Source organism: Megalobrama amblycephala, linkage group LG6 (assembly GCF_018812025.1).
Source record: "Megalobrama amblycephala isolate DHTTF-2021 linkage group LG6, ASM1881202v1, whole genome shotgun sequence".
Taxonomy (NCBI): domain Eukaryota; kingdom Metazoa; phylum Chordata; class Actinopteri; order Cypriniformes; family Xenocyprididae; genus Megalobrama; species Megalobrama amblycephala.
The window spans coordinates 45325223-45469401 of NC_063049.1; the positions used below are offsets into that span (position 1 = coordinate 45325223).

At 35.5% G+C, this 144179-nt stretch overlaps 5 protein-coding genes across 11 annotated transcripts; 2 read left to right on the forward strand and 3 right to left on the reverse strand.

Annotated features, from left to right (window-relative positions):
* The first annotated feature begins 10519 nt into the window (after positions 1-10519).
* Positions 10520-61055, forward strand: gpm6bb (glycoprotein M6Bb). Of its 3 annotated transcripts, none has more exons than XM_048194845.1 (7): positions 10520-10662; positions 45892-46078; positions 46764-46920; positions 49939-50107; positions 50384-50457; positions 50544-50609; positions 58736-61055. In XM_048194845.1, exons 1-7 carry the CDS (start codon positions 10659-10661, stop codon positions 58883-58885), a joined length of 807 nt encoding a protein of 268 aa, XP_048050802.1. In that variant the 5' UTR covers positions 10520-10658; the 3' UTR covers positions 58886-61055. The 3 variants fall into 3 exon arrangements, with proteins under 3 accessions (XP_048050802.1, XP_048050801.1, XP_048050804.1); XM_048194844.1 differs by lacking the exon at positions 10520-10662 and adding an exon at positions 35839-36018; XM_048194847.1 differs by lacking the exons at positions 10520-10662; positions 58736-61055 and adding exons at positions 35860-36018; positions 52291-52886.
* Positions 61056-62083: 1028 nt separating this feature from the next.
* Positions 62084-82364, reverse strand: ofd1 (OFD1 centriole and centriolar satellite protein). Of its 2 annotated transcripts, none has more exons than XM_048194840.1 (22): positions 82114-82364; positions 79325-79525; positions 77270-77338; positions 77163-77190; positions 76936-77043; positions 76722-76858; positions 76466-76639; positions 76288-76394; positions 72549-72668; positions 72102-72175; positions 71921-72012; positions 71530-71719; positions 69512-69642; positions 69318-69429; positions 67323-67781; positions 63928-64090; positions 63546-63643; positions 63300-63374; positions 63051-63226; positions 62636-62797; positions 62354-62424; positions 62084-62270 (listed from the first exon to the last, which is right to left on the reverse strand). In XM_048194840.1, exons 1-22 carry the CDS (start codon positions 82207-82209, stop codon positions 62225-62227), a joined length of 2889 nt encoding a protein of 962 aa, XP_048050797.1. In that variant the 5' UTR covers positions 82210-82364; the 3' UTR covers positions 62084-62224. The 2 variants fall into 2 exon arrangements, with proteins under 2 accessions (XP_048050797.1, XP_048050796.1); XM_048194839.1 differs by having other exon boundaries at positions 67323-67883.
* A 29-nt stretch (positions 82365-82393) lies between these two features.
* On the forward strand, positions 82394-85465 carry trappc2 (trafficking protein particle complex subunit 2). The gene is made up of 5 exons (XM_048194850.1): positions 82394-82551; positions 82622-82734; positions 84726-84870; positions 84975-85060; positions 85146-85465. The coding sequence occupies exons 2-5, from the start codon at positions 82642-82644 to the stop codon at positions 85242-85244; spliced, it is 423 nt and encodes a 140-aa protein (XP_048050807.1). The 5' UTR covers positions 82394-82551; positions 82622-82641; the 3' UTR covers positions 85245-85465.
* rab9a (RAB9A, member RAS oncogene family) lies at positions 85466-91776 on the reverse strand. 2 transcript variants are annotated; one of them, XM_048194848.1, is made up of 4 exons: positions 91621-91776; positions 90224-90272; positions 89841-89873; positions 85466-87083 (listed from the first exon to the last, which is right to left on the reverse strand). In XM_048194848.1, exon 4 carries the CDS (start codon positions 87058-87060, stop codon positions 86455-86457), a length of 606 nt encoding a protein of 201 aa, XP_048050805.1. In that variant the 5' UTR covers positions 87061-87083; positions 89841-89873; positions 90224-90272; positions 91621-91776; the 3' UTR covers positions 85466-86454. The 2 variants fall into 2 exon arrangements, with proteins under 2 accessions (XP_048050805.1, XP_048050806.1); XM_048194849.1 differs by lacking the exon at positions 90224-90272 and having other exon boundaries at positions 91621-91769.
* Positions 91777-92017: 241 nt separating this feature from the next.
* On the reverse strand, positions 92018-110763 carry egfl6 (EGF-like-domain, multiple 6). 3 transcript variants are annotated; one of them, XM_048194842.1, is made up of 13 exons: positions 110563-110763; positions 105544-105650; positions 105178-105270; positions 103125-103244; positions 102092-102211; positions 101705-101839; positions 100227-100349; positions 99971-100033; positions 98419-98652; positions 95155-95229; positions 94966-95061; positions 94522-94784; positions 92018-92350 (listed from the first exon to the last, which is right to left on the reverse strand). In XM_048194842.1, exons 1-13 carry the CDS (start codon positions 110631-110633, stop codon positions 92243-92245), a joined length of 1608 nt encoding a protein of 535 aa, XP_048050799.1. In that variant the 5' UTR covers positions 110634-110763; the 3' UTR covers positions 92018-92242. The 3 variants fall into 3 exon arrangements, with proteins under 3 accessions (XP_048050799.1, XP_048050798.1, XP_048050800.1); XM_048194841.1 differs by having other exon boundaries at positions 98386-98652; positions 110563-110762; XM_048194843.1 differs by lacking the exon at positions 99971-100033 and having other exon boundaries at positions 98386-98652.
* Positions 110764-144179: the final 33416 nt, after the last annotated feature.

Here is a 144179-nt window from a genome sequence, read left to right on the forward strand (position 1 = left end):
ACATTCAGTTACACTTACATTCATTTATGCATGACTGACAAATATGCATCACATTAAGTTTATTAGTCTGTTTATTTTAAAACTGTGTTATCCAAATATGAAATACACATATTTTAGATTTCGGTCTATTTCAGAGACTATATTTCATCAAATTTTAAAATGCCAAAGGAAGGACACACAGCTGTTGAATCACTTATACTGTATGTCACTGTCTGTCAACACTGAATTCACCGAACCGATGCATCTCTTCTGCACACTGAGCTTCAGCGCAAACATCTGCTATTTTAAATTCTAATAATATTTCACAATGTATTTTTGATCATATAAATGCAGCCTTGGTGAGCAGAAGAGACTCTTATATCACCGTTTGAACATTTCAAGTAGATAGATATGTTGTTCACATCAAACATCTTTTTTTTTAACCAAATAACCAGTTTTGAGATGTCATTTATACCTAAATAACGTCAGTACTCAAGTACAAGCCCTAATAGTCGCAATGGCTTAAACTGTAACTCTGGGCTTTAACAGGAACAGTTAGAGAAAGTGGTTGAATGTGTTCCTCATCCAAAGGTCAAACGTATATAAATCAGCTGTATGAAGGTCAAACATCTGACATGCCGAACACACAGATGTGCTGCTTTAAATCCTGCTCGCATTTTCTGTTCCTCTCGAGCCATGAAGAAGGAAAAGAAAACATCTTTATGATGATGTTATTTAGGTTGCATTTAACCAAACTTGTCAAGAAGTCCTAGTGTGCTTTGGGTAACCTCTGCTGGTCACTGGTCAGCAGCGGTATAAATCATCTTTCTCCATTGACAGTCACTCAAAAGTACATTCTGATGAAACAAGAAAACTTCATGTAGAAGTATTGTAAACCTTATTGTAAAGTTATGTTTGTCTTGGTTTACCATTTTTACCTACTTTTTATTTCTACTTATTTAATGAACATTTACATTTCACTGGGAGTTGCATCCTGTATATAACTATGTTTGTGACAAAGAAAATCTTGAATCTTGAACTGCAGTGTAATGGAGCCTATAAGAATTATGTTCATTCCATAAAGCATTATACATCAATCACTTATGGCCTTATTTTGATAGTTTTTTCTCTTTGCTATTGAATGATTTAGATGAAAAAGTTCATCAAGACAAACTTTGATGTTGGCTTGAGAAATCCTGACCTGACAGTTTGAAGTTGTTTTAAAGCAAACTTTTGCTTTTCTGAAAAACAGACTGATATTCTGGATGATTGGTATTCTGGGTGGTTGCTAGTGTGTTGCTATGCAGTTGCTTGGGTGTTCTTTTTGGTTGCTGGGGTATTCTGGGAGGCTGCTTGGATGTTGCTGTGCAGTTGCTAGGGTACTCTGGGTGGTTGCCAGGGTACTGCTGTGTGAAGGCCATATAGTCTATCAGAAAAACAGACTGATATTCTGGATGGTTGCTAGGTGGGTGTTGCTAGGGTGTTGCTAGGGTATTCTGAGTGGTTGCTAGGAGGTTACTAGGGTGTTGCTATGCGGTTGCTATGGTATTCTGGGTGGTTGCTATGCAGTTGCTAGGGTGTTCTTGGTGGTTGTTAGGGTGTTGCTAGGGTATTCTGGGAGTTTGCTAGGATGTTGCTGTTCAGTTGCCTAGGGTATTCTGGGTGGTTTCCAGGGTATTGCTATGTGAAAGCCATACAGTCTATCAAAAAAAAAAACAGATATTCTGAATGGTTGCTAGGGTATTCTGAGTGATTGCTTGGGTGTTGCTATGTGGTCGCAACGGTATTCTGGGTGGTTGCTATGGTGTTGCTATGCAGTTACTAGGCTGTTCTTGGTGGTTGCTAGGGTATTCTGGGTTGTTGCCAGGGTATTGGTATGTGAAGGCCATATAGTCTATCAAAAAAACAGATTGGAGGTTGCTATGGTGCCGCTATGCTGTTGCTCGGGTATTCAGTGTGGTTGTTATGCAGTTGCTAGGTTGTAATTGTTGGTTGCTATGGTGTTGCTAGGGTATTCTGAATGGTTGCTATGGTGCTGCTATGTGGTTGCTAGGGTATTCTGGGTGGTTGCTATGGTGTCGCTATGCAGTAACTAGGCTGTTGTTGGTCATTGCCAGGGTATTCTGGGAGGCTGCAAGGATGTTTCTGTTTAGTTGCTAGGGTATTCTGGGTTGTTGCTATGGTGTTGCTATGCAGTTACTAGGCTGTTCTTGGTGGAAGAAAAACAGATATTCAGAATGGTTGCTAGGGTGTTGCTAGGGTATTCTGAGTGGTTTCTAGGGTGTTGCTATGTGGTTGCTAGGGTACTCTGGGTGGTTGCCAAGGTGTTGCTATGTGGTTGTTCTGGATTGTTACTGTGCATTTCAGAAGACCTGTTTGTGCCAAACTTCTGGATGTTTATCTTGCTCTTCTTCATGGCAGAAAAAGATAAAGATGTCTCTTTGAATGCAAGGCTTATTTAAACTTCAGATTATAACATTTGAAGTTTTAAAAGCGTATCATATCAATTCAGCATTCAAAGTTTTACTAATTCTCTTTTTTTGCTGTAAAAACTCTACACACTCCATAAAGCCAGGCTGCTGTTTGTCAGATTCTACAGCAATAAATGAGAAAATCCTTGTCAAAGAGGGATGCAAAACAAACTTTCCAGGTCTCCATGGCGATGTTTTAAACTCATGATGTAATCATTCCAGTCACGTAGTTCAGACTCTCCCGGGGGTTTTCTCTCATCTGTTGCCTCACAATTCCTTTGGATTTGAAGTTTGTAGCCATCAATGGAGCGTCTTTACCTATTTCCACCAAACATGTATTTGTAAAGCTTCTGTTGTGGCACTAAAGGAAGGACTTCAGCTCAATGAGGTTCTTTGAAAACAGAGTATTTTCTTCAGCGGAGGTGCTTCAGATGAGGACGGAAGCTTTAGGCCTCTTGAGGGAAATAATTAAAGGGATACAATTGCAATTTTAGTATCATTAATACAGCTTTATGATATTTTGAAAAAAAAAAAAGAAAAAAAATTTTTTAGTTTTGTCTGCTCTTTGTCCATTTTATTAGTTATTAGTTTAACACTTTACTTAAAGGCTTTGTATATAATGCATTATAAAAGTATTTTAATGCATTAATTATGAACCTTATGATGCATTGTATGATCTCATTAGAAAGTATAATGCATTGAAACTAGTGTTGTCAAATCGATTCATCGCGATTAATCGCATCTAACATAAAAGTTTGTAAATATACACTGCCCTCCAAAAGTTTGGAAATACCCCTGGCAAAGTGTGGTTTTGGATGATATCAGCATAAATCCTTATCATTTTTTGATTCAAATACATTACAGTAACTTGACATTATCATTGAAGACCAGCAATAATAATTTCATTTTGATTACATAATTATGGCAATATATACATGTCAAAGTCAGACATGCCCCTTTGCCAGCTGTGATGCTGTTACTGGATTAAACTTGGCCCAGGTTTGTAAAAGATTTTTGGGTCAGCACACCTTCATAGCTTCAACAATTGATTGCCAATTAAGTTTAGAATACAATGAACCAATCAGAACCCAGTTTAGGTCAGATAGCTGCTAATGCTGGATATTTTGATGAATCGAAAATTTAAGTTTGTTCTATGTATAAACTGTTTATGTAATAAAATATGTTTTCGTAGTTTGTGTTGTCCCTTATCAGTGCAAAATTATCACAAATTAAAAAGGATTCATGCCAATATTGTCCAAAACCCCACTTTTCTAGGGCGTTTCCAAACTTTTGGAGGGCAGTGTAACAGTGCTGTCAAATCGATTAATCGCATCTAACATAAAAGTTTGTAAATATAACAGTGCTGTCAAATCGATTAATCATGATTAATCACATATAAACAAACGTTTGTAAATATGTGTGCATATAGATTCACTTTCACAAATTGATTAATCGTGATTAATCGTTTGTAAACAAAAGTTTGTAAATACATGTGTGTATATCTTCACTTACACAAATCGATTAATCGTGATTAATGCATTATAAACAAAAGTTTGTAAATACATGTGTGTATATCTTCACTTACATAAATCGATTAATCATGATTAATTGATTATAAACAAAAGTTTGCAAATACATATGTGTGTATATCTTCACTTACACAAATCGATTAATCGTGATTAATCAACTATAAACAAAAGTTTGTCAATACATGTGTGTATATCTTCACTTGCATAAATCGATTAATCGTGATTAATCGATTATAAACAAAAGTTTGTAAATACATGTGTGTATATATCTTCATTAATCTTACAAAAGTTTGTCAATACATGTGTGTAATCTTCACTTGATTAATCGTGATTAATCGATTATAAACAAAAGTTTGTACATACATGTGTGTATATCTTCACTTACACAAATCGATTAATCGTGATTAATCGATCATAAACAAAAGTTTGTAAATACATATGTGTGTATATCTTCACTTACACAAATCGATTAATCGTGATTAATCGACTATAAACAAAAGTTTGTCAATACATGTGTGTATATCTTCACTTGCATAAATCGATTAATCGTGATTAATCGATTATAAACAAAAGTTTGTAAATACATGTGTGTATATCTTCACTTACACAAATTGATTAATCGTGATTAATCGATTATAAACAAAAGTTTGTACATACATGTGTGTATATCTTCACTTACACAAATTGATTAATCGTGATTAATCGATTATAAACAAAAGTTTGTACATGCATGTGTGTATATCTTCACTTACACAAATTGATTAATCGTGATTAATTGATTATAAACAAAAGTTTGTAAATACATGTGTGTATATCTTCACTTACATAAATCGATTAATCATGATTAATTGATTATAAACAAAAGTTTGCAAATACATATGTGTGTATATCTTCACTTACACAAATCGATTAATCGTGATTAATCAACTATAAACAAAAGTTTGTCAATACATGTGTGTATATCTTCACTTGCATAAATCGATTAATCGTGATTAATCGATTATAAACAAAAGTTTGTAAATACATATGTGTGTATATCTTCACTTACACAAATCGATTAATCGTGATTAATCAACTATAAACAAAAGTTTGTCAATACATGTGTGTATATCTTCACTTGCATAAATCGATTAATCGTGATTAATCGATTATAAACAAAAGTTTGTAAATACATGTGTGTATATCTTCACTTACACAAATTGATTAATCGTGATTAATCGATTATAAACAAAAGTTTGTACATACATGTGTGTATATCTTCACTTACACAAATCGATTAATCGTGATTAATCGACTATAAACAAAAGTTTGTCAATACATGTGTGTATATCTTCACTTGATAAATCGATTAATCGTGATTAATCGATTATAAACAAAAGTTTGTAAATACATATGTGTGTATATCTTCACTTACACAAATTGATTAATCGTGATTAATCGTGATTAATCTTCACTTATAAACAAAAGTTTGTATACATGTGTGTATATCTTCACTTACACAAATCGATTAATCGTGATTAATCAACATAAATTGTTTGTCAATACATGTGTGTATATCTTCACTTGCATAAATCGATTAATCGTGATTAATCGATTAATCGATATATAAACGATTAATCGTGATTAATCAACTATAAACAAAAGTTTGTAAATACATGTGTGTATATCTTCACTTGTGTATATCTTCACTTACACAAATTGATTAATCGTGATTAATCGATTATAAACAAAAGTTTGTACATACATGTGTGTATATCTTCACTTACACAAATCGATTAATCGTGATTAATCGATCATAAACAAAAGTTTGTAAATACATATGTGTGTATATCTTCACTTACACAAATCGATTAATCGTGATTAATCGACTATAAACAAAAGTTTGTCAATACATGTGTGTATATCTTCACTTGCATAAATCGATTAATCGTGATTAATCGATTATAAACAAAAGTTTGTAAATACATGTGTGTATATCTTCACTTACACAAATTGATTAATCGTGATTAATCGATTATAAACAAAAGTTTGTACATACATGTGTGTATATCTTCACTTACACAAATTGATTAATCGTGATTAATCGATTATAAACAAAAGTTTGTACATGCATGTGTGTATATCTTCACTTACACAAATTGATTAATCGTGATTAATTGATTATAAACAAAAGTTTGTAAATACATGTGTGTATATCTTCACTTACATAAATCGATTAATCATGATTAATTGATTATAAACAAAAGTTTGTAAATACATATGTGTGTGTATACTTCATTACACAAATTGTTAATCGTGTATATCAAAACTTTGTAAATACATGTGTGTATATCTTACACAAATCGATTAATCATGATTAATCGATTATAAACAAAAGTTTGTAAATACATGTGTATATCTTCACTTACACAAATCGATTAATCGCAATTAATCGTATCTAACAAAAATTTGTAAGTGTGTGTATGTATATATATATATGTTCTTACAAAAATCGATTAATCGCATCTAACATAAAAGTTTGTAAATACGTGTGTGTGTGTGTGTGTGTGTGTGTGTGTGTGTATATTCACTTACACAAATCGATTTGCAATTAATCGCATCTGACAAATGTTTGTAAATATATGTGTGTTTATATTTTTTACTTACACCAATCGATTAATTGCGATTAATCACATCTTAAATAAAATTTAAGTTTATTTGTATTTATTTAAAATTTATGTGTGCATATATATGTCACGGTTCCCTTCTGTTCTGGACTCCATTTCCCATCATCCTCCCTGGCCCACACCTGCACTCACTTCCTCATCACCTCCTGAACTGCAAATCATACACACCTGTTCCCCATCAGCACTCATTTCACAGGACTTATAAGCTTACAATATACAATATATAACCGTTACAATATACTGTATATATATATATATATATATATATATATATATATATATATATATATATATATACAAACTTTTATGTTTAGATGCAATTAATCGATTTGACAGCACTAATTAAAACACATGACAAACAACCAATTTCAGATGTAACAAGGAATCTGCAAAAATGATAATGCATTTTAACTTATTCATGAAAATATTTAATGCATTATAATGTAAATTATGAATACCTTTATATTGCGTTATACATAAAGGATTAAGTGTCTTTAATGTGTCTATTTAGCTTGTATTATTTTTATTTGAGTTTTTATTTAATTATTTTTAGTTGAATAATTTTACTTCAGCTTAAGCTAAATTTTAAATGTTGCCCTGGCAACTTATTGAAATATTTAATTAAATTTTATTTCAGTTAAAGTAATATTTTATTAGTTTTAGTTTCTAATAATAACACTGATACATATCAGTAAATGTTTGATTTAGTACAAATGAATACTGCAGTTTTTTCCTGAGAAACACTCATTAACATTTTTCAAGGTATTTCAAAGATTGTAGAGTATTTTAACACACGTTTTTAACACACTGAGGGGGTGTAGAAGGGTTTAAAAGGTCTCGATCACATCAGCACAACCTAGTCAAGCCAACGATTACATCTTCATCATCATAATGACCTTTGGCACAATTAAAGCTACTCAGTCATGGCCAAAATAACAAAACAAGTTCACTTACGCTCAGTTATTTTAAGCCTCGATCCAAAACAAACGTCTGTTTTTGCATGCTTGAAGTCTCAGAGGACATCAGATGCTTTTGTATTAGCGAATAACCAATAAAAGACTGAAATACACAAGCAGCGTTAGGACCGAAGCTCTTGACAGCGATCTTGGAGTTTGTCACGTGCCTACAGCATTGGGAACAATCTGAAAAACTCTCATAGGTATAAAAATCGAGACCCTGAAAAAACTGTTCCTGAGAATCCTGCCCTTGATTCTTTCTTCGATTTTCCATTCACTAAAGCCATTTGGCCTCTTCTGAAAGGGCTTGTGATTCGGGTGCTTCAGGCTCCTTGGATACGAAATGCTGGATCATTCAGCTCTTGAAGGCCTTGAAGCTCAATCTGCCAGTGATGCTCCATGAATACCGATTAGATCAGAGCACAACTCAACTCGCTCTTAGTTTGAACTGCTGCGATTCTCATGATCTACAATAACCTTCAACGGTGTCAGTCAAAGCAATATATAAGGCAACTAATAGATGATGAATTATGTTATTTACAGTGAATGAACTGGTCATGATGTGACTAGTCAACTTATAAAATAGTCAGCTAATATTTGACATTTGAACTGATATTATTTGCATAATATATTAGTATTATTATCATTGGCAATAATTATTAGTATTATTATCGTTTGCATTAACATTAATAATAATAATGAAATAATTGATAATTATACTTATTATTATTAATTATTATTATTAATAATAATAGTTATTATTATTATTAATACAATTTCAGCTAATAAGAATATCAGCTAATATTTAGCATTTTAACTTATATTATTTGTATAATAATAATAATGATGATGATTAATAATAATAATAATATTAAAATATCAGCTAATATTTTACATTTGAATAATAATAATAATAATAATAATAATATATTATTATAATTATTATTAAAATTATTACTATTATTATATCATCATCATTGGTATTAACATTAATAATAATGCAATAATAATAGTTATTATTATTATTATTAAAAAATATCAGCTAATAATGAAATTATCAGGAAACATTTGACTTTTAAACTTATGTATTTATACTTTTTTATACAGTACAGTCCAAAAGTTTGGAACCACTACGATTTTTAATGTTTTTAAAAGAAGTTTCGTCTGCTCACCAAGGCTACATTTATTTAATTAAAAATACAGTAAAAAACAGTAATATTGTGAAATATTATTACAATTTAAAATAACTGTTTTCTATTTAAATATATTTGACAAAGTAATTTATTCCTGTGATCAAAGCTGAATTTTCAGCATCGTTACTCCAGTCTTCAGTGTCACATGATCCTTCAGAAATCATTCTAATATGCTGATTTGCTGCTCAAGAAACATTTATGATTATTTTCAATGTTGAAAACAGTTGTGTACTTTTTTTTTCAGGATTCCTTGATGAATAGAAAGTTCAAAAGAACAGCATTTATCTGAAATACAAAGCTTCTGTAGCATTATACACTACCGTTCAAAAGTTTGGGGTCAGTAAGAATTTTTATTTTTATTTTTTTGAAAAGAAATTAAATAAATGAATACTTTTATTCAGCAAGGATGCATTAAATCAATCAAAAGTGGCAGTAAAGACATTTATAATGTTACAAAAGATTAGATTTCAGATAAACACTGTTCTTTTGAACTTTCTATTCATCAAATAATCATGAAAAAAAATATTGTACACAAATATTTTGTACAATTGTACACATTAAATGTTTCTTGAGCAGCAAATCAGCATATTAGAATGATTTCTGAAGGATCATGTGACACTGAAGACTGGAGTAATGATGCTGAAAATTCAGCTTTGATCACAGGAATAAATTACTTTGTCAAATATATTCAAATAGAAAACAGTTATTTTAAATTGTAATAATATTTCACAATATTACTGTTTTTACTGTATTTTTAATTAAATAAATGTAGCCTTGGTGAGCAGACGAAACTTCTTTTAAAAACATTAAAAATCTTAGTGGTTCCAAACTTTTGGACTGTACTGTATGTATATTGTATAATAATAATAATAATAATAATAATAATAATAATTATTATTATTATTATTATTGATATTAACATTAATAAAGTAATAATAATAATAATAATTATTATTATTATTTTATTATTATTATTATTAATAATACAATATCAGCTAATAAGAATATCAGCCAATATTTGGCATTTGAACTTATATTATCTGCATAATAATAATGATAATGATGATGATGGTTAATAATAATAATAATAATAAATAATAAAATATAAAATATCAGCTAATATTTGACATTTGAACTTGTATCATTTGAATAATAATAATAATACAAATTATTATTATATCATCATCGGTATTAACATTAATAATAATGCAATAATAATATTAATAATTATTAAAATAAATATCAGCTAATAATGAAATTATCAGGAAACATTTGATATTTAAACTTATATTATTTGTATAATAATAAATTATTATTATTTTTAATAATATTAACATTAATAATGTAATAATAATAATAATAATAATTATTATTATTATTATTCATACAATTTCAGCTAATAAGAATATAAGCTAATATTTGGCATTTGAACTTATATTATTTGCATAATAATAATGATAATGATAATAATGATGATGGTTAATAATAATAATAATAATAATAATAAAATATCAGCTAATATTTGACATTTGAACTAATTTTCAAATTTTTCAATGTTCAATTTTCAATAAAATAATATTTGTTATTATTATCATTATTAGCTTTATTGTTATTATTATAAAATGATGTTCTTCTGATGTTCTTCCTCTTCAGCAGGAGGTCGAGACTGTCCGGCAGTGGGAGGGGGAGGGGAGGGTAATCCCTGCTGCTGACGTCACGCGCCCGTGCACCTACTGCCCTCAGAGTTGCGCGTGAGTGTGTCAGTCAGTCTGCGCTCGCTCGCTCGCGGAGTCGGTGTTCCCGTTACCCGTGAAACACTCAACAGTTGATGCGACTGCTGCAGAAGTGCTGGGACGCTTGAAAAATGGGTATGTGAACTTGACAAAAAGTTTATTAAATGCAGTTCCAAAGTTTGAGCGTTTTTCCCTCAGACGGTGAAAGTTTACGCGCGCGACTGCTTTGGAGAAACGCGTCTTTCGCTCTTTGTTTCTCTGCAAAGTCTTTGTATTTCTTTGACACAGTTCGAGCGGTCAGCATTAGTCTAGGTAACTGAGCAGCTCTGAGAAGTGAGATTATGGATTACACTAAAGAGATTTCCAACCGCAACCGCATCTCATGTCAGCTGTAAACGAGAGTAGACTGAGGCGAACGCAATCACAGCCTGCAGTTTGACAGCAGTTTGCCATTATTGTTTTTCTGTTGCAACAAAAATAAGTTATTAGAGCGTTTTGATAACGTTCCCATGAAGTAACGAAAACGTTCAGTTTGTTTAAAATGTTGTAAAACGTTTTTCATGGTTATTCGAACGTTAAGGAAACATTTGATTTTATAATTTTACAACATAATGAAAAGTTATTTTTGAATGTTCCCTGAACGTTTAGGAAACATTCGAAATTTATAATTTTGCAACATTATGGGAACGTTACTTTTGAATGTTCCCTGAACGTTCTAAACTTCCATTTTTAAAAACGTGTTTTCTTGGTTATTCGAACGTTAAGGAAACATTCGAATTTATAATTTTGCAACATTATGGGAACGTTACTTTTGAATGTTCTCTGAACGTTCTAAACTTCCATTTTAAAAACGTTTTTTCTTGGTTATTCGAAAGTTAAGGAAACATTCGTTTATAATTTTGTTTTGGAACGTTACTTTTGGTTAACGTTCTAAACTTCCATTTTTAAAAAACGTTTTTTCTTGGTTATTCGACGTTAAGGAAACATTCGAATTTATAATTTTGCAACATTATGGGAAAGTTACTTTTGAATGTTCTCTGAACGTTCTAAACTTCCATTTTTAAAAACGTTTTTTCTTGGTTATTCGAAAGTTAAGGAAACATTCGAATTTATAATTTTGCAACATTATGGGAACGTTACTTTTGAATGTTCCCTGAACGTTCTAAACTTCCATTTTTAAAAACGTTTTTTCATGGTTATTCGAACGTTAAGGAAACATTTGATTTTATAATTTTACAACATAATGAAAAGTTATTTTTAAATGTTCCCTGAACGTTTAGGAAACATTCGAAATTTATAATTTTGCAACATTATGGGAACGTTACTTTTGAATGTTCCCTGAACGTTCTAAACTTCCATTTTTAAAAACGTGTTTTCTTGGTTATTCGAACGTTAAGGAAACATTCGAATTTATAATTTTGCAACATTATGGGAAAGTTACTTTTGAATGTTCTCTGAACGTTCTAAACTTCCATTTTTAAAAACGTTTTTCATGGTTATTCGAACGTTAAGGAAACATTCGAATTTATAATTTTGCAACATTATGGGAAAGTTACTTTTGAATGTTCCCTGAACGTTCTAAACTTCCATTTTTAAAAACGTTTTTTCATGGTTATTCGAACGTTAAGGAAACATTTGATTTTATAATTTTACAACATAATGAAAAGTTATTTTTGAATGTTCCCTGAACGTTTAGGAAACATTCGAAATTTATAATTTTGCAACATTATGGGAACGTTACTTTTGAATGTTCCCTGAACTTCTAAACTCCATTTTTAAAACGTGTTTTCTTGGTTATTCGAACGTTAAGGAAACATTCGAATTTATAATTTTGCAACATTATGGGAAAGTTACTTTTGAATGTTCTCTGAACATTCTGAAACAAGTAGTAACATTTAAAACATCTAAAATGTCTCAGAAAAAACATTACAGTACATGAACGATGTATAAATAATGTTTTGTGCTAACGTTTTGAGAACATTAAAGAAAAGATAACTTTGAACAAACGTTCTATTAACGTTACTGGAAGAACTTTTGCTCATAAGTTTGAGAGAACGTTCTGAGAACGTTAGCTGGTGGTTCACTTGCGATTAAGAAAATTGAATTTTCCATTCATTTGAATGTAGTCCGCCTCGTTAGGATTGTTTGTTTTAAAGGGTTAGTTCACCCAAAAATGAAATTCTGTCATTAATTACTCGTTCATCTTCAGAACACAAATTAAGATATTTTTGATGAAATCCGATGGCTCCTGCATAGCCAGCAATGACATTTCCTCTCTCAAGATCCATTAATGTACTAAAAAAAATTTAAATCAGTTCATGTGAGTACAGTGGTTCAATATTAATATTATAAAGCCACGAGAATATTTTTGGTGCGCCAAAAAAACAAAATAACAACTTATATAGTGATGGCCGATTTCAAAACACTGTTTCAGGAAGTTTCGGAGCGTTACGAATCTTTTGTGTCGAATCATGATTCGGATCGCGTGTCAAACCGCCAAACTGCTGAAATCACGTGACTTTGGCGCTCCGAACCGCTGATTCGACACGCTGATTCATAACGCTCCGAAGCTTCCTGAAGCAGTGTTTTGAAATCGGCCATCACTAAATAAGTCGTTATTTTGTTTTTTTGGTGCACCAAAAATATTCTCGTGGCTTTATAATATTAATATTGAACCACTGTACTCACATGAACTGATTTAAATATGTTTTTAGTACATTAATGGATCTTGAGAGAGGAAATGTCATTGCTGGCTATGCAGGCCTCACTGAGCCATCGGATTTCATCAAAAATATCTTAATTTGTGTTCTGAAGATGAACGAAGGTCTTACGGGTGTGGATTTTGTGGATGGTTTTTGAGCTTGAGGGCATCACATAACCTGTCCATGTTAACACCTGTCTAATCTCATGACCGTTTTGTACGTATTTTATGAGGTGGCTAATTCGTACAAATTCGAAATTCATACGATTTGTCTAAACCCCAGTGACGCATAAAAATACATATAATACGTGCGATTTACCAAAAAACGTATGAAATCATACAAGTCAGGTCGTACGAATTAGCCACCTCGTAAAATACGTACAAATTGCCGTGAGATCGGGTTGGTCTAATCTGACAATCTTCTACCAATTTTGCAGAAAAATACCGAAGAGTTTAGTAGGATGCAAAAACTTTGGCATCAACAGCAAAAGAAATATGAGGCATTTTATGTTCCCTTTCAAGTCTGATTATATGAGTAGTTGCATTTAGTTTGCATTGTTTTCGCCAGCTGTATCTGACCCCTCAGTTGTGCTTTAGTCTCGATATAAAGTCTTGTATAATATGTCCTGCACATGTTTGAATAGATGTGGAGGATTTGAGCGAGCAGAATTGTCTGTATTGTGTCGGCTCTCTGGGTTTCCACTCTCAAACAGGCAGATGAGGAGAGAGAGGCGCCACTTCCACGGATGTTTACCACTATTTAAAAGCTCCCGACTGAATTATGAGCTTTGGGACACTAAGAAGGGCTGTAGGCCAGATGGGCTGTAGCACTGAGACTCTGTCTGTCTCGTTCAGACCTCAGGAATCTGTCTCATCACTTGGTTATCCGATTAACCTGTTTTTAGTTTCAACACAATCACTATAGCATATCTAGTAGTCATTATGATATATTTCGCAGTGTTTATTATATTAACTTCCCCTCCCTTTTGTAGCGACATCTCTTCTCTTCTCTGATGACTTCACAAACAAGAACAAACCTACATTTGTTCTTGTTTGCGAAGCAGTTTCACTTGGATATACGTCACAATAGGGAAGAAAAGAGGAGCACAACTTCCATTTCATGCTGAATTTAAATTGAAAATTTCCTGATAATTTACTCTTCTCCATGTCATCCAAGATGTTCATGTCTTTCTTTCTTCAGTTGAAGAGAAATTAAGGAAAACATTCCAGGATTTTTCTCCATATAGTGGACTTCACTGGGGTTCAACGGGTTGAAGGTCCAAATGTCAGTTTCAGTGCAGCTTCAAAGAGCTCTACATGATCCCAGACGAGGAATAAGAGTCTTATCTAGAGAAACCATCGGACATTTTCTTAAAAAAATAAACATTATATACTTTTAACCACAAATGCTCGTCTTGCACTGCTCTGTGATGCTCCACGCATGACGTAATCATGTTGGAAAGGAGCATATATGGAGAAAAATCCTGGAATGTTTTCCTCAGAATCCTTAATTTCTTTTCAAATGACGAAAGAAAGACATGAACATCTTGGATGACATGGAGGAGAGTAAATTATCAGGAAATTTTCATTCAGAAGTGAGCTAATCCTTTAAAGCAATAGTTCATTACTTCTGTCATTACTTACTCACCTCAGAGTTGTTTCCAAACCTGTGTGCTGTAATTTTCTTCCTTGGAAAAGAAAGGTAGATGTTTTGAAGATGTTCTATTGAGAAAATAACAACTTACAGGTTTGAAATGAGTTAATTTGCTGAATTATTGCTTTGAATGCTTGTTGGTGATAACATCTTGTTTTTATTTACTCTTTGAAGTACAAAAGCGTTTCCTCGTTAAGTCGACATCGTTTCATCCTTTGTATTTTATGGCATGAACTGAGGCGTGTGTTTCGAGTTCTCCAGAAATGTGGCAGGAACGGAAAAGCAGACAAAAACAGAACCGGCTTGATTCGGCCCGTCGCAGCTGACAGTGTGAGAATGCGTGAGAGAGAGAGCATTGGTTTGTTCTCGCTCACAGCACTGGCTTTGTGCATCTAGTTCATTGGCCGTGTCTTTGTGTGACTCCAGAGACTGTTAACGTGAAGTAGGTCCAGTGCGTTGGGACGTCCTGAAGAGAATAAAGCCAGTGAATGAGGGGCCTCCTTCAATGAAGTGAGTCCTGCGCTGCAGCTGCATGCAATCTATAGTTAGACAAACTCACAGGCCTTACTGTTACTCTAATGATAGACGTTTGATTCTGTGGATATTTTACAGATTTATGAATGGCTGTTTTTGTGTTATACAGAATGTGAGTGTTTCTCACAAAATAATGAGTCTTCTTAATCCGATTATGCTTAATAACGTGTGTGGCAACACTATTGAAACACCCATGCAATCTCATTCCTAAATGACAACAATTCTTCTACATCTGTTAAACCTTTACATAATCACACCGAAACAGTGAAATATGCATTGGCGCCGCCACTGAGCCAGAGAGAGTTGTTGTCTTGTTTAGGTATGAAACAGCTTCATAAACAGTGTATTCAACCACATAGTATCTGTGTTACAAATATTCAAATTATCACCGTTAAAGAACTGGATAAAAGTTTCAATATAAACACTGATGTCTATTGTAGGGATCAAAATAGAGCAAATCACCTTTGAAAGTAACTTGATGCTTCAAATAACGATTGTATCAATTATATTGTTACACCAGTAGGTGGCGACAAATAACTTAAAATGTATGTTATTGAATCATTCATTCAAGAAATTTGTTCAAAAACGCTGATTCATCCAGTAATGAAACAAGTGAAGTGTTTATGAGTGAGTCGTTGAATCATTCATTCAAGAGATTTGTTCAAAAACACTGATTCATCCAGTAATGAAACAAGTGAAGTCTTTATGAGTGAGTCGTTGAATCATTCATTCATGAGATTTGTTCAAAAACGCTGATTCATCCAGTAATGAAACAAGTGAAGTGTTTCTGAGTGAGTCATTGAATCATTCATTCAAGAGATTTGTTCAAAAACGCTGATTCATCCAGTAATGAAACAAGTGAAGTGTTTCTGAGTGAGTCATTGAATCATTCATTCAAGAGATTTGTTCAAAAACGCTGATTTATCCAGTAATGAAACAAGTGAAGTGTTTCTGAGTGAGTCATTGAATCATTCATTCAAGAGATTTGTTCAAAAACGCTGATTTATCCAGTATTGAAACAAGTGAAGTGTTTATGAGTGAGTCATTGAATCATTCATTCAAGAGATTTGTTCAAAAACGCTGATTTATCCAGTAATGAAACAGGTGAAGTGTTTATGAGTGAGTCATTGAATCATTCATTCAAGAGATTTGTTCAAAAACGCTGATTTATCCAGTAATGAAACAAGTGAAGTGTTTATGAGTGAGTCATTGAATCATTCATTCAAGAGATTTGTTCAAAAACGCTGATTTATCCAGTAATGAAACAAGTGAAGTGTTTATGAGTGAGTCATTGAATCATTCATTCAAGAGATTTGTTCAAAAACGCTGATTTATCCAGTATTGAAACAAGTGAAGTGTTTATGAGTGAGTCATTGAAACATTCATTCAAGAGATTTGTTCAAAAACGCTGATTTATCCAGTATTGAAACAAGTGAAGTGTTTATGAGTGAGTCATTGAATCATTCATTCAAGAGATTTGTTCAAAAACGCTGATTTATCCGGTATTGAAACAAGTGAAGTGTTTATGAGTGAGTCATTGAATCATTCATTCAAGAGATTTGTTCAAAAACGCTGATTCATCCAGTAATGAAACAAGTGAAGTCTTTATGAGTGAGTCATTGAATCATTCATTCAAGAGATTTGTTCAAAAACGCTGATTCATCCAGTAATGAAACAAGTGAAGTCTTTATGAGTGAGTCATTGAATCATTCATTCAAGAGATTTGTTCAAAAACGCTGATTCATCCAGTAATGAAACAAGTGAAGTCTTTATGAGTGAGTCATTGAATCATTCATTCAAGAGATTTGTTCAAAAACGCTGATTTATCCAGTAATGAAACAAGTGAAATCTTTATGAGTGAGTCATTGAATCATTCATTCAAGAGATTTGTTCAAAAACGCTGATTTATCCAGTATTGAAACAAGTGAAGTGTTTATGAGTGAGTCATTGAATCATTCATTCAAGAGATTTGTTCAAAAACGCTGATTTATCCAGTAATGAAACAGGTGAAGTGTTTATGAGTAAGTCATTGAATCATTCATTCAAGAGATTTGTTCAAAAACACTGATTTATCCAGTAATGAAACAAGTGAAGTGTTTATGAGTGAGTCATTGAATCATTCATTCAAGAGATTTGTTCAAAAACGCTGATTTATCCAGTAATGAAACAAGTGAAGTGTTTATGAGTGAGTCATTGAATCATTCATTCAAGAGATTTGTTCAAAAACGCTGATTTATCCAGTAATTGAAACAAGTGAAGTGTTTATGAGTGAGTCATTGAATCATTCATTCAAGAGATTTGTTCAAAAACGCTGATTTATCCAGTATTGAAACAAGTGAAGTGTTTATAAGTGAGTCATTGAATCATTCATTTAAGAGATTTGTTCAAAAACGCTGATTTATCCAGTATTGAAACAAGTGAAGTGTTTATGAGTGAGTCATTGAATCATTCATTCAAGAGATTTGTTCAAAAACGCTGATTTATCCAGTAATGAAACAAGTGAAGTCTTTATGAGTGAGTCATTGAATCATTCATTCAAGAGATTTGTTCAAAAACGCTGATTCATCCAGTAATGAAACAAGTGAAGTCTTTATGAGTGAGTCATTGAATCATTCATTCAAGAGATTTGTTCAAAAACGCTGATTCATCCAGTAATGAAACAAGTGAAGTCTTTATGAGTGAGTCATTGAATCATTCATTCAAGAGATTTGTTCAAAAACGCTGATTCATCCAGTAATGAAACAAGTGAAGTCTTTATGAGTGAGTCATTGAATCATTCATTCAAGAGATTTGTTCAAAAACGCTGATTTATCCAGTAATGAAACAAGTGAAATCTTTATGAGTGAGTCATTGAATCATTCATTCAAGAGATTTGTTCAAAAACGCTGATTTATCCAGTATTGAAACAAGTGAAATCTTTATGAGTGAGTCATTGAATCATTCATTCAAGAGATTTGTTCAAAAACGCTGATTTATCCAGTATTGAAACAAGTGAAATCTTTATGAGTGAGTCATTGAATCATTCATTCAAATTCATGAGATTTGTTCAAAAACGCTGATTCATGCAGTAACGAAACAAGTAAAGTAATAAACGCCGTGTGAATAAATCGATCAACTGACCTAGATTTTTGCCAATTACCATGATTTCTCCGAGCATTTAAACACCCTAACCTGCGTTCTGTCTTTCGCATGTAAACCGGTAAATCGGGTTATTTCAATAAACTGATTTTTGGTAGTTATCAGCATATTGGTGTGCATGTAAACATGCTCACAGTGGAATTTCAGGGTTAATTCACTAATTCACTTTGATTCAAATGGCAACTTGTACGTTCTTGAGTCTTTTTGACTAACTCATTAAAAGAACTGGTTCATACGAATCATTTGTAATTGAATCGGAACACAGATCTTGTCGTTGTATGTTAGTGGTTGTATGCAGCCTGCAAAGACATCGCATTAGATAAGTTTGTCTATTTATTTGTCTTTGTGGTACACCCCATTTTAATTATTTAACAATTTAATATATATATTTTTTGCACAGCATTGTGAACTTACACTTCTTTACATTGTATTTTTTTTTTTATTTCTTTGAACCTTTTTATGAATATTTTTTTTGTATAGCACATTACTTTGAAATGTGCTTTATAAATAAACCTAAAATTGCTTAACAGTGAGTTAGAACAGATCACAACAAGCCAGAATCTGAACTCTAGCCTCAGTTCTTTCTGTGGCTGTTTTCGATCTCTTGTGGAAAGTCATTTTTTAAGCACGAACATAATGGACTCCTGGAAAGATTTAGTCACTTTTAAGCATTTACATTTTGCCAGCGCTGCCTCAGTGTTTACAACATCCAGACCAGCATGAGCATCACATTGGCTTGTAATAGAAATGTTTTGATTTGATTCACAGGAGAGTTTATATAATTAAAATCTCTGGGTGTGGTTGTATTTATGTTGTTTGATTTGGTGGTTGTTTCATAGTGTGTCATGTTTTTGAAGAAATATGTCATCTATTTGTGTCGGCTAATGTCTCTCTCCTGCGATGTGTCAGTGTGGTTTTCCTAAAGTCAACATTAAATCCTAATTTACACTTTTCCATAACCCATGTTTCTTGTCTTATTGTGCATGACGGTTCATCAGTGCACTTTGTTCCAAAGAAAAATGCTGTAATCTTTTATCAAAATGCTCCACATCTGAAATTCTCCTGACCTTCCAGATACGTAACACCCATTTTTTTCCCAATAAATTTGATTTATTTGATTCAATTTTATGATCAGTTTCGATCAAAAATGCATCACATTATAGAAGTTAAATGGGTTGCAAATGGCATTTCATGTTGACTTTAAAGGGTTAGTTTATCCAGAATTTAAAATCTTGTCATCATTTTCTCATCCTCATGCTGTTCCAAACCTGGGAGACTTTTATTTTCGAAACACAAATGAAGATATTTTAATGAAATCTGAGAGCTTCAGCAAGAACCAGTGAGGTTCATTCTCGTGTTACGCAACACATTTGAGTTTCATTTTCTATGAATTTCAACCTGTTATGACATATGTTAGCTTGACCTTTGACCCTTAACACTTGAGGTGAACCTTGGGGAGGTTGCTTGCCATTGGTCTGCTGAGCCTGGGTATTATTAACTGGAGTTCATGAAAAAGCTAAAAATATAAAATTAAAACAAACAAAACATTTTAAATAATAATCAAAATAAAACATATAATATTTAAATGTTTTATTATGCTACCTCCATGTCATGTGACCATTAATCAGAGAACCGGGAACATAAAAATGTGTTAATGTTTTTATATTAAATATTTTATATATTAAAATCTCAGAGGGACTTCAAGTAAATAAAACAAGTGAAGTATTTATGAGTGAGTCATTGAATCATTCATTAATGAGATTTGTTCAAAAACTCTGATTCATCCAGTAACGAAACAAGTAAAGTATTTATGAGTGAGTCATTGAATCATTCATTCATGAGATTTGTTCAAAAACTCTGATTCATCCAGTAACGAAACAAGTAAAGTATTTATGAGTGAGTCATTGAATCATTCATTCATGAGATTTGTTCAAAAACTCTGATTCATCCAGTAATGAAACAATTGAAGTGTTTATGAGTGAGTCATTGAATCATTCATTCATGAGATTTGTTCAAAAACGCTGATTCATCCAGTAATGAAACAAGTTGAAGTGTTTATGAGTGAGTCATTGAATCATTCATTCATGAGATTTGTTCAAAAACGCTGATTCATCCAGTAATGAAACAATTGAAGTCTTTATGAGTGAGTCATTGAATCATTCATTCATGAGATTTGTTCAAAAACGCTGATTCATCCAGTAATGAAACAAGTGAAGTCTTTATGAGTGAGTCATTGAATCATTCATTAATGAGATTTGTTCAAAAATGCTGATTCATCCAGTAATAAAACAAGTGAAGTATTTATGAGTGAGTCATTGAATCATTCATTCAAGGGATTTGTTCAAAAACGCTGATTCATCCAGTAACAAAACAAGTGAAGTCTTTATGAGTGAATCATTGATTCATTCATTCATGAGATTTGTTCAAAAACGCTGATTCATCCAGTAACAAAACAAGTGAAGTCTTTATGAGTGAGTCATTGAATCATTCATTCATGAGATTTGTTCAAAAACGCTGATTCATCCAGTAACGAAACAAGTAAAGTATTTATAAGTGAGTCATTGAATCATTCATTCATGAGATTTGTTCAAAAACGCTGATTCATCCAGTAATGAAACAAGTAAAGTATTTATGAGTGAGTCATTGAATCATTCATTCATGAGATTTGTTCAAAAACGCTGATTCATCCAGTAATGAAACAATTGAAGTGTTTATGAGTGAGTCATTGAATCATTCATTCATGAGATTTGTTCAAAAATGCTGATTCATCCAGTAACAAAACAAGTGAAGTCTTTATGAGTGAATCATTGAATCATTCATTCAAGGGATTTGTTCAAAAACGCTGATTCATCCAGTAACAAAACAAGTGAAGTCTTTATGAGTGAATCATTGATTCATTCATTCATGAGATTTGTTCAAAAACGCTGATTCATCCAGTAATGAAACAAGTGAAGTGTTTATGAGTGAATCATTGATTCATTCATTCATGAGATTTGTTCAAAAACGCTGATTCATCCAGTAACAAAACAAGTAAAGTAATAAACGGCATAAGAATAAATCGATTGACCGACCTAGATTTTTGCCAGTTACCCTGATTTCGTGTAATGGCATGTAAACACCCTAACCTGCGTTCTGTCTTTCGCATAATAACCCGGTAAATCGGGTTATTTCAATAAACTGATTTTATTTTAAATATTTTTGGGAGTCCCTGTTGTTCGAGGTTTGGTGATGGAAAGTTCAAAGCAAAAGTATTTGACCTTCCGCCGTAACGCTAAAGTAACAAATATGGCATGATATGTCCTGCTTAGGTTGTTGCTCCTATAATCTTCATCTCCTCCCAAAAGTAGTTCACTGGTCCTGTCCATCATGTTTATTTGTTTCTGTTCATAATCACAGTGCACACAAAGAGGAGCACTTGTGAATTGTGATATGAAATAATATGGAAGCGGCGGTGCCGAGTGGGAGTGCTTGCTCAAGCATGGCCAATTTCCCTCACATTTAGGCATCAAAGGACCATTCAGAAGACAAGAGGGGCAAGAGCGAGTCGAATTTGCGGCGCTGCCCTGAATCATTTCAGAGCCACGTGATGGAGTTGGCAAGAGCTCAAAAGTGTTCGTCACAACTTTATTAATTAGTTGCCTATCTTAGACTTCAGTGGTTTGGCCTTTCCAATCCAAATGTCAGTGAAAAGGCTTAAAGGGCAAACATTCATTTTATATTTAAAGAACGTGCTGAAATTACTCATTTGATGAAAGCCTCGCTGAAATGATTCACAGTACATTACAGCACATATTCAGTGTACACTTTTTCCATGACATCATTTAGCATTAGTGTACTCTCTTGATACTGACTGTATCGATGGGAAACTGTGGAAATAAATCAATATGTTTTTCCCGGTTGACCTATTTACATTGCTGTACGCCAAGAACAGGAACCAGGACTGTTGTAAACAACAATCAGTCATTTTTAGGTTTCTGGGTCAGCGTTAGAGAGAATCAAGCCTTCGATTAGACATTTCAACAGGTGGTAGAAGACCTGTCAATCATATGAATGAAAGGATGTGATTGGGACTATAGAGTTCAGGCTCAAAATTCTGATTGGATGAATATCATTCAAAGTTGTAAAGTAACTGATACACAAATTAACACCATTCGGAGTTCATATGGGAACCAGCAGCAAGATATTAAAAGTAACACTGAAGCAGTGTTAGTTAATTAGATACTTAATTCTTTCAAGTAGATTCATACTGTCTTCTTTACATTGAAGTACCGTAATACAGTACTTAGATACTTAATTGATTGAGTGATGATTGTTCAATTATTGAAGACACCTGATGATAACGAGCACAATCACTGAAGGAAAGAGAAACTATAACTCACTTCCAGCCACAGCCTTATGGGGCGTTCACACCAGACGCGACTTGCGCGAATAAATCACACTATTTGCGCGTAGTTGACAAATTGAGTAAAGAGCGTTTTTTTCAACTTCCCAGATTGTCTGACCTCCTTACTTTCTTCCAAGCATAATCCTTTTTATTCCTGTTTCTATAAAAGTACGAAGATGTATCGTACAGCTCCAGGTATCCACATACAGCAACGATGATTTTGTCCTCCATTGTTGTTTCGGATTTCTGCCTCCGCTAGCTACGTCGTAATCACATCACTACTAGAGCAAGCTCCTGATTGGTTAACGCGGGGCGAATATTTGCTAAAGTTCAGATTGTGCCTCAAATGCCCGAAACACTCAATTTGCGTCGCGTCTTTGCATTGACTTAACATTTAAATTAACGCGCTTAACGCTTCATTCGCGTCTGGTGTGAACGCACCATTAGACGAAATCAACTGAAAAGACATTAAATCTCTTTTATTACAAACCAGACTAACTTTATTTCTATCATTTGTCTACAGTTCTTTTTATGAATTAACAGAGGTTTAAATGTTGATGTTTTATTGAAAATATTTGGTCATCATTATGGTGATCAGTGTTTCATTTAGTTGGACATGATGAAAGTGAAATCACCCGATTGTCTTTTTTTTGGGGGGGGGGGGGGGCATTTGCAGTAAATTATGTATTTTGGTAAACACTATTACAATCAAACTGTCCAACTAAAGGAAACAGTGATCACCATTATGGTGATCAATCAATCAAAAAAATCAATCAAAATGTTATTTATATAGCACAATAAGTACAACAGTAGTTGGCCATTGTGCTGTACAAGAGGATAAATGAATGAATTAATATAATAATGCAATAATAAAGGGAGTTTACATCGGAAACACTAATTTGAAATCTTTAAAAATCAATGTTAAAATTCAAATACAGTTGTAGGCCTTAGAGAAAAAGTACGTTTTCAACTTAGATTTAACTTCAGACTCTGTGGATACTAGTCTTAAAGATCTATTCCACAATTTTGGACCAATAATAGAAAAAGCACGGTCAAGTCTAGATCTCGGAACCATCAGCAATCTTTGATTAGAGGACCTTAATGATCTTGCAGAGTTATTTAATTTCAAAAGTTCAGAGAGATATTTTGGAGCTGATCCATTTAGGACTTTAAAAACAAAAAGCAGAATTTTAAAATCAATTCTATAACAAACCGGCAGCCAGTGCAACGCTTGTAATATTGGGGAAATATGATTAAATTTCCCTGTTCCAGTCAACAGCCTGGCTGCTGCATTTTGGACCATCTGAAGACGACTAATATTGGATTGGCTCATTCCAATATAAAGAGAATTACAATAGTCAAGTCTCGATGAGATAAACGAATGGATCACTCTCTCAAACTCTGCAAATGTTAGGAAACTCTTAGCTTTAGATAACAGTCTTAATTGGAAAAAAACTAGATTTAATAACAGCATTAATCTGTTTGTCAAATTTAAGGGCAGAATCAAAAATAACACCCAGGTGTTTTACATACACTGTTAGCCCGGATAAGTTGAATTTACTTAAAAAATTTGAGGAAACTGGTTGCCCTAAAAAAATTAAGTAATGATTAAGTAATGTGAACTTAATAATTCGAGTTCATTTAACTTAAAATGTTTTGTAATATTAATTACTTTGTAGTTATTACAACTAGTATATTTAAGTTCAATGTACTAAGCAAGTTAACTTGCCACCAATCAAAATTCATCCATGCCTCCCATCATGCATTGCTGCATGAATAAATTATGAGCTGAATTGTCTTAGTAATTTTCTTTATTCTCACTATTTAAATTTTGCTGTTTTTCTGTGACTTTTTAGTAGCTTGTTTTCTAATGTTCAGAGTTGATCTGTTTATCAGAACATGCTGCTTGTCACCGTCGTTGAGATTCACAGGCTGATTCTTGATGTCTGTGTGTGCCTAAAATATATATATATATATATTTTTTTGTGATAAGGACAACTTTGAAAAAAAAAATTGTATTGTAGAAGTTGATCCTCCGCTGTAGAATCACAGTGCTGCTGTAATCAATAATGTAAATCTAACTCAGAGATTGGGCTCTAAATGAGTTTAGTGATTCAGATGAAATAATGATTATGTGAAAACATAACCAACATCGCCTGATCATCTTTTAACTTTGCTTGTCTGGTTGGTTTTAATACAGTTAAACCTGCCCAAACAAAATCTAATATTAAAAAGTCAAGGGTCAAGAGCTCAACTAAAACAAACACTGACCCTCGATGATGGTAACTTAAAAATTTAGATTTTCTCCTTTGGTGAAAAACTATAAGGTAAATGTTAGGAAAAAATGTCTGTAGAACAGCCAACACAAATGTTCCAACTGCTCATCAACAGCTCCTTGAATTCATACACACCACGACAAAATGGCGTCATTACCTGCCGCAAACCAGTGTGAAGGAGGCGTGGCCAGGAGGAAAACTTCATAATTTAAGTGCATTTAACTTACATTTATTAACACATTCAAATACACCCACAAATTAGTAGAATATACTTATATTTTATAAGTAATGCAACCAAACTTAAATATTTTAAGTATATTGTAATTATATTTTTTAAGTAAATATAAAATCCGGGCTAAGAGTGTAAGGTATCAAATCTCCCAGGTCACCATCAGAACGTGCTAACACATCTGTAGGCCCGAAAACAATAATCTCAGTTTTTCTCTCGTTTAGATGCAAAAAATTAAAAGAAAACCATCAGATATATATCAGACAAGCATGCTGATGATGAGCTTAAAGCTTATCACATATTTTCAATAAAACATCAACATCTAAACCTCTGTTAATTCTCAAAAAGAACTGTAAACAAATGATAGAAATAGTCAAGTCACCTTTATTTCTATAACGGTTTTTACAATGCAGATTGTGTCAAAGCAGCTTTACATTGATAACTGGTACATTATTTTGGCTGCACAGCAGCTCTTAAAGAATAGTGTCAATGCAGGCAGATCAAAGCACTGTTGAATATCAAATGTCAAGTGTCCCCAACTAAGCAAGCCAAAGGCGTAATAAAGTCAGTTTGGTTTGTATGAGCGTTCATATAGGAGTACAGTAAATTTGACAAGAAAATACTTCAAAATTTCATGTTTAATGAATGCTTTACTTGCTGTTTCTTTTTCTTTCAAAATTTTTACTTGCAATTTCTGAGTGAAAATAGTTTCTGAACCAGTTATTTTCACTGTATAGAAACTGTTGACACCTTTATTACTCGGGTTTTAAACATCATTTGAGGGGAATGTAGTGTCGTTTTTTTGAGTATATGAACTATTTCCTGTTTTCTGCCATGCTATTTTTCTTCAGTGTGTTTATTGGTCGTTCTTACTGGCCAGATCTCAAATCCCTGCATGAAATGGTATCTGTCCTCCTTTGCTCGTATTTCTTGGCTTTGGCCTTTTCAAAACATTCTACGTCGCTTGAAGTAAAAGACGCTCGAGTAGTCGCGATCTTTACGCTTGTGCAAAACCTTTGAACCCCAGCTGTAATCATTTGCCACAGAAATGAAGAAGGTAGCTTTTTACCCCCCCCACACACACACATTTCCGTGGTCTTGGTTTGAACTGTCTGAGTGAAAGTTATTGAGGAATGTGGCTTTAAAGGGAGTCGAAAGGCCTGAAGTTTTTGGCAGCGGGCCTGTGGAGCTCATTCAAGACTTCACAGATAGCTCTTTGTGCTCCGCTCATTTACTGTCGCTGCTGCTAGACAAAAGCCTCTGAATCTCTTCATTTGACCACCGAGGAGACTTTAACATGTGAATGGCCTGATGGAATCGCCACCAACCGCAATAAGAAACCGAAGCTGAAAACTCGATTTTTTTTTCTGGAGAAAATGAGAATGCATGTCTGTGCAAAGTCAAAAAGAGTCAGCGCTGAAGTCTTTGTGATACTCTGGTTTCCAGATATGGCTCGGATCCATCAGTTTATTGATTTCTTTTGAAATATATCATCTGGAGTTGTTTGAACACACGTTTTTGGGAATGTCACTGACAGCAATAATAACATTTAAGCTCTCGGTTGTTTTCGTTGCGGGATTAGATGGGCTCATTACTTTCCTCACCCCAAATTCCCTTGTGATTCCCAGACACCCTTGATTCCCTCAAGCATGTTATGTAACACAACCATGATTCATCTCCTGGTAGATATTTGTGATTCAGTTGCATGTGATTCTGAGTTTATGCTTCACATCAGCCGATTTCAGCTGGTGTTGCATGTTAATTCCCCAGCCTGAATGTTCGGGATCTTCCTCATCCGTGGCATTGAATTAGGCACTGTAAAGAACATGTGGGCCAAACAGATGACCGTATCCCCAAATTCCCGAGCTTTCCTTCACACGACACGACAGCTGCATGAAATTCTATAGCGTGTGAGTTAACAGCGTATTGGAAGTTTTGGGAATTGGCAATGGTTTCATGGCTCACATGGAATACTTTGGGAAGTTGACACATCCTGTGGTGCATCATTTCATAATTATAATCATCTCTCATGAGACGACGCCACGGAATCATTACAAATGAACTGGTAAATTGAAGTAGAAAGTCTTCAATTCAAATTATAACTTATTACTTATGTAGAATTGGTCCTTTGACCCAAGATCTGTGTTATTTTAGTTTTTATTTGAGTTTATTAGTGTTTTATTAATATTTTAAATCAGCTTTTATTTTAATATTTTTCATGTTAATTTTAGTTTTTTTTAAAATATATATTGCTGTTTAGGTTGAATTTATTTTTTGTTTCAGTTTTAGTTTAATAACCTTGCTCGTATTATGCGTCATACGTGTTTGTAATGTAATATGAGTGTGTTAGAAGTTGAAGAGGGAAATGGTGGGAAAATTCTTCTGGTGCTTTTTATTTTTTGACATGCAGGATGATTCATGAATCGTGCCTAGTCCTGGTTAAATCCAGCTGTCATGTGCATTATCTGTAAGTTACAACAACCACAGCCATTTGCAGTTGATGGCAACCGTTCATTTAATTTAATTTATATCTCAGATTTGTGTGAGCAGTTCATGGACGCATTGCTGAGGCGAAATCAGTACGTTTTTGCCTTTGTAACCTTTTCCAACACCATTATGTTCTAGACTTTGCACAATGATGAAAGAAAAGATGCAAAAGTACTTTTGCATTTTGAGGTTAATTGACAGCATTAACATGTTTATAACTTTGACTTGATAACAATTTTGACTCATTCCGTATAGTATCCAGTATCCAGAATTTTTTCGATTAATTTAAAGTTTTTTCTTGATTTTATTATTTTTTAAATTGAGAAATCAAGATTTTTAATAAAAATGTTAGCAAGCGTTACAATTAGACATGTTGACAATACAGCAATGATAACTGTATTAGGAGAAGAAAATAATCGGACATTATGACGGCGCCGGCGCGCCTGATTAACCGCTCTCATGTGACGCTCTGAACGTAGAACACATCACTATTCTTAAGCGGCGGTTCATTCAGAAATGCGTTATTGCATTATAAAAATGAGACGCAGGCAGTGGAATGAGGAAAAAAAGGCAGTTATTCAACGCAAGTTGAGCTTTTTTTTATTTGACCGCCGTGTTTTTACAATGCCGTTTCATGGGCGAGACGCTGCAAAAGACACGAGACACCTAAACGTGTCCGGCAAACATAAAAACTAATAGCGCAATGGAATGCAAAAACCTGTAAACCTGTTTGATATTTCATGTTTGCATGATGGTGACAGGCTGAAAGCTGCTGTTTTCTGTTTTTACAAAGCATTTGCTGTTAATAATAGCCTATTACTGGTGTTATTTATTGCTATTACTTTTTGGCTAAGAAATATTTAGCATTTTCTTATTTTATATTATTTCTGAGTATATAGGATGTGTTTAAGATAAGTTTGTACAACATTTGGCTTCATATTTCAGGCATATTCCTGCAAAGATATTTAACAAATTGTTTTACATTTACACTATGTTGATCAGTTCATGTGTGGTGCACTTGGAATGGAACTTTTTTTAACCAGATTGTTAATGAAGAGAATGTTACTTAAAGCATATTGTAGTTAAGTTTTTAAGTTGACTAGTTAAACAGTAAAAAAAAATTGAAATCGTGAATCGGTCAATCGTTCTGAAAAAATCGAGATTTTATTTTTTTGCCGTATCGCCCAGTCCTACATTTGAGTACTTGAACCTTATTTATAAGATCATGAAGGTCTAATAAATAAGTCATCTTAAAATAGGCCTACTTTTTTAAGTGGATGAACCTCTGTTGTTACTGATGTCACTCATGAGTCTTTTTCTGCTGTTCATTCATGTGGTACACTGTAAAAAGGATGTTTTGAAGTTGTAAATAAAAAAAGTCAACTATTTTGCTTCAAAATTCAGTTTGTTGCTTGATGTTTCTTTGTAATTATTTTGTCAAATTTACTAGAAATTAGAGCTGCACAATTCTGGATACAATTGAGAATTGCAGTTATTTTGTTTAAAATAGAGATTGTGATTCTCCCATGATTCTGAATAGACAACTAAACAAAATAACATGTCATATACTAGAGCTTCTGACAAAATATTGATTTCTGCAATCGATTCAAAACAATTAATTTGAAGTAATTTTTATTCTTATTTTAAAAAAAGGTTGAAGGAATAATTCAATGACTCACTCATAAAGACTTCACTTGCTTCATTACCAAATGAATCAGTGTTTTTAATGAATCTCTTGAATGAATGATTCAATGACAAATACATGTTTTCAACAGTCAGTTGTCGCCACCTACTGGTGTAACGATGTAACTGATATAATATTTAGTTGAAGCGGCATTTGATCGCTACCGTAGACATCAGTGTTTATATCTGAACTATAAACGTTTATCCCAGTACTTCTGTGATAATCTGAATTATTGTAAGACTGTTTGTGAAGCGGTTTCATATCTATACATGACAACGGCTTTCTCTGGATCAGAACACAGATCTGAATGTTCACTGTGATCGTACTTATCAAAGCTTTAATAGACAGAGACGAATCATTGTAATTTAGGAATAAGATCGCGTAGGTGTTTGAATCAAGATCACAATCTTTTAATGATTATTCATGCAGCTTTGCTAGCAATTTCAGAGTGAAAACTCAATCCAACACCAATTTTTTTCCAATGCAATGGACGTTATATTCCAAATTATGTTGATAGAGCTGAACTTTAAGATTGGTGACTGGCTCCACCAATGATCTAGTAAACTTTGTTAGGCTGTGTTTAACAGCGAATCTCTAAAGAGTGAAGTTCAACAGTTTTTGAACAGTTCTCACGATGGAGTGAATTCGGCACCGCTCACTTGTCAAACCACTCTCACAAGATAAAGGAGTCAGCCATTCAGTCCCGCGCTCTTTAAAACACATTCAATAGGGCAGCTGTTTATGCTCATGAATATTCAATGAGCTTCGACACAGTCAGCTGCTCAGATTGATTCGGTGTTCAACAAGTCGCCTATTCTCGGATCGATTCAGATGTGAGAATTAATAGACAACATTTGAGATTTGTACAGATATAAAGCGTGCATTTTACATATCAGAAAAGAAGATTGTCTTTATTTTTTGCTAGATACAAAGAGCCTTCACACAAACCATCAACATTCATGTGCCTTTTAGAGTTTTTTGGCTTTAAGTCCTTTTTTTCCCCCAATGTCACATGAAAGAAGTAGTTCATCCAAAAAATGGTGATCATGTGATGAACATCACTCATTAAAGCAGTAAGTGACTGTTGGATGTGTGATTTTACCACAGTTATGGGGTATTTTTGTCATTCCAAAAACCATTACTGTTTATTGCTGTTATAAAACAGTTGTATAGCAACTATATTAGAGTATAGGTGTGTTTATCAAACAACTTTTATTAAATCAGAGTTTAGAGTCATAACTATCAGTTTTATTATAGATTTTCATTGTGATTTCTGCAAGGATGACTACAGATAGATCAGGTCTGTGCTTTCTGGTCGGTTTCTACAAGGAACATCTGGGTTCGTGTTTTTCTAAGCCTCATTTTTCTCTTTACTGAGGTGCCAAGCAGCGGGTGTAAAGTCACATGAGAGGGCAAATTTTGGTTTTAAACAACCTCAGAAGAGCTCATTTTCCTTCAGGCCCTAAAAACCAACAACACAAACATGCAATTAGAGATGTGCTGATTCAGAGATCCTGGGGAACATTTGGTTAAAGGCTACCAATAAGGTTTTGAGGAAATCCCCCCCCCAACAAAGTCAGCTAAAGCCAAAGTAAGATGTTAAAGAATAGTTCACCTAAAAATTTACATTTTTGTTGTCATTTTACTCACCCTTATGTTGTTCCAAACTTATATGACTTTTTGTCTTCTGTGACATTTTGTACTGTCAAGCTTTAAAAAAGCGCCATAAAAGTATCATGCACTCTTAAAAATAAAGGTTCCAAAAGTTTTTTTTTTTGTTGCAGTTTTTATATAGAAAACATTTTTTGTTCCCCAAAGAACCTTCCAGAACTTCCAGTTCTTCAAACAACCATTTTTTTTTCTCCTTTGAAAAACCTTTTGTGGTTTTTCAAATAACCTTTTAAGAGTTATTTGAGAATAACCTGAAATGACTCCTTTTACTCCTATCAAACTTGCAGTTGCGTATTCCCAAAAATTTGGTGTTTGTGATTTCAAACCTGCTGCAGTGTGTCTAAAGGTGACATTTTTTAAAAAAAATCTATCATTTGGATTAGTTTTATGAAATATCTGTAGTCCTCTTTTGGAGGTTGTTTGGCAGTACAGATAATACTCTACTTTTGTTGTATGGAAAAAAAGCTGCTGGGAAGTTCTCCGTTTGTGTTTCATGGGTGTAAAGAATTTAAATGTAGTCAAAACAAAGGTGGGCTGAGTGAGTATTTTGTAAAGTGTGTAATTAATAAATTTAGCTTCTTGCATTTATATATTTTTGTGTGAAATGAAAGCCATGCATGTACAGTAGAAAGCAGTGAAGTCGTATATTGTGTGATAAACACGCACTGATGTTTTGAGGTGCTGATACTGGACAGGGAGTTAATGGTGTGATTTATTCCTTTATATTCTCTCTTGATGGCTTTTCTGTCATTGACTGGTTCCATGAAACAGGTCAACACACTGATTGATTGACATAAATGTATCTGGGTTGTGGCTCTAAATCAGTGACCTGATGCTGAATGGTTGTTGTTAAACAGAAAATGGGTCAGTGTTGCAACATGCAAAAAAAAAAAAGTTTATAAAGACATTGAAACAATTAACAATGAGAAACTGTGCTTTAAGTAACGCAAGTTATGTTGACTTAGCCGAGCGCCATTTTTAAAAAGTAGTGTAAAATAAAAATGTTGGACATTATGCAAATGGTTCGTAACTGGCGTAACTGGTGCCCGCTATGTTCCCAAATGCATGCTAAACTCACAGCACAAAAACACCGGATCACAAGCTGATTGCATGAACAAAGTGCACACTTCACTTTGAAACATGCAGCGCAAACAGACTGTATACTTAGTTAATTAAATTGCAGTCTTTTGCGATTTGGTAAGGGCACAAAGTCATATTGTGTGCTCAATTTTAGTTCGTTTGTCAGATACTTTGCATAAGCAATGGTGCAAAGCAAAATTAGAGACCTTTTAGTTTAAAATATTTTCGGTTCTTTTTGAAACCATGGTGACACAGATTAGACAATGGCTGGCCACCACAGTCTAGGTAATTAATAGGAAACTATATATATATATATATATATATATATATATATATATATATAAATATATGAAGAGTTTGGTTCCAAAACGCGATAAACGGCATTTTCAAAAAATTGAGTTTCCGCCAAAATCAGTATTGTATCTGGTCGGTATTGAAAAGTCATTTATTAATTTTGCGCAAAATGCTATATCCGTCGTGTTATTCTGTCATGTTTTCTCCCTTTCTTCCCAAAACGCGGCAAACGGCAGTCTCCTTTTTCTGCAGAACGCTATATATCCTCTCCCAACCAATCACAGCGCACCATTCCATGCACTGTAAACATTGAAGGCTTTTTTAAAAAGCCATTTTTAATACCAAAGTACTCGGCAAATGTGTTTATTTAACCATGCAGTGGCGCCAGATACTCTTTAATCGGTAATGACAAATACTTTATAACATTAACAAGATGACCCACTGAATTCATTTTGGGAGCGACGGCTGAATGTATTTTTAGTCAAATGCCTGTATATAAGATAAACATTGGCAAAGTTTTGACTCTGTCATATATGTGAATCAACTTACTTTGTTGTGTATTTTCAATTTGAAAAATCACTTTTATATTGATGGATTAATTGCATTTTGAAAAAAAAAAATGTCATGGATTTATTGCATTTTGGGAAAAAAAATAATAAGTTTTTATAATAAACTTTTTAAAATCAAAATGTAGATTTGAATTTTTAATGTTTTTATATCCAAAAGATGCTATGTGAAAGTTTGAAACAGAAAATAGGGGTTTTCATCTTGCCACTTTCTTGGTAAAGAAAACACCTTTTTACTCAAAATAATCAAAATGGAGTTATAGCGTTTTGGAACCAAACTCTACATATATAGGAATCACTAAGAGGGTAATTGACTTGCAATACTTTTGGGTAGTTGATGTTCCTGCGCTCTAACTAAAACAATTTTTTAAAACATAAGTTTGCCATTTATTTTAGAATTATTATGCATGCAGATTTTTTTAAAGCTCATTATTCATGAGAATGCTTCGAATATTTATCATAAAAATTATTCATTAGTCACACCACAGGTCCATTTCAAATATTCTAGTGAGAAATAAACAGTTAGATAAACTGCCTTGTCTTGTGTGTCCTTTTGTGTTACTTACCCCCTTCCCTAACGAGCACTTTAAAAGTAGGGTTCGTAACATAAATGGGGGCTCGTCCGGGATTTGAACCCGGGACTTCTTGCAAGAAGTGTGTTTTGGTACATGTGGTCATGGTTGCCTGTAATATTAGTTTGTGTAAAGGTCATCGGATTAAAAGAGACTCTTGATTTTCTCTCAGTAAATTGATTGTCGCTTATTAAACCTAGTATGAGATGCTGAGACACACGATCTGTGATTGTGCATCCCCTGTCTTCCTTTTGGATCCACATTCCTCCAGTTATCCCAGACAACTTGTGGGAATCTGGGCTCTCCGTTGGCCCTTGGGAAGCTGAATGAGGTGCCTCTGTGTGTGTGTGTGTGTGTGTGTCTATTGTGAGAGACATACGGGGCTCCAGGCTCTGGTGGTCATGAGAACCTTCTGTTTTATGTGTCAGACAGAGCTGATGCTCACGGGTGAGTGAACACTGGACGACTATTCAACCTCAGTTTGCCCCATGTTGACTAACACAATGCCGTCCTCCTGCATTCACCAGCACTTTGACACCATCAGCTGTACCGAGCCTGTCACAACTCACAACCAAAGCCAAATATTGTTTACAGAGCTATTTAAGAGTTTATTATATTGCCTCTAATTTTGGCCTAATTTAATTCTGAACATGCTGCCTTCAAGGTGCATCAGAATCAGGGCTCCAGACTAACTTTTCCACTGGTTGCACAGGTGCTACCAACTTTCTCAGTTAGTTGCACCAGCACAGCACCTTTTATTACATGGGATTAATCAGTACATGTTGATGAACAGTTGTCTTAATTTGCATACCCTAGTTTTGCACTTATGTAAAAAGAAAGACAGTGACAGTGACACGAGAACTCATGTTCTCAGCACCCTCGCCCTCCACGCTTTGTTTTTTAGTTGGTGTTAGCGGTTTTCGCTCTGCTCCACACTGTTATGAATGCCCGTGCAGCTGTGCGCATTTTACTTTCGCTTTCGAATGAGCAATTTAAAAGCGAGGCGCAAAAGAGGGAAAAACTCCAACAGGACTAACTGAGGCAGAATAGCTGATTTGCTGTAGTCGATATTAGGTGACAAATCAGATAAGTCCCAAATGCAAGTAAGTGCAGGTAGGCAGACACCGATCTGAGTGCGTGACCATGCACTCCCTTTTGGTTTCAGTCTGGAGCCCTGAGAATGATTGCGTTTGCAATAAAAAAATTGGTGTAGATCATTGGTTTACTTGAAATATATACAGCTTTTGGCATTAAAAAATTACTGTCTGGATTTACTAAAGACACGCAGTGAGAAATTAGTGAAGAAAAGACTTGGACAAGACGCTGACCTTATTGCATATGCATTTGTAGGAGTTTCCCTTTTCAGATGCAAAATTTATAGAAAGAACGAATTACTGGTATTTGCGCCATTATTTAACCCCCCCAAAAACTCATATTTAACCCAATTTGCCCTGCTCTTGATAGACTGTATTGGTCATTATTGAAATGATCAAGCTGCTTCGGTCTTCTTTAATGTTCACATTGTCTTTAGATCACCTGCAGAACTTTCCACTCCTTGCTTGTTGTCTTTGTCAGCAAGTAAAAAAGACTATCCAACATGTCCAAAATAACTTGAACACTCATCATGTACGATTCCCAAACCTTTACAAACTTCCCATGAGAAACAGTTCAGCCACAAAATCTGCTTTAAAGTTGCATGTTGTAGTTCTTGTTAATTTGTTTGTTCTTTCTCTTATTTCTTCCTCTCACTCCTTCCATCTGCTCCTGCTTTCCGTTCCTCTCTGCATCCTCCATTCGTTCTGTCTTTCATTGTCCAGGGAGAATCTTCCCCTTTTCTTTGCATCTCTTTGGTTCTCATGGGTCAGGCAGCAGATGGAAGGCTAGTTTGTGGCCAGCATTTTTTTTTGAATATGTTAATGTATGCATGGGAGTGTGTGTTGGACTTCAGTGTTGAGAGGATCTCCTCCTCCTCCGCTGGCATTGTTGTTCTGGGAATTGGTGCAGACGTGACTGCGAAACTTCTTTAGTTGGATGCACAATGTCTATTTGGGTTCAGGGTAAGACAGCGATGTGAAGAAGAGATATTTGAGAACGACAGAGGAAGAGAGTGAGAGAAACACAGACAGAAAACCAAGCAAAGTTTGAGGAAGGATTGTTTTGTGGATTTCAGTCATGGAAACTCCATATGACGACACTGAAGATGAACGACAGGAGAAACGAGGTACCGGCGATAGTTTCTCACGAAACCCTGATTCACGTGAGAGTGAGCGACACGCTTCATTATTCTGACAGTCAATACTGCGTTTGTTTCATTGCATCACATGGGTTTCAGATATAGCTGGTTATTAACTGCGTTTTTAAACGGTGTTTTATGTGTTAAACTTTGAGGCCAAATAACTTTTGATGAAAGTCCAAAAACTTGTGTTGTTTAATGCATTGGCCTGTCATTGGTCCAAGTCTTCAGAGGCCTTTGTGATATTGAACTGTTTATTCTGCTTGACACTAGGGTATGTTTACATGCACTCATTTTCGTCAAACGGAATGAATCCAATCCAATTTCAGATTCTGAAAGTTCTGTTATCTGAACCCTGAACTTTACAATCAGGTTTACATGTGCATCACGTGTTTTTTCAAACAAAACTTCAGCACATGTGCAGTTGCCATGTTGTGAATAATTGTCATTTTTGTTGAATTTTGTCATTTTTTCCATGCTAGTCTGTTATTGAAGACTGGGCCTGCAACACTGTCATCTATTTGCAGCTCGTGTTGTCAAAAGTACCAACTTCAGTGCCAAGAAATGTTAAAAATGTGACACTTTGAGTGCTGTTAAACTCTTACCTCTTCTTTTTCTCCTGTTCTTCTGTTCTTCTTCTTCTCCTCTTCTTCCTCCTTTTCTCCTCCACTTCTCCTTCTTCCTCTTCCTCCTTAATTTCTCCTCCTCTTCTGTCCTCTTCTTCTCCTCTTCCTCCTTTTCTTCTCTTCTTTTTCTCCTTCTCTTGTTCCATTCTTCTTCTTCTCCTCCTCTCCTCTTTTTTTCCTTCTCTTCTTCTCTGCATCCTCCTTCTCTGTTTCTTCTCTCCTCCTTTTCTTTCTCCATTTCTTCTCCTCTTCCCCCTCCTTCTCTTCTCCTCCTCTTCCTCCTTTCTTGTTCTCTTCCTTTTCTCCTCTTCCTTCTTCACTGTTACTTCTCCTCCTTCCTCTCTTCATCCTTTTCTCCTTTTCTTTTTCTCTTCCTTTTCTTCCTCATTTTTCTTCCTCTATTTCTCCTTCTCTGCTTTTCTTCTACTCTTACCTCTTTTTTCTCCTGTTCTTCTGTTCCTCTTCTCCTCTTCCTCCTTCATTTCTCCTCCTCTTCTGTCCTCTTCTTCTCCTCCTTTTCTTCTCTTCTTTTTCTCCTTATCTTGTTCCGTTCCTCTTCTTCTCCTCCTCTTCCTCTTCCTCCTTCTCTCCTCTTTTTTTCCTTCTCTTCTTCTCCGCATCCTCCTTCTCTGTTTCTTCTCCCCTTCCTTTCTCCTCCTTTTCTTTCTCAATTTCTCCTCCTCTTCTCCCTCTTTTACTCCTCCTCTTCCTCCTCCACTTCTCCTTGTTCCCCTCTTCCTCCTTTTCTTTTTTTCCTCCTTTTCTTCCTCATTTTTCTCCTCTTCCCTTCCTCTTCTTCTCCTCTTCCTCCTTCTCTCCTCTTTTTTCCTTCTCTTCTTCTCCGCATCCTCCTTCTGTTTCTTCTCCCCTTCTTTTCTTTCTCAATTTCTCCTCCTCTTCTCCCTCTTTCTCTTCTCCTCTTCCTTCTCCACTTTTACTCCTCCTCTTCCTCCTCCACTTCTTCTTCTTCCCCTCTTCCTCCTTTTCTTTTTCTCCTCCTTTTCTTCTTCCTCATTTTCTCCTCTTCCCTTCCTCTTCTTTTCCTCTTCCTCCTATATTTCTCCTTCTCTGCTTTTCTTCTGCTCTAACCGTCCTCTTCTCCTCCTCCTTTTCTCCTCCTTTTCCTTCTCAATTTCTCTTCCTCTTTTCTGCTCCTTCTCTTCCTCTCATCTTCTCCTCTTCCTCCTCCTTTCTTGTCCTCTTCTTTTTCTCCTCTTCCTCCTCCTCTGCCTTTTCTTCTCCTTTTTTCCTTCCTCCTCCTCTCCCTCCTTTTCTCCTCTTCTTTTTCTCCTTCTCTTGTTCCATTCCTCTTCACCTTGACATGATCTTCCAGAACATGCAAGTTTCATGAGAGATAGTTGAGAGACTTGAGGAAGCCGTAGCTGTGATTTTCTCTGTTGATGTTCATTAACTTACTATGACTTTTTGTCCATGACATGAACACACTTCTGTAGAACTTGCACAACTGGATGACACAGTCTGTGAGAATGCATCTGTAGAAGCTCATGATATTCGGTCCACACCCCAGCAGGACATTGGCAGAGAGTGAACTGGCTCCTGATGGTCTCCAGAGCAGAAGGGCATTATGTGTCTGGAGGACGTGCTGTTAGTGGCTGCCGTCCCGCTATAGAACTGTCCGGAAGTGCCGAGTCCTGACCTTGTGCTCGAGCTCCATAAGGAGGTTCTGGTCCGGCACACTGGGCTCTTTGTGTGCTGGAGCTTCTCTGACTGTGGATTCCTGCTCTTGTTCTGGAGCCAGAAGTTTTGGACTTTGACATGCAGTGATGAGGCAACTGTAGTTTGGCCCCGATTCACTGCAGCTGCTCTCTAATACTGCTCCTCCATATTATTCCTCTTCTCCTCCTCCTCCCTGTTTCTTGCTGTTCTTCTTTTTAGTTTCTCCTTTCATTCTTCTTCCTCTCTGTTCTGTTCTGTTCTGTTCTTTCTTTTCTTTATCCTGTACTTCCTCATATTCTCATCATCTTTCTCCTCCTTATCTTCTTCCTCCTCATCATCTTCTTCTTCCTTTTCTCCTCTTCTTCTCCTCCTCTTCCTCTTTCTTTTCTCATCTTCTTTTTCTCCCCATTTTCCTGTTCTCTTCTTCTCCTCCTCTTCCTTCTCCACTTCTGCTCCTCTTTCCCTCATCTTCTTCTCTTCCCCTCATCTTCTCCTCCTCCTCCTTTTTTCCTCTTCTTTTTCTCCTCCTCTTCCCTTTCTCTTCTGTCCTCCTCCGTTTCTCCTCCTCTGTTTTTTCTCCTCTTCTTCTTTCACCTTTTCCTGTTCCTCCTCTTCTCCTCCTCTTCCTCCTTTTCTTTTTCCCTTCCTCTTCTTCTCCTCATCCTCCTCTATTTCTCCTCCTCTTCCTCCTCCCTTTCTCCTCCTCCTCCTCTTTTCCCCCCTCCTTCTCTTCTTCTCCTCTTCCTCCCCCTTTCTTGTCCTCTTTTTTCTCCTCCTCTTTCTCCTCTTCTTCTCCTCCTCATTTTCTCCTTTTTTTCTCCTTCTCTTCTCCTCCTCCTCTTCCCTTCTTCTTCTTCTTCTTCTTCTTCTTCTTCTTCTTCTCCTCCTCTTCCTCCATTTCTCCTCTTCCCTTCCTTTTCTTCTCTTCCTCTTCCTCATCCTTTTCTTCTCTTCTTCTCCTCCACATCCTCCTTCATTTATCCTCCTCTTCTTTTCTCCTCCTCCTCCTCTTCCCATCCTCTTCTTCTCCTCCTCTTCCTCCTGCATTTCTTCTCCTCTTTTTTCTCATCCTCTTCCTCCTCCATTTCTCCTCTTCTTCTCCTCCACATCCTCCTCAATTTCTCCTCCTCTTCCCTTCCTCTTCTCCTCCTCCTCTTCCTCTCCAACTCTTCCTCCTCCATTTCTCTTCTTCTTTTCTCCTCCTCTTCTTCTCCTCCACTTCTTCCTCCATTACTCCTTTCTCATGCTCTTCCCTTCCTCTTCTTCTCCTTTTCATATCCTCTTCTCCTCCTCTTCCTCTCCTCCTCCTTCTCCTCCTCTTCTTCTCTTCCCCTTCCTCATCCTTTTCTCCTCTTCTCTTTCTCCTCGTTTTATAGTTTGTGTGTCTATGGCCTGTACATGAACGCTGCGGTCACGCTCGGTGAAAGTCTGACTAACATGAGACTGTGAATCTGCTAACAGGCAGTGATCTTACAGTCCAATCAGAACTCTTTATTTTTCCACTGCCGTCAACACAAAATCTGTGCCATTTAAAGACAGGATCCAGTTCAAGAACAGACCACATTTCAGTGAATATATGGGAGAAATAAAGTCTGAAAGCTGCAGTGAAATATGACTGTGGTCAGGAATCAGGCGTAATCACAGCTGTAAGTTGGCATGGAAAGCTGGAAAGAGTGAAATGCGGCTCATGATTCGGGAATGTGGTGTGTTTGTGTGTGTTTTTGGGAGATGCATTTTACTAGTGATGTGTAATGACAACATTTAAGTGTTTGAGGAATGAAGCTCAGTATACTAAATACAGCATTAGCTCCTCTGAAAACAAACATTATTAGAGGCAAAACAAGGAGGTCAGTGAAGAAATAAGACTATGACTTTCTATAGTACTTTATTCTAAAGAAAATGAGAATAATCAAAAGAAAAACACCTGGAAATATTACTGCAATGAGAATATTAAGAATATAATGTCACAAAGGCAAAAGTAAATAATTATAATAATATAATTTAAGTAAATTTTTTATTATATATATATATATATATATATATATGAAATATTTTATATGAACATTACAAATATTTTATAATGAGATGTTATGCATTAAATTAATGACCCTGGAATGAGATTTGTGCTTAATTGTCAGAAAATCTCATTTCTGATATATTCAGAGCCCTGAACATGACATGCGGACACATCGTGGCCATGAATTAACAGTTCGCTCCCATGATTTACTAATACATCAGCATGTTTTACTAATTCATTCCCTTGTTTTATGTAAATTGTGCCCACAATATAATAATTCGTTCATGGCTACGATTAAACTAAAACAAGGAACGGAACGGATTTATAAGTCGTGGGAACGGATTCTTAATTCATGGCTACGATTAAACTAAATCAAGGAACGGAACGAATTTATACGTTGTGGGAACGGATTCTTAATTCATGGCTACGATTAAACTAAATCAAGGAACGGAACGAATTTATACGTTGTGGGAACGGATTCTTAATTCATGGCTACGATTAAACTAAATCAAGGAACGGATTTATAAATCGTGGGAACGGATTCTTAATTCATGGCTACGATTAAACTAAATCAAGGAACGGAACGGATTTATAAGTTGTGGGAACGGATTCTTAATTCATGGCTACGATTAAACTAAATCAAGGAATGGAACGGATTTATAAGTCGTCGGAACGGATTCTTAATTCATGGCTACAATTAAACTAAATCAAGGAACGGAACGGATTTATAAGTCGTCGGAACGGATTCTTAATTCATGGCTACGATTAAACTAAATCAAGGAACGGAACGGATTTATAAGTCGTGGGAACGGATTCTTAATTCATGGCTACGATTAAACTAAATCAAGGAACGGAACGGATTTATAAGTCGTGGGAACGGATTCTTAATTCATGGCTACGATTAAACTAAAACAAGGAACGGAACGAATTTATAAGTTGTGGGAACGGATTCTTAATTCATGGCTACGATTAAACTAAATCAAGGAACGGAACGGATTTATAAGTCGTGGGAACGGATTCTTAATTCATGGCTACGATTAAACTAAATCAAGGAACGGAATGAATTTATAAGTCGTGGGAACGGATTCTTAATTCATGGCTACGATTAAACTAAATCAAGGAACGGAACGGATTTATAAGTCGTGGGAACGGATTCTTAATTCATGGCTACGATTAAACTAAATCAAGGAACGGAACGGATTTATAAGTCGTGGGTACGGATTCTTAATTCATGGCTACGATTAAACTAAATCAAGGAATGGAATGAATTTATAAGTCGTGGGAACGGATTCTTAATTCATGGTTACGATTAAACTAAATCAAGGAACGGAACGAATTTATAAGTTGTGGGAACGGATTCTTAATTCATGGCTACGATTAAACTAAATCAAGGAATGGAACGAATTTATAAGTCGTGGGAACGGATTCTTAATTCATGGTTACGATTAATCTAAAACAAGGAACGGAATGAATTTATAAGTCGTGGGAACGGATTCTTAATTCATGGCTACGATTAAACTAAATCAAGGAACGGAACGGATTTATAAGTCGTGGGAACGGATTCTTAATTCATGGCTACGATTAAACTAAATCAAGGAACAGAACGGATTTATAAGTCGTGGGTACGGATTCTTAATTCATGGCTACGATTAAACTAAATCAAGGAATGGAATGAATTTATAAGTCGTGGGAACGGATTCTTAATTCATGGTTACGATTAAACTAAATCAAGGAACGGAATGAATTTATAAGTTGTGGGAATGGATTCTTAATTTGTGGCTTTGATTAAACTAAATCAAGGAACGGAACGGATTTATAAGTCGTGGGAACGGATTCTTAATTCATGGCTACGATTAAACTAAATCAAGGAACGGAATGAATTTATAAGTCGTGGGAACGGATTCTTAATTCATGGCTACGATTAAACTAAATCAAGGAACGGAACGGATTTATAAGTCGTGGGTACGGATTCTTAATTCATGGCTACGATTAAACTAAATCAAGGAATGGAATGAATTTATAAGTCGTGGGAACGGATTCTTAATTCATGGTTACGATTAAACTAAATCAAGGAACGGAATGAATTTATAAGTTGTGGGAATGGATTCTTAATTTGTGGCTTTGATTAAACTAAATCAAGGAACGGAACGGATTTATAAGTCGTGGGAACGGATTCTTAATTCATGGCTACGATTAAACTAAATCAAGGAACGGAACGGATTTATAAGTCGTGGGAACGGATTCTTAATTCATGGTTACGATTAATCTAAAACAAGGAACGGAATGAATTTATAAGTCGTGGGAACGGATTCTTAATTCATGGCTACGATTAAACTAAATCAAGGAACGGAACGGATTTATAAGTCGTGGGAACGGATTCTTAATTCATGGCTACGATTAAACTAAATCAAGGAACGGAACGGATTTATAAGTCGTGGGAACGGATTCTTAATTCATGGCTACGATTAAACTAAATCAAGGAACGGAACGAATTTATAAGTCGTGGGAACGGATTCTTAATTCATGGCTACGATTAAACTAAATCAAGGAACGGAACGAATTTATAAGTCGTGGGAATGGATTCTTAATTCATGGCTACGATTAAACTAAATCAAGGAACGGAACGAATTTATAAGTCGTGGGAACGGATTCTTAATTCATGGCTACGATTAAACTAAATCAAGGAACGGAACGGATTTATAAATCTTGGGAACAGATTGTTAATTTGTGGCCATAATATACATATTTTTGTGCGCATGTCCTGTGTGGGGCTCCGTATTTATTTATTATTTGTTTGTTTGTTTGTTTGTGATGTTTGAAAACCTCCCGCTACTGTTAAATGTAATTAAAATAGTACTTTCCGTAATTATTCCAAATGAAGAAACTTAATTCACACTCTTGATTCCGAATCTGTTTTTAATATTAGTTTGGCTGTTTTTTTTGTTTTTTTTAATGTAACATGAAGCTGTTTTTACACTAATGTCAGACTGATTCATTCAGTGGATATGAATCATGATTATTTTGGTCATACTGACCACTCTTAGTTGACTAAAACTTTATGATAGTTCTCTGTAGCTCTTGGGACAGTAAACAAGATTCCCCAAGTGTTTCTGGAAAGGGTGGGAATATATCCCTTTGAGATGGGAGCATTTAAGTGGCTTCATAAGAGTGTGTGTGTGTGTGTGTGTTGTGGGTCGTGAGAGACTGTGCCGTGGGCAATACTCACTGGGTTGTGGTTAACTCGTTGCCATGGAAACGGCTATTCACTAGTTAGGACAGAATGCTTTCACCCCGGTGTGCCTCATAAAGGCTGGGCACAAACTGTCGGACACAGACGGGCTCTGAAAGGCCTCTCTCTGCTGCTTAATATATCTGCTTTAATTTGTCTTTGTGTGCTGGGAAAAAGGCCTCCATGTAGAGGAACTTTCAGGATTGGGACTGTGCACAATGAGGCCTTGAATTAAATCACTGCTGGGCTTTCTCGTCCCCGAATGAGGGTGATAAATGTATATGTAGACTCAAATGACATAATTTGAGGCTTGTTAAACATGTTTCTAAATGAAACCTATTTTAGTGCCTATTATTTTATTTTATTATTTTATTATTTTATATATTAAACTCATGACAAATAAGCACATTTCTTCCTCCAGGATCATCACAAAGAAAAATGCAAAAAAAAAAATTTAATCTAATTTTAGTATGTTATAATTAATTCGATGAATGACTAAGAAGGCAAAGATTTGCTCACATTCCTATATTATTCCCATATTATTATCCCATTATTTTATTATTTTATTTTATTGTGATGGAACTCATGACAAATAAGCACATTTCTTCCTCCATCATTACAAAAAAAAAAAATAATAAATAAATAAAATTATTATAATTATAATAATTATATTATAAAATTATATATAAAGGCAAACATATGCTTATATTCCTATATTATTCCCATATTATTATCCCATTTTATTTTATTTTACTTTATTTATTTTATTTTATTTTATTTATTCTCAGATTCTCATATTTTTCCATAGTATTATCCCATTTTATTTTATTTTATTTTATTTTTTTATTTTATTTTATTTTATTTTATTTTATTTTATTTTATTTATTCTCAGATTCTCATATTTTTCTATAGTATTATCCCATTTTGTTTTTATTTTATTTTATTTAAAAAAAAATTCTCACAATCCCATATTATTATACCATTTTATTATTATTAATATTATTGCAATGCAATTTTTCATGACAAATAAGCTAATTTTTTTCATCCAGGATCATTACTTTAATGCAAAAAAGTCTCATTTTAATTACTGTAATGTAAAAAAAGTACATTTTTTAAAAATATTTAAATATTTTAAATGATTTAAACAAATATTTATTTTTACAGTAATGAAAATCCTAATGAAAATGTTGACAATAATGAAAATTATTTAAAAAAAAAAAAAAACAGAATAAAAACATTACAATAATGACAGTATCAGAAATATCACAATACAAATAGTTCTCCTTTCAAATTAAATATCTATTTATTTATTCAGTTATTAAAATAATTATTTATCATTTAAAACGGCAGCATCACTACTTTTAGTTACTATCAAACACTGACATGCACCAAATCCTCCATCTGTTTAACTGATTAAATTCACTGCTGATTCGTTTCACAGCACAGTATTTTTCTTTCATGTCTTGTTTAAACGAGGCTTTGGTTCGTGTCTTTTACGCATGCATAAATCATGACATGTGTATCAGCAGCTCATGTGGGTCACTTCATCACACCTTCATGAATCATCATTGATTATCTTTTCACTCCGAATGTGTTATAATTAAGGTGACGAGCGACTCAGAAGGCAAACGTACCATATAAGTTGTTTTTTCCAGGAGTATTTCTGTGTTTTGTAACACTGGTAAAACCAAATGGTTTTGTTATTGGTTTGTTTGTTTTTGTATGTGAAGGGCTGGAGCAAAAATGTATTTAAGAGCTTCAGAATGCCCAGACTGAGGAAGTAACACACACACACACACACACACACACACACACACACATGCAGTTCATTATTTTAGTCTTTTTCACAATCTGTTTTTAATTAGGCAGTTCACAGTTTGATGGCACAGAAATAGTTCACCCAAAACCAGAAAAATCTCTCTTTTTTGACTCTCATGTTGTTATGCTGTTATTTTTGCCATGTTTTTTTTTTTTTTCTGTGAAAAACAAAAGAAGAGTTTTTGAAGTTTATTCATGCAGCTCTTTTCCATTAAAACAGTTCAAAGTGACACAAGCTCCTAAAAGAACATGAAGCACCATCAAAGTACCATAACAGTAGTCCATATCTTCCATGTCTTCTGAAAAACATACAATAAAAGCATGCAGGTTTGGATCAGTAAATGAATGAGCGAATCGTTCCTCAATTCTGCTGTATATAGTGTTTTAAAGCATACGCATCAAGGAATGAGAAGCATGCATGCTGTTGTTGAAATGATCTCTTAAAACGGTAATGAATATGAACAGAGTGTGTGTGTGTGTGTGTGTGTCTGCAGGTTGTTTTGAATGCTGTATCAAATGTCTGGGAGGCGTGCCGTACGCGTCTCTGGTGGCCACCATCCTGTGCTTCTCCGGTGTGGCGCTCTTCTGCGGCTGCGGACACGTGGCTCTGACAGGAACCCTCACCATCCTGGAGAACCACTTCTCCAAGATCACCACGGACCATGCCATGCTGACGGACATGTGAGTGCTGAAGAACCTGTCAATGTGTGTGTGTGTATATACACTGCCCGTCCCAAAAAAAAAGTCGATTTTAATAGGCAAATACTTAAAGGTGCATGCTTCATTTCATCTTCATTCAAAAATATGAACAGTGTACTTTGTAGATAGTCCTTTGTAAATGCATGCTGTCAACAGAAGATTAAAATGATTTGGTGTGTTTAAATATTACGTTTTAAAGCCTCGTGGGATGACTTTAGAGACTCGGATTTATGCTGATTTCTAGCAGCTCATTTTATATCTGGTTTCCAGTGTCACCGGTTTACAATAGACTTTCCAGGAACTTTTTCTTGAAGTTTACCTGATCGTTCAGCATTAATGAAACTCACAGGTTTATGGTTTACTTTAACTACAAATTCATCTCTTAAAATGATAAGATTCACCTGTTATTGTTTGTTTTGTGTTCAATTAAATCTACTCACATCTGTTTACGATTTATCAGCGCTTCACGTTTGTTCTGTTCTCCATCGTGAGGCTTTAATTAGAGTCATGTGCAGTGACGAGGTTTTCTCAAACAACGCCGAGCCTCCAGGGCAGAGGTTAACGGGAGAATCACCTTGCTGAGGAGACTGAGGAGACGCTCCAGATGGTGTGGATGGAAACTAAATGTGCACAAGCAATAACAGCTGTGAACTCTTCTCTTCTCCAGAATCCAGCTCATGCAGTACGTCATATACGGCATCGCCTCCTTCTTCTTCCTGTACGGCATCATTCTGCTCGCAGAGGGATTTTATACCACCAGTGCCGTCAAGGAGCTTCACAATGAGTTCAAGACCACCGTCTGCGGACGCTGCATCAGTGGAATGGTACAGTCATATTCTGCTGTTTCCATCTTTCTTTATGGTGTAATGTTGCTGCTTGATCACTAAAAGATTATTATTATTCTCTATATCAGTGTTTCTGAACTCCATCTTGAGTGTTCTTCACAATATTCCTCATTTAAATAATTTATGCGCAGAATAAAGGGGCGGGGCCTGGTTGAGTTAGTTAGTAGTGTGTTGAAACTGCCGGTTATGGTAAGGGGCGGGACATTTCCCAAACACCAATCACAACACCCTGCTCCAGCTGACCAATCAGAGCACAGAAGGAGGGGCTTCATAGAGACAGGAAGTAAACAGAGCGTTACTGACAGACTGGGAAGAGAGGAGCTGCAACAATGGAGAATATGAGGAGAATAATCAACATTCAAGCAGGAAAACCTGCTCTAGTAGAGCACAAAAACAACAAGAGTTTGTAAAAGATCATAATAGGCCCTCTTTAAGGCCAGTGTATTTCAGAAATAATTGGTTATGTCCTGTTCCGTCACTGTGGTATGGAAGCTTGTTTACGCCACTAATAAAAAAAAAAAAAAAAAAGGATATATATATTGTAATATATCTCGCTCTATTTATATCTCGCAATTCCGATTTTATAACACACAATTCTGACTTTAAAACTCGCAATTCCGACTTTGTCTCATAATTCCGACTTTGTCTCACAATTCCGACTTTATCACTCAAAATTCTGACTTTATATCTCGCAATTCCGACTTTATATCTCCCAATTCCGACTTTATATCTCAAAATTCCGACTTTATATCTCGCAATTCCGACTTTGTCTCGCAATTCCGACTTTATCACTCAAAATTCTGACTTTATGACTCGCAATTCTGACTTTATAACTTGCAATTTCGACTTTATATCTCGCAATTCTGACTTTATATCTCGCAATTCTGACTTTATGTCTTGCAATTCTGACTTTGTCTCGCAATTCCAACTTTTAAGTCTCGCAATTCCGACTTTGTCTCACAATTTCACTTTATATCTCGCAATTCTGACTTTATATCTCGCAATCCCGACTTTGTCTCACAATTCCGACTTTATGTCTTGCAATTCCGACTTTGTCTCACAATTCCGACTTTGTCTCGCAATTCCGACTTTGTCTCACAATTTCACTTTATATCTCGCAATCCCGACTTTGTCTCACAATTCCGACTTTATGTCTTGCAATTCCGACTTTAAGTCTCGCAATTCCGACTTTGTCTCGCAATTCCGACTTTATATCTCGCAATCCCGACTTTGTCTCGCAATTCCGACTTTATGTCTTGCAATTCCGACTTTAAGTCTCGCAATTCCAACTTTGTCTCACAATTCAGACTTTGTCTCGCAATTCCGACTTTGTCTCGCAATTCCGACTTTGTCTCACAATTCCGACTTTATCACTCGAAATTCCGACTTTATATCTCACAATTCTGACTTTATATCTCAAAATTCCGACTTTATAACTCGCAATTCCGACTTTATATCTCGTAACTCTGACTTTATATCTCTCAATTCCGACTTTGTCTCGCAATTCCGACTTTATCACTTGAAATTCTGACTTTATATCTCGCAATCCCGACTTTGTCTCACAATTCCGACTTTATGTCTTGCAATTCCGACTTTGTCTCGCAATTCCGACTTTGTCTCACAATTCAGACTTTGTCTCGCAATTCCGACTTTGTCTCGCAATTCCGACTTTGTCTCACAATTCCGACTTTATCACTCGAAATTCCGACTATATCTCACAATTCCGACTTTATATCTCAAAATTCCGACTTTATAACTCGCAATTCCGACTTTATCACTCGAAATTCCGACTATATCTCACAATTCCGACTTTATATCTCAAAATTCCAACTTTATATCTCTCAATTCCGACTTTGTCTCGCAATTCCGACTTTATCACTTGAAATTCTGACTTTATATCTCGCAATTCTGACTTTATATCTCACAATTCTGACTTTATATCTCAAAATTCTGCAATCCCGACTTTCTCACAATTCCGACTTTGTCTCACAATTCCGACTTTGTCTCACAATTTCACTTTATATCTCGCAATTCTGACTTTGTCTCACAATTCAGACTGTCTCGCAATTCCGACTGTCTTACAATTCCGACTTTGTCTCGCAATTCCGACTTTATCACTCGAAATTCCGACTTTATATCTCAAGATTCCGACTTTATAACTCGCAATTCCGACTTTATATCTCAAAATTCCGACTTTGTCTCGCAATTCCGACTTTATCACTCGAAATTCTGACTTTATATCTCGCAATTCTGACTTTATAACTCGCAATTCTGACTTTATATCGCGCAATTCTGACTTTATATCTCAAAATTCTGACTTTATATCTCGCAATCCCGACTTTGTCTCACAATTCCGACTTTGTCTCACAATTCAGACTGTCTCGCAATTCCGACTTTGTCTCAAAATTCCGACTTTGTCTCGCAATTCCGACTTTATCACTCGAAATTCTGACTTTATATCTCGCAATTCTGACTTTATAACTCGCAATTCTGACTTTATCACTCGCAATTCTGACTGAAATTAAACACCTGAACTTTAAGGCTTTAATCAACACAATTCAGTCATTTAGGTACCGTAAACCGGAGAATCAATAAATTACTTTGGAAATTTCATGATTTTTAAAACAAAATGGATTTCTTTAAACTTAACTGAAAATTTGGAATAATTATGATTTTCCGAGTCTCTTCTGCTCACCAAAGCTGCATTTATTTGATCAAAAATACAGTAAAAATAGTGAAATATTATTCTAATGTAAATCAGCTGTTTTCTATGTGAATATATAGTAAAGTGTAATTTATTCCTGTGATCAAAGCTGAATTTTCAGCATCATTACTCCAGTCTTCAGTGTCACATGATCCTTCAGAAATCATTCTAATATGACGACTTGCTACTCAAGAAACATTTATGATTATTATCAATGTTGAAAACAGTTGTGCTCCTTCATATTTTTGTGATAGACTACCAGTGCTAAACAGTGTTAAACGTCTCTTTCTCAGTTTGTGTTCCTGACGTACATCCTGGGAATCGCCTGGCTTGGGGTTTTCGGTTTCTCGGCGGTGCCCGTGTTCCTTTTCTACAACATGTGGTCGACCTGCGCTGCCATGCGCTCGCCCGTGGCCAACCTCACCTCCATCGAGAGCATCTGCGTGGACGTGCGTCAGTACGGTACGGGACCAGAAACTGAATGTGATGAAATGAAGTCAAGTCGGCTTTATTTCTATAGCACTTTATCCAACACAGATTGTTTCAAAGTAGCTTCACAGTAACAAACAGGAAAATAACAGAATCAATGATGCAAACTTCATCAAATATGAGCGAAATTATGCTGTAAAGCTGCTCTACAGATTCTCAATTCAGTTAAAGTTTTGTTCTCATCTGATACTCTCTGAGATATCACATTTATGTTTATGCATTTGCGATTAACTTTGTATGTCGAAACAGGTATTATTCCATGGAACGCAACACCGGGCAAAGCTTGCGGCTCGACGCTAGGTGATATTTGCAACACCAGTGAGGTATGAGAGCACATTTGTCTCACTTTAATTTATTTACTTTGTTGTCCAGCAGTAGATATACATGATTCTCTGTTTGTCTGTTGCAGTTCTATCTGTCTTACCATCTGTATATTGTCGCCTGCGCCGGAGCCGGAGCGACAGTCATTGCTCTGGTAAGCACATGTTTCTCATTTGGTCACATATATACATATATATGGGGTGTTTGTTCCTCTACCTCCTCTTTTTTTTGTCCCTTCATTCCCGGCGCCATCTACTGCAAACCATGTGCTTTAAGCCCCTGATCTAATTGGTTAGTTTGAGGTGACGTGGGATGTCAGCTTTAGCGGAAGCGTTTCTTGATAATCATGCACAATCAAGAGCATAAAAACTTTATTTTCGAGTATTTAGTCACATGCTTTACTGACACCCAAAGGGAAATTCAGAGTGTTATTGTATCGTCAAAAAACAAGACATTGCGACTTAAGACAACAGATTCAACACCACAAAACTAGATCAGTCCCATTATATGTCTATACTGGAAGCGTCTTGGATTTTTGCCTACTTTTGCGAACTAGTCCTAGGTTTTTGGCCAGTGCAGCAAGATTCTCCGGAGTCAGATTGTCAATAATAATCAAAAAAAATAATTAAATTTCGATTCATGGTCTCTAAGGGGTGCCAAAACTTTTGGAGTGGGCGGAGCCACTTTTACTAAAATGGCTATAACTCGTGAACGGAATGAGATATTTTCACCAAATTTGGTACACCTATGTAAGAGCTCATTCTGTGGTCGCTTGAAAAAGGACGTGGCGATTGGCCACTTGGTGGCGCTATAACAGGAAAAAACATAAAAAATGGCTATAACTACTTCACTGTTAGTCCGATTGACTTGAAAATTGGGAGCAGTGTCTTCATCTGAGGTGCCATGATTGATTATGAGGACGTTGGCATATCTCAAAAAACAAGTCCACCATCAGCCAATGAAATTTGAGCAGCTATCACGCCCACGACATTCGTACCACATGGTAGAACTCCTCATTCTGAACAACTTTGCCTCTAGGACCGCCGCTGTCCGTCGACTCGTTCGTTAAATATTGGAGATTACTTCAAAAACCAATTTGGCGAACTAGTCCTAGGTTTTTTGCCTTATCAAAAATTGACCGATTGAAATTTCGATTCACGGTCCCTATGGGCGCCAAAACGTTTGAAGTGGGCGGAGCCACTTTTACTAAAATGGCTATAATTCGTAAACGGAATGAGATATTTTTACCAAACTTGGCACAACTATGTAAGAGCTCATTCTGTGGTCGTGTGAAAAAGGATGCGGCGATTGACCACTTGATGGCGCTATAACATTAATCTTTTTTGAAAATGAGTATAACTACTTCACAGTTAGTCTGATTGACTTGAAAATTGGCATGCAGCGTCTTTGTCCGAGGTGCCATGATTGTCTATGAGGACATTGGTGTATCTCAAAAAACATGTTCGCCATCGGCCATCGAATCGTTTGTTAAATATTGTAGATTATTTCAAAAACCAACTTTGGCGAACTAGTCCTAGGTTTTTGGCTCAACCTTGATAACTGTTAAAAAGCTTTAAAAAAACACATGTTTTCTATGGTAAACTGCATGTATTTACTGTAAATGGTCTTATCCATCTATGATTGAGATATATATATATATATATGCATTTGCATTCTAACATTATTTTGCTATTCTAAAACAGCCCATGCAAAGTCAGACGCTTCCAGTGTCGACAGTGTTAGCGGTTGAATCTGACTTATTTCATCTACAGTTAAACTGTCACTACATGCGTCATTTATTTGGCATCTCATTTTTGTGCTTTCTCTTCCACCAGCTCATCTACATGATGGCTACCACGTATAACTTTGCTGTTTTGAAGTTTAAGAGTCGAGAGGACTGCTGCACTAAATTTTAACGCAGTTGCATCAAAGTGCCTAGAATGAGCAGCCACTGACAATATGGACTAAAATAATAGAGATGAAAACAAACGAGAGAAACATTTCATTGCTTTTGACATGTAATGTGTAAATATAGGATTGTATACAGATGTAGCATTTTCGACGCAAGTGCTGTAAACCTGGACGTGTTGTTATCGAAAGTTTGCCTTTGTTTCTGCAACCACTAGAAAAGCTTAATTCGAAGCCTAACATAAAGTCTCTTTAAATTCCTCCTACAATCTCTTTGACTAAAGTATTATTATCAGTCAGGACAGATGCAGACAGTCGGCGCACTCTTGTTCAGAGAAAAGTATTTTTCCCGTTCATTTTCTCAATAGAGATTCTGGCTAAATTCTTTATATATAAACTCTCTCTATATATATATTACCAATCAAAAGATTTGTTTTGAAAGAAATTAATGCTTTTATTCATCAAGGATGCATTAAACTGATCAAAAGTGACAGTAAAGACATTTATAATGTTACAAAAGATTCTATTTCAAATAAATGCTGAACTTTCTATTCATCAGAGAATCCTGAAAAATTAAATGTATGACGGTTTCCACAAAAATATGAATTGATAATCATAAATGTTTTTTGAGCAGCTAATCGTCATATTAGAATGATTTCTGAAGGATCATGTGACACTGAAGACTGGAGTAATGATGCTGAAAATTCAGCTTTGATCACAGGAATAAATTACACTTTACTATATATTCACATAGAAAACAGCTGATTTACATTAGAATAATATTTCACTATTTTTACTTTTTTTTTTTATTATTAGATCAGATCTTTTTATGAATTTAAATGAAATTTACTTAAAAAAAGCAAATCCCTAACAAAGCTTTAAAAACACATTAGGTTTTATTTGATTCCTCTATAGAGAAAATGAATGTGATTTTTACTTCCAGAACCTGTTGTGCTCTATTGGGGGAAATATATAGTTTCTTAAGGTCTAATTTTTCCTGAATTTTGCCAATTGTGCCGGTGCCAGTGAGCCCTCCAGTGTTTTAATGGTGTTTTCTTCCTTCGAACATGTTTACAGTTTTCAGTGTTGTTTTTATCATTTCTATTCATTTGTTTTAAGCAGTATTATGAAGATTGTTGGTATTTTTAATCTTTATGGAGTTATTTTAAACCTGTCAAAATACAAATAAATAACAATTTTAAATTCTGGAAAACATAAATATTTAGTTGCATTATCTTTAAGATCAGATTCAAAACTGCATCTATATTATTAGAACACACTACGGCAGATCTTGTCATGTATTATTATCTGATTTGCTCATCATAACACTTTATGCTTAACTATTAATAAACAAAAACGTGCTGTCATTAGGAGTGTCCTTTGATTTAAGGTCATTACTAAAAACTTTATATGAGAAAATTACGATGATAATTGTAGCTCATGATCAGAAGAAGCACATGGGATTGTGCCAAATGATTGATTATGTGAATTTAACTTTTGAAAGGTAGTAGATGCATTAATGTACAGCTAGAAACCGTCCTAAAACTCTTTTAAAACTCAAGGGGTCATGACATGGATTTTTTCAAATGAATTTAAATTAATGTTAAAAGAATGTTAATAAACTTTTAATAATATGTATATGCAGAAAAATTATTGTTTTCTGTCCTCATTCTGACCCTCTATCTGAAATGATCTGTTTTTAAGTTGTGGCTCCTTTAAGGCTTGTCAGTATGCTGATAGTGGGCGGGGCCTATGCTATCAGTGGGCGGGACCTATGGTGCGATGATTTATAACTATTTGTTGATGTCTTGCTCTGGAGGCGGGCATATGCAAATGTGTCCCACAATATCAAAACAAGCATTTTTGGAGCTTGATTAAATAAATGCTTATAATAAAATGAGGATTATTTTTCAAGCTCTGAAACTTGCAGGATGTTTTAATGGTACAAATACCTCTTATAGGTCAAAAGATCAATGCAAATTTGATTTCTCATGTCGTGACCCCTTTAAACCTCTATTAAAAACTAGCTAATTTCTAGTAGCACTACAGGAATTTACCTGCATTTCAAATATGGCTCATCCAATCAGGATTTACCTGTGTTTAACATGTTAGTTGTTATATCTTTTTAATATGCATTATGTCACGAAGTCAAGTGCCGAGACGCTGCTTGTATCGCAGGTTGTTTTCAAACCGAGATCCAGCATTATTGAATTAACAGTCAGATTGCATGCTTCCTTCTACATGATTTATTTAATATTCCTCTGAGATTCTGGTGGCTGTAGTTTTTCCTTTATAAAAAATAAACCTGCTTTGTGTACAAAATCTCCTCAGTGGTCATTATTGAGCAGCTCGTGAGCCGTTTGAGTTTGTCAGTCTGAGTATTTTCATACTAACCCTCATTTCAAGCTTCGCTCTGCTTCGCTTCAGTTGACATCGTCCTGTTCCCTCACACCCCAACGTCCTGTGCACATAAATGTGTGTTAAATATGGATTAATATTCACTAGTTTGTAGTTGTTAAAGGAATAGTTTGGCTAGAAATAAACACCCTCATGTCATTTCAAACTGTTGTGTTTTCAATGTTTTGTTTATCCAAAGCAATTTACAAACAATGAACAAAGCAATATGTTAAAGAGCCAACAATATTTATAATATACATAATATATAATGTCATTTATATAAAATATAAATTGGATGTATACGTCCAACTTTATTTGCATATGTATACTCATGTAAAGTGATATATATTAGAGCATATCTAAACTGCTTGAGCACTTGTATCACCACAAAATGTGTATTATATTATCATCTGGCTCTAATCTGATAAATGCGACTATAAGGCATGAATATATTAACATAAACATCAACATCATGATTTACTGCTTTGAAACGATGTTTGTGAAAAGTGCTATAGAAATATGTGTATGTAAAAATTACTGCATGCATTTAAAACAGCATACAGGTTTGAGCTGACATGAGTGTATTTTATTATGGATGAATTATTCCTTTAAAATATATGTGTGTGTGTGTGTGTGTGTGTGTGTGTGTGTGTGTGTGTGTGTGTGTGTGTGTGTGTGTGTGCGTGAGGGACTGAGTCAGTGATTGAGTCATAGAGTGACTGTGTGTGTGAGTGAGTGAATGAGTGAGTCAGTGACTGTGTGAGTGAGTGAGTGAGTGAGTGAGTGATTGAGTGATTGAGTGAGTGATTGAGTGAGTGATTGAGTGAATGAATCAGTGAGTGAGTGAATGAGTGAGTGAGTGATTGAGTGATTGAGTGAGTCACTGAGTGAGTGATTGAGTGAATGAATCAGTGAGTCAGTGAGTGAGTGAGTGAGTGAGTGATTGATTGAGTGAGTGATTGAGTGAGTCACTGAGTGAGTGAGTGAATGAACCAGTGAGTGAGTGAGTGAGTGAATGAATCAGTGAGTGAGTGAGTGAGTGATTGATTGAGTGAGTGATTGAGTGAGTCACTGAGTGAGTGAGTGAGTGAATGAACCAGTGAGTGTGTGAGTGAGTGAGTGAGTGAGTGAATGAGTGAGTGATTGAGTGAGTGATTGAGTGAGTGATTGAGTGAATGAATCAGTGAGTGAGTGAATGAGTGAGTGAGTGATTGAGTGATTGAGTGAGTCACTGAGTGAGTGATTGAGTGAATGAATCAGTGAGTCAGTGAGTGAGTGATTGATTGAGTGAGTGATTGAGTGAGTCACTGAGTGAGTGAGTGAATGAACCAGTGAGTGAGTGAGTGAGTGAGTGAGTGAGTGAGTGAATGAATCAGTGAGTGAGTGAGTGAGTGAGTGATTGAGTGAGTGATTGAGTGAATGAATCAGTGAGTGAGTGAATGAGTGAGTGAGTGATTGAGTGATTGAGTGAGTCACTGAGTGAGTGATTGAGTGAATGAATCAGTGAGTCAGTGAGTGAGTGAGTGAGTGATTGATTGAGTGAGTGATTGAGTGAGTCACTGAGTGAGTGAGTGAATGAACCAGTGAGTGAGTGAGTGAGTGAATGAATCAGTGAGTGAGTGAGTGAGTGAGTGATTGAGTGAGTCACTGAGTGAGTGAGTGAATGAGTCACTGAGTGAGTGAGTGATTGAGTGAGTGAGTGATTGAGTGAGTGATTGAGTGAGTGAATGAGTCACTGAGCGAGTCAGTGTGTGACTGAGTGATTGTGTAAGTGAATGAGTCACTGAGTGAGTCATAGAGTCTCTGTGTGAGTGAGTGAATAAGTCACTGAGTGAGTGAATGAGTGAGTGAGTGAGTGAGTGATTGATTGAGTGAGTGATTGAGTGAGTCACTGAGTGAGTGAGTGAATGAACCAGTGAGTGAGTGAGTGAATGAATCAGTGAGTGAGTGAGTGAGTGAGTGATTGAGTGAGTCACTAAGTGAGTGAGTGAATGAGTCACTGAGTGAGTCAGTGAGTGAGTGAATGAATCAGTGAGTCAGTGAGTGAGTGAGTGAGTGATTGAGTGAGTGAGTGATTGAGTGAGTGAATGAGTCACTGAGCGAGTCAGTGTGTGACTGAGTGACTGTGTGAGTAAGTGAATGAGTCACAGAGTGAGTCATAGAGTCTCTGTGTGTGTGAGTGAGTGAGTGAATAAGTCACTGAGTGAGTGAATGAGTGAATGAGTGAGTGATTGAGTGAGTGAGTGAGTGAGTGAGTCACTGAGTGATTGATTGAGTGATTGAGTCACTGAGTGAGTGAGTCAGTGAGTGAGTGATTGAGTGAGTGAGTGATTGAGTGAGTGAGTGATTGAGTGAGTGAATGAGTCACTGAGTGAGTCACTGAGTGAGTGAATGAGTGAGTGAATGAGTGAGTGAGTTGAGTGAGTGAGTGAGTGATTGAGTGAGTGATTAAGTCACTGAGTGAGTGAGTCAGTGAGTGAGTGATTGAGTGAGTGATTGAGTGAGTGAATGAGTCACTGAGTGAGTCACTGAGTGAGTCAGTGAGTGAGTGATTGAGTGAGTGAATGAGTCACTGAGTGATTGAGTGAGTGAGTGAATGAGTCACTGAGTGAGTCAGTGAGTGATTGAGTGAGTGAATGAGTGAGTGAGTGACTGTAATTGAGTGAATGAGTCACTGAGTGAGTGTGAAAATGAGTCAGTGAGTAACTGAGTGAGAGAGCGAGTCACTGAGTGAGTGAGTGAGTGAATGAGTCAGTGAGTGAATGAGTCACTGAGTGAGTGAGTCAGTGAGTGATTGAGTGAGTGAATGAGTCACTGAGTGAATGAGTCACTGAGTGAGTGAGTGAGTCACTGAGTGAGTCAGTGAGTGAGTGAATGAGTCAGTGAGTGAGTGAGTGAGTGAGTGAATGAGTCACTGAGTGAGTGAGTCAGTGAGTGATTGAGTGAGTGAGTGAGTGAATGAGTCACTGAGTGATTGATTGAGTGAGTGAATGAGTCACTGAGCGAGTCAGTGTGTGACTGAGTGACTATGAGTGAGTGAATGAATCACTGAGTGAATGAGTGAGTGAATGAGTCAATGAGTGAGTGAGTGAGTGAATGAATGAATGAGTCACTGAGTGAGTGATTGAGTGAATGAGTCAGTGAGTGAGTGAGTGAATGAATGAGTCACTGAGTGAATGAATCACTGAGTGAATGAGTGAGTGAATGAGTCACTGAGTGAGTGATTGAGTGAATGAGTCAGTGAGTGAGTGAATGAGTCACTGAGTGAGTCACTGAGTGATTGAGTGAGTGAATGAGTGAGTGAGTGAGTGAATGAATGAGTCACTGAGTGAATGAATCACTGAGTGAATGAGTGAGTGAATGAGTCACTGAGTGAGTGATTGAGTGAATGAGTCAGTGAGTGAGTGAATGAGTCACTGAGTGAGTCACTGAGTGAGTGATTGAGTGAATGAGTCAGTGAGTGAGTGAGTGAATGAATGAGTCACTGAGTGAATGAATCACTGAGTGAATGAGTGAGTGAATGAGTCACTGAGTGAGTGATTGAGTGAATGAGTCAGTGAGTGAGTGAATGAGTCACTGAGTGAGTCAGTGAGTGATTGAGTGAGTGAATGAGTGAGTGAGTGAGTGACTGTAATTGAGTGAATGAGTCACTGAGTGAGTCAGTGAGTGATTGAGTGAGTGAATGAGTGAGTGAGTGAGTGACTGTAATTGAGTGAATGAGTCACTGAGTGAGTGTGAAAATGAGTCAGTGAGTAACTGAGTGAGAGAGCGAGTCACTGAGTGACTGTGAGGGAGTGAGTGAGTGAATGCGTGAGTGACTGTAATTGAGTGAATGAGTCACTGATTGAGTGTGTCTGAGTGAGCGTCTGAGTGTGTGTGTGTGTGTGTGTGTACATGTGTAGCTTCATATACTGGTCTAGCTTTAGCTTTGCGTTGTTAACTGCTCACTGGCCATCACCTCGACCTCTCTTACAGATCCATTACCTAATGATCCTTTCTGCAAACTGGGCCTACCTAAAGGACGCCAGTCACTTGCATGCGTACCAAGACATCAAAATGAAGGAGGAGCGGGAGCTGCAGGACATCCAGTCGCGCTCCAAAGAATGCCTGAATTCCTACTCGTAAGGACGAGCGTTTGCGAGGGTTAAAGCTGCCAACGACACTCACTAACACACTAATGCATCTGCTGCTTTCCTGTCGACTAACGCCGTTTGTGCGCACCTCCTTTTCTGTTTTATCTTCTGTACTGTTTCTGTTCGGTCACATTTTTACTCTTCCCTTTTGTAGCCCTTTGTGAACCAGCGATGGCTGGTTGAAGTTTGAAACGTTGCACTATTCGAAACACGGCGGAAATGCAAATCAGATTCTGTTCGTACCAAGATGTGATGGTAAACATGAATATAACTGAAGTGCAAGCATTTATTTCTCATGATAACCGTGTGCACTTGCATTATATACATGTTGCATAATTTTTCTTTTTGGCTTTATAATATTATTTTGAAGATGCATTCCCATTATTCTGTTGACCTGAACTAAATTGAGATGTTTGGCTGGTTGTCTTTGTGCAATATGTGTTGTTTACTGCATACTACTGTCTGAAGATAGTGTGTGAAGCAGAACACATTATGCAATGAGGCATCCGGTTATTCTTTTTGGAAACTATTGCATTTTTAAATCCAGTTTTGTGCAAAAATGTCTTGATCTTTGCACATGAGTGCATTGCATTGCATAGTGTTCCCAGAGCAGTTTTTCTCTGTTATAATACACTCTTGTGAATGCAGCAGGTGTTCTATGCATACAGTATTCAGTCAGCACTGCGTTTCTCTGAAGGTTTTATGAAGATGACCACTGAAACAGGCACATGGTTTCACACTACCTCACATCTACCACTTTTTTTTATTTAGCTCAAAACCTAGTCCATAGTTATGTGTGAAATTACTGTGCAAAATTACAGAATTGAACCTGCTATATTATGAACAAAAGTACAATGTATTTACTGTCCCCAAAAGAAATGCATGAATAAATAATGTCGAAAACAAAAGAAATTATATTTGGTATGAAGCCTAGAAAAACGTTAATGCTTATGAAAGTTTTTTGGTAACACTTTAAAGCATTTGTGTATAATGTGTTATAAAGGTGTTCATAATATATGCTTTATATTGTTTCATAAATAATGGTAACCAAAGTTAAAGTGCATTATAATATTTTCAGATTGCATCTGAAATTGGTTGTTTGTCGTGTTTTAATGCATTATACTTTCAATGCATACATAAGTATTATAACTGTGGTTATAATTATTCATGAGATCATTAAAATGCATTAAAATACTTTATAATGCGTTATATATAAAGGCTTTTTTTGTAATTCTTATTTTCGGTGATGATTCTAATTATTGTAATACAATAATGTTTTTAACAGAAAATCTTGCCATGATTGTCTAAATACTTTTTTGTATTAAAGCGACGAGATGTTGGTTTGATTTCAGTTGATGCCCAATTTTATTTGTACCAAATTCTGTAAAGTGTAAGTTGTACGCAGCTTTTCTCATTTCCCATGTTTGTTTTTTTTTTAATGGTACATTTGAATTGCGTCATGAATGTGAACTCTGTCCAGAATTTTTTTTTGTTGTTGTTTTTTTTGGAGGGTAAAAACGAAGGTAACAAAATATGCAATTGTAAATACAGACAAAACTTTTTTTCACAGTAGGAATAATGCATTATTCATTCAGCATTTGATACATACAGCAAACTGATGGTCATTTGTATTGACGTTGTTGTAGGCAGCATTTGCCAGATTTTAACGTTATAATGTGCTTTCTTTTTTCTCTTTTTTTTAGTTTTAGTTCATGTAATAATGTTTATTGTTAATTTTTGATTCACATATATGAATTCTGTATAATATCGCTTTTTTAACCTATAGTCTGGCATTATTTTTAGGGGATTCCCTTAGTTTGTATTTAAACGGCTATTTTGAAATTAAAAAAAAAAAAAAGGCAAAAAAAAATTATTTTGCGTAAACCACTATATAATGCACCACCCTCTTTTATAAGCCTCAAGACTTTATTTTAATTACTTGCCCAGAAGGTTTTCATGTAGTCTGTATATCTTTGTGTTTTTAATGCTTTAATCGCTGGTAACATTCACCAGTGACTGTAATTCACCCAGTTAAGGTGGATTGTGAATATTAACAACTGCCCAAAACTGATGATTTGATGTCAGCGACGCTGAACGATGTTCAGTCCTTCAAACCAGCTATTGTATTTTATACAAAAATAAAGTAAAATATAATAAAAGTCTTCCTGGATCTCAACGAGCCTTCTTTTAAATCAATGAGTGTCATTATTTTCAGCATTTATGGAATTACAACTACCTTTATTTCTATAGAGCTGTATACAAAGATTGTTTCAAAGCAGCTTCACAGTAAATATAGCTGCAAGCAGCGATGATGGGTCCAAGCCTCAGAAACACCATCACCCCGGTGGCTTAAGGACACCTGTGCATGGCAGGCAACATACAATCTTAATTTAATTTATATCAAACAATGATTTTACACGACATGAGACACTTTTTTTGTCATTACTTTAATCCCTCGCCATGGCAACACTGTTTGAGATATCCTATAATTGTTCGCAATTTAGTATCTTCAGTGTCTGTTTCACGTTGAACGAGTTTACATGAATCTCCTACAAGTAGTACTTAAAAACTCAGAGCCTGATTATTCAAACAAATCCACATTTAAACCAAAATATCTGACTTTATGTTGGTCTGAGCTAATGACTGTAAATTAGAAAGTTGTCCGGCTCGATGAGACCAATATATGTACCAAGTTTGGTGACTGTAGGTAAAACTAACCCCCAACCTTTGACAAAAGGTGGCGCTATAGAGGCCCTCCTCCACACCCATTTCTAAGGCTCTGCCCATGTCTTCTGGCTGGCAAACTCTGATGTGTGTTGAAGGATGCTAATTGCTTCAGAAACCCCATAAAGAAAATTAAAGTAATGTGTTGCCATGACAACAGTATTCAAGATATCAAGAATCCTTTCACAGGTGTGCATCTGCGGTGTCTTGACATTATTCTGACAAAGTCTGAAGCAAATCGGGTAAAAATAAGAGGCTGATTTCAAAGCATTTTGAAAGTGATGCCCTTTCAGAGGAAAACAGAATCAGTGATATGAGACAAAAGCTGTAAAGCAGCTCTAAAAAGATAATAGTGTCATCATTCAGATCAATTCATTCATCTAACGCAGTCAAATGAGTAATATTGCTGAATATTAACATGACTGAACAGCTCTTATGGACCCTCAGAATTAAAGTACAACAGCAGAACATTAACATTTCAAATTTATTCAGTCAGTCTCTCCATAAAAACACACCAACAACTTTCCCAAACAATCATGTCTATATAAATACATAAAAATACACTGGACATGAAAACATCCAGCGGTGAAATGAGGCGAATCGTTTGTCACCAAAAGTCATCGTCCGGTTCTTCATGTGACGTCACGCCAACACTGTGGAACAAAATGAAGGTTTGTATTAGATCATTTCTCACATATAGCGTATTGTTAAACAGTAACTGACGCAAACGTGTAACCTGTGGTCATTGTTGCCGGACAGGAGGATCTCCTCTTGACTCTGGTTCTCTGACGCCTCTTTATTTGGGCTCTGAAAGGTCATTAAAACACAGCCAAACACGACTATAATAATTGTACGACCAAATTTAATGAACACATGAAAATAGCCATCAAGAACCTTTTTTAAAGGCCATGTAAAGACATTTTTTGCCATTAAATAAAATTTGTGGGGGAAAATGTTATGAAAAACCCTCCTGAAATAGGGGTAAATGGTATTTTTTGTGAGCTGGACGTGTTCATACCTGCTCCTTCGGTTTGTCCTGCATGAGCATCATCATGTACTTCTGAAGCGGATTGGCTACATCGGCTCCTCCCGAACCTTCCTCATCCGTTCCTCCTCCAATCGCTGAGGTTGTTAATGTCACATGACCTTCAATACTGTCCCTCTTCTCATTTTGATCCTCCTGAAAGTAGATGGAACAGAAGTTGATGTAAAAACAGTCACAATGATTTTTATACATTTGTTGTTTGGACAGTAAGATTGAACCTGTGTGGTGTGATTCATCAACAAATGACTCTTATGAAGCGGTTCTTTTAAACGAATCAAACTCGTGTGTTACGGGTTTGAATCAGGGTTATAAAGGTCAACTAAAACTAAAATCATAAAACGACTTTAATTGACATAAAACATTAACTGAATTAAAATAAAATCCTGACCATCTCCCTCTGGAGTCTCTCCAGCTCTCGCTCCTCCCTCTCCTGCGCCTCCTCCCTCTCTCTCTGTCTCCTCTCCTCTCTCCTCTTCCTCTCCTCCTCCCAGCTCTTCTCCTCATCCTCACGCGTGTCTTTCTTTACGGCTGCGTCTGAGGATGATGATGATGATGCCTGTTCATCTGAAAACACCACACTATTTAATATGCAGTGATTCCAAAAGACAGACGACAGACGGAGGAAGATCCGTCTCACCCTGCTGCTCCTGACGGCGCTCCGGCTCGGAGTCCTGGAGTCTCTCTAGGATACACTCCTGATCTGTGGACACAACTGAACACACACATACAGTCATAAATGTCACTTCCAATCAATTTAATGCATCCTTGATGAACAAAAGAGTTTAATTTCTTTTAAAAGACCCAAGATCTTCAACAGGAGTGTTAATCTCCAGGTCTGGAAACTAAACTCCCTGATATTTCCAGAATCCGGATGAATTCTCACGTTGTATGGGGTCGGTGAGATCGTGAAGCGTGATCTTCTCCGGCTGAGGAGACGACTCTTGGGATGAACTGGATATGACTTCCTGTAGTTTGGGTGGACTGAAATCAAAACAAACACAATTAAGATATAAAGCTAAGCACACTGAGATCAAGTTTAAATTCACTTTTTATTTGTCCATCAGTTTTCATAAAGATCACGTCATGATTCTTCCTCGTCTGTTCAGTCAGACATGATTCTTTTCTGTGAATCAGTTCAAACTGAACATTTAAATGAATCATTTTAGTCGCACTGGTCTTCCCTGTTGTGTCGTATATCTGAGTGAAACGCTTCTCAAACAAGAACAAATGTAGGCGTGTGTGTGGCATGTGTGTGGCGTGTGCACCTGCGGCTGTGGCGTGTGGTGCTCTTCATCCTGGGGCTGCTGGGAGGACTGATGTGTGTGAAGTCTCTGGATGAGATCATTTCTCCCGCAGGGATCGGGGAGATCTGCCTCTCTGCAAACATCAGCGCCGCTCTATCAGGGTCAGAGGTCGTCCTCGGCCGCTCTGGGACAAAACGCAGTATGTATTTTTACAATACAGATCGTTTCAAAGCAGCTTCACAGGGATAAATAACAGAATCAATGACGCAAACTTCATCAGATATGAGGTGAATTCAGATTCAGCTCTACAGAAGATGACAGTCATTATTCAGATCAATTCAATGTTGATTCAGTTTAGATCAATAACAGTGTCCATGTTGCAAAATTCTTTCGTTTTGAAAGAAAAAAAAAAACTGATTATGACCTGAAACTAATAATGCACCAAAATTATTATTGTTTTTTTTTTAAGTGTTCATTTGATGTAATAAATCAATTAATCCATTTTTTTTAAATAAATCAACATAAAAACATTGAGTTGAGAATCATTTAAATTGCAGATAAGGCTTTTATATCAACATTTTAATGATATAATTATGATCACAGCTACATTAACGAGCCGCAAAAACACGTTTATTGACTGAATATCGTTATAAATTGATAGAATTTGAAAACTTGAGACTTAGTTTGACATCAAAAGTAAAAGCTGCGATTTATTGGACAACAAGAGCTGCAAATAATGTTGAAAACAGCACAGACTAAAAGATCTCGCTTCATCAAAATCAAGATCGATATAAAAACTAAAAATCCCTTTACCTGTTGTAGCTTGATTACGTTGTGTGAAGGCTAACAAGAATATGTTCTAAGAACATTCTGATAACGTTCCCATAAAGTTACGGAGACAATATTTCTGAATGCTCTCAGAACATTCGAATCATCCAGTTTTGTTTGTTTATATTGCAAAGGTGAGTAAGAACATTTAGGAACATTCAATATTATCTTTTTAAACATTTTTAAATTATAAGTAGTAACATTAAAAAAAATGTCCAACTAAAACGATTCCGAAAGAACGATGAATAAAAATGTTTTTGTGCTCTTGCCCCACCAGCGTTTTTTTTTTTTTTTTTTTAAGTTGCAAGCCAGCAGCAGCATTTTTGATCATTTTCACAAAAACTTAAAAAAACTGTAAATGTCTTTTTATAAAAGTGATGTTTTGTTCTGCTGCTTCTTCGCTTGTGTTTTGATCCAGAGATTCTGTACTCTTTCAGAACATGAGTAATAGCGCCCCCTACTGTGAGAGTTAAAAGATTCACCTCAGAATTCAAAGTTCCTGATAATTTACTCACCTCCATGTCATCCAAGATGTTCATGTCTTTCTTTCTTCAGTGGAAAAGAAATGAAGGAAAACATTCCAGGATTTTTCTCCATATAGTGGACTTCACTGGGGTTCAACGGGTTGAAGGTCCAAATGTCAGTTTCAGTGCAGCTTCAAAGAGCTCTACATGATCCCAGACGAGGAATAAGAGTCTTATCTAGAGAAACCATCGGACATTTTCTAAAAAAATAAACATTATAAACTTTTTAACCACAAATGCTTGTTTCACTGCTCTGTGATGCTCCACGCATGACGTAATCATGTTGGAAAGATCACGCATGACGTAGGAGGAACCTTCAACCCGTTGAACCCCAGTGAAGTCCACTATATGGAGAAAAATCCTGGAATGTTTTCCTTCATTTCTTTTCCACTGAAGAAAGAAAGACATGAACATCTTGGATGACATGGAGGAGAGTAAATTATCAGGAAAGTGAACTAATCCTTTAACCCTCTGGAGTCTGAGGCTGATTTGGGGCCTGGAGAAGTTTTGACATGCCCTGACATTTGTGCTTTTTTCAGTTGTTCATAAACATATTAATGACAAATGTGTCATTACACTGTATTCAGCACAAACTAGGCTACCATAATATGTGAGGAACATGTATGTACATGTTTGTATTTTTGAAGGAATAATGTTTATGCGTGGTTATTGAAAAAACAAAAAACTTAAGTCACTGAAATAAGGCCAAAAAATATATATTAAATCTGTGTTCACAAGACTTCTGGGTATTGGAGGTTGTAGACTAGAGTTTTTGCTTCAGAATTATGTAAAAATTATGCTGCCTACTCCTTCATATAAAACAATATATTGATTTAGTTTTTGTAAGACACTTTTTGTCAAGAAACACTGTATGGGTGGAGGCGTGAATCATCATGAATAATGGCTCATTTACACCTGAGAAGACAAAAGAATCGCATAAAGAACCTCTAATGGTGCTGCATAATAATGAGGCCTTTCATTCAGGTAGGCTGTGAAAAAACCCTCTGTAATCATGTCTCAGCTCAATTTAAAATAATGGTATTCTGTTATATTCTTTAAAATATAATGTATTTCTGTGATGCAAAGAGTCTGAATATAGGTTTTTAGTTTAAAAGCATGGAGAAATATTGATGGATTCTCATATGTTTATGTCAATTTTCTATACAGAGGAGTAATATTTATTCTATATTCATTGTCATCACTATGAGCGCTGGTGTTTTCAATTCATACTTGCAGCCGGAGGGCGCTCTGTACACCTTTAGTCCACAAATTATTCTAAAGAAGAAGAGGACATATCAGGAACTAACGGCATGTCTTCTAGAGGTTGCTAACCATGGCTTTAACATCCAAATAAACACTTTTCAAGACAATAAATACACGATTGAGACGATGAATGCATGTATTGCCTCAGAATTTGCGTCTGAATAGCGCTGGCTCCGTGGGCGTGGCCGCATTAGCAGATAATGAGCTGAATCACGGACTTCTGACATGGCTCTCTTTTCATACAGATTACATAAACACAGAAGGTTTGTTTTCGATTTGACTTACACGATTTAAAACTTGACATTTCAACGTGTCTTTAGTCTAATTTTTTTGTCATTAGTATTCATAAGTTACAGTTCATTTTCTGAGAACTATCAGATTGGACTTCGTTCAGAGGGAGAGGAGAAATCACGCATCATGTTAGTTTTCTTTATTTTACAAAAAGCACAACATTGTGTTTTTACTCGGAGTGTACACAAATAAAAGAAGATATTCTATAGTTTCAATTGATATATTACTTATGTCTCTATGACAAGAAATGACGGAGTATTTTAAGTCTGTTTTGCTGCAATGTGAAAAAAAACCTGCAAAACGCGGCGGCGCGTTTTCAGACCTCAGGGAGTTAATGACCAAATAACTCTCAGCAAACGTTTTATTAAATGTTACTGGAAGAGCATTTGCTCATAAGTTTTACAGAACGTACCATCGGAGAATTAAACGTCACCGCCCTACAAAACCTTTTTTAAACAAAACTGAAAATGCATTTTTGCCAAATATTTCTGGCCGCCGAACTTTTGGTACCTTGAGTGAAAGAGTGCAGGTCCTGATGGGCGTGGGCTCTGTGTTTGCTCTCGGACAGCGGTGTGGAGGACAGACGTCTGGCCGGAGGAGAGAGGAGTCTCAGCGGGTTCCTCTCTCTTGGAGAAGGTGTTCTGCCAAGTCCCTCCAGCGGCTCCTTCTCGACAGGACGCCCCACTGAAGCGAAGGTCACTCTGTAGCCGGAGGTGGTTCTGGGAAGCGGCAGATCTTCAGCGGACACGGCATGAACGGCTCTCTGCTGATGGCTCCTATAGGCTTCCTCCAGCCGCTCGGCTTCCTGCTCCAGCTCTCGAATCCTGGCCAGAGCGCCGCTCACCAGACCGGAGTCCTGCTCGGGGGCCTCGGCGCGGGACCGTGGGCGTCGCGGGCCCCTGAGGGCCGGCCCCGCTTCAGATAAATCACCGTCACAAGCGGCTCTGGGCTTTCTGAGCAGAGCGGCGTCTACGTACACGTCAGGAGGAAGCAGCCTGTCAGGGTGTGAACTCAGAACAGATCGCTCTACCAGGGAAGGCTTGGGATTTCGAAGGATCTCGTTCTCCAGAGCTGTTCCGATCAAGGAACAACACAGGAAATCAAAGAGAGAGAGAGAGAGTGACCGAAAACCCCAAACCACCAAACACACTACTGATGCCAGATCAGGGTTCCCACGTCATGTGACCAGTCCTTCCTGCCTGTGATCTAAAATCATTCAGAATGATCTGTGATTCATTACACCACTGTAAAGAATCATTCTGAATGGTGCTTTGAACAATTCATTGAACAGAACTTGACTCATTCTGAATGATTCATTTGTGAATAGGGATGGAAAATTTCCAGAATTTCTAGAAACTTTACAGGATTTTGGAAATTTACTGGAGAATTTCCTCAACTTTGCATCCCTTTTTGTGAATCACTCTTTTTTTTTTATTCAGTTTGTTATTAACGAATCATTCAGGTGACTTCACAACTCATTCTAAAATGATTCATTTGTGTGAAGTCACTTGAACAATTCATTAATAACAAATATATTAAATATATTATCAATTATAATATATATAGTAATTAATGATATATCATCAATTACATTATCAATTCATTAATAACAAAAGGAATCATTCAGAATGATATGTAAAGTGGTTTGAATGATTCATTGAAAAGAACTTAACTCATTCTGAATGATTCATTTGTGTGAAGTCACTTGAACAATTAATTAAGAACAAATATATTACTAATTATAATATATATATAGTAATTAATGATGTTTTATCAATTACATTATCAATTCATATATTATCAATTCATTAATAACAAATGAATCATTCAGAATGATTTGTAAAGTGGTTTGAATGATTCATTGAAAAGAACTTGACTCATTTTGAATGATTCATTTGTGAGTAGGGATGCAAATGGGCAGAACATTTCCAGGATTTTTTTTTTTAGAAACTTTCAGAAAATTTTGGAAAGCTTCTGGAAATTTACCGGAAAATTTCCAACCCTTTGCATCCCTACTTGTTGTGAATCACTCTTTTTATTCAGATTGTTATTAATGAATTGTTCAAGCGACCAAACAAAGTGAATCATTCAGAATGAGTCAAGTTCTTTTCAATGAATCATTCAAACCACTTGAACAGAAAATTCAACAACTGAATCATTCAGAGTGATTTGTAAAGTGGTTTGAATGATTCATTGAACAGAACTTACTAAACAAAATGATTTGTTCACAATGGTTCAGTTTTAGTCTAAACGAGTTCTACTGATCATCTACTATTAATTCTTCTTAATACACAATATTACAAGTTCCTCATCTGTTTGGACAGTCGTGGGAACCCTGAATGAAATAAATACACACTTTTGCAAGTTTTTAGCTTACAAAAGTGTCTGAAAGCATTGACTGAGAAGATGCTAAGTGTCTGATTCACTGAAACCTCCATCAAAGGTGCAGTGAGAGGAAATCAGAGCGACAGGAAGTACAGGGAGGGTACGGCTCATTCAGAGCACCTTGTTGTGTGTGCTGGAGCTGGAGCTTGAGCTCCTCGATGTGAGCGCTCATCCATGCGGTGCGTTCCTCACACTCCAGCAGCTGAGCCTTCACCAGAGCACACTGCTGCACCTGAGGACACACACACACCTGCATCTGAGCAAACCTCATCAAAACATACAGGTTACTTCAAAACATGTGAATCAACACTGACCTCGTGCTGGAGCTGCGTCTGCAGGACGGTTTTCTGCGCCTCAGACTCCTGCTGGTCCAGCCTGCGCGTGGTCTCCAGTCTCCGGAGCTCGGCCTGCAGCGTCAGCAGCTCTTCGGACGGGCCGCTGAGCTCTGGACCGGCGACACAAACACGTCACATGTCAGTACACACTCTCACTGCTTCGGTCGGATGTTTTGGCTTTGTTCAGACAGACAGCAAATCTCTGAAGGTCATCATACACAACTCAAAGCAGAAAACAGGGAGCATTCTTCTGTATTAAAGAGGAAAGAGGTCCAAACTATGAAGCGTTTCTCTGTCCTTCACCCCCCGTGTTCCTCTTTTTCCCAGCAAACACACAATTCCAGCCAAGAAGGCCAAATTAACAAGCAGAGCATATCCAAACCGGCCTCTTTCTGTTTGTTTGGAGCCGTTATCCCCGTTTGACCCCGAAAGATCTTGGACTGAACTGCTCTAATGAAAGCACCTTTCCCAGAAATTATACTGCGCTTGTTTCTGCATATTTAGTCTGCAAATATTTGTTGTTTGTTTTTTCCTCCTCAGAAAAGATGGACAAACAAATTGGCTTGAAATGTTTTCCCATCCTGACCCTGCTGAAACATTATTGACAAATGGAATCATTATGAAGGCTGGAATAAAGATGGGTTATCAATTCATGAAATAAAACAGCTCATTCAATCTGTAAACAAACTCTGATTTCGACTGATAATGTGAGAAGCAGCTTTTTGACAAGTCTAATGGATGTTTAAAAAAGGTTCTCTTCTGCTCACCAAGACTGCATTTATGTGATAAAAAAAATACAGAAAAATACAGTAAAAATTGTAAATATTACAAAAATTACAGAGAAATACAGTAAAAATTGTAAATATTATTACAAAAATTACAGAAAAATTGTAAATATCGTTAGCCTCATAGCATAATTGCCTAGATCATATTTCAAAGGCAGATATCACAATTTGGCCAAAAAATGCTATGAGGCTAAAGATATTACAAAAATTACAGAAAAATACAGTAAAAATTGTAAATTTTACAAAAATTACAGAAAAATACAATAAAAATTGTAAATATTATTACGAAAAATACAGAAAAATTGTAAATATTATTACAAAAAATACAGAAAAAATACAGTAAAAATTTTAAATTTTACAAAAATTACAGAAAAATACAATAAAAATTGTAAATATTATTACGAAAAATACAGAAAAATTGTAAATATTATTACAAAAAATACAGAAAAACAGTAAAAATGGTAAAAATTACAAAAATTACAGTAAAATTTGTAAATATTTTTATGAAAAATACAGAAAAATTGTAAATAATACAAAAATTAAAGAAAAATATAGTAACATTTTTAAATATTATTACAAAAATTACAGTAAATATTATTAGATTGTAAAACAGCTGTTTTCTATGTCAATATATTGTAAATGTAATTTATTCCTGTGATCAAAGCTGAATATTTTGATGAAAAAAATCCTACTGATCCCCAAATGTTTGTCCACAAATGGCAGTCTATATATTTAAGAAATTAAACGACTTAAATATTTCTATTTCAAATAAATGCTGTTCTTCTATTCATCAAAGAATCCTGAAAAAATAAAATGTCAGTTTCCACAAAAATATGAATTGATAATAATCATAAATGTTTCTTGAGCATCAAATCATCATATCAGAATGATTTCTGAAGGATCATGTGACACTGAAGACTGGAGTAATGATGCTGAAAATTCAGCTTTGATCACAGGAATAAATTACACTTTACTATATATTCACATAGAAAACAGCTGATTTACATTCTAATAACATTTCACTATTTTTACTGTATTTTTAATCAAAGAAATGTAGCTTTGGTGAGCAGAATAGGCTTTTTTTGTACAAAAACTTAAAACTTAAAAAAAAAAAGTTTCAGTTTTCAGTTGTTCCTGTAGTAAGTGCACTGTAATTCACTGTAGACATCATCAGAAGTGCTGAAACACACACAGAAGGGAAGCACAGAACACCTTGTCTGAGTCGCTGGTTCTCCTGGCGTTTCTCCTCCAGCTGGTGTTTCAGCAGTCTGATGTGTGTCTGCAGCTCTTGTGTGTCTTTCTTCAGCGCTGAATAATCGCTCATGTTCTCCAGTCTCTGTCGGAGCAGCTCGTTCTGTTGGGCCAGAAGAGACGCCTGCGATCTGACCGACTCCAGCTCCGTCTGCAGCACAGCGGGAGGTTACAACTATGACTGCACATGATGACTGGCTTCAAACTTAAAAAAGCAGCAAATGAATGTTTATCTCTGAGAATAGAGCTGGTGAACTGAATGGAGGCCGAAAAGCAAATAACAACACATTAATATCATGCTTAGAAAGATCCATGCATCACTTCTTTGGGATCAGAGACGGAACAGCTTTACCTGCAGACGTTTGACGTCTGATAAAAGTCTCTCACGCTCTTCTGCTTTTGCATCCATGACCGCAGATTCCTTCTGCAGACGAACCGTTTCTGCTGCAAATGGGAAAATGAAACAGAACAGATCAATAAAATCGACACTGCTAAATGATGTGCCGGTTATATTTGATTTCCCAAACACTCACCTTCAATCCTCTTCTCATTTTCTGCCAGTGTCTCCGTTCTCTTCGAGTAATCCTCCTTCAGCTCCAGCTGATATCTGAAACACGCTCAGTTTATAAGTGTGGCTGGGGAGATTTCATAAGGTTTTAATTTGATCAAAAATACAGCAAAAATAGTGAAATATTATTCCAGTGTAAATCAGCTGTTTTCCATGTGAATATATAGTAAAGTGTAATTTATTCCTGTGATTTTCAGCATCATTACTCCAGTCTTCATTATAAATGTCTTTACTGTCACTTTTGATCAGTTTAATGCGTCCTTGATGAATAAAAGTGTTAAATATAACAACAACCACATTAAAGTGAGAAACGAGGTTTTCATTTGTGTCGCAAGAGCGACATCTGCTGGAGTAATGAATAACAGCCATTTGAAATGGTTGGATGAATAAAGTGTTCAACACGTCTGCTCACTTCAGCAACTCGCTCTTCAGTTTCTGCTGGAACGAGTCCTCCATGCTCTTCACAGACGCTTCTCTCCTCCTCAGAAGATCCTCCAGAGTCTTCAGCTTCTCCTCCTGCAGCTTACAGGTTCTGAGGAAAAATTCAGGAAGAAATTCACAGTCAGAGAGCTCAGATCATGAGGAATTCGCACTGTAACTGTTTATGTGGAAATTAGTATTTATTAATATTCTGAATTATTATGTTACTTTAACGCATTATTTATTTATTTATTTATGATTTAATGCCATATCAGCAGCAATGGCTATATTCATGGCAATCAGCAATATCAGTTCAATACATTATTTATAATACTTTAACAAGTATGTCTTAAAAACAATCACTATACAAAATCAGGCATATACACCAATAACAACAACATTAATAACAAGAATTACATAGAATCTTTCAACTGAATATTCGACAGAAATTCTAAAATTACTCCAGGAGAAACTTTTTTGAAAATGTCCATTAATGTATTCTCTGTATAAAACTGTTGTCTAATATTATTTAAGAAAGGACATTCTATTAAAATATGTTTTATACTCATGAAATTCTTACACAAATCACAGATCGGTTTATCTTCCCCCTTCAATAAATATGAATGAGTAAGTCTTGAATGTCCAATTCGGCATCTTGTATATACAACCTGGTCATATCTGTTTTCAAAATAATAACTAATAACTCCTTGATTTAAAACTGGATTCACCTCATATAATTTGTTATTTACACATTCGTTCCATTCCATTTGCCATTTACTGTGAATGTAAAGGTTCAATATGGGTTTAACGTCAGATGCTGGTATTTTACATTCTGTCATTTCCAAATGAAGTGCTTCCTTTGCTGCTCTATCTGCTTGTTCATTACCAGTCAATCCCATATGGCCTGGTATCCAACAAAAAACAATATTAAAATCTTGTTTCTTTAAAGAGTCCACTTTTCCTATTATGCTGATAATTATAGGATGTTCAGTTTTCAAAAAATCAAGTGCTTGTAGACAGGATTTAGAATCTGTGCAAATTAAAAAATTACGTTGTTGTTCCTTCTCTATTTGTTCAAGAGCTAGAAGTAATGCACAAGCTTCAGCTGTGAAAATTGAACTTTGTCCAGAAATACACTTGCCATAGCGTTTTGACCCAATCACTACTGCGGCAGATACCCGACTGTCTGACTTTGATCCATCTGTGTACACAGGTACGTGAGTTGGTAAACTTCGTCTTATATCCAAAAATTCCTCCCGATAAACATTTGGATGATTTTCCTTTTTTTTATACTGAGCCAGGTTCATGATGATGATTGGTTTTTTAATATCCCAGGGCGGTATAGGACACAAATGCGTCGATGTTAAGATATCCAGATTAATATCCATATTTTCCAAGTGTGATTTTATGCGAATTCCAAAAGGACTGATGTATCTGGGTCTAGCTTCATACAAATGTGAATATGGAGGATGAAAAACTGAAGAATATGCTGGATTACTTTCATTAGCTTTTAGCTTAACTACATAGTTGAGAGCCAATTTCAGCCTTCTGTTATATAATGATGGTTCTCTTGCTTCTGTATACAAGCTCTCAATTGGGGAAGTCCTAAATGCTCCTAAGGCAAGTCTCAATCCTGTATGATGAACTGTGTCCAGCATTTTGATGTATGACTTCCTAGCAGATCCATAAACAATACTCCCATAGTCCATTTTTGATCGAACAAGTGTCCTATAAAGTCTCAAGAGTACTTCACAATCTGCACCCCATTTAATCCTTGCTAGCACTTTTATAATATCCATTGCTTTAAAACATCTATTTCGCAGCATTTTAATATGAGGAATAAAAGATAGTTTGTTATCAAAATTAAGTCCTAGGAATTTTGTCTCTTTTACGACTTTTATAAGTTCTCTTTCTAAAAAAAGCTCTGGATCTAAGTGCATAGACCGCAGAAAACAGAAATGCATACATACAGTTTTTGATTTAGAAAATTTAAAGCCATTTTTAACTGACCAGTCATACATTTTATTTATACATATTTGTATTTGTCTTTCAATTACGTTCCTTTAACGCATTATAAAGGTAATCATAATATATGTGCATTATATCTTTTCATAAATAATTGCAACCAAACATTACATCTGAAAATGGTTTTGTCGTGTGTTTTAATGCATTATACTTTCTAAAAGTGTGTTCAGTGAATAGATAAGAACTGTGATTACAATTATTCATGAGATCATACAATGCATAATAAGGTGCATAATTTATGCATTAAAATACTTTGGTAACGCTTTCTATGAAGAGCATGCTCATAATGAATTACAGCACCATTTATACTTATTTAGAAGCAATTATTACTATTTTATAAACATATTTAGACCTTTACTGCATTGTAAGAACAGTTATATTATATTTATAATCACTTATAAGTCATGCATTTTCTTTTTTAATAATTCATTATATAGAGATTTATAAGTATTAATTGTTCCATGAGTGTATTTATAAAGATGCAGCTTGCATTGCTATAATGTTATGTTATTCAGATTTATTTCTGTCAAATAATTGAATATGTTATTAATAGCCGTGTTGTGTTCTTGTAAATACTTATTAAGAGTAATAATAGTTACTAATGTCTATAAATGCATCATTGATGGCTTTAAGTAAACTGAAAACACAGGATGCAATTTTCCTAAAGCAAATGTTAAGAAATCATGAAGATGTGCTCATTATACATTTTAAGTTAACTAATGAACAATAATTTCTGTAATAAAATCAATGCAATCAGCTGAAAATAAATATTTTTTTAATGTTACACTGCAAAAAATGCTGTTCTTACTCAGAGTTTTTGTCTTGTTTCTAGTCAAAATATCTTAAAGTTCTTAAATCAACAAGCATTTTCTTGACAAGTACAAATTATTTTCTTGTTTTCAGGAAAAATAAGTCAAAATTAAGCAAGTTTTTCCTTAAAACAAGCAAACTAATCTGCCAATGGGGTAAGCAAAATAATCTTATTTCAAACCAAGAATAAGCTATATAATTACTTAATTACTTAATTTTGACTTATTTTTCCTGAAAACAAGAAAATAATTTGTACTTGTCAAGAAAATGCTTGTTGATTTAAGAACTTTAAGATATTTTGACTAGAAACAAGACAAAAACTCTGAGTAAGAACAGCATTTTTTGCAGTGTACATACTAGCAAAACACTGCAACAATATTTTTAAAGTATATTTCCAAACCGCTATAAGCAATACCATAGATTTGAACAAATCAAAATGACCATTCATGACCTCTAATGCAAACATTAGCTGTTAAAGACATAATTATTAATAACTAGTTGATACAGCAACGTGTCTCTGGAGCTGTTTTATATTTGATCATTCATAAATCAGTGTATAATGAATTATGAGCATGCACACTGAAAAAGCAAATGCATGACTTATAAGTAATTATGAAAATAATATAAAAGCATCTATAACTGTTCTTATAATGCAGTATAAGTCTTTATGAATAGTAATACTTACTTATTAATTATTAATTCATTTTAAGCATGCTCTTCATAGAAAACGTTACCAATACTTTTATCCTGCATTATATATAAAGGCTTTTTTTTAATTTGTATATATTTTCAGTTTTCATTTTAGTTTAGAGTAATTGTATGTGATATTTTTTCTAATATTTTAGCTTTTAATAACATTATATCAACTTTTTTTTAGCTCAGTTGGTTTTCCTCACGTGTCGAAGGCCTCCGTCCTCTGCTTCAGCTCCGTCTCTCTGCTCCGCACACACTCCATCTCCTTCAGCGCGGCTTGTCTCTGAGCATACATTTCTTTCTCCTCGATCTGAGTTTAGAGAGAGCACTGAAGGTTTAACAGCTGCTTTGTATTAATTGCAGACATTCGTTCGACTGTACCTCCTGTTGTCTCTGTAATCTCTCGATGGCGTTTTTCTCTCGGCTCATCAGAGCCTCTGACTTCAGCTCGTACGTTCTCTCCAGGTCTCGTCTCAGCTCCAGGATCTCTCTCCGCGAGGACTCTTTCTCCTCCCTCTTCACCTTCGTGATCTCCACATCCATGAAGTGCTGCAGCTGCATGAAGACAGTAAAGTTTTGTTTGACCTCCTGCAACTACTGCAAAGGCAGCGGAGATGTAGACCGGCGGGCGTCAGACCTTCGAGTTCAGCTCCACCTCCGCCTGCTCCTGGATCTCCTTCCTGTACTCCGCAAGCTTCGCCTCCACCGTCGCCCAGCGGTCTCCTCTGTGCCGAAGCACTTCATACTCCTCGTCAATCAGCTGCATCTTCTCAACTTAAAAAGATGAAAGTGCGCATTTTATTATGACAACGGAAGAGCCGACAGATAGACGGATGAAAGCGAAGGCTTACCGAGAGATTCCTTCTGCGCCGAGATGGAGGAGGTTTGTGTAGACGTGTCACAGCGGTCTCTGTGAACGTGATGGTCTGTGAGCTCCGTGAAGAGGCTCATCAGGAAACCTGAAGGGGAAAACAACATTCGACAAACGCCTTACTCCAGTATAATCAGGATTTACAGAGCGGAGATTCAACAAGAAAAACATTTAGGATGGGATTTTCAGTAATAGTGTGTATCTCACCTGTCTGTCCTTTCTGTATATCCGATACCTGCCCGAACGGGAAAGAAGGAGACATTTATTATGCCAAAACTACTCATCCAATGATATTTAAGCACAAATGTTATTACCAGAGCTTTGTATAAGGGCATGTGAGGGCTGATCTTCATGAGCTGCAGAAGGTCTCTGGGGGATAACACCTTGAAATCAGACAAAAACAAGATATTATCATGCTTTAACAACTGGTCTGGGTTTAAAGGGGTCAAATCATACTTTTTAGGGGTTCAAGTGCTGAAACTCTGTTGTAATTTTGTTAAATTTTCCGAAGATCAGCGTTCTCCTCTAAAAGTGATCAGGCAGACCAAACCGTAAGTCGACTTGAATCTTTGAGGGCTGGTAGTGCTCACACCATCTACAACGTCACCGATCGGCCTGACGGGGGCGCTACAGCGGTCAAAATCACTCATAATGGGTATTTTGGTTTTTTTGAAAAACCTTCTTTTGCGAACTAGTCTTAGGTTTTTGGCTCAATTGTTACCAAACCAGTGCAGTGAGATTCTCCGGAGTCTGATTGTCAATAATTATCTAAAAAAAGTTGAAATTTTGATTCACGAATGCTAAGGGACGCTAAAAACGTTTGAAGTGGGCGGAGCCACTTTTACTAAAATGGCTGTAACTCGTGAACGGAATGAGATATTTTCACCAAAATTGGCACATCTATGTAAGAGCTCATTCTGTGGTCTCGTGAAAAAGGATGTGGCAACTGGCCACTTGGTGGCGCTATAACAGGAAAAAAAACATGCAAATGGCTATAACTACTTCACCGTTGGTCCGATTGACTTGAAAATTGAAATGTAGTGTCTTCGTCCGAGGTGTCATGATTGATTATGAGGACATTGACGCATCTCAAAAAACATGTCCGCCATCAGCCAGTGAAATTTGAGCAGCTAGGTCAACAGAGGTCAATCGGAACGAAACTCTCTGGACCTGTTTGACTCAAAGGCCCTAGAGGCCTAAGAGAAATTCGAAAGAAATTGGACACCAGGGAGCGGTGTTTGACCTCCGTAAATTTACCATTTCCTATGATAAATTGCCTGTATTGACTGTAAATGGTGTTTTCTGTCCATGATCGAGATGGTTACAGGCTTGCTAATTATAATAACACAATAGAGGGTATGCTATGACTGCGGTTACGCCCACTGAGTGGCAAGAGACTGAGCGGCAGCATTGGTTTTCAGCGTGAATGCCGCGAAAAACACACAAAACACATCCAAAACGGCAAAGAGCTTTGTGACTGACTGTACAAATAGCTTTGACACAAAACCTGAGGTATATATTTACAGACTGCCGAAAGCTACAGAAAAAAGAAGCAAATGGATCACTGCAATTCACAGAAACAGCTGAACAACATGTTTTGCAGTTATCATTTTGTGTCAATATGTTGAATTTTGGGGTAAAATCATACCGTATATATTGTATTGTTATATATTATGTTGACAACTCATCAATTAAATATTTTCCATCTTATATTCTGCATAATTGGGTGTTTTTAAATAAACAACACTGACAAAAACTGTACAAGTTTTAGGGCTGGACGATATGACGATATATATAACATTGATATAAGTGATTACGCAGATTTAAACTTACCTATATTGTAGTTATATAAAGTATTCACAGGCAGATTTGCTTTATGTATTTTCCCGGCGTCGAAATCAGGCACATATAAATGTCAGGAAACACGACTCCAGGCTGCATGTCAATATCCATGGATTAGGTTTATTTGACATGTTAGCTATAAGGAACACTTTCGAGTCCAACCTTTAGTGTAATCGTTTGTTTTACTCGTGTTTTCGCAGTTTCCAATCCAGTCATGCAGCAGCTCTTTTGCCACTCAGTCCAGCTGAGGGAGCGCGTTCCGGCGGGAAAGTGATGTCAATGCATGCCCTCTATACCTTTTTACACATGTGCTTAAAGGCCTTAAAGCGCTTGAACCCCGATAATTGCTGCTCGCAGCTATATTTATATTTTGGGTTTCACTCATAATGATCACTAAACAAACTAGTTCTTCATGAAGGTTTTCCTTCAATAACAGACTCTTTTGTGAAGCTGCATCACATTGTGACAAATGCATGAAACAGAACTGCGAAACCATGAAATAATGAGTATGAAGTCACGTAAATCACCTTGTCTTTGCTCATCCCACATTCGGGGTAGAAGACAGACAGCGTGTACTCGTATCCGACGCTCCGCAGGTGATCTACGATCACGCTGTTGCACGCGGTCACTAACACGGAGTGAGCGTGAGCCGCGGCGCGTCTGGGAACGGCTTCTCCTCTCCGCGCCGGCTGCTGCAGCTCCTGGATCAGCTGATTACGGAGCTGCGTCTGGAAAACAGCCCGCATTAGAATAAAAATACTAGAGATGGAAAGTGTGTGAATGTTGACAAAAGTCTTGCCTGAAAGTTTATGACAGGAGGATGTATGAGCTATTCTACAGAACTGGTGCAAACTGCTGTTCCACAAGCAAAAAACACATTTAAGAAGCATTTAAGTATTCAAATTTTAGATGTTTACTGAGATCCTTCTATTATCTGTTGAATCCCACAATAATATTTAAAATATCAGTAAGTTTAATATATATAAAATCATCATTTATTGGGTACTTTCAATTGGGAGGAGTCTGTCCTGAACCCTGACCCCTACATTCAACTTGTGAAAATGATATTGACATAATTTTTGCAATTTTTTCCATTGTTGTTTTTAAAGATATATATATATATATATATATATATTTTTTTTTTTTTAAGTGAAGTTAAAAAAATATATTTTATATTGTATTTTTAAATCATGAATCTTTATGTAAAAAGTGTCCCTCATGTTCATGTCACTACAGAAACAGTGTGTGTTTGAGTCACTGATACTGATTTTAACTCACTTCTACATTTCTGATCAGGCAATATTCCTGTGTTCCTCCTCTCACAGCCTCTCTTTCACAGCAGATCATCATCATTCTGAGTTAAATGTGTTCAGAAATCTGAAAATCTGAGAGGAGCTTTAAAGGGTTAGTTCACCCAAAAATGAAAATAATGTCATTAATTACTCACCCTCGTGTCGTTCCACACCTGTAAGACCTTTGTTAATCTTCAGAACACAAATTAAAATATTTTTGATGAAATCCGATGGCTCCTGCATAGCCAGCAAAGACATTTTCGAGAATATTTTTGGAGCATCGGAGCATAAATGAATCAGCGTGTCGAATCATGATTCGGATCGCGTGTCAAACGGCCAAACTGCTGAAATCACGTGACTTTGGCGCTCCGAACAGCAGATTCGACACACTGATTCATAACGCTCCGAGGCTTCCTGAAGCAGTGTTTTGAAATCGGCCATCACTAAATAAGTCGTTATTTTGTTTTTTTGGCGCACCAAAAATATTCTCGTGGCTTTATAATATTAATATAGAACCACTGTACTCACATGAACTGATTTAAATATGTTTTTAGTACATTAATGGATCTTGAGAGAGGAAATGTCATTGCTGGTCATGGACTGAGCCATCATATTTCAACAAAAATATCTTAATTTGCGTTCCGAAGATGAACGAAGGTCTTACGGGTGTGAAACGACATGAGGGTGAGTAATTAATGACATTATTTTCATTTTTGGGTGAACTAACCCTTTAAGGAACGTCACTAACGAACACCTTTTTCTGCAATTAAGCAAACTTTTTTGGGTTTTATTCCATTAAATGTAGTTTTTATGTGTGTAAAACTGTTCAGAGCTGTGATAGATAACCATGTGCTGATCATCATCTTTGAGCGGCTCAAAAGTGTCTGAAATTGTCACTACCGAAACATGACATCATTGTTCTGGTAGTGACAAAAGAAACACATAATCATTTATTTGGGGGAAATAAACACAATTTTAGTGCAAATCATTAGTATATTTTAGTATGCGAGTTAAATTGTGTCATGTGATGTGGTCACTACCGAAACATGGAATGTTTTGTCAGAAATAAAGTATATTGAATGATCAGCTCAGATGTTATTATAGTGTTTGATTCAAACTAATGAATCCTTCACTTTGAAATCAGTTTGATAAACTTTATGACTTTTACAAACAAAGATTGGATTCAAAATACAACAAATCTCACAAATTACACTTGAAATATTGTTAAAATTGTAATCGTTATTGATTTACCTGTGAAAACTTCTTTTTAAAATGGCAAAATATTAATTTACAAGGTAGATGTGAACAAAATCTTAATAGGTCAATGTGACCCTTCTTATTAAATTGTTTATTATTGTGTTTCGGTAGTGACAAATTTGGAGAGAGGAAAAATATTCCAAAACTTTATGAAAATACAATATGAGAATTAACTGCACAATTACTAGAAATGTGTATATTATACGATGGATGGATGGATGGATAGATAGATAGATAGATAGATAGATAGATAGATAGATAGATAGATAGATAGATAGATAGATACATGGATGGATGGATGGATAGGATAGATAGATAGATAGATAGATAGATAGATAGATAGATAGATAGATAGATAGATAGATAGATAGATAGATAGATAGATAGATAGATAGATAGATAGATAGATAGATAGATAGATAGATAGATAGATAGACAGACAGACAGACAGACAGACAGACAGACAGATAGATAGATAGATAGATAGATAGATAGATAGATAGATAGATAGATATAGACAGACAGACAGACAGACAGACAGACAGATAGATAGATAGATAGATAGATAGATAGATAGATAGATAGATAGATAGATATAGACAGACAGACAGACAGACAGACAGACAGACAGACAGACAGACAGACAGACAGACAGACAGACAGACAGACAGACAGACAGACAGACAGATAGATAGATAGATAGATAGATAGATAGATAGATAGATAGATAGATAGATAGATAGATAGATAGATAGATAGATAGTCACCTTCAGAGTGTCCAGAACTCCGCGGCTCTTGAAGGTCTGGTAGAGTTTGTGTCTCATCTCATCCGGAGACAAACTCTCCTCTTTCCTCACAGACATGATCACTGAACTCACACTCGATCATTCACGATCATCAATCAATCGATAAATTCGCCTCAGTCGGTTCCTTAGCGACGCGCGAAGCTCCTTTAAATCTCTAACTGACAACAAACTGTTGTGTTTCCGGTTTCGTCGTTATGACGCGCGACGCTTTCAGTCCTCTCATTGGCTGTTGGTGTCAGCTGGGCGGAAACGGGAACTCTGTCCACAATACGCGACTGATCCTCATCGGCTGTCGTTATTCTTCATGTGATTTATATGATTAGTTATTAATTTAAAGGAGGTTTGTTGGTAGAATGCGTAATTTGTAAAGAAAACCGAACTGACGTCATCATTCCTGCGGTAAGATGTGATTTCGCGCATATATTGTCAATATAATGTCAATAACTGACTGTAGATTTCATGTTTTCAGCTCTAAACTCTGAATTCACAATGTCGGGGAGTTTTTATTTCGTCATGGTGGGTCATCATGATAACCCAGTGTTCGAGATGGAGTTCCTCCCTCCTGGAAAGACAGAATCAAAGGTGATGATGATGATGATGAAGATGTCAGTGGTCTGCTTTCTGTCCATATCACACCTTTATATTCACTTACTCTTATGTTTTGTGTTTTGCATTGTTGTTATAGTGTTAAGATTGCATTAAAGGTGCAATATGTAAGATTTCTGCAGTAAAACCACTAGGCCAGTGTTATATATTTTGTTCACTTGAGTACTTACAATATCTCAAATGTTTGCAACTATTTGTAAATCGTGAGAAAATTGCAATTTTAACCAAGGCTCCGGGATGTGAGGAGTCGCCTGTCAATGGCGTCATACCCGCGTTACCCTCGGCTTAGGCTTTTATTTTGTAGAAACCATGGAAACACCAAAGACGCTTTAACATTTACATGTTTTAATAAACTGTTTTGATATATTTATAGACAGAAAACTAATTATTGTTATATAGCTCAACATGTTTAGTCTTATTGTTTAAATCTAATTTTCTTGATGTTTTGCGAGTCTCATGCTTTACCACGCCTCAGAGAAAAACACTATTTTGTCAAATAGCTAACATAGCATAATCAGATGCAGCTTTATTTTTAGTAACAGTAATACAGCATTTTCTCCATCATACAATACATTTTAAAATTAATTGCATGTCATTTATCAACACAATCATCCAGCATTTAATATGATATTGTAAAATCGATCTATCTTACTGCAGTGTGTAACAGTGTCTCACAGCAGCCGCCGAGCGAACGCACAGAGTAACGTTATCACATCATTTTCAACACTCTCAAATGTATCTAATATGATAAACAGAGCTGCGTTACCTCATACTCATGACCGGAAAAGCGGAAGCGGCGACTGTGTCATAATAAAAGTCCCGCTGCTCGTCAGGCGTGTGTTGATCAATCGCTCCAGCTCCTCGTTCAGCTCCACAACACTCGCTCCTGCTCTGCTTCACACTACAGTAACGTTAATAATCACATCCATGAACATGATTTCTTCATGAGTACAATCTCGATTCTTTTGCACCATCCGTTGAGATGGAAACCACATGTCCCAAGATTCCGCTCTCAAACTCGCCGTCATCAAGCTACGCCTTTGTTTTGAATAGACCTCTACTGGACAGAAAATATTAAAGATTTCTAATGACTTATTGTCAGCTGCTGATTCAGGACTTCTATCTATACTAATTTAGCTCGATTTGTATTTGATACTATCTTGCACAGAATGGACTATATGCACGGAGCGTTCTTTAGAACTTCCGCAATAATATAAGCCTGCTGGAAAACTTCCGGTGAGAGTCATGTGCTGGTGTGTTGAGCATCAATAGTGTAATACTTAGTTTATAATCAGAATATAGTCACTTAAATAGTCATTAATTTAGTTATTCAAACATAAGACAGCATAAAAAATAAATAAATAAAGACGTACCTCAGTGTTCCTCCTCGACTAAATTCAATTCGACCATCAGTTTTACACACTTTTATGTGAAAAAAAAGCTTCAAAAATTAAATATTTATTGTGCACTTTAGTTAGATTAATTGAATAAAATGTGTGTGTATCATTGATCTTGTGCTGCACTGACGGACAGCTGCTGTGATGTCATTCATTCACAAGAAAAGTTATTGTTTTTCATGAGATTTTTTGAGTATTTCATACTTCACATTGACAAAATGTATTTTTAAACCTAGTTATTTCATAATGTTTAATATTTAGTCAAAAACGAAGTGAAAAAACGATTAGAGGAAATGGCTGATATATGCGATATATGTGATAAATGCTACTTTGCCGCCACCTGCTGGTTAAAGTGGTAATTATTGTCTTTTTTATTTTTAAATATCAAATGTTGAATTTCCTACATTTTTAAACGTTCGGTTTTACAATGGAGACAATCTCAGAAGAAAGAACAAGTAATGTTTGTGGTCATCACATTAAAAATAACATTTGAAGTGCTGAAGTGTGTCTAATTACAACTTTACCTATTAAATAAAATGTAAAATAATGATGATGATGATCTGCTGACAGGATGATCACAGACATCTGAACCAGTTCATCGCTCATGCCGCTCTTGATCTGGTGGATGAGAACATGTGGCAGTCCAGCAACATGTACCTGAAGACTGTGGACAAATTCAATGAATGGTTCGTCTCTGCCTTCGTCACCGCTGGTCATATCCTTCTCATCCAATCTTTCTGACATGGTAAACAATATGCATGCATGACTGAATCACTCACATTTTAAAATGATGAATATTCCTTGACGTTACTTGCATACATATGAGATTTATTATGCTCCATGATGTTCGGCAAGAGGACGGAATCAAGAACTTCTTTAATGACGTCTATGATCTGTACATCAAGGTAAATCATATATCATTTCTGTAGTGACATTTCAGCACCATATGAATTTGTTTTAAAACATTTTATATGTGCTTTTTTTACCCAGTTTGCAATGAATCCCTTCTATGAATCCAACGCACCGATACGCTCCACAGCTTTCGACAGGAAAGTGCAGTTTCTCGGGAAGAAGCATCTCCTCAGCTGATTCGTTTTCTACATGTACTCTTGTTTTTTGCATAAATATACATATTTCATGTTTGAGTTGATGGCGTCTTCACCTGCTACTGTACAACAAATGCTGTTTGAATGAAGATCATTTTTAAAGAAGGAACAGGAATGTAAACGTACATTAATACAAAAATCGCATGATGAAGATTTCCAACACACTTGTATATTACTAAATCAAATAAACAATTTCGACAAGTATTGTTTTTAATTTCAATTTAATCTACAATATTAAGATTTTAGTGCTTCTTTTCAAAGTAAGTGCTTCAACTTTCCACCTTATTCATATTTTTAGTATATATATATATATTTGGCACACGCTACACAATTTTGTAATGTTAATAATATATTAGAAATCAGCCACAGTGTATGAACGCCCGTCCTGCGCAAGTTAATCATAGTTATAGGAAAAGAACATCTATTTTTCCCATCAGTACTTTTGTTTTCCAGTAAAAATATCTGATAACTAGACAAGCATAACGGCGCATGATAGATATTAAGACTTGTTTTCGGTAAATAAGAAAAACTACTTATCAATGAGGTAAACTGAAGCTGTGCTTCTAATGCAAAAAAATCAGGATTTTTGTTGTTTTGCAGCACAAATATCTAAAGATTCATAAATCAAGATACATTTACTGGAAAAGCAAAATGACTGAAGATATTAAGTCTTGTTTACTGAAAATAATCTCGTTTTTCCTTCGAGTTTAGATTATTTTTCTGAGCCTGTTGGCAGATATTCAAGTTTTAAGCACAAACTCACTTTATTTCGATACATTTTTCATAAAGCAACACTTAATATCTTCAGTCATTTTGCTTCTCCAGTAAATGCATCTTGATTTAAGAATTTGTGCTGGAAAACAAGTGTTTAAATGACGTTCAGATATTTTTAAAGTGGAAAACAAAAGTCCTGATGAAGAAAACGCCGTGCAATGCTGCAGTGCATTTATTACATTTGCTCTTCACTATCAGACGATCATGCTGAACACAAAACGACATCCGTCTACACGGTAACCCACTCAAATCCCATGGGAGAGATCGATATATATAAAACATCTGAATGCACAGAAGTTCAGATTCAAGAGCGTCACCCAACGAAACCAAGCCAGTGTTTACGAGTAAGTGCATATTATCCAAGTTCAGACTCATCCAGGATCATTAAATAGCTAACGTAATTAGATGATTCTCGTCCATTAACAGCACGGCGAGGCGCCGCGAGGCTTCCGGTGCAGGCTGACGGTGTCCGTGGGAATCAGATGCTCGTGTCGCTCCTCCAGAGCCAGAACTCTCCTGACGGCTTCCTCGAACGCGACCGCCACGTTCGTCGAATCTTTGGCGCTGGTCTCGAAATACGGGTATCCGCCGCTCTCCCTGCACCACTCCTGAGCTTCCTCGCTCGTCACCTGCCTCTCCGTCACGTCCACCTTGTTGCCCAGAACCACGAACGGGAAGCTGTCGGGCTCCTTGACGTCGGCGTAGTAGATGAACTCTTTCCTCCAGTTGACCAGGTTGTGGAAGCTCTGGCTGTCGTCCACGCTGAAGGTCAGCAGGCAGCAGTCGGAGCCGCGGTAGAAGGGCGTTCGCAGGCTGCGGAACCTCTCCTGGCCGGCCGTGTCCCAGATCTGCAGGGTGACCGTGCGGTTGTCCACCTCCAGGTCCTTGTTGAGGAACTCCACGCCGATGGTGTGAAAGAGGTGCGCGTCGAACTTGTTGGTGACGTAGCGGTTCATGAGCGAGCTCTTGCCCACGCCGCCGTCGCCCAGAAGAATGACTTTGAGAAGAGATGATTTGGATGACATGTTTGTTGTCCTCGTCCTGTGAACTGAAAGAGCCTTTCGTTTACTGAAAATATGACACAATTTATGCATTTAGAATGATTAAGGTTTTTTGAAAGAGTCTCTTCTGCTCACCAAAGCTGCATTTATGTGATCAAAAATACAGTAAAAATAGTGAAATATTATTCCAATGTAAATCAGCTGTTTTCTATGTGAATATATAGTAAAGTGTAATTTATTCCTGTGATCAAAGCTGAATTTTCAGCATCATTACTCCAGTCTTCAGTGTCACATGATCCTTCAGAAATCATTCTGATATGATGATTTACAAAAAAACAAACACTTTTATCCATTAAGGATGCATTAAATTAAATCAAAAGTGACAGTAAAGACATTTATAATGTTACAAAAGATTTGATTTCTAATAAATGCTGAACTTTTGAACTTTCTGTTCATCAAAGAATCTAAAATATGAATTGATAATAATCATAAATGTTTCTTGAGCATCAAATCATCATATTAGAATGATTTCTGAAGGATCATGTGACACTGAAGACTGGAGTAATGATGCTGAAAAATCACAGGAATAAATTACACTTTATTATATATTCACATAGAAAACAGCTGATTTACATTGGAATAATATTTCACATTTTTACTGTATTTTTGATCAAATAATTTTAGTTAAAGTTTTAGTAATTTTATTGTTTTTGTCTTTTTTTTAGTTTTTAGTTTATTTACTTTTAGGTATTTCAAGTTTAAGTGAAAATTAAAAATGTTGGCAAAATATTTGGAATAATATTTCACATTTTTACTGTATTTTTGATCAAATAATTTTAGTTAAAGTTTTAGTAATTTTATTGTTTTTGTCTTTTTTTGTTTAGTTTATTTACTTTTAGGTACTTCAAGTTTAAGTGAAAATTAAAAATGTTGGCAAAAATTTTGGAATAATATTTCACAATTTTTACTGTATTTTGATCAAATAATTTTAGATAAAGTTTTAGTAATTTTATTGTTTTTGTCTTGTTTTTAGTTTTTAGTTTTTAGTTTATTCACTTTTAGGTACTTCAAGTTTAAGTGAAAATTAAAAATGCTGGCAAAAATTTTGGAATAATATTTCACAATTTTTACTGTATTTTTGATCAAATAATTTTAGTTAAAGTTTTAGTAATTTTATTGTTTTTGTCTTTTTTTTAGTTTTTAGTTTATTTACTTTTAGGTACTTCAAGTTTAAGTGAAAATTAAATATGTTGGCAAAAATTTTGGAATAATATTTCACAATTTTTACTGTATTTTTGATCAAATAATTTTAGTTAAAGTTTTAGTAATTTTATTGTTTTTGTCTTTTTTTTAGTTTTTAGTTTATTTACTTTTAGGTACTTCAAGTTTAAGTGAAAATTAAAAATGCTGGCAAAAATTTTGGAATAATATTTCACAATTTTTACTGTATTTTTGATCAAATAATTTTAGTTAAAGTTTTAGTAATTTTATTGTTTTTGTCTTTTTTTTAGTTTTTAGTTTATTTACTTTTAGGTACTTCAAGTTTAAGTGAAAATTAAAAATGCTGGCAAAAATTTTGGAATAATATTTCACAATTTTTACTGTATTTTTGATCAAATAATTTTAGTTAAAGTTTTAGTAATTTTATTGTTTTTGTCTTTTTTTTAGTTTTTAGTTTATTTACTTTTAGGTACTTCAAGTTTAAGTGAAAATTAAATATGTTGGCAAATTTTGGAATAATATTTCACAATTTTTACTGTATTTATGATCAAATAATTTTAGATTAAAGTTTTAGTAATTTTATTGTTTTTGTCTTTTTTTAGTTTTTAGTTTATTTACTTTTAGGTACTTCAAGTTTAAGTGAAAATTAAAAATGCTGGCAAAAATTTTGGAATAATATTTCACAATTTTTACTGTATTTTTGATCAAATAATTTTAGTTAAAGTTTTAGTAATTTTATTGTTTTTGTCTTTTTTTTAGTTTTTAGTTTATTTACTTTTAGGTACTTCAAGTTTAAGTGAAAATTAAAAATGCTGGCAAAAATTTTGGAATAATATTTCACAATTTTTACTGTATTTTTGATCAAATAATTTTAGTTAAAGTTTTAGTAATTTTATTGTTTTTGTCTTTTTTTAGTTTTTAGTTTATTTACTTTTAGGTACTTCAAGTTTAAGTGAAAATTAAATATGTTGGCAAATTTTGGAATAATATTTCACAATTTTTACTGTATTTATGATCAAATAATTTTAGATAAAGTTTTAGTAATTTTATTGTTTTTGTCTTTTTTTAGTTTTTAGTTTATTTACTTTTAGGTACTTCAAGTTTAAGTGAAAATTAAAAATGTTGGCAAAAATTTTGGAGTAATATTTCACAATTTTTACTGTATTTTTGATCAAATAATTTTAGTTAAAGTTTTAGTAATTTTATTGTTTTTGTCTTGTTTTTAGTTTTTAGTTTATTTACTTTTAGGTACTTCAAGTTTAAGTGAAAATTAAAAATGTTGGCAAAAATTTTGGAATAATATTTCACAATTTTTACTGTATTTTTGATCAAATAATTTTAGTTAAAGTTTTAGTAATTTTATTGTTTTTGTCTTTTTTTTAGTTTTTAGTTTATTTACTTTTAGGTATTTCAAGTTTAAGTGAAAATTAAAAATGTTGGCAAAATATTTGGAATAATATTTCACAATTTTTACTGTATTTTTGATCATAAATGCAGCTTTGATGGGAACATCTTGTCATCTTGGAGCTTTAGCGTTATGAATGTGAGTTACGGCAACATTTGTGAAAACAAGGTTCACTTACCTTCACTGCCTCAAATAATTCATCGTTCAAAATCTACAACAGAGAGTTGATCAATTAGAAATATGATCCCAAAGTACTGGACTAGTCAAATTAAGATCTATGCAGCAGAATATTAATGTTAGTGTTTACAGTAAATCATGCTGAGATGCTTCACATCATTATTATTATTCATCATGCATATTGCTGCAGTGCAATGATTATGTTGTTTTTATTATTTCTTAAAATGCAAAACCATTAAAAGGTTAATGGATGCCTAAACATAAAAATAATCAGCACTTGGTCAGTCTTTACTACACTAGACAGATGTCGAGGTAACTTTACTCTCTGATGTGGACAGTAATGTTGGACAGAATGAAACATCATGAGAGCAGGGACAGACTCACGGTGGCTTTCTCTCAGCCGCTGGCCCTCGGTCATGTGCTCTTCTCTGTCCTGCATCACATGCAACAGTGTCCATTAGAATTCAGGCAACATGCAACACAGCCAAAGTTTAACCAGCTGGAATGGAGGCGCGTACACACACACACACACACACACACACAGGGAATGACTTCATTAAAATTACACAAGACTGCTGAGAGACGAGGGCAGAAAACACTCACTGAACTGAACTTGTCCAGCTGTATGAATGTGATCGATACTGAGAGCCAATCACTGTTTTGATACGGTCCATATTATAAATACTCATTATACAGCACTGGAATACTTGATTCTGATTGGTCAATCAGGGCATTCTATACTCAAGAATGTCTGAATAATGACCATATTTGTCACATAGATTTAAATTCCATATAAATGCTGAATATTTCCAAACTGAGGGAATAAATTCTATATAGATTTGAAATATTTCCAAACATGAAGTAAAAAAATTCTATATACATTTGGAATATTTCCAAACGTGAAGCAAATATATTTAGATTATTTTGTTTCTGTACCTGGAAACTACTGCTAGATGTTCCTGAAAAGCACTGTTTATTTCACATGCATCTTTGTTCTGTTGTATTTATGTATTTATGTCGGCATGTTGAATGTTACTAGTTAGTAAACCCTAATGCATGTGTTTTTGAACTTTGCTCATTTAAAACATGATCAAAACTATAATCTATTTTAATGGCAAATGTTTAAATAAAAGAGCAAGTGACAAATATTGGTATTGGCCAATAATTATTTGTTAAAATTGGTATCAGTAAAAAGAAAAAATATATATATATATATATTTTCCAAACCTATATTGAATTTATTTGCTTCAGAGTTTAGAAATATTACAAATCTATATATAATGACTGTAATGTGGAATACAGCATAGTGTTTAAAAGTAATATACAAACAAATACTATCATGTATAAAATAAGTCCATGATATACTAATATTAATATATTCTAATTTTTCTATTATTTCTATTTCACACATACACACACACATATATATATATATACATATATACACACACACACACATTATATATATATATATATATATATATATATATATATATATATACACACACACACACACACACACATACACACACACATACATACATACACATAGCCTACATACACACACATATATATATCATAACACATTTATGTTGGGATGAAATATGAGCCGTTTCACAACATTCCCCCTATGAACTCATGAAGTAAACTGCACACTGCGACACGATTAACAAACCAAACGACGACGTCACTGATATTGATGAACACCAACATGACCCATAAACGATCAATAAAGTGACTGTGAAGCAGATAAACAGATCCGAACAGAGACTCAGACTCACCTGCAGCTGCTCCTGAACACACCAGGCTTCAGGAACCGGAAACATCGATTCGGCAGAAAGAAACAAAACAAGCAATAAAGCGAAACATGACGAGTTTGAGGCTCTTCCTCCGACCGCTGATGGTGCCACACTCCTGCGCTCCTATTGGCTGGAGGGGATCACGTGACCGCGCTAGCTCGTAGTCGATCACGTGACGTGTTGCTACATAAACAGAAGCGTTCAGGCCCTGAGGCTGCTGGGACTGTGTTGTGCACAGGTTAATATAATATATTATATGATGCAAACTCAGAGTTCATCTCTAAATATCAATTTCTTTATGGAGAAAATAAACAAGACTGTGATCATGATGACAATTAATATGAATTATTGATTTGAAAAGATTCTATGAACAGAAGTGTAAAAATGGTAAATCTCTTACAACATTTTAATGCAAAGCAGAATGTACAGCCATTATAATGTTACAATGTTTATATAATCATACAAATAGTGAAGGATATCTACCTACAAACAGACAATATCAATAACATAAATGTCACTCTTCTTATTTTCACGCAGGTTTGTTCTGCTGATCGTGAACAGAGTCTTTCGCTGCTGTTTGAAAGAGTCACACAAACACGTGATGTTAAAAGACGAGGGCTTCATCCTCTGAACAGGGTCCTGAGAACAGAACCACGTGATCCACAGCGATCTCTCCGCTCATGGACCGACCGCTCTCGGCCTCAAAGATGATCTGGAGGAACAAGAATCATTTACATTCATGATTACACATTAATAGATCATAACCAGTGATCTGGTCCAGGCAATTAGACCATCATCCAATCAGTTCAGTTTCATTTATTCCTCATCGCATATTCTGATGCTACTGGCTCAAATATTACACACTATTTAAAGAACTTTTAGAATTTTAATTGCAATTTATTTGCTTTACAGTTTGGAATTTTATATCGGAATATTTTCAAACTGTAAGGGAAATAAATTCTATATAGATTTGAAATATTTCCAAACTGTGAAGCAAATAAATTCTATATAGATTTGGAAAATATTTCCAAATTGTGAAGCAAATCAATTCTATATAGATTTAAAATATTTCCAAACCGTGAAACAAATCAATTCTATATAGATTTAAAATATTTCCAAATTGTGAAGCAAATCAATTCTATACAAATTTGGAATCTTTTCAAACTGTGAAACAAATCAATTCTATATAGATTTGAAATATTTCCAAATTGTGAAGCAAATCAATTCTATATAGAATTTGGAATATTTTCAAACTGCGAAACAAATCAATTCTATATAGATTTGGAATATTTCCAACATGTGAAGCAAATCAATTCTATATAGATTTGAAATATTTCCATATTGTGAAGCAAATCAATTCTATATAGATTTAAAATATTTCCAAACCGTGAAACAAATCAATTCTATATAGAAACAAATTGTGAAGCAAATTCTATATAATCTTTTCAAACTGAAACAAATTTCTATATAGATTTGAAATATTTCCAAATTGTGAAGCAAATCAATTCTATATAAATTTGGAATATTTCAAACTGCGAAACAAATCAATTCTATATAGATTTGGAATATTTCCAAACTGTGAAGCAAATCAATTCTATATAGATTTGAAATATTTCCATATTGTGAAGCAAATCAATTCTATATAGATTTAAAATATTTCCAAACTGTGAAGCAAATCAATTCTGTATAAATTTGGAATATTTTCAAACTGCGAAACAAATCAATTCTATATAGATTTGAAATATTTCCAAACTGTGAAGCAAATTAATTCTATATAGATTTAAAATATTTCCAAACTGTGAAGCAAATAAATTCTATATAGATTTGGAATATTTCCAAACTGTGAAGCAAATTAATTCTATATAGATTTGGAATATTTCCAAACTGTGAAACAAATCAATTCTATATAGATTTGAAATATTTCCAAACTGTGAAGCAAATAAATTCTATATAGATTTGAAATATTTCCAAACTGTGAAGCAAATAATTCTATATAGATTTAAAATATTACCAAACTGTGAAGCAAATAAATTCTATATAGATTTGGAATATTTCCAAACTGTGAAACAAATCAATTCTATATAGATTTGAAATATTTCCAAACTGTGAAGCAAATAAATTCTATATAGATTTGGAATATTTCAAACTGTGAAGCAAATAAATTCTATATAGATTTGGAATATTTCCAAACTGTGAAGCAAATAAATTCTATATAGATTTGAAATATTTCCAAACTGTGAAGCAAATTAATTCTATATAGATTTGGAATATTTCCAAACTGTGAAGCAAATAAATTCTATATAGATTTAAAATATTTCCAAACTGTGAAGCAAATAAATTCTATATAGATTTGGAATATTTTCAAACTGCGAAACAAATAAATTCTATATAGATTTGAAATATTTCCAAACTGCGAAACAAATAAATTCTATATAAATTTGTAATATTTTCAAACTGCGAAACAAATAAATTCTATATAGATTTGAAATATTTCCAAACTGTGAAGCAAATAAATTCTATATAAATTTGGAATATTTCCAAACTGCGAAACAAATCAATTCTATATAGATTTGAAATATTTCCAAACTGTGAAGCAAATAAATTCTATATAAATTTGGAATATTTTCTTACTGTGAAGCAATATTTGTGATGCAGGCAAATTCTATTGAAATTCTTTTGATAGTGTGTAGTATTTGAGCAACTACTGAAGCTTGTTTCCGCCACAGAATAAAAAAATAAAAAAGGTAATTGCGACTTTTTATCTCACAATTCTGATGTTATTTCCAAGTTTATATCTCACAACTCAGAAGTCAGAATTGTGCGATTATGTTTTATTCCGTGGCAGAAACACGCTTCCACACAGATCTCACATGCGCTCCTCACCGCCTCTGGAGCGCTCTCTGTCCAGGTGATGGTGATCTTCTCTGACTGCCAGCTGTGGTTGTGAGTTTGTCGCCTCTCCCAGATGGGAAGCGCACTGTTGTCCAGCATCACTCGTAAGACGCCCATGTGCTGCCCCACAATGCGGTAATCAAACGTGAGGCAGAAGGTGCTCTGCCGCGTGTAATCGTCCAGAAGAAGCTTTATCCTCGCCTGCTCCTTCCTGTTGCCCACAGGGCCGTCCAGCGCCAAGTAATATTCTCTTCCTAAAGAGACAACGAGAAAGAGCCCAGTTACTCTTTTGCAGTAATAATATTTTATTTTATTGGGATTAAATATGGAAAAGGTTTATATATTCAGCTGTCACATGAATCTCATAGCTGTTGGTAGAAGAGGAAACTACAACTTCTGTTCTTTTGCCCAGTGAACACAATCATGAAGTCGCACCGTTTACATGATACTTGATAGTCCAGTCCAGATCATCCTCATGGTCCTGCACCCACTCACACGCTCCACGATCAAAGTTACAGTCCGTCAGGAATCCTGCTCAAATAAAACACACAAAGCACTTAGTAAAATCCTCTGAATGTTGAAAAGACAAATGTCTCTGTGTGCAATCTGAAAGAGTTTGCTTACTTTCCTTCAGCGGCGCTGCCTGGATCTCCTTCGGCTCTGATTCTGGACCATAAACAGGCACAAATTCATCTGGAACTATAAACGGAAAAAGAGACAGGTCATGAAAAGCATTTCCAAACAGAAAAAGATCCAAACGCTGTTCCAAAAACAGTCAACAGGGGGCATTAAAACAGAAAACTGACATTAATCAAAAATATTCCTCATTTAAATAATAATATATGCGCAGAATAAAGGGGCGGGGCCTGGTTGAGTTAGTTAGTAGTGTGTTGAAACTGGCGGTTATGGTAAGGGGCGGGACATTTCCCAAACACCAATCACAACACACTGCTCCAGCCGACCAATCAGAGCACAGAAGGAGGGGCTTCATAGAGACAGGAACTAAACAGAGCGTTACTGACAGACTGGGAAGAGAGGAGCTGCAACAATGGAGAATATGAGGAAACAAGACGGATCTTGTTCACTTTCAGACTGAAACGCTCGTATTCAGCCCGGCTAATTGCTAGAAAGATGATGAAAGACAGTCAAACAGCTGTTCTGCAGCGCTAATCAAAGGCTTTAGGTCTTTCCGACCGTTCCTCCCTCTGGGAATGTGCGCTGGGAAGACGTGGATTTTTCTCCCTTGAGCTCATGTGTGTCTCGGGCCTGTCTCCTCCTGCCTTATCTCGAACATTATCATGGACGGAGGGGATTCTGTACAGGTTTATGTCTTGTTGAGAGATTTAGAGAGTATACCAGACACTGCGTGTTTGTTGAAGAGCACCTATAACGCCTCTTTCTCAAGATGTAATATCAGTCTCTGGTGTCTCCTGAATGTGTCTGTGAAGTTTCAGCTCAAAATCCCCCACAGATCATTTATTATAGCTTGTCAAATTTGCCGTTTTTGTGTGTGTCCCTTTAAATGCAAATGAGCTGCTGCTCCCGCCCCCTTTCCAGAAGAGGGCGGAGCTTTAACAGCTCAACAACAACAAAGCTGGAGAATCTCACGCAGCCAAAAGAACGACAGTGTTCAGCCTTACATTGTTCAAACCGGTACACCGTTGTCGCTTGCGAGAACAAAATAGCGGCGCTGTGGGTGGAAACATGCAGATTAAGGGGCGGTAATATTATAATAAGATCCCCTTCCTACATCACAATGGAAGAGAAATCTGAACGGCTCGTTTTTTCACATGCTTGCAGAGAAAGGCTTGCCAAAACAAAGCTGTCCCCTTTAAAAGGTGTTATTGCTCATGTGTGACAGCGTGATGATCACTCCTCTTCTAGAGCCATTCATCAACAGTCTGTAAACAGAGTTTAGAGGCGTGTTTTGGGTCAATCACACTGCATTTGTGTTGCATGCGAACCAAGCAGCAACCTCCCCCAGTTTCTCGTGAAGCCAATACGGAAGTGACTGCAATTCATCGACTGGCCGCTAGGGCTCCAAAAGAGAGCAGAATCTCATTGAGTCCCATGTTAAAATGCCCAACTTTACAGCAGAAAAAAACATGTTTACAGCCTGGTACAAACTGTGGTTTTGGTCTATACTGCTAATTTTGCCCTTCATGACAAATTTTTTATAACTCATCCGTTTAAATTATATTAAACCTTAAAGTTGTGCATAATTAAGGGCGTGGTCACTTGAGTGACGGGTTGAGCCATCACTTTACCTCAGCTAATTCCAGCCGCTGAATTTGGCATCTCTGCCGTGTTTGTGCTTTTTTCGGGATTATTTTATACAATTCTCAAGTAAAATGGGTTGCTGTGTGGTTATATGTTCGAGACAGATGTGCGTCTGTGCACACATGCGGGAGATAAACAGAACACACGTTGTTGGATCGTCTTGGCATTGGCTAAAAGTTTTGTTCGTGAGATTTACTATGATAATGGCACCACAAACTCCGACAGCACTGCTTGGATATTATAACTAAAACTGCTGCACTATTTTAGACGCAGGCTTATTTGTTTGTGAGATATATATGATCGTGTACAGTTTTCCAACATAAACTGCTCAGATGACATAATTCGTTCAGAAGAAATGTGATGCAAATAATGAACAATATATCAATATTTCATGGATTTAACACTTTCGTGAACAAAAAGTTTTTGTTTTCCAGTGGACACTTTTCATGGATATTTTACCCAAATGTGACGGATTGGATTCATCTCACGATCGCTATTTCATTATACAGATATGAGGTCTTGTTTTGATTTTGTTGTTTTGTTGTTATTTGCACACCCGACACAAATTACAATATTACTGTTGCTGAGCATCTATATCGTAAAACAGACAATGTAGATAGTAAACCTTTCTAACGATATAACTTATCTTTATTAATATTTTAGATAGTATCTAAAAATTTATTTAATAAAATTTTATTTAAAAATGTAATAAAATGAATTAAATAAATGACCTGTATATTTAGTAAAAATATATAAAATAAAAATAATAAAATAAAATAAATCAATTTAATTTAATAAAGTACAATTTAATAAAAAACATTAAACATTTAATCAAATAAATTTAATAAAATAAAAAAATCAATAAAATAAATAATTTTAATAAAATAAAATGCAATTTAAAAAAATAATAAAATAAAAGGAATAAAGAGCTATATATATATATATATATATATATATGTATAAAATTTAAATGTTTATATCGCCTCTTTGTCCATTTTTAGTTATCCGGGAGTTATTGTAAGATTTATTGTTATTTAAAATTTATTATAAAGGGAATACCTTTAGTTTTCATATTCAAAACAGTTATTATCATTAAATAAAACTATATTGCTATTATTTGACAAGGAAACATTTCTCATTTTGTATGTATTCGTGGAATGGGAGGTTTGCTCGTAGTCTCCGTGTCTGTACATGTTCTACATCCGTACACAGACGTGACTCTCGGCTCAATCCTGCTCTGAAAACAGACCTGCCTGTCTTTGTAAAAATACTAGAGCTGAATGATTTCTGAAGGATCATGTGACACTGAAGACTGGAGTAATGATGCTGAAAATTCAGCTTTGATCACAGGAATAAATTACACTTTACTATATATTCACATAGAAAACAGCTGATTTACACTGGAATAATATTTCACTATTTTACAGTATATTTGATATAGTAAAAGCAGCAGTGGTGAGCAGAAGAGACTCATTAATAATCTCCCTGACTCCGGCGGTGTGTAATATTAGCGCACTCAGCAGCATGTCGGCAGTAACGGAGGAGTATTTTTAGTGAGAGCCGAGGATCACTCACAGAAAACATCTCCTCTGGCGTTCAGCTCCTCACCCTCCAGCTGGTTTCCCGTGTCATCCTCCTCTTCCTCCTCCTCTTCCTCCTCATCGTAAAACTTCTCCTCCTCTGGAACGGCCGGTGTGTCCTCCGGAGGGCCGATGTAGACCTCGCCCTCATAGTCGAAGGGCTGCAGGTGGAGTCGAGGAGAGTCGGTCACCGCAGGCTCTGGGATGGTGTTGTCAAACCTGCCGCCCAGAATACGAGTCTTGGACGGGGCGTCGGGAATAACTGCAGGAGCAGACAGAAGAAGTGATGAAATGCATGAGGAAACTGGAATGAAATCCTGTATGCTGATGTCCAGTGATGGAGCCTGATTCATGCAATCGCAGCATTACTGCATTAATCACACAACGTGCTTTACATGTATGCAGGAGACTTTTCCATGCTAAGTGGATTTCCAAGCGTGTGCTGTGCATGAAGCCATTCACAAAGATCCAAATGGAGTTGCATGGAAACACTTTACATTAAATTTTCATTTGTTAACATTAGATAAGTAAATGAGTGAACATTAGAGCTGGACGATTCAGCTAAAAATGTATATCTCGATTTTTTTTCCAGATTTTGATGATATTTGATATTTACATTTACATTATAGCAGAATGTGAATTTGTGTGTGTGTGTGTGTGTGTGTATATATATATATATATATGTAGTAAAAATACTTAAAAAAAGATTAATTATTTTATTAAAATACAATTTAGTTTTAAAAAATGTACTACAATAAAAAAAATAAAAATAATTAAATAAAAATAATTAATAAAATAAACATATATTGCATTTGCTCTTGAAAAATTAAAAAAAGTGATTTTTCATTTTTTTTGTAAAAAAATAATAAAGACAGTGAACACATAATATAAAAATCTGAAATACAGAAATATTATTAAATTAAGTGCAGTTGTCATACAAAAAGTTGTGGTTGTTGCAACTATATATATATATATATATATATATATATATATATATATATATATAAATAAAAAATAAAAATAAATAAATTAAATTGATTAAATTGATAAATAAATCAATTTAATAAAATAATAAAATAAATTTAATTTAAAAAATGTAAAAAAATTAATTTAATAAATGAGCTGTATATATATATATATATATATATATATATATATATATATATATATATATATATATATATTATTATTATTAAATGTTTATACTGTATATAAATACATTATATACATGTATAATAAATACAAATACATATAATATTTAGGGAAGGGTTTATAACACAAAACATTGCAAAGCTAAATGTGGCACAATAATCATTTTATCTTGATTATTTTGTTTTCATAAACACTGGAAGCCAAAATGGTAATTTAAAACAAAAATCAGTGAATCCCCTACAGCCCTAGTTTATGCATAACTAATGTTGACAAATTGTAAAGTGTTTCCAGTATCAGGTGAAGCGTTACAGCAGAAGTTCCTCTAACCGCTGATGTTCTGCATGTGGTTTGGATCAGAAAGATCAGAAGTTAGAGGAAGCTTCTTTATGCATGTACAGCATTTCCTCTGCATCTCTGGACGCTCTCACCGTTGAGAAACGCATCCGCATTTCCTTTATCACCTTCCCAGGATCTGTGATAAAAAGGCTTGACTACAAAAACACAGAGGATCAAATGATGTTGCTCAGAGGTCAAAGGTCAGGAGACTTATGTCTTGTTTATCCTAAAAATTCATCTATGTATTTCGATTTAAGAATGTTTAGATATTCGTGCTGGAAAACAAGACAGAAATACTGAAGAAAAACATCATTTAATTTTCCGTGTGGGAATGTTTTCTTCTCTTACCTGAACAATCAAATCCACTGCCTCGGAAACCCTGCTTGCATTTACACTTGTAGGATCCGTGAGTGTTGATGCACTCGGCGTGACGACTGCACTTATGAGTGTCGGACACACATTCATTTATATCTGGAAAATCACATTAGTGCATTTCAAAGCATGAATCGATCAATCAAAGTATTTTTTTGCATTTCAGGAGAGCAACTTTCTGTTAAGCATATGAAAGTTATTCAACAGAACATGAACCGTCTTGATTCTGGAAGCATTTTATTCATTTTCTCCTATAATGCCCCTTTCACAAGATGTAATGTCAGTCTCTGGTGTCTCAAAGATTGTGTGTGTGAAGTTTCAGCTCAAAATCCCCCACAGATCATTTATTATAGCTTGTCAAATATTTGCCCCTATTTGGGCGTGAGCAAAAACACGGCGATTTTGTGTGTCCCTTTAAATGCAAATGAGCTGCTGCTCCCGCCCCCTTTCCAGAAGAGGGCGGAGCTTTAACAGCTCAACAACAACAAAGCTGGAGAATCTCACGCAGCCAACATAAGGATTACCCTAACCCTATATATATATATATATATATATATATATACATATACTGTATATATAGTAAAAATAAATAAAATAAAAATAATAAATCAAAATAAATAAAAATTTATTTAATAAAATAAAATGTAATTTAATTTAAAAATGTAATAAAATTAATTAAATAAATGAGCTGTATATATAGTAAAAATGTATAAAATAAAGTTAATTAATTAAAATAAATCAATTTAATTTAATAAAGTACAATTTAATTAAAAAGAAACATTAAACATTTAATCAAATAAATTTAATCAAATAAAAAAATCAATAAAATAAATCATTTTAATAAAATAAAAGATAAAATAAAAAAATAATAAAATAAATTGAATAAAGAGCTATATATATATATATATATATATATATATATATATATATATATATATATATATATATATATATATATATATATGTTTGTACTGTATATAAATATAGTATATACATGTAAAATACATAAAAATAAATTAAATTAAAATCATATTCAGGGAAGGGTTTATAACACAAACTATAACGAAAGTATCACTGCAAAGCTGAATGTGGCACAATAATCATTTTATTTTGATTATTTTGGTTTCATAAACAATATGTTAATAAATGAACATTTATTAATAAGTTTAATAAATAATAATTACACAATAAACATTTTTTAAATTACTTATTAATAAATGTTCACCTTTTGATTATTATTGTTTCCTCTAGTAATTATGTGTCTGATTTTTAATTTCCAAAATATTTTGGGTTCATATAGTAATATATATAGTAATTTTTAAACAATAGTTGAGTTTAATAAAACTGGCCAGCATGTTGGACAAACATTTAACCCAACCGCTGGGTTTGTCCATATTTAACCCAACTTGGGTTGTTTTTAGCCCAACATTTTTCAGACAGTGTTCATTTCTTACCAACACAGTCATATTTCCCATTGATGTATTTGAGATCGTAACCCTCCTGGCACTTGCAGTAGTAGCTTCCGAATGTGTTGATGCACTGCCGGTTGAACGGACATTGGTTTTTCCCAGTTGCACATTCATCAATGTCTAAAGAACAAAAAGAGGGAAACAACAAGAGTTCATGTAACATCTGAACTGCTTTCCTTGTTTCAAAGTCTCACACCTCCATGATTTCTCCTTGTTAATGCCATAGAAGAACCATTTTTGGTTCCCCAAAGAACCTTTCAACAATAGCCATTTTTTTCTTAACATTTTAATAATCTAAAGAACCGTTTTACACTATAAAGAACTTTTCTTCATGGAACCATCAATGCCAGTAAAGGAATGAGTGTTTCTCACCCACACAGGTCTTTCCATCAGATCCCAGCTGAAGGCCGGGAGACGGGCAGAGACAGCGGACCTCGGCCTGGACCTCCTCACAGCCGTACTGACAGTGAGCCAGAGAACACGTCCTCGAGTCTGCGGCACCAAACACACTTTAGATGTTTAGATGTTTTAGCTCTATTTAGTGTTTTTAATCAAAATTGTTTAAAAATTGTGTTTCAAGTCGCCATTGGGGTGATCAGTGTTCCCTTCGGTCAGGTAAGTTTCCTTGATTTTATGGAGTAAATTATATGTATTTGTTTTGATGTATAAAGTTAATATGATCTTTTGAGTTTGTGCAATAAACTGATAAACAAGTTACTGTACGCAAACTTAAATTTCATGGAAAAATAAGAAAGTGTTGCATTAATAATTTTAAACTTAATTTTAACTTCAAAACTATAAACTATGATTGCTTTTGGGTTACTGGAACTTATTTATTATGTTTTCTGAAAGCACAGACCAACTTTAAATGTTAAGTTGATAAAACACTTTTTTTTTTTAATATAAATTGAGTAAACAAACAACAAAAAAGTCCTGAAGCTGGCTGCTCTAAAGTTTTACATTTTCTCAACTTCTGTTTTGTTACATTGTTGTTTAAAACAATTCATTAAAGGAAGAATTCATAAGCATGAGTTAATAATGACAAAACTTAATTTTTTTTGGATGGACTTCATTTAAACATTTGAATATATTGTTTTTGGTCCTTTTATGAAGTAAATAATGACAAAATTAAATTTTTGGGGTTGAACACTTAAACATTTAAATAGATTGGTATTTTTTTTGGACTTTTAAGAACATAAAAATGAGTAAATGATGACAAAACTTTCGTTTTTTGGGTGAACTTTATTTAAACATTTGAATATATTGTTTTTTGGTCCTTTTAGGAACATAAAAATGAGTTGATGACTAAACTTATTTTGAGTGAATTATTGATTATTGATTGACTTATTTTAAGTGAATTATTGATTGAGTGAATGTTTGAATATACTGAAGTACGGTCACTCACTTGCACAGGACCCATCAGGCATCAACATGTATCCATTTAAGCAGTAGCACATATAGCTGCCGAAAGTGTTCATGCACCGATGTTCACAGGGTCGAGGCTTCAGACCGCACTCATTCAGATCTGAACCAGGAGAAAGAAACAGATCATTAATGTAATCATTAACTACAGTATACTCCTCATTCAATCTCACAGTGCAATGACTGACCACTGTCAATGAGATGAATGAATCAACAGTAGTATTAGCCATCATTTTATTTACATTTTTCATATTGTTTTTAAACATTTGTTTGAAAACGTTTTCAAAATGTTTTTTTTTTTTTTTTCAAATCAATACCTGCAGCACACTTAAGTTGTATACAGTGCATACTGTTCGGTATAGTAAGATTTATCCTATTATGAACAAATTAAACACAATATTCAATGTCACACACAGTCGGGCTGATTATTTGCTTAAATTAGTCTCAAATAAGACTTAAATTATGAAACACTAAGTCGAAATAATGACGCAAAAAGTCAAAATATGAATTAAAAAGTTTAAATTATGACATACTAAGTTGAAATAATGTCAGAAAGTCAATTAGTCGAAATAATGACAAAATGTCAAAATAATGACTTAAAAAGTCAAAATTCTGACTTATAAAGTTGAACTCATGACTTAAAAAGTCAATTATGACATCAAAATAATGACAAAAATCATAATTATGACATAAGTCGAAATAATAATGCAAAAAGTCATCATTATGACATTAAGTCGAAATAATGACGCAAAGTCAACATTTGAATTAAAAAGTTGATCTTTGACTTAAAAAGTCAAAATTATGACATACTAAGTTAAAATAATGCCAAAAAGTCAATTAGTCGAAATAATGACATAAAAAGTCAATTATGACATAAGTCAAAATTCTGACTTATAAAGTTGAACTTATGACTTAAAAAGTCAATTATGACATCAAAATAATGACATACTGTAAAATCATGACATACTAAGTCCAAAAAATGACATAAAAAGTGGGAATTCTGACTTAAAAAGTCAAAATTATGACATACTAAGTTGAAATAATGACAGAAATCATACTCATGACACTAAGTCGAAATAATGACGCAAAAAGTCAAAATATGAATTAAAAAGTTAAAATTATGACATACTAAGTTGAAATAATGTCAAAAAGTCAATTAGTTGAAATAATGACATAAAATGTCAAAATAATGACTTAAAAAGTCAAAATTCTGACTTATAAAGTTGAACTTATGACTTAAAAAGTCAATTATGACATCAAAATAATGACAAAAATCATAATTATGACATAATAAGTCGAAATGACGCAAAGTCAACATTTGAATTAAAAAGTTGAACTTCTGACTTAAAAAGTCAAAATTATGCCATACTAAGTTAAAATAATGACAAAAAGTCAATTAGTCGAAATAATGACATAAAAAGTAAATTATGACATAAATCAAAATTCTGACTTATAAAGTTGAACTTCTGACTTAAAAAGTCAGTTATGACATCAAAATAATGACATACTGTAAAAATCATATGACATACTAAGTCCAAAAAATGACATAAAAAGTGGGAATTCTGACTTAAAAAGTCAAAATTATGACATACTAAGTTGAAATAATGACAGAAATCATACTCATGACACTAAGTCAAAATAATGACAGTAAATTATGACATGAATCGAAATTATGACATTAAAAAGTCGAAACTGTCTTTAAAAGTTGAAGACTTAATTTCAACAAAAATCTAAATTATGACAGTCATAATTTTGAGATAAAAAGTCCAAATTATGACAAAGTAATAATTTTGGCTCATAATTATTATAATTTTGATATTTTCACAGATTTTTAATTACATTCGATGAGTTAAACAGCTCGTAAACATACTATATCACTAGAAAAAAATGTAAATATCTTGTGAAACAGGAAATCATTTAAGACAGTTCTCTTCATATAGAACCTTTCTGGCATAAAGTTTCTTCAAAACTGAGTTGCGAACCCTAGAGTTCTATACGGAATCTCTTTTTCTAGCAGAATGTGTTCTTGAACAAACCTTGACTGCACGTCTTTCCAGAGTATCCGGGGAAGCACTTGCATTTGTTGGGGCCGACACACTCGCCGTGTTTGCATCCCAGGTCACACTGAGCTGGTAAAACATTCAGCAGCAGAGACGTATTACTAAAGGAAACAGCTGAGGTCAAATCCGTTCACCAAACCACACACGTCTGGAAACCAAAGCCAAGACTTCCCCTCATACTTCAGTGTGGTTTAAAAGCACCAAACCACAGAAAGAATGAGTGTACGGATGGAATATTTTCCCAGTGTTTCCATGTTTTACATTCAGCTGAAAAATTCCCCATCACAGACACTTGCATTCTTGTGACTAAATTAAAAAAGATGTTAATGTGGACTCGTTCACCTTCACAGTGTCCTTTACTGTTCTTCTTCCATCCATAGCAACACTCGAGTCTGCTGCCGTACCGGCACACGCCTGCCAGACTCCTCGCCGGGATCTGCCGCCTTTCTCTTTCAGGAAAACAGCAGGAACGGGTCAGTTTTTCACAAAGACGAGATTTAATAATGTTACAAGACAGAAACACTGAGGAAGAACATCAGAAGATGACAGATTTGAAGGTGAAGGTGTTCTCTATGGTGGCCTGTGAGGTCTGACCCTCCTGGGCTAATTGTAGCTGTAAAAGACAGACATGACGAGGGATTTTGATCCGGGGGGATTTGAACAGACAGGATGCAGGAACCTCTTGCATCTCCTCAGCGTTTATGGCTCTTTAAGCGTTTAACAGATGCCTCTAACAGGAACAGCTAAAATCTCCTTCACCGCATTTCCGCTATAATTAAACCCTGAACTATTCATGGCAATCACACATCAGCAGATGGACCAGAGGAGCGTGTTGATCTCCAACAGGTTTACAGTAAGGTTTTGGCTTTGAGATTTTGCAGTTAAACAGGTGTTAAAAGAGTTAACATTGAACTGAATTGAGCTGAATACTGATACTGCTATCTGCTTCACAAATGATGAAATTGAATTTGTTTTATAATTAACACTGTTATTTTCCTGTTCTCTTATAGTGAATCTGTATTATATAAAGCGCAAATAAATAAATGTGATTTGACTCACAGAACCCATGAATCTTTGAGATCATTTGTATGCAAATGTACTACTAAAATAAAAATAAGGTAACACTTTATTTTACAGTGACTTTGTTACACATTACATGTAGATACTGTAATAATAAGTTTATAAAATATAGCTGCAGGCAGCAATTAAGGGGTCAAGCACAACAGAAGCAAACAAGGAAGCTCGCAGCAGACCAACAATGTCATAATGGACTATGATAGTAACTGAGATAAAGACACTGTATGTCAATTTTGAAGTCAATCAGACCAACAGTACTGTAGTTAGAGCCAATTTCATTTTTTGTTCAATTATAGCACCACCAAGTGGTGCAGTCCCACCTCTTTTTTTTGTGTCCTCAGAGTGCCTCTACACATAAGCATGCCAAATTTGGTGAATTTTGTTTAGGAGTTATAGACATTTATATGTATGAACACATAAAAGAATTACCCACACCTGATTTATATTAAATTTTTTTGACACTTACTATAAAATTTTGACATTTGGCCATTAGCGTATAGTCAACAACCTATGTTTCCGATTTTCCTACAGTGGTTTCGTCTCGATTGGACTAACGGTTTCGAAGATATTTGCGAATGTTGTTTAAACGTTAAATCACAACGTTCCACTAACCATAAGGCGAAACCTAGCATGTTTGGTATCATTGGACTTGGCAAGGATTCAGGAATCCACGAATATGACTCCCGTCAACCTCATCCAAAGTTATAAGCAAGTAAATAATTTTTTTCACCACTAGGTGGTGCTGGTCCGAAACTTCTCAGACTTCTTCAGGGCATTGTGCCGATGACCCATACAGACATTCATATTGATACACTAATGTGTTCATAAAATACAGCATCAAAATGGCTGACACCCAAAATGAGAAATTCCGCACTGCAGAACACGAGATCCAGATCCAACTCCTCCAACTTTACATATCCCTAAATATACCCGTCTCCACCCCCTGAATCTAAATCCTCCCGTCTGCACCCCCTGGATCTGGATCCAACTCCTCCCACTTTACATAACCCTAAACATACCCGTCTCCACCCCCTGGATCTGGATCCAACTCCTCCCACTTTACATATCCCTAAACATACCCGTCTCCACCCCCTGAATCTAAATCCTCCCATCTCCACCCCCTGGATCTAGATCCAACTCCTCCCTTAACCTGCCTGTCTCCACCCCCTGGATCTAGATCCAACTCCTCCCACTTTACATAACCCTAAACATACCCGTCTCCACCCCCTGGATCTGGATCCAACTCCTCCCACTTTACATATCCCTAAACATACCCGTCTCCACCCCCTGAATCTAAATCCTCCCGTTTCCACCCCCTGGATCTAGATCCAACTCCTCCCTTAACCTGCCTGTCTCCACCCCCTGAATCTAAATCCTCCCGTCTCCACCCCCTGGATCCAACTCCTCCCACTTTACATATCCCTAAACATACCCATCTCCACCCCCTGGATCTGGATCCAACTCCTCCCACTTTACATATCCCTAAACATACCCGTCTCCACCCCCTGAATCTAAATCCTCCCGTCTCCACCCCCTGGATCTGGATCCAACTCCTCCCACTTTACATATCCCTAAACATACCCGTCTCCACCCCCTGGATCTGGATCCAACTCCTCCCACTTTACATATACATACCCGTCTCCACCCCCTGAATCTAAATCCTCCCGTCTCCACCCCCTGGATCTAGATCCAACTCCTCCCACTTTACATAACCCTAAACATACCCGTCTCCACCCCCTGGATCTGGATCCAACTCCTCCCACTTTACATAACCCTAAATGTACCCGTCTCCACCCCCTGGATCTAAACCCTCCCGTCTCCACCCCCTGGATCTAAGCCCTCCCGTCTCCACCCCCTGGATCTGGATCCAACTCCTCCCACTTTACATATCCCTAAACATACACCGTCTCCACCCCCTGGATCTGGATCCAACTCCTCCCACTTTACATATCCCTAAACATACACCATCTCCACCCCCTGGATCTAAACCCTCCCGTCTCCACCCCCTGGATCTAGATCCAACTCCTCCCTAAACATACCCGTCTCCACCCCTAAAATACAGCATCAAAATGGCTGACACCCAAAATTAGAAATTCCGCACTGCAGAACACGAGATCCAGATCCAACTCCTCCAACTTTACATATCCCTAAATATACCCGTCTCCACCCCCTGAATCTAAATCCTCCCGTCTCCACCCCCTGGATCTGGATCCAACTCCTCCCACTTTACATAACCCTAAATTTACCCGTCTCCACCCCCTGGATCTAAACCCTCCCGTCTCCACCCCCTGGATCTAAGCCCTCCCATCTCCACCCCCTGGATCTGGATCCAACTCCTCCCACTTTACATATCCCTAAACATACACCATCTCCACCCCCTGGATCTGGATCCAACTCCTCCCACTTTACATATCCCAAAATTTACCCGTCTCCACCCCCTGGATCTCTTGTTCTGTGACTGATATGGAAAAATTCGACTCGGCATGCCGCTCCAAATCAAACGAGACCAATTTTGTGATTTTTTGGCAAACTGTTCAGAAGTTATAAGCAAAAATAGCCATTTTTCGTATCTCCGGACCAGTAGGTGGCACTGTGCTGAAACACAGCATGTAGCCTCAGGTCATGCCTACCCTACCAAGTTTGGTCTGAATATGATAAAGCGTTGTGGAGATACAGCCTTACGTCTATTTTCGCAAGCACTGTGTAAAATTTTTTCGCGCATTTTCAAAAATGGTGTGACAAATCGACTTGAATTCCATAACTTTTTGTCGGCATTGTCTGAAGATGATCTAGTTACATTTTCGTGAAAATCATGAAATTTCCTGCAAGCGGTTCAATGGGTGCCATAGACTTCCAGAGCGGAAGATTGGCCCCTAATTATGCATAATTACATGCGAAAACCCCTAAAACACACCCTAATCCTAACCCTATGGTAAATTATTTTTACTCAGTACTTAAATGTATAATTACACTGTAACACTGACACCTAAAATAACGTGTAACCAATAATAACTTTAAGCAAATATACCCATTCAAATTTTACATTTGTTCTTTTTCTGGACCAAAAAACAGACCAAAAATTATACTGATGACTCATCCTGCACGATACAAATTTTTGTCCAATCAAATGCTCTCTAGAATAAGCAGGCCCCTCCCCCTAATAATGCACCTGAAAGCAACAAAAAGGCAACTAAAACCTGTAAAACTAGAAACTTTTTCATATAAACATGGTAGCAACATGTACACAAGTAGCTTTTCCACAAGCTGAGGTAAATACCAATATATACACACAAATACAAAACAACACTAATACTAAAATAATGCAATAAACATTCATTTAACAACATAAGAGCCTAAGATTCACTGCTCCAGATGCTTCTCGTGTTGGTCTCTAAATTTGGTGTGGCTCCAGAGGGACGGAGTGAATGTGTGAACGGACTGAAATAATCTGCTCGTGAGAACAGGTGGCCGACGCTTCGTTACAGCCAAAATTAGCAGATCAGCAGAGACAGCTTCACAAACCAACACCACTGTTTACTCACAGACTTACTCACAGCCTCAACACTGTTATTGAAGATATATTCATGCTTGTGCATCATTTAATAGTGACTTGATTTGATAATTAACAGACGTTTGCTGTACTCGGAATTTTAGCCTCGGAAAATTCTTCACCCTTTATTATTATAGATTTTGTAGTCATAATTGTGCCTGGAGTTGATTGTTTTATTTGTGATAATAATGCAATGAAATGTGCCATAATTTTTGTCCAGATTGTCATGCAAAGAAATTATGAACAGGAGAGAACCAACCAAATATTAATAACTGATTATGTTGTAGTCAGTGTCTTTTTTGCATAATAAAATAATTTTGTCAGATAAATACATTAACTAAGTTTCGTGTTTTATTCTTCCCTCACATTTAACATATTAAAAAATTATTTTCCTCATATTTTGAACTTGTCAGGTCATTAAAAACAAATATCATCACTTTTGGCCACTACTGTAGGTGTAAAATATATTCGAGTATCAAAATAAATGCACATCATGCTCTTAATATGGTTCAAAATGAATGAAAAATAAAATAAAAAAAGCTGCATTTGTCACAAATCTTTATGCACATTAATACTGTCGCCTCTGTAATCTCATGAAAAGGTATATTAAAGAAGATCTCAGATGTTTCCAGCAGTAATGTCACAGAAGAATCTCTCAAACTAAAGTCAGAGATCTTGAGCTGAAGAGAACTTCTCTGAGCATTTTTCTCCACAACTTTCACCAGGTCACTTACCTGTAATCTGCAGTTCCCGAGGAAAAGTAAAGCAGGAATGACAGAGCGCTGATCCATGTCAAATGATTCATGTTTAAAATCAACCCTCTTTATTTCTGCACTCTTCTTTTCTCTTCTGTTTGCTTTTCCTTGTAGTTTGATTCCAGCAAGAGTCCAGGATAAAGTCTCTCTCTCTCTCTCTCTCTCTTTCCTCTCGTCTTGTTGAAATTCCAGATGTCATGTAGTTGAGTGACGGAAGGGCTGGAAGTGTTTTGTGGGGGTGTTCCAGACGTCTTCTCCCTGAAACTCAATCCATGACGTCCAGATTGATGGTGTCCCGTCGAACAACTCACTTCACGGTCCAGGAGAAAGAAAAGCTGCTTTGAGGGAAATTCAGAATGAGGGAATAGACTCTTTTCATTCATCGATGTGAATTTAAACTGAACAGGAAGTTAAATTTACTTGATTGCAATTTAGAGGAATTAAACACAGTCACAATACAGGGTCATTTCACTAGTAAATTCATAGAACATACCAATTAAAAAATATATAGACATATTTGTACATACAAATACAAAAAAAAAAAAAATATATATATATATATATATATATATATATATATATATATATATATATATATATATATATATATATTTTTTAATTAAATATAGGTGCCTATATAGATCACTTTGTATAAGTTTATGGAAAAAATACTAACATATACTAACGTAAATATGTTTGAAATGTCCTCATTTTAAAGATTTTATGGTAAATAAGAGCATTCTGGGTTTTTTTTTATCATAGTATTTATTTTTCATAGGTCATTTTTTTATCATAAAATGACAGTTAAATATCTACTAAAATGTATTTAAAAATACACATTTTAATAGGCTCAAACACTGATTATTAATATAATTAACTGATATATCAAGATTATGTTTAACTCTCTAGGTAAGGCTGTCCAGAAGTATTGATGTAATGATATATTTTCTTTAAACGGAACAGTTTATTGAACCTTTAGATAAGATTTTAAAAAATCTGAAAACAGTTTGCATGTGATTTTGTTGAATATCAACAATTTTTTTCAATTTTATTCTAAAATAAGTTAATTTGTTGCAGATTCTGAAATCATCTTAGTAAGATGATATTTAAATGTTCAGTTTTATGAGCAAATCTCTGTGGTTTTAAAACATATAATGCAATACAATGATGATCGAGAGATGAACAAATAAACCTGATGATCATATTTGATACTCCTGATTTTTATAATAAATGTCTGGATAATCAATTAAACCTGCTTCAGATGAAATATTACTAACAATATCAAAGTTATTCTACGTTTACTTGATAAAAATCAAGCTTTCACAGCAGAAAGACGAGCTGAAGGAGGACAACTAAACTAAAAGACTTGATAAAAGAGTCTGAACTATCAACCAGAGACAGAAGAACTGCAGGAGATTGTGTTTTGATCATTTAGAGGTCTTTCACATATGAAATATGATCCAGCAGGTTTTATAGAGTTGATGAATATGATCATATGCTGAAGCTGAATGAGTTGGTTGTGAAGTTCTCTTCAGTGTAGTCGAGGAACTGTGTTTGGGCTTGTCGTGAGCAGCTGGAACGCTCTTTGAAGTGCTTCACATAATTATTAAGTCTCCAGTCTGCCAAGTGGTTCAAGAAAAGAGAATATCCATCATTACATCCATTTTATGGTTTCTGCATCTCCATGTGAAAGCTAACATCTGGTCAGGCCTGACAATGAGTCTCACTAATGCGAGAAACACTTAACATACTTACATGAGTTCAGAAAATATCCTCAGTCCTCAAGGGGGCGCTAGAGGTTCCTTCAAATGTCTGTCATTAAACCCCATAAACATGTTGATGGTTTAAATATCTTCCGAGGTTTTTTGTGACTTTTTCAGTGATCACTGGTTTCTGTATGTATATTTTCTTATGCTGAACATAAAGTTTTTATTCATCAAAGAATCCTGAAAAATAAAATGTATGACAGTTTTCACAAAAATGTGACTGTTTTCAACGTTGATAATAATCATAAATGTTTCTTGAGCAGCAAATCATCATATCAGAATGATTTCTGAAGGATCATGTGACACTGAAGACTGGAGTAATGATGCTGAAAATTCAGCTTTGATCACAGGAATAAATTACACTTTACTATATATTCACATAGAAAACAGCTGATTTACACTGGAATAATATTTCACAATTTTTACTGTATTTTTGATCAAATAAATCTAGTCTTGGTGAGCAGAACAGACTCTTCAAAAAAATTAAATATTTTACGACCCCGAACCTTTGAACTGTAGTGAGTATAAATATATTTAGCCACACATATTCACTTTTGTGATATTTTTTATCTTACAGTAAATATTAGGGATGCACCGATATGAAAATTTTGTCAGATACCCTGAATTGAGTTGAATAATGACATTATTATCTGTAGAGCTGGGTTATTAGTCGCCTAAAACTAAAATTAAACCATAAAAAACTTGGTCACTTGAAATAAAATAAACTTTAACTGAAATAAAATAAAATAAAAAAATTAAGTAAAAGAAGTTCTAATTTAAACTAAAACTGAAATTAAAAACTGCAATAAAGACATTAAGAAATCATAATAATAAAAAATAAAATGACAAAAACACAACAAAATGACAAAAACTTTTACTAGATATTAAAAATTTACAGAGACAGGAAAAAATAGTCAGCTGAATCATGTGCACGATTTATAAATCGAGGGAATGAAATAGTAAATCGTGCGCATGATTTACTTTTTCCCCCTGCATGTCATGTGCGGGGCTCCGTAAAAATACAATATTTTATATTAAAATATAAAAATAAAACCCTTTAAAACCCTAATAATATTTAACCCTTTTGTGTTCCTCACATTGCAGTCAATTTTTTTTTCAATGAAATTAATGTACAATGTTTTTTATTTAATATTTTGTATTTTTAGGGGATTTTATGGCACTAAATTATATGTATGCAGTAGTTATAATCCATGTATACATTTTTTAAGCATAGACCTGAAAATGAAATTTTCAATTTAAATCTTGAATGCTTTGGATCACAGACTGAAGTTAAAAGATGACACTTGGCAGATTATTGCTGACGTGAAAAAAGTGAAACAAAAAAAAAAAGTTATATAAATGTATTGTTAAAAATGCATAAAAATATTATTTTCAAATTTTATATGAAATATATATTTTCAAAAACATGCTTTACTCTAAAACTGCAAGAAAATCAAAGCCATAAGTTGTGTTCGAAAGTTGAGGTTGATATCTCAAAAAATGAGCTTTCAGTCAGATTTTATTTGGGCGCAGTACCAAACGCTTCCACTAGATGAAATTCACTTCCATTCATTTCCAATGCGCTCATTTTTGACTGCGAACAACACAAGTGTGACTATTTTATTCAGGACCATTTAACCTTTTCGAATCATGTCCATGATTTTATTTTGTGTTCACATAGAAAGTGCCAAAACCTTTACCAAGTTTCAACCACTCTGATGAACTAAAAATAAAAAAAATAAAAAACTTAATTTTTCATTCAAAAGACACAGAAGAGCACCAGAGAGTTGGAGGTGAAAGAGTTAAAGAGCATCTCATGAGGTGAATCCTGAAGACTCAAATGTCCTTAAACGTCCTGCAGTTTCTAAAGTTTCTGCCGTACGGATGTTTCTCGGCTCCTCGAAGCAAAAGCAGTTTGTCTGACAGGAGATTGTTTCACATCAGGACGAAACAAGCTTGAATTCGCCCCAAAGCCTGTTATTAGACAGCAGAAATATGCTGCTACCCGAGACGTAACAGAGTTTAAGAGCCTCAGAGGAACAAACATTCCTGTATAATTCAGTATAAGCAGGTTATTTTCTCTTACGATAGACAAATATCACAGAACACGGAGGTTTCACACAGAACACGTTCATGCACTTGTTGAGCTGCCTTTAGATTCTGATTTTACTGATATCATAGTCACTTTCTAATATAATACTGCAAATAAATAAAGAAAGAAATAAAGTAATAATCTAATCCTAAAATAATCCAAAAATAAAGAAAGAAAGGACTAGGAATATTGTTGTACTCTTAAAAGCATCTACTAAATGATAATTGTAATATATAACTTTAAAATTATTTTATTTCAGCTAGTTGCAACGGCAACATTTCTAATTTCACTAAAACTAAAACAAAAACTAAAAACTATATAGACATATTTTTTTAAAAATAAAACTAATAAAAACACAAAATTTAGTATTATTTACTATGTAGTAGGCGGTTAAAATGCCAAGTGACAGTTAAGTGAGGTCAGTGAGGTTAAGTGAAGTGCGGTTGTAAATGGGCAGAGCGATGTTGACCTCACCAGTTCAAAGGTCACCCTCATATGGGAACAAGCGCTTGACCTTTGACTTGTAGCGAGAGGAATCACCCTGTGTAAAGAAAACCAGTGAGGATTGTAAAATGAAGCAGATTGAATATTTACACTTTGGTATTTCAGGTTAAAGCGGTGGTTCCCCAACACTGCACATCTGTCTCCTTTCTCTGACCTTTTTCAGGTCTTGGAGTCTCTGCTAATGAGCTGATGACCTGGATCAGCTGTTTGATTAAGGAGACAAAATGTGCAGTGTTGGGCTGCCTCCAGGACCAGGACTGGGAACCACTGGGTTAAATAAACACAACGTGATTTTACTGAGAGGAAGATTATACACTGCTTAAATGATGCTCTTCCTCAGTGTTTCTGTCTTGTTTTCCAGCACAAACATCTAAACATTCTTAAATCAAGATACATTTATGAAGAGAAATGACTGAAGATATTAAGTGTTGTTTACTGACAAAATGTATCAAAAATAAGTGAATTCTACACTAAAAAATGCTGGGTTAAAAACAACCCAAGTTGGGTGGAAAATGGACAAACCCAGCGATTGGGTCATTTTAACCCAGCGATTGGGTCATTTTAACACAGAGATTGGGTCGTTTTAACACAGCGGTTGGGTCGTTTTAACACAGAGATTGAGTCGTTTTAACACAGAGATTGAGTCGTTTTAACACAGCGGTTGGGTCGTTTTAACACAGAGATTGGGTCGTTTTAACACAGCGGTTGGGTCGTTTTAACACAGAGATTGAGTCGTTTTAACACAGAGATTGAGTCGTTTTAACACAGCGATTGAGTCGTTTTAACACAGAGATTGAGTCGTTTTAACACAGCGGTTGGGTCGTTTTAACACAGAGATTGAGTCGTTTTAACACAGAGATTGAGTCGTTTTAACACAGAGATTGAGTCATTTTAACAGAGATCGGGTCGTTTTAACACAGAGATTGGGTCGTTTTAACACAGCGGTTGGGTCGTTTTTAACACAGAGATTGAGTCGTTTTAACACAGAGATTGAGTCGTTTTAACACAGAGATTGGGTCGTTTTAACACAGAGATTGGGTCGTTTTAACACAGCGGTTGGGTCGTTTTAACACAGAGATTGAGTCGTTTTAACACAGAGATTGAGTCGTTTTAACACAGCGATTGAGTCGTTTTAACACAGAGATTGAGTCATTTTAACACAGAGATTGAGTCGTTTTAACACAGAGATTGGGTCGTTTTAACACAGAGATTGGGTCGTTTTAACACAGCGGTTGGGTCGTTTTAACACAGAGATTGAGTCGTTTTAACACAGAGATTGAGTCGTTTTAACACAGCGATTGAGTCGTTTTAACACAGTGATTGAGTCATTTTAACACAGAGATAGGGTCGTTTTAACACAGAGATCGGGTTGTTTTAACACAGCGATTGAGTCGTTTTAACACAGAGATTGAGTCATTTTAACACAGAGATTGAGTCATTTTAACACAGAGATCGGGTTGTTTTAACACAGCGATTGAGTCGTTTTAACACAGAGATTGAGTCATTTTAACACAGAGATAGGGTCGTTTTAACACAGAGATTGAGTCGTTTTAACACAGAGATTGGGTCGTTTTAACACAGAGATCGGGTTGTTTTAACACAGGGATTGAGTCGTTTTAACACAGAGATTGGGTCGTTTTAACACAGAGATCGGGTTGTTTTAACACAGCGATTGAGTCGTTTTAACCCAGCGATTGAGTCGTTTTAACACAGAGATCGGGTTGTTTTAACTCAACGATTGTTTGAAAATTACTGTATTGCTTAAATGAACCCAAAATAGTTTGGAAATGAACATTTATTAATAAGTTTAATGAATAATAATTCAACAATAAACATTTATTAATTTGCTTATTAATAAATGTTCACCTTTTGATTATTATTGTTTCTTCTAGCAATTATGTGTCTGATTTTTAATTTCCAAAATATTTTGGGTTCATGTTAAATCAGCCATATAGTGATTTTTAAACAATAGTTGAGTTAAATAAAAATACCCAACAGGTTGGGTCAAACATTTAATCTAACCACTGGGTTAAAACAACCCAATCGCTGGGTTTGTCCATTTTGAACCCAAACAGTTTTTAAAATGTTGTTTTCTGACCAAGTTTATCAAAATGAAGTGAGTTTGTGTTTAAAACAAGAACAAATATCTGCCTTGTTTCCCCCTTTTTTCTGACTCCATTGGCAGATATTTGTTCTTGTTTTAAACACAAACTCACTTCATTTTTCATTAATCAAGTCTTAATATCTTCAGTCATTTCTCTTCTCCAGTAAATCTAAGAATGTTGAGATATTTGTGCTGGAAAACAAGACAGAAACACTGAGGAAGAACATTATTTAAGCAGTGTGGTCGTGTTATAGTCTGGCTAAAATCTGTCCACAAGGGGTCAGCAGCATCTATCTGAATGTTGATCTGCTTTAACGTTTAACCTCTGAGCTTCAACTCTTCATATTCCTCATCTCTGCAACTACTTCCTCTCAATTCCCCCAGATAAACTACAGATAAAGCTATTCTCAGATTGGAATGACAGCAGAAGAGCTTCCAGCACTCAATATGACTGTCAGTGCGAGTGGAATTTTACCAGACTGAACTAGGGAATGTTTTCTTCACACCACTAGAGGGCTCTGTCAGTTCAACATGAGCACGTCTGCAATCAGGAAGTAGCTGTGAGGAGGAGGAGGAGATCCGCGTGGAGCCTTCATCAGGGTTGCCAAGTCCACTTATTATAAGCAAATTAGGGCTTGTTTTTTTTAAGCTGCTAGCTGATTTCCAGAATATAACTGTGTGTTTGGACTTGTTAGTGGTTGGCACCCATATTTTTTTGCTTGAAATAAGAAAAAATATCTAGCAGTGGAGTAAGATAAATCTTTTTTTGGCAGTGTAAACTTTTACTGCTTTTACTGTAAGAAAGTTCTTAAATGATAATATTCATAATCATCAATGCACACATAAACTGGTAAATAAAAACTTATTAAGATATCAAGCAGCTGGAGTGTACGTGTGTCTCATGATCAAATCACCATTTTAATTCAGTGCATTTATGATCATTTGGGTTTGAATATCATGGGAAGTACGAGGACCTTTCTGAAACAATTAAAGCGATCAACGCTTCTGTCAGAACACAATAGGAAACTGGAACAAAATCCCTTTCGCATGCTTATTTTGGGCCTGTTTTTTTCAGTCCGGTTCGCTTATTTCTGTAGCGATACTTGGCAACACCGGTTTAAAGTCAAACTAGGAAGGAATGTGGAGAAACGAAAATGTTCATTCATTAACCATTGTGTGTTTTCAGGAAGCAGCAGTATCAGGAAGTCTAATGTGTTTTTCTGTCATATATAGAAGATATTTAAGACTCTAATGAGCCTCTGGAGAATAATTAAACTTGAAAAAGACTGTCCTCAGAGGAGAGAACACACAGGAGATCTCCTCTGTCTTGTGAGGGATTCAAAGTACATCTGCTGATTGCATTGTTTTTAGCACCCAATACACTAAAGAAATTATGCAAATCAGGTAACAGCACACCCAATAAACTACTGCTAAAGACCAGTTTGCCATCGTACAGGCCGCTTCTGAGTGTCTGGATGTGGATGATGTTGATTTACTGGCCCTGGACATACACTACCAGTCAAAAGATTGGAATAATTATAACTTTTTTACTATTTTTTTCCAGTAAAAATTGTGAAATATTATTGCAATTTAAAACAGCTGTGAATATATTGTGAAATTTAATTTATTCCTGTGATCAAAGCATCATTACTCTATTTGAATTAAGTTTATTGCATTGCAATGTCACGTGAAGCAGCTGCAATGAGTGAATTCTGTTTTCTCCCAAGGATTCTGAGATAAATGAGATGTAGCTATGAGATATCAGCTCTTGATGATGCTTCTGGAGCCGTGCTGAATGACTGACTGCAGGATAGACGTTGGTTTGTGACAGAGATAAAAACACAATGCTTGTCGTTGTCTTTGACTATAAAAGGAGAGGAGGCCGTAAGGGTAGAGAGTTATTTCGAAAGCTCGACACGACCACATCCTGCTCTGAGTGGGAGTTTTGACAGCCGTTCACTGCCATGCTGACCTGACAGCAGACGAGCAAACCTCACTGGATTGACTAATTTCACAGTAAAACTGCTTTAAAGATGTTTAGAATGAAAGAAATGCAGTTTAGTTTTCATTAAATTAATTACCCCATTAGTAAAGTGTGTTTTTTTGTCAAGTTTTAAGCATAAACCTCACTAAAAATATTCAAAACACTTTCTTTTTTTAATGCAATTTTGCGATTAGAATGTTTAGATATTTTTACTGTAAATACATATAAAAGTATGGATTAAAAATTAAACATTTGTTGCACTTTAATGATGTAATCGGATATATATATATATATATGGGTCAATGACGTGACGGGTCATTTTTTTGTCCAAAGGCCTTAATAATAATAAAAACAAAGATATGACATCTAAAGTGTGTGAGGTAGAACAACTAGATCTCTTTTATTGAATCCAAAAGGTTTTAATTATATTTTTCTACATATAAAGATATTTTAAAGATTTTGAAGTGTCAAAAGGTCATTCGGTTTAACTGTCCAAAGGCCAATACAGCCATTTCATTTGTGATTAAAATATCTTAAAATGTAATAAATGTATATATTTTTTATTCTGGCATGATTTTATAACATCATATATCAACATAGTGCAAAATGATATTAAAATTATGTGCAGAAGTCGTTGTTTTGTTATGAGAAAGAATGTCTGGAAAAATGAATTTCATTGATGTCATTCGGAGTAACCGATATAAAGAGACCATTTTGGATCAAGTCATGTGGTCAGTATCATGTGACAGGATGTGACATCATTCAGGACCAAAGGACCACATGAACATGAAGCAAAGTAACTAACTCTCTCTTAACTATTTGAAAAATTCATGTTTTCTCTTGATCATACGCATGTCCCGAAACATCAGGTCATTCGGTGCAACCGCTATAAAACATGGAAAATGCTGTAATATTTAAAAAACTTGTACTAAATATAAAATGTTTGATTGTCCTTTTGCTAGATATCAGCCTGTTAGCATTGTCTGAAAATATCGTCATTCGGTAAAACCGAATGACTTTTTTGGTGACAAATTTTGTCCATCTTGTAAAAAAAAAGACAAAATTAGTGTTAATTGATTATAAAAATCACATAATCTCATTGTTAACACTTAATAAAACTTCAAAATGAATTATATCTCCATTATGTTTTTTAACAGTTGTGTTTGAGTCCCTCAGTTGTCCTCAGTGTGAAAACACAGATCCCAAAATCATTCAGTCACTGCTGGAAAGGGTTCAAATATGCAAAATATGCATGAAAACTGAAGAATCTGCAGGATCTGGAGGATTTTTCTGAAGAACAGAGCTCAGTTTAACTGCTCAGGACAAACAAGAGACTCATGAACAACCATCACAAAACACACAAACAGTCGTGGATCATCAGGTGACCACACACAGTATTGAGAATCAATGGTTCACATACTTATGAATGGGGTTATTTTAATAAATTCAGCTATTTTTTAGTCTTGTGGACTTTATGTAAACATTGTTTATGTCAAATATCTTACTCAGGACAGTACTGAATAAAAAATGACACGCAATTTGTACGATCTCTCTTATTTTGTTAAAATTATTCACATTTTCACAGATGTATAATCATATAGTTTCACAAATTTACACAGCATTCCGAAATGGATCACACCAAAGTTAATATTGCCATGCAAGTGCATGAAGCATCTTCACCAATGCCTGCATTGTGCACTAATTAGTGCCATTTTTCACTAATTAGCGCAAATTAGTGTCATTTTTCTCTGTCAGCTCAACTACTGACACAGCAGAAAACAGTCTGAAGAGAATCTGAGCTGTTAGTTAAACTCATGTCTACAGCAGCTCTGTTAAAGGAAACTCATCATAAACTCAGAGGTGCGGCTGGGCCTCGTCTTTAATGTGTGCTCAGATTCTCCAGCACACCTGAGAACAAAGGCCTGTTTCTGTCGAGTGTGACGGCAGTACGGCGGTTCACATGAGGGTTACGCAGCCGGAGTATCTGTCCGGAGAGTGTGTGTTTGTGGTTTCATCTGCGCAGATGTTCATAGAGACAGAAGAAGAGTGAATCTCCTGCCGCCCTTCCCCCCATCTGTGTTACGTAACACACTTTCACTTTTAAAGGCCTTTCAGTGAGAAAAGCATTGTGAACTGGACACATGAGCCACACTGAGGAGATTCAGACTTGAGCTAATCAGAACACTGTACTAACCAACAGAGACGAATGATGAATATGAGTTTGATCATGTGCAAAACCAGGGGAAAAGACTGGACTGAACTTCCCTAAATATGCATAGGAGGGACATTTCAGCACAAAATCAAAAGAAAAAAAAAAATTATATTTTGCATAAAATTTTCTTATTTTTAATTATATATTTTACCCCAAATTTTGCAACTCTAAAGTATTTATACATCATTATGTACTGATTTTTCGTAATTTATGTTCATTTCATTTTTAATGTATTACAGTATTTTATTAGTTAAAATTGTATATATATAAATTATATATTATTAAATATATTGTTATAAATATATATTAGAAATCTATTTTATACATTTAAATGACTATACAGTAAAAAGAATCATGACACAAAAGTAAAACCGGGTGCATTACAGTTAAAATAAAATAAATAGAAAAATTTATAAAATAAAACATTTTTGTATTAAGGTTTGGGGTGAAATGTGACCCGGACATTTCTTTTGTGAGATTTTGTAAGATATGCAAATAGATTTTATATTGTCAGTCAACAGCATAGCATCACGACTCCTTACTATGGTATATTGTGTAATAGCCTATTGTGTAATGTGTTGTTGAACTCTGCTAAAATGACTAGACATTGCTGTAATTATTTAAATGAAGTCACATGTTTTCTACATCAGTAAAGCTCAGCGCCTCTCCTTTGGGGATATGATGGTTAAACTCATGCCTGTGCAGATGATGGCTGGTGTTATTGCTGCAATATGAGAGAAGCAGCTCTTGCATCAGGCCGTTTGAACATGATTTGAGAGGATTGAAGTGTCTATTCCAAACCCTAGTGAGCTCCTTATGTACAACCCGAATTCCGGAAATGTTGGGATGTGTTTTAAATTTGAATAAAAAGAAAACTAAAAGACTTTCAAATCACATGAGCCAATATTTTATTCACATTAGAACATATATAATATAAATTTTTAAACTGAGAAATTGTACACTTTTATCCACTAAATGAGCTCATTTCAAATTTGATGCCTGCTACAGGTCTCAAAAAAGTTGGGATGGGGGCAACAAATGGCTGAAAAAGCAAGACATTTTGAAAAGATTCAGCTGGGGGAACATCTAGCAATTGATATCAGGTCTGTTACATGATTAGCTATAAAAGGGATGTCTTAGAGAGGCAGAGTCTCTCAGAAGTAAAGATGGGCAGAGCTGTGAAAGAGTGCATAAAAAGATTGTGGGAAACTTTAAAAACAATGTTCCTCAAAGTCAAATTGCCAAGGCTTTGCAAATCTCATCATCTACAGTGCATAACATCATCAAAAGATTCAGAGAAACTGGAAAAATCTCTGTGCGTAAGGGACAAGGCAGAAGACCTTTATTGGATGCCGTGGTCTTCGGGCCCTCAGATTGTGTCAATGACATTAATAAATGGGCCCAGGAATACTTCCAGAAACCACTGTCGGGAAACACAATCCACCGCGCCATCTGCAGACGCCAACTAAACCACCGTCGGTAAACACAATCCGCCGCGCCATCTGCAGACGCCAACTAAACCACCGTCGGTAAACACAATCCACCGCGCCATCTGCAGATGCCAACTAAACCACTGTCGGTAAACGCAATCCGCCGCGCCATCTGCAGACGCCAACTAAACCACCGTCGGTAAACACAATCCGCCGCGCCATCTGCAGACGCCAACTAAACCACCGTCGGTAAACGCAATCCACCGCGCCATCTGCAGACGCCAACTAAACCACCGTCGGTAAACGCAATCCGCCGCGCCATCTGCAGACGCCAACTAAACCACGGTCGGTAAACACAATCCACCGCGCCATCTGCAGATGCCAACTAAACCACCGTCGGTAAACACAATCCACCGCGCCATCTGCAGATGCCAACTAAACCACGGTCGGTAAACGCAATCCGCCACGCCATCTGCAGATGCCAACTAAACCACCGTCGGTAAACACAATCCACCGCGCCATCTGCAGATGCCAACTAAACCACTGTCGGTAAACGCAATCCACTGCGCCATCTGCAGATGCCAACTAAACCACCGTCGGTAAACGCAATCCGCCGCGCCATCTGCAGATGCCAACTAAACCACGGTCGGTAAACACAATCCACCGCGCCATCTGCAGATGCCAACTAAACCACGGTCGGTAAACGCAATCCGCCACGCCATCTGCAGATGCCAACTAAACCACCGTCGGTAAACACAATCCACCGCGCCATCTGCAGATGCCAACTAAACCACTGTCGGTAAACGCAATCCGCCGCGCCATCTGCAGACGCCAACTAAACCACCGTCGGTAAACACAATCCACCGCACCATCTGCAGACGCCAACTAAACCACCGTCGGTAAACACAATCCACCGCGCCATCTGCAGACGCCAACTAAACCACTGTCGGTAAACGCACTCCACCGCGCCATCTGCAGACGCCAACTAAACCACCGTCGGTAAACGCAATCCACCGCGCCATCTGCAGACGCCACTAAACCACCGTCGGTAAACGCACTCCACCGCGCCATCTGCAGATGCCAACTAAACCACCGTCGGTAAACGCAATCCGCCGCGCCATCTGCAGATGCCAACTAAACCACTGTCGGTAAACGCACTCCACCGCGCCATCTGCAGATGCCAACTAAACCACCGTCGGTAAACGCAATCCGCCGCGCCATCTGCAGATGCCAACTAAACCACTGTCGGTAAACGCACTCCACCGCGCCATCTGCAGATGCCAACTAAACCACCGTTGGTAAACGCAATCCGCCGCGCCATCTGCAGATGCCAACTAAACCTTGTAACATGCGTACTGCATACTGATGATATTTGTCAAATTGCTCCGCAATATCGACTAGGCAGAACAATTCTCCCGACAACTATAGATAAATTCACAAATAACCTGCCTGATCTGTCTCAGCTGCTCATCGTACCTAAACACACAAATGATCTCGAGAAAATGACTAGCAGCATGTGCACCATTTTCACTAGTACATTAGATACTGTTGCACCGATGAGATTAAAAAAGGTTAGAGAGAAAAATACTGTACCTTGGTACAACAGTATTACTTGCGCTATCAAAAAAGAAACTCGCAATCTAGAACGCAAATGGAGACAAACTCGTTTAGAGGTCTTCAGAATCGCGTGGAAAGAAAGTTTGTCTCGTTATAGAAAGACTCTAAAAGCAGCCAGAGCCGAGCATCTCCGCAAACTCATAGAAAATAACCAAAACAATCCACGGTTCTTGTTTAGTACAGTGGCTAGATTAACAAATAAACAGACATCACCAGAACAAAACATTTCATTACAATTTAGTAGTGATGACTTTATGAATTTCTTTACTGAGAAAATCGAAAGCATCAGAAATACAATTGTAAATGTACAACCTTTAACAGATTTTTATGATTCAGCCTCAATTATCGCCCCTCAAGAACAGTTGCAGTGCTTTACAACTATAGGACAGGAAGAGCTAAATAAACTTATCACTGCATCTAAAACAACAACATGTTTATTAGATCCAATACCCGCTAAACTACTGAAAGAACTGTTACCTGTAGCAGAAGAGCCTCTTCTCAATATTATCAACTCGTCTTTATCTCTAGGTCACGTCCCACGACGTTCAAGCTAGCAGTTATTAAGCCTCTCATTAAGAAACCACAATTAGATCCAAACGTATTAGCAAATTACAGACCCATCTCAAATCTTCCATTTATGTCTAAAATACTAGAAAAAGTGGTGTCGGTCCAATTGTGCTCCTTCTTGCAAAAAAACGCTATCTATGAAAAATTCCAGTCAGGATTCAGGTCTCATAATAGCACAGAAACTGCGCTCGTTAAAATTACAAACGACTTACTTCTAGCTTCTGACCAGGGCTGTGTCTCAATACTAGTGTTACTTGATCTCAGTGCTGCGTTCGACACTATAGATCATAAAATACTCCTCGATCGACTACAAAATTACACTGGTATTCAGGGCCAGGCATTGCGGTGGTTTAGATCGTACCTATCAGACCGTCACAATTTTGTTTATATAAACGGGGAAAAATCTAAGATCACGATAGTAAACTATGGAGTGCCGCAAGGATCAGTGTTAGGCCCTCTGCTATTTTCAATCTACATGCTGCCACTCTGCAATATTATAAGAAAACATGGAATTAGTTTCCACTGCTATGCCGATGATACTCAGTTATATATTTCAACACAACCAGATGAAATCTCTAAATTATCCAATCTGACAGAGTGTGTAAAAGAAGTAAAACAATGGATGACTAGTAATTTTCTTCTATTAAATTCAGATAAGACTGAAGTATTACTTATTGGGCCAAAAACCTGTACACAGAATCTCTCAGACTACAATCTGCATTTAGAGGGATGTACTGTTACTCCATCCTCAACAGTTAAAGACCTGGGTGTTATATTAGACAGCAACTTGTCCTTTGAAAATCATATTTCATATGTTACAAAAACAGCCTTCTTCCACCTCAGAAACATTGCTAAGATTCGGAATATGTTATCTATTTCTGATGCAGAAAAGTTAGTTCATGCTTTCATGACGTCTCGACTAGATTACTGTAATGCATTATTAGCTGGTTGTCCTGCTTCCTCAATAAACAAGCTACAATTAGTACAAAATGCAGCTGCTAGAGTTCTTACCAGGTCAAGAAAATATGATCATATAACACCAATCTTATCATCTCTACACTGGTTACCTATTAAGTTCCGTATCGATTATAAAGTATTGCTAATGACCTATAAGGCTCTAAATGGTTTAGCTCCTGTGTACTTAACTGATCTTCTATCGCCCTACAATCCTTCACGCTCTTTAAGATCACAAAACTCTGGACTTCTGGTTATACCTAGGATAGCTAAGTCCACTAAAGGAGGGAGAGCGTTTTCACATTTGGCTCTGAAACTCTGGAATAGCCTTCCTGATAATGTTCGGGGCTCAGACTCGCTCACCCAGTTTAAATCTAGATTAAAGACTCATCTCTTTAGCCAAGCATTCACATAATGCATCTCATACCAGATCAACTGCACATGACTATCTTTGCTTAATGTTATGAACAGCAGCTACGCTAATTATTCTCCATTTGCTTTTCTGTTTTGCCTCGGATACCCGTCCCGAGGTGACAAGAGAGGACTTCAGCTTCAGTTTGGATCCAGCCTCTTAAGAAGACCTCAGATGACCAACACCTATGAAGAGACGGCGCCAACTCCTGCGAGGACTTCAGAAGACGCAATCATCTGGATCAACATGCACATTCCCAAAATTCTATATCCTAATTATTGTTAATGTAATTCATTTTTCAGGAGCTCATTGCTTCTACGTTCAGTTGAACTGCTAACAGTGATTGTAAATTAATTGCCTAAATTATTACATTATTTGCTAACTGCATTCTTTAAATTGTAATGTTGACATGCATTCTCTGTAAAGCTGCATGAAATGATATGTATCGTGAAAATACGTATACAAATAAATGTGAATTGAATTGAATTGAATTAAACCACTGTCGTTAAACGCAATCTGCCCTGTCATCTGCAGACGCCAACTAAACCACGGTCGGTAAACGCAATCCGCCGCGCCATCTGCAGACGCCAACTAAACCACGGTCGGTAAACACAATCCGCCGTGCCATCTGCAGATGCCAACTAAACCACTGTCGGTAAACACAATCCGCCGCGCCATCTGCAGACACCAACTATACCACGGTCGGTAAACGCAATCTGCCCTGCCATCTGCAGACGCCAACTAAACCACGGTCGGTAAACACAATCCGCCGCGCCATCTGCAGACACCAACTAAACCACGGTCGGTAAACGCAATCTGCCCTGCCATCTGCAGACGCCAACTAAACCACGGTCGGTAAACACAATCCACCGCGCCATCTGCAGACGCCAACTAAACCACGGTCGGTAAACGCAATCCGCCGCGCCATCTGCAGACGCCAACTAAACCACGGTCGGTAAACACAATCCGCCGTGCCATCTGCAGATGCCAACTAAACCACTGTCGGTAAACACAATCTGCCCTGCCATCTGCAGACACCAACTAAACCACGGTCGGTAAACACAATCCGCCGTGCCATCTGCAGATGCCAACTAAAGCTCTATCATGCAAAAAGGAAGCCATATGTGAGCATGGTTCAGAAGCGCGGTCGTGTCCTGTGGGCCAAGGCTCATTTAAAATGGACTGTTTCACAGTGGAAAAATGTTCTGTGGTCAGACGAGTCCAAATTTGATATTCTTGTTGGAAATCACGGACCTTCCAGCGTGTTATCAGTTATTCAGTTCAAAACCCAGCATCTCTGATGGTACGGGGGTACATAAATGTATACGGTATGGGCAGCTTGCATGTTTTGGAAGGCACTATGAATGCTGAAAGGTATATAAAGGTTTTAGATCATCATATGCTCCCCTCCAGACGACGTCTATTTCAGGGAAGACCTTGTGCATTTCAGCAAATCCACATACTGCAGCTGTTACAACAGCATGGAAGAAGAGTCCGGGTGCTGAATTGACCTGCCTGCAGTCCAGATGTTTCACCTATAGAGAAAAATACGTCAAAGACGATCACATACTCTTCAGCAGCTGGAAACCTATATCAGGCAAGAATGGGACCAAATTCAACACCAAAACTCCAGAAACTCATAACCTCGATACCCAGACATGTTCACACTGATTTGAAAAGAAGAGGAGATGCCACACCATGGTAAACATGCCCCCGTCCCAACTATTTTGAGATCTGTAGCAGGCATCACATTTGAAATGAGTTTTAGTTTTCATTTTATTCAAATGTGTCCCAACATTTCCGGAATTCGGGATGTTGGCAGCACAAACACTGCTCTAAAGCTAGGCAGTATTATTATGTTTTAAGATAAAGCAGCATCTCTTATGACAAATGGAGTCCTCTAATCTTTAAAAGTCTGAGAGGAAATGACTCATTTCACAGAATTGACATCACTATTGACAAGATCCATTTCTCACTTCAGCATAACCTTTTAAGCCTGATTTACTGAACAAAAAGTCTTTCTTGCAACTATCTTGGTTTCAGAATCTGATGTAGTTCTTTCAGAACACTTCTGCAACTGAAGCTGATCTTTTGCAACTGTCCTGAATGATCAAACTGTCGTGTGGTTTATTGCTGAAGCACTTCAGTCTGTTTTTGTTTTGTAAAACCTCCTCTCCACTGATGCGTTTTCCTCCCTCCAGGTCACTGGAATGTTTTCATTTTCCACCCCTTCACTTCCAGTCGAGTCTCTCTTCATCTCAGTCCTCCTCATCGGATGTTTCTCTTTCTCTTTCAACGGGGATGTTAAAATAGAGCTGTGTTTGGTTGAGGTTTCTGTAAAAGCAGAAGTAGTTCATTTTCAAAGTTCAACACACATAAGAGTTGATTTGTTTGCATGCCCTTGACTTCTTCTCATCTGCAACAATAAAAACCATTAATCATTAACCTCTTACTTCTCAACACGAGTGAGGCCACCAACAAATCAAATATAATAAGAGTTCAGAAATGAACAGACACTGCATGAAAAAAATGCAGATACACATACATATATATGTGTGTGCTATCAAATAATTATATTATTATATATATTTTTAATATTATTTATATTATATTATGTTTATTATTATTAAATACTAATTATTTATATATATATGTTATTAAATGTTATATGTAATTTTAAACACTAAAATATATAAATATCTCTATATAATATATTACAATATTTTGTGATATATATGTATATATATATATATATATAATTATATAATAATTTATATTTATTATTATTATTTACTATTGTTAATGTTGTATATTATTATGTTTTTAAATAATAAATATAATTATTGTTTAATAACTATTTTTTATTTATTAAATGCTAGGTATTTTAATTATAATATTTAATAATTTATAATATTTTATAATATAATTTTATAATATTTTATATAATAAGAATTATTAGTAGTAGTAGTATTAGTTATTAAATATAATGTATTTTTAAAATTATACAATATTTATATATCTAAATATGTATGATCATATTATATATATAAAATGTTATTAAATGTATTTTTATTATAATATTTAATACATAAGATATATATATATATATATATATATATATATATATATATATATATATATATATATACACATATATCTTATGTTTTAAATATTATAATAAAAATACATTTAATAACATTTTATATATATAATATGATCATAATATCAACAACATTAATTATTATTAGTTATTAACTGTCATAAATTTAATATAAATATTTCTATATAATATATTACAATATTTTATGATATAATATATATGTATATATATGTAACATATATATATATATGTTACAATACAATACAATAATTATTATTTAAAAACAATAATATGCAACATATATATATATATGTTGCATATTATTGTTTTTAAATAATAATTATTGTTTAATAAATATTTTTTATTTATTAAATGCTAAGTATTTTAATTACAATATTTAATTATATATAACAATTCTATATATAAATATTTATAATATTTTGTCTAATAAGAATTATTATTAGTAGTAGCATTAGTTATTAAATATAATGTATTTTTAAACTATATATTACACAAATAATATTTATATATATAAATTATTAAAATTATTAATATTTATTTATATCTTAATATATATTATTATATAATAATGTTTTTAATATTTAATATTATTCATATTTATTTATTAAGTGTTATGTATTTTTAAAGATAGCAGACATTTCGTGGTTTCTTTAATGCATTAATTATAGCGTTCTCATATCTTGTAAACTTGACTCAAATGTCATCTACATCAGTTTTTACCGTGTGACAGTCAGAGGTGTTTTCGTGGATCACTGCTGCCATTATAACGCCTCTTTCACTTCCTAATTAACTGCTCTAGTTCTGCAAACTGAGACAAAGGTGCATCTGAGCAGCTGCTGACCATCAGGAATCGATGCAGCATCGACTGACATTCACAGGTCAGTTTCTCTGGACCCGGCTGAAGCTACAAGGATTGTGCAGTCTCTCATTTTTAAACTCGTGTTTGCAAATACAGGAAATAAGCACATGTAGGAGGAACAGAAAAACACAAACACACACACAAAGAGCGGAAGGAGGAAGTTACTGTGCAAAACAGCTTTTAAAAAGTGTCGCAGGAACTTCATGTTCTCAGCTGCTGGGCCCAAACTCATCTCAGAACTGACAGCATGAAGATGCGTGAACTGATTTTGAGTGTAATTACACTAGTGCTTGTGCTTTAGCAGTGCTTTTCTATCTAGTTCAAACTCAAAGTGAGTTTATTTGCACAGGAAAACAAGAGCATCACTTTGCAGTGAACATGTATGGAGTATTTGAACTAAAGAGGTTATTTCCTCAGCAGAGAGACGCAGGAAATGATGTCACCTAGACTAAAAGCCGTGGGGTTGTTAAAATCTCACAACGCCACATTTCCTGCGCTGAAGCACGCCATGAGATTCAGAGCAGCTGCAAACGCAGGTTTATCAGCTCCTATTTATCCAGCTGGAGTCGGGAATGAAATCCACCGATCGCCTGATCATGATAATAATTGCAATCATTTTTAACATCCAATGCGCACTTTAAACAACAATCCCACGTCGCCCTCGTGGCTGCCGTGATAACACACGAACATGGGTGGTGTAAAGTAGTATTTTGGTGTCAGAAATGAACATATCAGCCCTCCGCATGTTTCCTGTGACAGACTGAAAGCCACAGAGTCTGAAGGCTTCATCACAGCTGCTGAAACACACATGAGATCTGCTTCTCAGAATGAGACAGTTCAGTTGCTCAGGAAGCTTGACTTTGTCGTGTCACCTTGATGATCAAACACAAACATCAAACACGCAGCGGTTTCCCTCAAAGCAGACAATGATTTTGTCTTGTTTTCCAGCACAAATATCTAAACATTCTGAAATCAAGATGCGCAAAATGAATGAAAAATCTTCACTGACACAATTACTGTTTCACAGAATCATTTATTTGGGGGAAATAAACACAATTTTAGTGCAAATCATTAGTATATTTTAGTATGCGAGTTAAATTGTGTCATGTGATGTGGTCACTACCGAAACATGGAATGTTTTGTCAGAAATAAAGTATATTGAATGATCAGCTCAGATGTTATTATAGTGTTTGATTCAAACTAATGAATCCTTCACTTTGAAATCAGTTTGATAAACTTTATGACTTTTACAAAGAAAGATTGGATTCAAAATACAACAAATCTCATAAATCACAATTGAAATATTGTTAAAATTGTAATCGTTATTGATTTACCTGTGAAAACTTTTTTTTAAAATAGCAAAATATATATTTACGAGGTAGATGTGAACAAAATCTTAATAGGTCAATGTGACCCTTCTTATTAAATTGTTTATTATTGTGTTTCGGTAGTGACAAATTTGGGGAGAGGAAAAATATTCCAAAACTTTCTGAAAATACAATATGAGAATTAACTGCACAATTACTAGAAATGTGCATTTGGATATTATACAGTTTGCATACATGCAACATTTGTGGAATTTGTTTTCAAGATGTTTCCAACTCTGACTTTGCACCAGTTCTGTAGAATGACTCAAATATATAATAATTTTTTATTATTATTATTACTTTAAAAAGGAAACTTTCCCTGACTGTCTATGAAAGCCTGTAGACTGATTTGTAGCTTATACACACACATTTTTTTTTTTTTTAAAAAGAGAAGTATCTAAATTAATTGAAAGGAAAAAAAAAAATAGGCCTATAAGATACACACTGGCAGATATTTGTTCTAGTTTTAAGCACAAACTCACTTAATATTGATACATTTTGTGTTTATATATCTTCATTTCTCTTCTCCAGTAAATGTATCTTGATTTTAGAATGTTTAGATATTTGTGCTGCAAAAACACTGAGGAAGAACATCATTTACTGCAGTTGTAATGTGCTAAAATTGTTGACATGATGACGTGCATCATGTGATCTGATGTGATCTGGGGCAGTTTCACACATTTATACACACTGATCTTGATTTCTTCACATCTAAAACTATTGCACATGACACAAATGTTTCTGAACATGGGAAAATGTGTTTTGTGCACTTGTTTCACGGTGCCAAACCGCACAACTTCCTGCGCGACACGTTCCTTTGCTTCTGTTGAAACAGTCAGCTCGCATTATTTCAACTTAGTTTTAAAACAAATCGTGTTTAACAGCAGAATTCATGGTGGGAAACTACATTACCCATGATGCTTTGCAAAAATCCCACCAATCAGAGAGTCGAAACAAGCAAAGACGATCTCTTTAGCTCCGCCCACTCCCATGAAGCACCACAAATTACGTAATCGATTCCTCGCTCTCAAAATACTTAAATATACAGTACAGTCCAAAAGTTTGGAACCACTAAGATTTTTACTGTTTTTAAAAGAAGTTTCGTCTGCTCACCAAGGCTACATTTATTTAATTAAAAATACAGTAAAAAACAGTAATATTGTGAAATATTATTACAATTTAAAATAACTGTGTTTCTATTTAAATATATTTGACAAAGTAATTTATTCCTGTGATCAAAGCTGAATTTTCAGCATCGTTACTCCAGTCTTCAGTGTCACATGATCCTTCAGAAATCATTCTGATATGCTGATTTGCTGCTCAAGAAACATTTATGATTATTTTCAATGTTGAAAACAGTTGTGTACTTTTTTTTTCAGGATTCCTTGATGAATAGAAAGTTCAAAAGAACAGCATTTATCTGAAATACAAAGCTTCTGTAGCATTATACACTACCGTTCAAAAGTTTGGGGTCAGTAAGAATTTTTATTTTTATTTTTTTGAAAAGAAATTAAAGAAATGAATACTTTTATTCAGCAAGGATGCATTAAATCAATCAAAAGTGGCAGTAAAGACATTTATAATGTTACAAAAGATTAGATTTCAGATAAACACTGTTCTTTTGAACTTTCTATTCATCAAATAATCTTGAAAAAAAATATTGTACACATTAAATGTTTCTTGAGCAGCAGATCAGCATATCAGAATGATTTCTGAAGGATCATGTGACACTGAAGACTGGAGTAATGATGCTGAAAATTCAGCTTTGATCACTGGATATAAATTATTTTGTGAAATATATTTAAATAGTACACAGTTATTTTAAATTGTAATAATATTTCACAATATTACTGTTTTTTACTGTATTTTTAATTAAATAAATGGTGAGCAGACGAAACTTCTTTTAAAAACATTAAAAATCTTTTGGACTGTACTGTACGAGCGATAAACATTTGTAAATGAGCAGTTTTAATTTGATTATGATGTTCGCAATGCTTCATGGGATTGTAGTTCTTTCCAGTTCACAGGTTTTCAGAATGCTTTTTAGCTTAGTTTTATAGTGTTGTGATTCTCCTCATAGCTGGCTGGTTTGGTTCATGGCTTAAAATGCTTTTAACCAAGACCTTTTTTGAAATCCCCATGGGAGAAATTAATGGAAAAACACTTCCGCTGAAGAAGTGGGCGGCACTAATGCACTCTAATAATGTTACTGGAATGGGTAAGGCCTACACAACCTTTAAACTCCAACAACACCAAAGTCTTGAGTAACTTGTTTGGCTAAAGCAGAACTTAGTCTCTGTGCTTAAAGTGCAGTTCCTCTTTGTCTTCTGCCTGTCGTTGTTTCTCCTTCTCACATTATATGCACTAAATCTAAGTTCACACATTTTCATTCTGCCTCTGTGTCCTTCCACACGAGAATAATCAATCCTCCAGAACCCTTGAAACAAGAGATCATTGTAGAGCAGCATTCCTCCGCTGGAAAAAACCTTAACGTTAGCCGACTTTTTTCCCACCCCCTAATATGGTGAAAGGCAGTGAGATAGTTATGTGCTTACATCATCTTCAGGGCTCTGGAGTGCAGTGAGGAATTCTAGGGAAAATGTGTGACGTTTTCCTGAAAACAAACCCATTCCATTGGACTGGAGTCTTTTACAATAGATAAATATTACAAAGGCTACTATTTACACCCTTATAAGGGACTCATTTACACATTTGGCACTAATTTGATGGGGGGATGTTACAGATTTAAACATGGTGCGGAGAGAACCACGCGTTTATTGTTAGCATGATCAAATTCAGTCGCACAAGAGATAAGTGTTCGTCTCACTGCATTGTTTTATTGCATTTATAAAGTGCTTCGTGAATGCATTCATGTTAAGTCATGAAGTTATGATTTTTGTTTTGTTTGATTATGTTCTTTCTGTTTTCTAGTGCAAACATCTAAACATTCTTAAATCAAGATGCATTTACTGGAGAAGCAAAATGACTGAAGATATACTGACGTTTGTGCTTAAAACAACTGCCAATGGAGTCAGAAAAATAAACTTAATTCAAATGGATTTTTATGACTGCATTGACCTATATTTGTTTTTGTTTTAAGCATAAACTCTTAATTTTGATCAGCATGTAAGACGTAATATCTTCAGTCATTTTCTGCTTCTCACATCTCTATATTTCGATGATGAGTTTCCTATGAAAAAGTGAAGTACACATTTTGCATTGTTAAAATCGCCCAAATTAGTGCATGAAAGTTTGCAAGTTCTGCTTGGCACTAGCGATTGTGTGCTTATTGTGAAAGAGGAGAATCTAATGATCTTCACATCGCTCTGATAAACGTTTTGTTCTTATAATCGGCCTGATCTGAATCCTTTCCCTTCCTATTTCATGCCATGAATGGGTAAATCCAGGCGTAGTTTGCCTCTTAAGTCAACAACACTGTAAAAAAGAATTGTTGGTTTAACTTAAAAAAGCAAGTTATCTGTTTGCCTTAAAATTTTGAGTTCATTGAAATTAAAAACGTGAGTTAATACAATGAATTGCGATTGGTTTAATCAACAGAAACTCTAAATATTTTTGTTATCTGAACCACATTAATTTGAGTTGATTTGACAAAAGAAAAAATTTTGTGATAAATCATGAAAATAATTTTTTACATTGAACTACATCAGTCTGGTGTTGTTCTTGAGCCATTCTTTGCCATTTCAAGTTGATTTGCAGATATTCCCTTGTGAAAAATAAGTATTAAATGTGCATGTAGTGTATTTCTAATCTTAAAAGTATACATTTTTATAAAAAAAAACTGTAATTGCACTCTGTAAAAAACGATATGATCAGTAAGTCATGGCAACTTATGTTTTCACATTCATTTAACTTGAATCCCACAAAATCAATTAAGCAATTTCAGCTTTTTTTATGTTTTATGAAATTCAACTTGATTTTTAAGTCAGTTTAATATAATTTAAGTTGAAATGGCTTGATTATACCTAAAAATTTAAGGCAGCAATTGATTTTTTTTTAAGTTGAAATAAGTGGAATTTTTCAAAGCTCAGATAAAATATGAATGAAATAAAAGGCAACTTAAGTGTACTTAAATAGAGCACACTTTCAGGACTGTTTCTTAACACACTTAAGTACAATTTTAACAAGAGCACATGTCAATACTGACAAATGACAAGTTTTAACTTAAAATCTTTGTCGTGCTTTAAAGAAGTACACTCATTTTGATATGTTGACTACCATAAAGCACATGTACTTGATTATAATTTGAACTGTAATGTGTTATTTTATATTACGACTTCATCATAACAAATGTGTAATTTCAAATCTATTTAAATATAAGTTTCAATAGAAATGACATTTACAGTGCTCAGCATAAATGAGTGCACCCCTTTGAAAAGTAACATTTAAACAATATCTCAATGAACACAAAAAACATTTCCAAAATGTTGACAACACTAAGTTTAATATAACATCTGTTTAACTCATAACATGAAAGTAAGGTTAATAATATAACTTAGAGAACAAAATTTTCAGTTTTACTCAAATTAGGGTGATGCAAAAATGAGTACACCCCACTGAAAGTCTCTGGAGCAAAGCCAAATTTTAGACTACAAATGTTTAATTTAACAAGAATTGAATCATAGGTGAGACTAATAATTCATTACACAGGTGTCCAGCAGACAGATGAGTATAAAAGACTTGGTGCTGTCATTAAAAATCATGAAGGCCATACAAAATACTAGATGTAGTAGTTTTTGTTGTGGGGTGTTGTTGCTGTGTAATCTGGAGAATATGGGACTGTTTAGCTGCAAAGATTAAAAAAAAAGGCCTGTTGCATAACTAACATCTTGACCGGCTGCTGTTGTGAAATGCCCGAAGATTTAGGTCAGTACCTCAGAACAAGGTACTTTTGTGGTCTGAATGTTATTCAGCTGTCATGAGGCTGCATTGAGCGGTGAAAAAACAAAACAATACACATTTCTCAGGATAGCTTGACCTTTGACCTTTCTGATACACATTTCTCAGGATAGCTTGACCTTTGACCTTTCTGATGCTAAGAGATCTTAAATGAATACATTGGATTCAATACAAATTGTGCTCTATAATGTCAGTTTCAACTCGTTCCTCAGTTAAAGCAAAAACTGTGATTACAGTATCACACTGTAAGTCATGTGACGTAATGTGATTTCTCATTGCTGTAACGTTTGATGTGTCTTTTTCGCGTGCATTTGCTGCAATATTGGAATCAATCAATAAATAGTTCAAATATATTCTCAACCTTCACTGGCATGATAAATGACAATGTTGTCGCAGCCAAAGCATTAATAAACATCACACACAAAGACACACAAATGTTTGAGAAAAAGCAACAAGAAATTTCATAAACATAATCTTTACTACATGGAGATATTCCTTTGAGAATGTTCTGCAGTCACAATGTAACCAATCGCCATGACATCATCATTGATTTTGCATGACTTAATATCTAAGTCTTTTATGTTGAAAGATTGATAATGAATTTATGCTTAAAACAATAAAAAAAGGTCATGAAAGGGCTGTGTAAGCAGACTATGTATTACTGATATTTCCAGATGTTTTGGGTTATTTTTGGTGCTTGTGAGAGACAAAGATATTTCACATGATGCATTAAATGCTATCAGTTCTTTTGGTCTTGTTTATTATCAGTTTTCCCATGAATATGGTCTGGATGAAGGAGCACACCATCAGAAGGGTAAACAAATCTTCCCCCAGAACCCCTGGAGCATTTATGACCAGATGTCAATGTTTTCTTGTGGGTAGATAGGCTTTTAATTTAGCAATGCAGGGAGTTTCCTTTAATCAGAAACAGATATACAGCTACCAAGAGCCATGAAAAACATAACACATATTTAAAAATGCATCATTTGTGAAATGACATATTTAGAGCAACAGTGTAGCAGAACAGCATTTATTTCAATAGTCCACTTTAGACATTCTACTAACTACAAGTAACTACATGTCAACTAGCAGTCATTAGAGTATTAGTGCTTAATATCTGCTAACACTTTATTTTAATAGTCCACTTTAGACATTCTACCAACTACAAGTAACTTTGCAACTACATGTCAATTAGCAGTCATTTGAGTATTAGTGCTTAATATCTACTAACACTTTATTTTGATGCACCTCAACAGACATTCTATTAACTACAAGTAACTACATGTCAACTAGCAGTCATTAGAGTATTAGTGCTTAATATCTGCAAAAACTTTATTTTAATAATCCACTTTAGACATTCTACTAACTACAAGTAACTACATGTCAACTAGCAGTCATTAGAGTATTAGTGCTTAATATCTACTAACACTTTATTTTAATAGTCCACTTTAGACATTCTACTAACTACAAGTAACTTTGCAACTACATGTCAACTAGCAGTCATTAGAGTATTAGTGCTTAATATCTGCAAAGACTTTATTTTAATAGTCCACTTTAGACATTCTACTAACTACAAGTAACTACATGTCAACTAGCAGTCATTAGAGTATTAGTGCTTAATATCTGCAAAGACTTTATTTTAATAATCCACTTTAGACATTCTACTAACTACAAGTAACTACATGTCAACTAGCAGTCATTAGAGTATTAGTGCTTAATATCTGCAAAAACTTTATTTTAATAATCCACTTTAGACATTCTACTAACTACAAGTAACTACATGTCAACTAGCAGTCATTAGAGTATTAGTGCTTAATATCTACTAACACTTTATTTTAATAGTCCACTTTAGACATTCTACTAACTACAAGTAACTTTGCAACTACATGTCAACTAGCAGTCATTAGAGTATTAGTGCTTAATATCTGCAAAGACTTTATTTTAATAGTCTTTAGACATTTTAATAATCCACTAGCAGTTAGAGTATTAGTGCATTCTAAAGACTATTTTAATAATCTACATTCTACTAACTACAAGTAACTACATGTCAACTAGCAGTCATTAGAGTATTAGTGCTTAATATCTACTAACACTTTATTTTAATAGTCCACTTTAGACATTCTACTAACTACAAGTAACTACATGTCAACTAGCAGTCATTAGAGTATTAGTGCTTAATATCTACTAACACTTTATTTTAATAGTCCACTTTAGACATTCTACTAACTACAAGTAACTACATGTCAACTAGCAGTCATTAGAGTATTAGTGCTTAATATCTACTAACACTTTATTTTAATAGTCCACTTTAGACATTCTACTAACTACAAGTAACTACATGTCAACTAGCAGTCATTAGAGTATTAGTGCTTAATATCTACTAACACTTTATTTTAATAGTCCACTTTAGACATTCTACTAACTACAAGTAACTTTGCAACTACATGTCAACTAGCAGTCATTAGAGTATTAATATCTATTAACACTTTATTTTAACTACAAGATACATGCTCCTTAGAGTATTAGTGCAACACTAACACTTTATTTTAATAGACATTCTATTAACTACAAGTAACTACGTCAACTAGCAGTCATTAGAGTATTAGTGCTTAATATCTATTAACACTTTATTTTGATGCTCCTCAACAGACATTCTTCTAACTACAAGTAACTACATGTCAACTTGCAGTCATTAGAGTATTAATATCTATTAACATTTTATTTTGATGCTCCTCAACAGACATTCTACTGACTACAAGTAACTACATGTCAACTTATTCTACTAACCCGAACCTAACAGTCTACTAATGCTCTAATGAGAGTTAGTTGACATGTAGTTGCAAAGTTACTTATAGTTAGTTGAATGTATAATGTTTACTAGAACGAAATAAAGTGTGACCCACTGATTTTCTGGAACTGAAGAGGCTGTGATTATTTTATAATAGCATTTAAAAATCCAATTTGTTTGGCACAGTCTCCTCTGGGTCTCTGGAATATTAATTATTGATTTTTATTTATTAATATTTAATCAATTTCTCTGAGCAAGTCATTTTAAGTAGAAGGGAAATGAATGAAAATCCTTTTGATTTGCATGTTTGTCTGTGTTTAAGCGACAGACTCTAACGCTGTTCCCAGCGTCTCTTTCCAGTAAAGTGTTTTATGTAAATAATGCAGACATATAACTTATCCGTAAGATAAACGATTAACTTAAAAACACCACCACAGCTTAATGTTACCTGAAAAATGCAAAACTATCAGTGTAAAACCAAATTTGGCTGTTGCTCTATCTAACCAGATGGTAACCAGCTACACAGGAATGAGAATTGCAGACATTTGTAGATAACATCAAAAAGGGAACCGACGTCCATTTGAGTCGAGTTAACAGAGCGTGACGGCCACCATCCACATTTCATCAGTGCTGCTTCTCATTCATTTCCTCACAGAGATTTCAGAAAATTCTTCAGTAAAGAGCTCTGATCCATGAACCAAAGCGGCAGATCAATCACAACATTACAAATATTGATTTTAAACAGCCTATAAGACAATCGGGAAAAAAGATTTTTTAATGAAAAAATGAAATGAACTATAAAACAATCTAAAAGTTCAAAAAATAAATACATTCTAAATGTATTTGTTTTTGTCAGGTTTGGTGTAAGCACATGGCTTGTCATGTTTGTTTCTATGTGCCATATGCTCTTCTGTCTTTTGTCTCAGATCCTGCCCTTCTTGTTATCTAATTACTGCTTCATATACCCCAATAATCAGATAACATTATTACAATATTACACCTTTCAAATAAAAGCCTCATCCCTTCACCCAAACCACACAAGCTGCATTTGTTCATCAGTCAGCTGAGATATTTGTTTCAGCAAGAATTTCTGATCTGGGATCTGTTCACTTCAGTCTTGGATCCAGATGTGACATGCAATGAGACTTCTGGATGTGAGCACACGCTGCTGACGTGAGCTGAAGATATTCTGGCCTGAGAACTTCCTTTCTTGGCCCTCATTATAGAAACCTGAGTGTTTCTATCTCTATGTGTGCACACCGCTCTTCCTGACTAATGACTGTGTGTGTGTGTGTGTGTGTATATATATATATATAGATAGATAGATAAATAGATAGATAGATAGATAGATAGATAGATAGATAGATAGATAGATAGATAGATAGATAGATAGATAGATAGATAAATGCTGTTCTTGTGAACTTTCTATTCATCAAAGAATCCTGAAAAATATAATGTTTACCACTGAAGAAGTTTACATAACTATGATGACTGCAGCTTCTGAGAAGCCCAGAAATGTGAAAAGGGTCAACTGACAATGAAAATGTTGCTGTAATATCAATAATGTGACTGCACTTTTAGCTCAACAGATATTGGTATTAGGTTTATCTGTGAGTGTTCTTATAGCAGCAGCCGTCACAACACTGGCAGATGGCAGCTCAGCACCCGCCGGCCAAACTGCTCACAATCACTGCTCAGTGTGCCTGGCAACGGCACACACACACACACACACACACACACACACACACACACACACACACACACACACTGCTCAGCGTGCCTGGCATTAGCTTTCCTCCACTCACACATGCTCAAAATGACATACACTGACAGTGAGTGAACTGCCTTGCTGACTACTGCCTATATAGGGAGCTATCTTCAAAGGGAGCATCCTAACCAACACAGAAAGTGACTAGTGACCTTAAATCCCAGCACACAGGGGACGTTCTGGCAAGGTTCTCTCAAAGTTATGAACAAACGTTCCATTTCTATGGAGCATCTGCTGGTGTGAAAGAACAGATTCACTCTTTGCCAAGTGAAGATGTTCATATCTGAAGTAGCTTCAAATCTCTGAGAGGGAACCCTCGTTATTTATCACCAGAACTCGGGTGTTTTTTATTGACTTACTGACAAATAAATGCATAAAAAAATATCTATGCATCTAGACACTGGCACTCAGATTTAAATAATTAATCACAACAAATGCAAGCTTAATTCAATTGTGGAAACACATTATGAGAAGAGCAGTGGACTACAGGAAGTCTGAGACTATCTTTAACTTGTTTCCTCTCAGGTGCAGCTATTGTTACCAGAGAAAACAGAACACAGCAATATTTAATCAAGAAATTCCCCAGAAATCTATAGTAACGGCTAAAATGCCCTGGTATCCACCTATTGTAGAATACCCCAACAACTACATAGCAACACCCTAGCAACCACCCAGAACAATAGCAGCACCTAAAAATGCCCTAGCAACCACCTATTGTAGAATACCCCAACAACTACATAGCAACACCCTAGCAACCACCCAGAACAATAGCAACACCTAAAAATGCCCTAGCAACCACCTACTGTAGAATACCCCAGCAACCACATAGCAATACCCTAACAACCACCCAGAACAATAGCAACACCTAAAAATGCCCTAGCAACCACCTACCATAGAATACCCCAGCAACCACATAGCAACACCCTAGCAACCACTCATAAAACCCTACCAACCCCTACAAATGCCCTAGGAACCACTTAGAACACCCCATTGACCACATAACAACACCCTAACAACCACTCAGAAAACCCTCAACACCAACAAATGCCCTAGGAACTACTTAAAATACTTCATCAGCCACATAGCAACACCCTAGCAACCACCCAGAAAACCCACAACACCTACGAATGCCCTAGGAACCACTTAGAATACCCCACTGACCAGATAGCAACACTCTAGCAATCACCCAGTAAAAACAGCAATGCCTAAAAATGCCCTAGGAACCACCTACTGTAGAATACCCCAGCAACAACATAGCAACACCCTAGCAACTACTCATAGAACCCTACCAACCCCTACAAATGCACTAGGAACCACTTAGAATAACCCATAAACCACATAGCAACACCCTAATGACCACTTAGAAAACCCTCAACATCTACAAATGCCCTAGGAACCACTTAGAATACCCCATCAACCACATAGCAACAACCTAGCAATCACCCAGAACAATAGCAACACCTAAAAATGCCCTAGCAACCACCTACTGTAGAATACCCCAGCAACCACATAGCAACACCCTAAGAACCACCCAGAACAATAGCAACACCTAAAAATGCCCTAGCAACCACCTACCGTAGAATACCCCAGCAACCACATAGCAACACCCTAGCAACCACTCATAAAACCCTACCAACCCCTACAAATGCCCTAGGAATCACTTAGAACACCCCATTGACCACATAGCAACACTCTAGCAACCACCCAGTAAAAACAGCAATGCTTAAAAATGCCCTAGCAACCACCTACTGTAGAATACCCCAGCAACCACATAGCAGCACCCTAGCAACCACTCATAGAACCCTACCAACCCCTACAGATGCCCTAGGAACCACTTAGAATAACCCATAAACCACATAGCAACACCCTAATGACCACTCAGAAAACCCTCAACATCTACAAATGCCCTAGGAACCACTTAGAATACCCCATCAACCGCATAGTAACAACCTAACAACCAATCAGAAAACCCTCAACACTTACAAATGCCATAGGAACCACTTAGAATAACCCATAAACCACATAGTAACAACCTAGCAATCACCCAGTAAAATAGCAATGCCTAAAAATGCCCTAGCAACCACCTACTGTAGAATACCCCAGCAACCACATAGCAACACCCTAGCAACCACTCATAGAACCCTACCAACCCCTACAAATGCCCTAGGAATCACTTAGAACCCCCATACCACATAGCAACACTCTAGCAACCACCCAGTAAAAACAGCAATGCTTAAAAATGCCCTAGCAACCACCTACTGTAGAATACCCCAGCAACCACATAGCAACACCCTAGCAACCACTCATAGAACCCTACCAACCCCTACAGATGCCCTAGGAACCACTTAGAATAACCCATAAACCACATAGCAACACCCTAATGACCACTCAGAAAACCCTCAACATCTACAAATGCCCTAGGAACCACTTAGAATACCCTATTGACCACATAGCAACAACCCTAGCAACCACTCAGAAAACCCTCAACACTTACAAATGCCATAGGAACCACTTAGAATAACCCATAAACCACATAGTAACAACCTAGCAATCACCCAGTAAAAATAGCAATGCCTAAAAATGCCCTAGCAACCACCTACTGTAGAATACCCCAGCAACCACATAGCAACACCCTAGCAACCACTCATAGAACCCTACCAACCCCTACAGATGCCCTAGGAACCACTTAGAATAACCCATAAACCACATAGCAACACCCTAACGACCACTCAGAAAATCCTCAACACTTACAAATGCCCTAGGAACCACTTAGAATACCCTATTGACCACATAGCAACACCCTAGCAACCACTCAGAAAACCCTCAACACCTACAAATGCCATAGGAACCACTTAGAATAACCCATAAACCACATAGTAACAACCTAGCAATCACCCAGTAAAAATAGCAATGCCTAAAAATGCCCTAGCAACCACCTACTGTAGAATACCCCAGCAACCACATAGCAACACCCTAGCAACCACTCATAGAACCCTACCAACCCCTACAGATGCCCTAGGAACCACTTAGAATAACCCATAAACCACATAGCAACACCCTAATGACCACTCAGAAAATCCTCAACACTTACAAATGCCCTAGGAACCACTTAGAATACCCTATTGACCACATAG

Coding starts and splice junctions, on each gene's coding strand:
- gpm6bb (XM_048194844.1), top strand. CDS start 35,970: ATGGAAACTCCATATGACGACACTGAAGATGAACGACAGGAGAAACGA. Junction 46,079..46,763: donor CATGCCATGCTGACGGACAT/GTGAGTGCTGAA, acceptor TCTCTTCTCCAG/AATCCAGCTCATGCAGTACG. Junction 50,458..50,543: donor ATATTTGCAACACCAGTGAG/GTATGAGAGCAC, acceptor TGTCTGTTGCAG/TTCTATCTGTCTTACCATCT.
- ofd1 (XM_048194839.1), bottom strand. CDS start 82,209: ATGTCTGTGAGGAAAGAGGAGAGTTTGTCTCCGGATGAGATGAGACAC. Junction 77,044..77,162: donor TATACAGAAAGGACAGACAG/GTGAGATACACA, acceptor TTTCCCCTTCAG/GTTTCCTGATGAGCCTCTTC. Junction 64,091..67,322: donor CCTGCACTCTTTCACTCAAG/GTACCAAAAGTT, acceptor GTTTTGTCCCAG/AGCGGCCGAGGACGACCTCT.
- trappc2 (XM_048194850.1), top strand. CDS start 82,642: ATGTCGGGGAGTTTTTATTTCGTCATGGTGGGTCATCATGATAACCCA. Junction 82,735..84,725: donor CTGGAAAGACAGAATCAAAG/GTGATGATGATG, acceptor ATCTGCTGACAG/GATGATCACAGACATCTGAA. Junction 84,871..84,974: donor TGCCTTCGTCACCGCTGGTC/ATATCCTTCTCA, acceptor TTACTTGCATAC/ATATGAGATTTATTATGCTC.
- rab9a (XM_048194848.1), bottom strand. CDS start 87,060: ATGTCATCCAAATCATCTCTTCTCAAAGTCATTCTTCTGGGCGACGGC.
- egfl6 (XM_048194841.1), bottom strand. CDS start 110,633: ATGAATCATTTGACATGGATCAGCGCTCTGTCATTCCTGCTTTACTTT. Junction 105,651..110,562: donor TCGGGAACTGCAGATTACAG/GTAAGTGACCTG, acceptor TTTTCCTGAAAG/AGAAAGGCGGCAGATCCCGG. Junction 103,245..105,177: donor TGGAAAGACGTGCAGTCAAG/GTTTGTTCAAGA, acceptor CTCCTGGTTCAG/ATCTGAATGAGTGCGGTCTG.